The sequence below is a fragment of the Myodes glareolus genome, chromosome 4 (genome assembly GCF_982192425.1).
Source record: "Myodes glareolus chromosome 4, mMyoGla1.1, whole genome shotgun sequence".
In the NCBI taxonomy this organism is placed as follows: domain Eukaryota; kingdom Metazoa; phylum Chordata; class Mammalia; order Rodentia; family Cricetidae; genus Myodes; species Myodes glareolus.
Genome location: NC_142029.1, coordinates 49,681,370 through 49,825,548, shown reverse-complemented (window position 1 = coordinate 49,825,548; position 144,179 = coordinate 49,681,370). Strand labels below are relative to the sequence as shown.

At 37.2% G+C, this 144,179-nt stretch overlaps 2 pseudogenes; one reads left to right on the top strand and one right to left on the bottom strand.

The window, feature by feature from the left end:
* Window positions 1-26,825: 26,825 nt before the first annotated feature.
* On the bottom strand, window positions 26,826-37,723 carry LOC125412037 (SH2B adapter protein 1-like; annotated as a pseudogene).
* A 21,622-nt stretch (window positions 37,724-59,345) lies between these two features.
* Window positions 59,346-98,048, top strand: LOC125412036 (large ribosomal subunit protein uL13 pseudogene; annotated as a pseudogene).
* The last annotated feature ends 46,131 nt before the right edge of the window (window positions 98,049-144,179 follow it).

Here is a 144,179-nt window from a genome sequence, read left to right as displayed (position 1 = left end):
CCCTGCTTGTCCCTTGCCACCTGCAGAAGGTGAGAGAGCTGATCCAGGGCCCTACCAATTACAGCACTAGAGAAAGTGTTCCTGGAACCTCACCTGGGCATCACAGAGGAGCTGACCCTGTAGACACCTGTAGACACCGGTGCTGGTAAGCAGGCCCTGGAAAGTGAGTGTGGGAGATCTGGCCCACTCCTCATTTGCTGTATGGTGCCATGAGTGAAGAGAAATGCTCTCTCCTGTCTCGCTGCCCCTCACTGCCTGTGGCAGATGGGAGAGCTGGCCCAGTCCTTAACTGACTACAGCAATCAGGAGAGCAGCCCTATACCTTGCCTGCACAGCACAGTAGAGCTGATCATGGTGACAGAGGTGAGAATGAGTTAGTCCCAAGGTGGTGAGTGCAGGAGAGCTGGCCCGACTACTCAACTGTATGTGGTAGTGCCGATGGGGAAGAGATGCCTCCCTTTTATTCCCCACCGCCTGTGGCAGACAGGAGAGCTGCCCCTAAGTCCTGAGAGCAGAAGATCTGGAAGTGTCCCCACCATCTATAGCATTCATGAGACCAGGCCCTGTACCTTGCCTGGGAAGCAGAGTAGAGCTAACCTCAATTGACTAGGATGTGAGTGAGTCAATCCCAAGAACACTAAGAAAGAGAGACCTGACTCTGCCCCACATCTGCCATCAGAAATACTCCCTTGCTGCCTGTGTCAGGTGGAAGAGCTGCTCCTATGTAGCTGGAAGTCTTTTCTTTGCCTCGCCTGGTTCCATTGGACTGGTTTCTCTTCCACCCACCGGTCTCCACAGCCACTTATGAAATAATCACTCAGAGGCTTAATATTAATTACAAGCTAGCCTATGGCTCAGGCTTCTTACTGAGGGGTGGTGGTTGTAAAGACAGAGTTCACATGCTAAGGTGGAGATGTGTGAGATCAAGATGATGTGAAATCACAAAGAATCATAAAAAGCTAAATTAGAAAAGTAAATAAATATTCAATAAAATATTAACTTTCTGTTATATTGTGACTGGAAAGATTTTTCTCTCATTCTGCCCACTATCTCTTCACTTAACTTAGTTTCTTTGGCTCCACAGAAGCTCTTTAATTCCATGCCAATTTATTGACTGTTGGTTTTATTTCCTAAATGGCTTGAGTTCTGTTTGAAAAGTCTTTATCTATTCTATACTGTGTGATGTATTCTGTAGCTTTTTCCCCCATCAGGTTAAGAACTTAAGGTTTTATGTTAGGTCCTTAATCTATTTGGAATTGATATTTGCTCAGGGTGAAAGATGAAAAGATTTAGTTTCATTCCTCTACCTGTGACTATCAGGATTTTCTTTATTTGTTCATGATGCCATCTCTCGTCAAGGGTTTGTTTGTTTGTTTAGTAAAGGATCAGGTACAAAACTGGACATGGTAGCACATACTTTCAATCCTATTACTTGAGAGACCGACACAGGGGATCTCTGTGTTTTCAAGGCCTGCCTTATCTACATAGTGAATTCCAGGCCAGTCACTGCTACATGGAGAGTCTTGTTTTTCCCCACTGTACTTGTAGGGGCGTACATCTGGGTCCTCTGTTCTATTTCTTTGATGTTTGTTTGTTTTTGTGCCAATACCATGCTCTTTTCTTTGTTGCTGTGGCTGGGTGAGGTTACTAAACTATGGCTCTGTAGGAGAGCTTGAAATCAGATGCAATAGTACCTCTGGTAGTATTCTTTTTGCTAGGGTTACATGGCTAGCTGTGAAGAATGTCATTTGGATTTTGATTAAAATTGCATTGAAGAAGTATATTGCTTTGGTAGGACGGTGTCTTACTTAAGGTTTCAATTGTTCTGAAGAGATGCCAAGACATGACAAGACAATATTTTATAAATGAAAGCATTTAATTGGGGCCGGCCTACAAATTTAGAGGGTTAGTCCACTATTATCATGGCGGAAAGCATGGTGCTGGAAAAGGAGCTGAGAATTTTACATGTTGATCCACAGAAAGAACGAACTAAACTGTCATACTGGGCATGGCTTCGGCATATATGAGACTTCAAAGCCTATCTCCACAGTGCCACATTTCCTCCAAAAAGGCCACATACGTCAACAAGGCCACACCTCATAATTGTGCCATTCCCCATGGGCCAAGCATTCAAACACATGAGTCTTTGGGTGGCATTCCTCTTTAAAGCACCACCAGTGACTATTTTTATAATATCAGTTCTTTAGATCTGAGACCTTAGTAGGTAGGTGTTTCTGTCTTCTACTGCATTCCACAGTTTCTTCTTTCACTATTTGAAATTTTTCACTGTAGGAATCTTTTGCATCCTCAGTTAGGTTTATTCTCTCTCTCTCTCTTTTTTTTTCCCTCTGACTTCTTTCTTAGTGGGTTTGTTGTTGTTGTATTTAGGAAGACTACTTTATTTTGTACATTCATTTTATATTCTGCCACTTTGCTGAAACTGTTTATTTGCTCTAGGGGATTTCTGATTGAATCTTTAATGAATTGAAACATATTACTGAAATAGAGTAATAAGGTATTTTGACTTCTCCCTTTTATTTCCACTTCTTATTGTTCGAACTAAGACTTTAAGTACTATATTGAAGAAAAGTGCTAAGAGCGGATGCCCTTAACTTGTCGCTGATTTTGAGAAAATGCCTTGAGTTTTTCTGCACAAACTCAAGCCAGAAAAATCCCCACATAGAGGGAAGGACGTAGGCACAAAGGCACACCCGTTGTCAGGAAGCTGTTTACAACTTGTAACTGCTGGGAGAAGGAAAATCAGTGTTCTTTGGTGGAGTGCCACTGGGTGCTGTGTGTATCAGCCACACTGCAGGGAAGGCACCATGATTAAGAATAGTCAGTCACCACAAACTAAATCTTGTTTGAACAAGAAAGGATATGAAGTTGGATAGATCGGAAGGTAAAAACTGGTTTGGGAGAAATTTGGGGTAGGAAAAGCATATGATCAAAATATACTGTATGAAGTTCTCAAGGAATAAATAAAAACACTGTTTTAAAAATTCCCAGTATTCTTAATGAAATGCATATCAAATTGCAGAAGCAAGTGAGAACTATTTCCCCCATAAGTAATCAGGTTGTCTACCTTGGGTTACTTCAGCAAATGTTTTTCCATTTATTCAGAACTCTTTAAATTGACTTCTCTTGTCTTCAGATGGGTGAGAAATTGGCTTGATTAGAGCTAAATGGGGATAATTTTCCTAATGTAGCTGTTATAACATCTGCTGTCATTTATTTTTTTGAATAAATTGTAACCGGTGAGCCAGACTGGAAGCTTAATGATAGCATTACTGCAAAAAGCCAGTTCAATTTCCCATCTAAATGCCAAACTAACTACATGGGAGTAGAAAGGCTAGGTTAAACTTCAAGATTCCCAACTGGCAAAATGGTGGTGTATGACACTGATCTTCTGAAGTAATTGTGAATCAGAACTCCGGTGTTTAAATTTTCCATATTTCAATTTATAAAATTTTATGGAGGCTATTATATTCATAAATCAATTAAGAGCATATTAAAAGTGCAAAGTAAGTGATAATGGGAAAGAGGACATTTGTTCATCTATTTTTTCACACTGATAAATTATTAATATGTTTCCAGAAGAAAAGAGGGACTAGAGAGATGTCCCAGACTTCGGGCAGAGGACACAGATTTGGGTCTCTGCTTTCAAATGACAGCTCACTGCCATCTGTACCTCTGGTTCCAGAGCATCTGAGTCTTCTTTAACCTCCCCAGGTTTCTGCACACATGTAGTTCATATATTTATACTCAGACACACACACACACACACACACACACACACACACACACACACACGTAAGATAAAGTAAACAATATTTTAAAAAGAAAATGTTAAGAAATAAAAGATTATCTTAAAGAAGGTAAGGCCAATGTGATATTTTAGAAACAAGAAGAGGGTGCTGATAATTAAAGGGTTTTGTTTAAAAACATTTTTTAAACTTTCATACAACATATTTTGATCATGTTTTCCCCTCTCCAAATTCCTCCCAACTATCAGTTCCTCCCTGCACCCCCATTTTCTAACAGATTTTCTATTAATGTTTTTTTGTTTGTTTTACTTTTTTTTTTAAGGAAGTCTAATAAGTGTGCTAGTGGTCATTTACAGGATGACTTCTGAGTTTGTTTTGTGTGAAAAAGAATTGACCATTTGGGAGATGTGTAAGATCCAACCAAAAAGAAGGGGAAGCTGACAGTTTTACTGCATCCAGGTCCTTCTGAGCTAGGAAGGGCCACAGACCTGAGAGTGTGTTTATCAGTTTCTAGATTGAGTGTTTTATAGGGACACTGTGTCCTCAATTTTCCCTATTGGTCCCATTTAGATACCAGTCTCCCTAACTCCCTAGATACAGTCTCTACTTACAAAGTTCTATGGGAACAAGAAGTGGCCATCCTTAGGGCCTACTCCCAGCTCACTTCCCCCCCCACCTCAATAGTGTGTGCACTTTTAAAAGGAGAAATAAACAAACAAGCAATTCTACTTCTCCAGCAGGAAAACATTTGAATTGTTTGTCTCCTTGAAAAAGAAAAAGAAGTTATAATTCACTCACTGACCCAGTGAGATAATTATGTTTCTATAATTTAAAAATATGTCTTCAAATCTCACTTCAACAAATGATCTTTTTAAAAAAATTTGGAGGTAATGTCTCATAAAACATTGAAGATGTAAAGCTAAAGTGCTAAGTGACTCTCTAAGCATCATTGCTTCCAGGTCAGGGGTCCCATCACCCTGCAGCTACCATCTTATGGAGACACAAATCAGAAGCAGAAGGTAGTCCCCCAGACATCTGTTAGAAGTGTTTGGTTTTTAAAATATGGTCACATATTACATAGAAAGCCAATTTACTATATTGAAGCTTTAATCTCATTTCAGAGATTGGATACTTTACATCAAGAAATAATATATATTAATATTAACTGTATTTTAGAAATGTGGGCCCTAACAGCATAGGTTTAGTTACTAAGGTTTGCCATTGCCAAATGAATTTTGTATTTCTATGAAATTATGTATGGTATTCAGCTCAGGTGTAAAATTGTATCAATAAAATTTGATGATATTGGAATTACTGGTTTGTAAACTTTTAGATTAGTATGCCCTTTATTCTCTGAAGGTTTAAGTATGTGTTCCCAGCATATTAATTCTTTAAAAAATAATCAACACATGGTTTATAGTTAGTATGTCATATGTTTATAAGGCATAAACACACCTAAAGATTAAGAAGAGGTTCTTTTGTTTATATTTGTACCTAGACAACTGATTTGTTCAGATGCTGAATCTCATGAGCTCTGTTATGAAAACTCCCAATCTAAAGATGATCACATTTGCACTAGTTGTGGTGACATGTGGCTGTATGCCTGCATACTTAGGAGGCTGAGAAAATTAAAAACACTTGAGTCCTGAAATTTGAGGCCCATGTGGGTAGCACAGCAAGATCTCATCTCAAAAGCAAAGATTAGCCTACTCATGACAATATATTTATCCGAACAATCAAAGAAAGAATCAGTAGCTAGGGTGAAAAGGGAGCGATTAGCCGTATCCTTACAGAAAATTAAATGTAATAATGAAGAATATTGGTAGCACGGTTCCAGACAAATGCAAATGTTAGTGGTTGTCTAGTTATTAGTATTTCCTCAGTCTCAGAAATATTGTCAACATTTTTATCTCATTCCATCAAAATAATAGCCCGATTACACAAGTTTATGCATGTGTCCCGAAATGCAGAATGAACAAAAGGGTATTGTGATGAATTTTTAGAGGTCATCTAGTACTTGTTTTCATTACAAAATGAAGCCGAATTCATATAGCAAAAAGTGATTCTTTTCCAAAATTACTAACGAAATTACTCTAAATTATGTCAGCTTCATTTAGCTTTTTTTCTAGTTTTAGTTCATGCAGTATCATTACACTAATTCAAACACAACCACAGAGGAGAATTTATCCACTTATTTTTCAAAAGTAATTACATAAAACATTTTAGAAACATCACAAATCACATATTACTCTACTTAGATAGTTTACCTAAATCCAGAGGAGTACTCACTTTTTAAGTATTAATTCTGCCTTATTTAAATGTTTTCCAAATCAGGACTATAAATTATTTTTGACTTTAGTCCCTAGAATCACAGACACACAAGTCAGTTCAAAAATGATAGTAGAAATGACTATAACTAAATAGTTGACATTATAAAAGGAGATTTTAATTAAAAATTCTTAGTAGTTCTCTTTAGCTTTTGACATCTACACATTTAGTATAACATCAAACACAAAGAAACCTTCTATTTACATGTAGGAGAGGTGAGATCAGTGTTTTTCAAGAACATTGAGTGCCTTCTCTTTTCTAAGATAAACAAGTGGGTTCCGCTACGCTTATAAACAGCCAAATTCCCAATTAAAAATAGAGGCTCCCCAAACAAATATTAGTGACTCGTTAAATGTCTCACATTGTATTATTTTCAGGAGTATCCTGTAATTATTGCTCTTGAAAAGAGAATTCTGAAACAGGTCAATCCTCAGCAGGCACCTGAGTATGATGGGGGTACCAGAGTGTTGCTCCATCTCTGAAAAACAGTCTCAGGGACACATGAACACACCAGGAGACAGGAGGTTTAAATGTGACTTTAGAAATTTCCCTTCTTAAGCTTCCTGATCCTCCTATATCATCATCTCAATGACATGAACAGTTTACTTTCTGTCTACGTAACCTCGGGCACAGCCAGGAAATAATGATTTAGGATTTTAAATTTAAAACATAATAGTGTTTTTTCCCCTCGTTCCTCATTTTACTCAACACCCCTGCAGAGTTGATGCAAGTACTGGCTTCCTTTGAAGTCGGCTGGCTTCATCTTTGATGGAGTATAAAGCAATGGGAGACACTGGCTGTAGTTTTTAGGCATCTCAGTTCTCATCACAAATGATTCCATGTATTTGTCATTAAATACATGGTGTGAGTAAATCCTTGGAAGAACTGCCACGCAGTTAAAATGAGCGGCCATCACCTATGCATATATGCTCTACCAGAACAGAAAGGAAAACATTAACCTGTTTTTAAAGCCGTTTGTCTCATATTCTGCTTCAGCTATTTTCATTTGCAAGAGATTTTGTAGCAAATATTTATGACTTGGTTCACAAAAAAATTATGTTAAAGCTGTACTAAACACCACATAATTTTAGGGCCGTGAACAATGGTTTGTTTCTTTGTTCATGGAATAGACCAAACCAGTATCTGTGGTTGAACATTGTTAGTGTCGGCTGTTGAATATGCTTTGCTCTTATCAATAGTTATACTCTACCCTGTGAAAATATGAGTAAATTACAGATAGAAGGAAAAGGGTGAAGAATTTGGCTGTGGAACTTCTATTCACATTTGTGGCATTTTTACTGAGCATCAATCATTCTTTAGATATCACATCATATGAAGCACATGGAAAAACTGTACTTCTCTGCCCCCTCTTTCAACCGTGAGAATTGTTTGTTGTGTATTTGTGTGTCGGGGGTACGTGTTTGCTCATGCTGGAGTCCAGAGGTGGATGTCAAATATCTTCCTCCGCTACTGTTCACTGTGTTCTGCGATAGGGTCTCGCTCACTGAATCTGAAGCTCACTTATTTGGCAATACAAGCTGTCAAGCAAACCTGTGTAAGTGTCTTGTGCCTCTCACCCCAAAGGCCTGTGATGTCCACTTAGCCGTGCAGGGGTGCTGGGATCCAAAAGTGGGACTTTATGTAGATTCGGCAAGCACTTTATCAACTGACCCGCTTCCTCAGACCCTGGGGTGTGTTTTGTCTAATACTATTTTGAACAGAGGGACTATGCAAAGTCTTTTAATTACGGAAGCTGTCTTCTCACTCTTCTTTGGCAGCATCATGGAAGCACATGCGCTGTATAGAAACAAGTTGGAACGCAGAGTGAGCATGTGGCTCACAGCTGTGAGCAGAGCCCAAGGATGCTGCAGAGGATTTGTCTGATCAAAAATTTAACTTCTGAGTTGTAAGACGGCAGAGTGTTGGCAGAAAACACTTTCCCCACACAACCGACAGAAAACTTTAATCCGTGACTTGAAAATGAGGTGGAGGCCATGGAGAATCACAGTAAACAATAGAAGCTGAAAGATTAGATAAAGTACAGAAACACGGATTTTACATTTAGAAAATAAACCAAAACTTCGGAGCTAGAGCTGAATGAGTAAAGCAGCAGAGAACACAGAAGAATCCCTCAGTCAATGGGTCCAAAAATAAGAAGAGAAGGAAAATTACAGAAGATGAGACATAAATTAAAGTGAAATTATGGACAGCAGAGTGACAAGCTCTATGAAGCAGGAGCCGGAAGCCTTCACCCAGCACCAGTAAGCAGTACACTTGAGCAAGACTGGGAAACATATGGAAAACTCATATGACCTTGTCTTCAAATTCCAAATCACCCCCTTACTTCCACTAAGAAGAGCCATGGACCTAGTGAAGCACAGAACCATGTGAACACCCTCAGGGGCTGAAAGCACTGAAACTCAATGAAGCAAATGTACTCAAACCAAACCCACAGACGCTAATATAAAAGGGGCGTGAGTCCTTTTAAGATGGAATTCTTTTGCAAAGGAAATGTGAACCTGAGTGGGAACACTTCAATAGCTTGGATAATGAAATCTAGCCATTATAATCCGGAACACATATGTAGAAGGCAATAACAGGTCATGTAGGAACTGTGCTGAGACAATACATCATGCTGAGGGCTGAGAAAACTTTCAGGAAGAGTTGGCATGCATTGACACCCAACAATAAATTCTGCAGGTAACTGAGATACTGCACATCTAGTATTAACTAATCTTATCAAGCAGGTTTTAACTGGTCACACAAGCCGTTTCCACCCAATAAGCTTTGAGACAATTCTAGGAGGTAAGTAATATTCACTGGAGAAAGGAAGATAAATTGATTGAGCTTTAATCTCTTTATCTTTACTATACTTTGCTTTTTTTTGTTTTCTCAACTTTGGTCTTGTTAAATTTAATTTTTAATTTATTTATCCTATTTTAATATTTGTATCTCTTGATTGTCATGATTGTTATTTGTTTTTATGTCAATTCTATTAAGTTTTCTCATTAATGCTCTTACCTATGAAAGAGACATGTTTCCCCATTTCCTTTTCTTTCTATGTCTTAACTATACTTTTCTGTTTTTAAACATTTTCAAACTCCCTTTACCCTAACACATTCCTTTTCCCACCTATAAACATTTCCCATCTTCCTTTCCTTCTGTTTCTCTAATCCAAACCATAGTCTATCTTAGCCTATTTTTTTCCATTCGTACATTTAGTAATCAGTATTTTTGTAAACACTGGATGATACTTATTCTTTCCTCCACCACGAATTTATTTGAGTTTAAAGAGAAATAATTTTGAGTGATCAATATTATACTTCATAGCAAACCTATGAAATATACATCACTTTGTAATTCAAACATTAAGGATGCAAACCATTGGACCAAAAAAATATTGAAAGCTGCAAGAAAGCAACAGAGAGTCACATAGGAAGAAAAACCAACAATTACATAGCATAATTGTCAGTAGAAACTCTAAATGCCAGAAGGGCATATTCCAAGCCCTGAAGGATGATAGCCTCAACCTCATATTACTACAGCTAGCAAATGAATAAAAAAAAAAAGAAAATAGTTTCGTGATAAACACCAACAAAAGGAATTCTTAACTAAACTAGCAAACAAAAGGAATCTGACACACTGACGTGAAGGATAAACACATCGACAGGTTTTATCGAGGAGAAAAGTAGCTACAGCAGCAATAAAGAAAAGAGATATTGAGAAAGGAAAAAAGTTTCACACCAAAATGAAAGGGTTCCACACACATCTTTAGCAACAATTCTGTCTGTCAATTACCTTTATATCCTCACTAAAATATTCAGACTGTATGGAAGCAGGACTCATCAACTGTTGCCTGCCACAAATGCACCTCACAAGCACAGACAAACATCTCTAAGCAAATGAAGTTCAAATAACTAAAACCAGGATTACAGGATCAAACTGTGTCGCTTCCAGGTATGTACACCCCAAAGTCTGTAAGGCAACATATCATATCAACTGTTGCATGAATTTATTGTAGTGCTAGTCACAATAACTCACTCAGGATCAACCCAAATGTCCATCAGCAGATGGGTAAATAAAGAAAATGTGGAATGCACATGCAGTGGAGTTTGATTCAACATAAAAAAATAAAATGCTATTTTCAGGAAAGATGGATACAATTAGAGATCATCACAGTGAAATAAGAAAGATGTCAATAGAGAAAATTCATATTTTTCTTATTTTTATTTATTTCTACTGAACCATTATAATTTTTGGGTTCCTCATTTTCTTGATAGAACTTGGTCTATCTTGAGTTTTATGTGGGAGGTCTGTATGTGAGAGAGGGGGCTATCTCTTTGTTTGCATGTTAAAAAATAGGTTAAAACAAAACAATTTTTAAAGATAGCAAATGTATGTTTATAAATAGTCCACCACACTATTATGATTTTTGTAGGCCTCAATGGAATTGTGTTATTACTGTTTAGTAAATGTCTGATCTTTCTCTAAGTATTCATATTTTACTTTCATTAGGATTATTCTATTAATTTTTATTGATTTACACTCCTTTACGGTTAGAGTCCTTAAAATCATATCCCTGCATAACATTTATGTGAATGAATTATGTTCTTTCGGTGAAAGAACACCAAAGGAGAGAGATGGGGTTACATCTTCATAGGACCTTCAAGGATTTCCTTTAAAGGATTTGTTTTGAGAATGTCTGGCTGCTTGGTACAGTTAGTTCATAATATATGAAGATCTGGAGTAGAGAATTGTGGGAGAAAATGTATAGATGATTGTTTTCCTGTGTTGCTTCACACACACACACACACACACACACACACACACACACACACACACATCTCATAACAAGAGACTGCATTCTATTAAATTCTGTTTCGATTAGAAATACAATCCAAATCCTGAGAGGAAAATGCTGGATACCAGAGTTATAAAACCCTCAGAGGACTTGGCAGATTCCTGCTAACTGCAGACAGGCATCATAGTTCCCTTTTAAATGGGTAAATTTGGTCTTTCTCCTTTTTTTTCCTTCTAATTTTTAGCTGTGTGCTCCTAAGTCAAAATTTAGTATTATGGGTTGAACTGGAAAAGTAAAATTTACATTTCATACTGGAGGGTGAGGAATTTTAACCTATTGTTAATAGCCCCTTAGAAAGATAGTTGAAGATATGGCTAACTCATAGCATGTTGACTATCTGAAGAACGAATTATTATATCCTTGTCAAATTTTAAATATCATGCTGTTAAAAATATTAGTCACAGAGGGGGCTGTTTGACAGTAGTGTCACAGAAAATCTCTGGTCTCTACTAACAGGCAGACCCTGTAACTTAATATCAGGGTTCTCCGGAGTTCTACCTACCACTGACAGACTCTGGCTCAGTGCCGGGGACAGCTTCAAGTTTCCTTGGAATGCTGGCAGGACTCTGCCAGCCTCACTCTACTTGCTGTTCTAGCCAGCTGAGGAGGCCTTGTGTCTTTCTCCCTCCCATAATCTCCCAGCAAAGGTTTAGAAGAAAGTCTAAAGAAATAAAAAAAAAAGCTATCATTTTAAGCCAGGAAGAGTTTTATATTTCATATATATATCTCCAAGAATTGAGAGTGGAGATCTAGACTAGAAGGTAAAAAATAAAATAAAAATGGTCCAAAGAATTTCTTTTTAAAAGGTGTTTGCTTTTTTAAGCCTTAAAAATAAGATTAGAGACTGGCTTAGATGAGCCCAACTGTGATTAAAAAATAAACCTTTTATAGTTGTCAAGATTTACCCCCCCTTTTTTGTTCTTTGACTTTTTCTGGCAGGGAAAGGGGCGATCTTTACCTAATCAGAGGAAAGTAAGAAGACTCACTGAGGTAGCAGGAGCTTCATGTGGGTGAAGGTCAGGCCAATTTTCACCCAAGCAACGCTGTTTCATCACTAGGCCGACAAAGATCGGGATCCTTCTTTTCTTGATCCTTTTGTGCTTTCCGCTATTACTTTTACAGATCTAAAAAAAAAAAGAACCCAGAGGATTTTTTTTTCATCCAAAAGTTCTATTTATTTTAAAAATCCTTCAAATTTCATGTCTCAATGGTGTAGCAACTTAAGGAAGATTTAAAACCCATAGGTTTAGGTTACATAGCAAAGGCAACTAAGAACTAACACTGAATGTCGTGGATGTTTTTTTATTAGAACTGAGTCATTTGTTTAACCCTGGACTGTATTCCAGTTCCGGTAATATTGCCACTTTTTAGTTCCAAGGTTTCTGTCTTCTGTATCTTCAAAATGTTTCCCCTGTTGATAAAACATTGGGTTACAAATTGGATGCTATTGCACTTGGCAGCTTGGAAAAAGGACTGGCTGAGAAGCCAAGACCATAAAAGAAATACTCATCCTAGCAATGTGTGGTATCCAAAATAGATATATCTTATATGATTTTAGTTTTAAACATCAGCAGGCTTTTTATTTATAAGATGCACTAATGCACCGTTCCCTGGACATGACAGTTTGACTCCATATTTTCTTTTTTTTTTTTGTAATTTTATTAAATTATAAAAAGTTTCCATTTACGCATATTTTCTTATCTAAGTAATTCTAAATTATCCTTGCATGTTTGCTCCTTTTTTTCTCTTCCCTGTAAGTCTTATTTTCTCATGTCTTTACTTGCCAGTTATTTCTTTTTTTCTTGTTGCTTTTATATGTCACTAAAGCCTAGGATAGGAGTCAGCAGTTCTCTGAGGAATCTGTCTGGACACTTTACCCCCAAAACAGACTTGAATTCTTAAAACTAAAAATTACATAGTTAACACTAAAGGTGTTAAGGAATTTGTATGGATTCCCTAAACACCAGCCATCTAAGTTGTTTAGTAATTATAAATATATTAGCATCTCTATCTCAGTTATTTATGACAATGTGCTCAGATGACCTAGTTTTTAACTTTAGATTTTATTATTGTTTTTAATTATCTGTTTATATGTGCGAGTGTGCGTATGAGTACAGTATCATTAGAGGCCAAAAGCATCAAATCTTCTGAAGTCTTGCATTGAGGGGGCTGGGAACTGACCCTGGGTCCTCTGCAAGAGTAACATGTACACTTTTTGGCTCTGCCTGCATTTATCTCTGCATGTCAGAAGAGGACACCAGATTTCATCACAGATAGGTGTGAGCCAGAGTGTGGTTGCTAGGAATTGAACTCAGCGTGACTGAAAAAGCAGCCAGTGGTCTTAACCTCTGAGTCATCTTTCCTGGCCCAGAACATGTACTCTTAACCCCTGAGCTATCCCTCCTCCCTTGGTTTTGTTACTTATGGAAAGGAAGACATTGTATAAATCAGTGAATTTTTACTACTTGAACTAATGGCAAAGATATGTGAAGCTTCCTCCACCAACATTTGTCATCTCACTATAAAACTCCAGAAAATGCCATTTTACCTTTAAGTTGGTTCATTATTTTCTTAGTTTAAAAAGGGAAGGGTTAAAATGCCACTTTCTCCTTTGTTTTGAGGTTCATTTTCTAGCCATCCTTTTCCATCAGTGAACAGCCACTATGCATGCTTCTCATTCTTTAGGTACCCAGTTATTTTTAAGTGTTGTAACTTAAAACCATAACATTTATGTCAACTGTTATTTAAAAGATCAACAGCTTCCCATTTTATCAAAGTCAGCATTTTTGGGCTGAATGTTAGCACAGCTCTCAGAAAATGGTGGCGTGCAATTTCATGTCAGCTGTATTGAGCAGCAGAGTTCTTTAATGTGCTTAGCCAGTGTTTGTATGCTTGGTTCGCCAGCCCTTGTATGGTCTGTCTCTTTTCAGGACTGTAGAGAGTTAAAAGCAGCGAACATGCTATGACAGTGCTGTCCCTGTTGAGGACATTCATTTTCTTGAGTAGATCAGTTCACAATTACTTCAGGGCAGTCATATAGGCCATTTTACTTGGTCATTAATTAAGCAATAAGACATGACAGGCAATATATTTCTGGGCCATTTAACATATCTCTTGAGGGATTTTTAAAGCATGGGGCTAAAGGTCAAGTGACTTTAACCACTTGAGAAGTTCACTGCCAGGATTTTTTTTTTAACATATACAAAAACTTGAATATAAATGATTGAAAACAAGACAAATACAGGGATTGATTTCAATGTACCAAAACAAAAATTAGCATAATAATTTATAAATAAGTATATGAAGTATTTTATACTTGTACTCTGTTTTATTGTTTGATCAACTAATTTTCCTATTAATTTTGTGAAATGCTTATTATTTCCATTATACAGCATAAGCATGAAAGCCTCAGGAAAGTCCTACAGCTACGTTTTTGCACTATGATTGTAGATTACAAGTTATTGACTTAAAGCATTCTTCTCAACCAATTTCAACATTCTTTTAATGAAAGCAAATAATGTCCTAGAAAATATTCTTGTCTCAGAAACTAATTATTTCTTTTGATGTCATGATTCCTTTTAGTAAATTCCAAAAATTAATAACATTATTAAGTCAATAGTTAATGACATATATAAAATAATCATAATAGCTGAAGGATATAGTTCAATGACAGAGTACTTGACCAACATGCATTTATGGATATGTTATTAATAGGTTTGTTGAAAAATAGTTGTCATGCAGACAAGGCCATCTTTTGGAACAAACTCTTAAGAAAACATCATGAATGATTTCTTGTCTAAGAATAACATCCATGTTTATTGCTTGACCTCAGGAACCTGTTAATGCATACCTTACCCTTTAAACCTGTGCTGGTTTTACTGAGAAAATAAATTAAGAATATATTACATTCTTAAATATTATTTTATATTTGCTAGCTGCATGTTGAAGATGATAGGTGTTTACACATGCTCCATGACAGACATGTGAAGATCAAAGAACAACTTTTGGGAGTTGGTTCTCTCTTTCCACTGTGTGGTTCCCAGGAATTAAACTCAGGGTTTCAGTTTTGTTGGCAGGTATCTTTCCCCATAGAGCAATCTTGCTGATCTCTCCTTTGAGTTTAGAGAGAATATTTTGATTTGAAATACTGTGCAAGGAGCAGCCATTTCTTCAAGACATACAGAGAGGAGGTACTCACTGTAGGAAGTGCAGGCCTAACTTCCAATTGCCTGAATGGTGGCTTCTGAAAGAGGTCAACCTAAGAAGGAGAACCGAGAGGCTGCGCTAGGTCACCACCATCTCTGGTTGTTCTTTGGACTTGAGGATCCACTTCGCTCCCGATACAGGTGTTATTATTACTCACCAACTAACAGTGATTTCATGCGTAATTTTTCTTGAAACGAGCTGAACTTTAACATATTGTTTCATTTTTGTCACTTGTGACTAAAATATTAATGAAAAGAAACCCGTAAGAGCTTCTGGAATTGACATAAGTCACAAGTCTCAAATTAGCCTCTCAAAAAGCTGGTATATGAAAAGTTGATCCAGTATATTTATATTCTGCTTGAAGTAAATTTTAAAACTCAAAGCTTGGACTTCCCACGGGGCAAGGAACCCTGACTGCTCTTAAGACTAGAGAAGGAGGGGAAAGTGGGGAAGCAAAGGTGGGGAGGGGGAGGTGGGGAGGGGGGATGGAAAAGGAAGGCGGGGAAGAGGTGGAAATTTTTAATAAATAAATAAAAATAAAGAAAAAAATAAAGAAAAAAACCTCAAAGCTCTTTAGAGTCAGTGATTTTTTTAATCTCTGTCCATATTTAAAACCATTTACAGCCTGGATTAAGTCTTAAAGACAGATATTTAAGCTGGTGGATGAGGAGGTTTTTCCAAAATTTATTACTTTTCTATTCCTGGCTATACTTCCAGCAAGTAAAATATAAATTACCATAAATGCATTGAGCCTGTATCAAGTACATCTCTTTAAATATAAATTTATAATAAAGAGGACTTCTAGTAGTTTTAACAGAATCATTTTGTTAAGATGGATTAGGTTGAATATATATCACACATCCCCTTTTGCTGTTGAAGAATACTCCCAACTGTACAATTATGGTATCATGTAAAAAAAATCACTTAATCAAAATTTTCTTGTGAAAATTTCAGGCAAAATAATGTCCTGGTGAAGAACTGTGAGTGTTTCTCCTTGTTTGAATGGAGATTCATGGAGACCATGCATTTTAAGGTCCAATATTGAGACCGAACGTCAAGAGCCATTTTGCTAATACTTTTATGGCCATTTGAGGTCTTCAAAAATTTTAAGCTTTTATCCTTAGAATGCCTTTTTAGGCCATTGCCAAGAAGGTCCGATCCACTCTATTACTGCAGATGGCTCTCTCTAATATACCAATAGTTATTAAAGGCTCAAATCATGGGTTCTTAGACTTTCCCCCTCCGTTTTCCTTTTTTTATTTATAAAAGGCTTCTATATAAATTACTGTACATGCACAAAAAGACCCCATTTAGAAAATAGTTTCTGAATCCCCATTCTGTACAGTAATGGTCCATGCAACTGTATTAAGTCAGTTCCTTTAATGGGGAGAGTGCCTTTTTAGTTGGTGAGAAATCTGCTCCTGCTGAGATTTGAACCAGGAACCCTTAGATCTAAGAGCATTTGCCTTACTCTTTAGATAAAGTGAAATCTTCTTAGAAGGGGTGGGGGTAAGGTGGGGTGGGGGGTTTCTTTGACTTTGGAGCTCTATCTTTGACAATTTTAGACTTTCTGAATTTTTTTTTCTCAGTCTTTTTCCTTCACCATGTGTTTTGTCTGTTCTCGTTTTTCTTGTTTGATCATTTGACTGACACAGGATTTAAAAAATGTGAATATGAACTTCTGCATCTAAGACTAGCATTTAATATCTATTGTTGCAATACACTTAAAAAGCTGTAAATACAATTAAAGCCTCACGGTTGAACTGGAGACTCTCTAATATTCTTCTTTGTGTAAGAGTCTGCGAATCGTAGTTATTTTTCTAAGGCTTGATTTTCTCTCTGTGGGGAAAAAGAAAATCATCATGTGATCCCATGAATGATTGATGATATTTACTCCATCAGTAGGGCTTCTAGAATCATCTGAAAAACACACGTGGTGGCGGAAGAAAAGCTTACTGCCCTTTATGTTGTTGGGATCGCATACACTTAGTAGGTGAATTTCAATGAACTTCTGATACAACTTCCATCAATTTTTACAAACCCCATAATATTCCCTAAGGTCTAGCGTATGTATAGTCGATTATGAGATGAACCTGTCTTATTTATGTTTTGTTAGGGACAGGATCTTGAATAGCCCAGGTTAGCCTTGAAATCTTTATGCAGCTGAGAATGACATTGAACTTCTGGTGTCCGTCTCAGCAACCTGTGTGTTGGGATTTTATCAGTATGCCGTCACACTTGATTTAAGTTTCAAAACTTGATTTGTTCTAAGTGTTTGGTAAGGAAAGCTGAGTGTTGGCAGTCTAAAGCATGGGACAAATGAGGAAGCAGTATGTGATATTACAAAGAACAAAGTGACTTTCCTCTCTCTGAGTCCCGTGAGCTGCCATTGTTTCAGCATCAAATATTTTCTAAAACTCTCAGTCCGTCAGGCGCTTTATGGAGCATATAAAGATTCCCTTGCATAGGAGAAATTGTTGACATAAGGGTGAGTTTAGACAATTTAAATACTCCAACTGGAAATATATGTATAGCCAAAATGTTTTCCACACAAAAATAGAACTTAGTAGCACATATTCTTTCCTTGTTGCAATGTTACCCCTAATTGTTCACTTGTCACTCCCTGAAGTCAAACTGCAAACATATAGACAGAGACTTGGTACTTTATGTGAGATCAGAATGTTATGAACTCTTGTTTAATAGGGTCTTTAAAAAAGAAATAGAAAACTTAAGTTTTTTTCTTGGATGATCAGCAATACTCAACTAAATTGTTAAGTCACTTAATTGCCCTAAAATTATGTCATCGGCAATAGCTAGATTCTTGAAGATGAAAGATGACATGAAATTATATTGAAGAATTTTCACATCCAAAGGCAATGAAATATTTCTACTACTATAGGAAACAAAATTTTCTAAATAAATACTCTTTTCATTTTTGTTTCATGATCTGTTTAATGTCATATCAATTGTATGGTTATATGTCCATCAAAATGATTGCAGTAGACCAACCATCCAGAAAATATCTGTGTGTTAAAGGGGGAGTTAGTGACTGTCATAGAAAACATAGACCATGGTGCCTGTCATAGACAGTGAAATGAACCTATGTAAGCCAATTTATAATTGAGACCTGTGCTGTCCAAATTTCTGGTTCCTGATTAGTTTTTACACACTATAAAATGTGAAAAACAACTTTTTTTCTTCATGGAATGAATGATTTCTTTTTTTTTCAGTTTTAGGGACAAAGAAAAAAATGGTTAAGTATTCACCAGATGACTTACCCATTCTAAACTGTTTCTGCTAGTGTTAGACTTTCCTCATCAACCTGAAAAAGCAAGATAAGAATACTCTGTGGCCACTTCTGTGTGTCATTGGCACATAGGTCTTGAGAAATGGAAGGGCAATGGGTACAAAAAGAAGAGTTAAAATAAATATCAATAAAATGATGCAAGAGGGAATACTCTACATTTTAGATTCCCTACTTCTTGGGAAAGAAAGTACGCAGCTATTTGAAACTACCCGTAAGCAATGAAGTTGAGTTTGGCTGTTTTTCTGTGCTTCTGCTCTCTTGTTAGGTTGTGTAAACACCAGCGCATCTCTCTCCAGGTAGTGATTATTGTTTCCCTAAATATGACTCTCTGAATTCAAGACCTTTTCTTTCCTCCTTAAATTCTTCATTAAAGAAGCATAACAATTAGCAAACATGTTTCAGAGAAAGATAAGAAGACAAATTGCAATTTGGAGGAATGTGAATGAGTGTCCTCTTCTGTGTAATTGCACTGTCATCTCCACAAATATAACTGACACCATGAAGAGGAAAATCAACAGGGTGCCAGGAGCATGGGCTGTGTCTCCACCATTCCACCTTTATCTCCAAGTCTGCTTTTTTTTCCATTTGTTGAATGGAATTTTTCCGTTTGCTGAATGAAATCTGAAGCAAATACTATAACTTTCTCAAGCCATATTCTGATTATACATTCTGCAGCTCATTTGGTGGAAATAAGTTCTCATAAGTAGCATGCAATCGTCCTGTCCAGGGTAAAATTAAAACTAACTTGATTTTCACCTAAAATCAAAGTTTTTCTCTTTTCCCACATAGACTAATTTGGACCTGAGACAGGGAGATTGGTATGACTGCTGTGTGCCTTTTGCTAGGGAGACATGAAGGAACATTTATTCACCCTTGATAGGGTAGCAGTGATAGATCAAATATACAATTCCACCCAAGCCTAGCATAATGAGCTAGTGAATTTATTAGGGTCATTAACAGTAGTATGGGTGAGGGGTCACTGACAGGAGTATGATGACTTAAAAGTAGCTTCCTTGTAAGAAAAAAAAAATATCCTAGCCCAGAATGAGTGATGACTCAGTAAAGTTGCTCCCGGGAGCTCTCAGAAAAGCTCCCAAGCAGATCCCTACACTGAAGGCTCTCTCCTACCCAGTAATGTATTCATTGCTTTTATAGCCTTGAAGAGAAGCCTGAAGAATCATCTATCTCTTCCTTTTCTAAGTTTTGTGAATCTTCTGAACCTCGAAAGTTTCCATTAACTTCTGTGGTTTTGTGAGTCTCCCTCCCACTTCCTGGAAGGAGTGTTTCAACCTTCTCATTGACCTCTACTCCCTCCTCCATCTGCTTTCATGTTCTAATCTTTTCATAAGCAGAGTGAGTATAATGAGAAGTTAGATAAACCCATTATCTACTGAGTCATCAATTTGTTTCAGGGATGTTTCTTAGAAAACACATTTGAAATTTCCAAATTAGTTATTTTTCTTATTGTTGCGCTAAAATATGCTATTATCATGGCTGAGGCAATTTACAGAAGGAACAGTATATTTAGTTTTATTCTCTTGAGAATAAGAGGCCATCATGTCAGGGAGACATGGTAGCTGTTAGCAGGAAGTTGAGAGTTCATATTCTTTAAGTGCAAGCATGAAGCAGAAAGAGTAAAATCGGTGAGTGGGACTTGGACTTAAAACTCTCAAATCTCACCTCCAGTGCTGCGCTTTCTCCATCAAAGCCAAGCCTCCGACACTTCCCCAAGCAATGCCACCAACTGGGGAACCAGATATTCAATAATGTGAGGCTAATGGGTAACCTATCTCGTTCAAACCACCACCATTTCTATTCCGATTTTGCCAGATGGTTTTTCCTAGATGATTTGTAGACATGCCTGCTGAGCCTTCCAAATGTGGTGACGTCTTGGGCTGAACGGGGCTTTGCTTTTGACTAGCTTCTTGAAACCTCAGTCCTCAACATATGGGATTGCTCCTCATAGAGATCTCCCAGATGAAACTCTTAAACATTTTAAGAATTTCCTTTGGCTGGTGTCCTTTGCCAGCTGGCTTCTCAGCAGCTTTTCCCACATGGTCCACACTTGATCTGTAGCTGTCATGTCATGCCTCATCTCTCTTCCCTCATGCTATTCACACACCTCTTATCATAGCTTTGGATTTCTGTTTTGTCTTAATGAATCTGTGTGCACCACAGGAATGCTTAGTGCCTCTAGAAGCCAGAAGAGTGTGTCATATGCCCTGGAACTGGAGTTGCAGACGGTGGTAGATACTGGGTATTAAACCTGCGTCCTTTACGAGAACAAGTACTTTTAACTGCTGAACCATTTTCTTCAGCATCTCACCTCTGATTTCTGAGGTGAAAGTTAAAAATACCATATCCTGGAAGATGTAGGTAAGGTAACACTAAGTGGTTTCTTTGCATTCCCTCTAGTCATACCTTCCTTCTGGGAAAGGCAGGCCCTGCATGGAGATATACAATATTGAGCAATATCTCTTCCATATTTTATTGTTTTATTTTATCTTATTTTCTTCTCTTTTTCTCTCCTTCTCCCTCCCTTCCTCCTTCACTTCTTTCATCTCTCTTTTATCTGTTTTGAAACAGGGTCTCATGTAGCCACTGCTGGCCTAGAATTCTACTCATCCAGCCAAGAATAACACCCTTAAATTTTTTATCCTTCCTTCTCTACCCCTAAATTCAAGTATTATAGGTATATGCTACTCTGTGCCCCCCTTTTTTGTGAGGTTAAGACTGGATCTTGTTGTCATCCATAATACCTTTGCAGTCACCATCATCATGACACAGTCACTTTAAAATGCTCTTACTAGATAAATTTATTGTTTTGCAATTTCACACATGTACATTATGTATTCTGACCTAGTTCCTGAGTGCTGGGGTTATAGGCACATATCACCCAGACTGTTTATATATTCCCAAATTTCTTGTGTTGGTTCTTGATAATTTAGTCCACGTTAATTACACATTATTTTGTGATTTTTTTTCTCTTTTGTTCTTTTAGAAAGGATTTCTCTGTGTAACTCTGGCTGTCTTGGAACTCACTCTGTAGACCAGGCTGGTCTTGAAATCGGAGATCCACCTGAATCTGCTACTCAAGTGCTGGAATGTTTTTAAAAATCAACACAAGAACTAATGGGTGCCATCAAGGTATCGTGAAACACATGTATCTTTCTACTTTGTTTACATCCAGTTATTTCTTTTACTATCTTTTTTTGCCCCTCTTCCTTTCTACTCTTCTCTCTCTCTCTCTCTCTTTCCATCAAGTTCAGTTTGCGCTGGCTATCCCCCTGGAACCAGGTCAATCTACCAGTCTACCAGGAGTCATGCTCTTACAGAAACCAGCTCTTTCTCAGCACCCACTACTTGTTGCTAAGGGTGAAATTTGTGTCTCCCTGCTCCTTGCTGGGATTTTGCTGGGATTTTAGGTTCCATAGGTCTTGTTCAAGCTGTGCATTCATATATGTGGTTGCCCTGTTGTGTCTGGAAAATATTTCATTTTTAGGCATTCACAGTCCCTGTATCTTATAATCTTTCCATAGTCTCTTCTCCGCTGATCTCTAAGCCTTGGGGAGAGATGTGAAATAGATATTCTTTTGAGGGCTGAGGACTCTGAAGTCTTTTTCCCTATATACATTGAACAGTTTTGGGTCTCTATGTTAATCATCATCTACTGCAAGAATAAGCTTCTCTGATGATGGCTGAGAAATGCTCTAATCTATGATTAAAGTGAAAAGACATTATAAATCAGATCAGTAATCTCCACTTAACAGAATAACAAAAGTAGGCTCTCACCTACAGCTTTACACCTATCTAGATGTAGGTTCTTACACCCTAAAATGGTGTCAGGTATGAGTTCCATCTTGAGGAGTGGGTCTATTTATATTTACTCAGAAAGTATTAGTCATCTCCATAATATTCTTTCTAGTATTGCTCCAGTGGGCATATCTTGGTCCTGCCAGTTTTTGTAGTGTGCGGGGCTCATAACTGGGTGAGACTTTTTTCCCTCTGTGGTATGCATAGTAACTCCTAGAACAATTAAAGCTGGACAGTGGAGCTAAAGCTTCCAAGCAAATGCCAGCATGATTTCTCACTTCTACAACTCAAGTATATGATGACATCATCAATCAAGTCTTCCTTTCTAGTTCTGGAGTGTAGCCAAAGCAATGCAACACTCTAGACTTCTTTTATATAGTACATCTTTACAGAACTTGTTCGAAGGCCTTTAGCCCTTCTTAGCTTAGTGCTTTCTGACCCCCTGCACAATTAATACTTCCTGTTCTATTAATCCCTTTTCACCATTTATATTACTACATTTTATCACCATCTTTGTCCTCTTAAGAGCTTCCTGATCACCATGGGTCTTCTAAATGAAATATACATACCTAAAGATTCAAAGCTACCATTCACATATAAGAAGAAAGATGTGACAATTGTCTTTCTGAGTCTGGGCTATCTCATTCATTCCAGTACCATCCATCCACCCGAAAATTTCATAATTAGATTTTTCTTTACAGATTAATAATATCCCATAATGTAAATGTGCCACATTTAATAATTTAGATTGTTTCTGTTTCCTGTATATTGCAGATAGAGTAGCTGTAAACACAGATGAACACATATCTCTATATAAAAACAGAGAGCTTCAGATATGAGGCCAAGAGTGGTGTAAATGGTTTGTTCATGTGATAAATCTATTTCTAACTTTTTGAGGAACTGCCACAATGATTTCCATAGTGCCTTCACCAGTTTTCACTCTCACCAGCAGTCAATAAGTTTTCCCTTTTCTGAATGTGAGATTTATTTTTACAGTATTATGAGACTTGATATAGACCTGGAAAACAGTGAGATTATTCTCTATGGCTTCAAGATTTGTGCCATTAAGTTGTAATTAGGCAAAGTCAGAGAGAAGAAGTTACAGTTCAAAAATAGCTGATGATATAGAACCAAGTGTTACTTGGGTTCAGTGGGTTTGATCTTTTGAGAATCTAATCACAGGAGTCAATTGAGTCTGCCCTGTACTTTTGATATATAGAAGTCTGAGCTAATAAATGGATCTCATTTTAAGCTGCTAAGTGCATGAATGTTTGTTACATAACAGTAGATATTGAATATAGTTAGATAAATGGAATCAAAGAACACGCTGTCATTTGATACAGGCTTCTTTTAAACAACAAAACTTTAAAAAATAAAGATACCATAGTTTTAATTTCCAGGCACTTGAAGTACATTTGGGTTGTCTCCAGCTTTGGGTGGTTATACAAAACCTGCCCTCATTTTCAGTGGACAAGGTTTGTGTAAGATATAATTTAATTTATTTTATATAACCACCTTCTATGTCATATTAGTATGTGTTTTCATTTATAAGCAACAGCTCATCTGTTTTCTCAAGTGTTCATTTGTGTTTTCACTAGCAGTATCTCAATGAGTAATGTCTGCCTAATTTATGTTAACTATTCTGATAGACATAAAACCTGCACTTTTGCTGACTGCTGACTATAATTTCAAATACAGTTACTGCAAACTTTGGAAGTTCTGTACAAACTGTTATTTTCATAAAACACAGGACTATGTTTTAAATTGTTCCTTTAAAAGGCACAGTTTGAATATATGCATGTCTGTAAAGACAGTCACAGTTTTAGATATTGACAGTTCTCTAATTGTATACTGATACTTGGACCAAAGATCATTGGTTATTTAATACTTATTGATATTAGTTATAAGCTATGTACTAGGACTCATGCTAAGGATTACAAGATAGAGGAGTTGGATGATTTGGCCCGACACTTCAGAAGTTCATGCCCATGGGAAAAGCAGCTACATTATTTATAACTTCAATGTAGCAGATAGTTGTCGTGATGTAGGTATATACACAATGCTATTAAGTCACTAGTGAGGGACCACAGGATTGTGCTTGAGAGAGCAGGAAATGCTATGATGAACTATGACTATTGAAGCACAATGGCTGAGACTGAAGGCTGAACTGGATGGAATATTTACACAAACTAAGCTTCCAACGCATGGTTGGAATCAGATTGAATAATCTGAATGGTATTTTCTCTTGACACTTTTTATGTGTTTGTACTTTCCCCCCAAATAACTGTGCTACACACACCATTAGGAACAATATGCGACAGGATTTTGTGGATTCCCAGAGGAAAATTTCTTTTTCTTACAGGTGTGTTTCCACAGAGGTAAGAATTTAGGCATCAACCAAAACAGGTGCTTTGAAGTTCTGTTTAAGAAGTTCTGGTTAACACCGGCTTCTTAGCAAATCATTTGAATTTCAGTGTCTTATGTTTATAACTGTTTTGTGATTGTTCCTGTTGGTTAGGTTCTTGCTATAAGTCAAACATGATCTCAAATTTGTGGGCTTTCAAAGTACTAGGAATATGTCTGTACCATTATGTGCTTCTTCTTCTCTGTGTGTGGTGGAAGAAGGGTGGGTGCGTACACCTGCACACTTTACATTTATACACCATGCTAAATAACTTCTGTAAATGATTTAATCTAGCTATCTTATACTGAAAAACAATTTATCAACACTGAAGTTTGTAATGCAATGTGTTTTAATAAAAAGATTGTGTTTTTTTATATTTTTAGTTCTTCTTATAGCAAAAGGGGGAGCATATGTGGTTTGATATACACATGAAGAGCAGCTGAGAGGAGATAAACGTTGCCAAAACATAATCGGATGCTTATAAAGTGAATCAGACAAAGATGAGTTTTTTTTTTTTTTTTTTTTTTTTTTTTTTTTTTTTTTTTTTAGAAATACATCCTCATGTGCACTGTCTGGGTCTTAAGGAAAACATTTGGGTATTTTTAGTTGCGTTTGATTTAACTTTCAGAAGAGTTTGCACTGGGGTAACAATTGACTTTTGAGGTGTGTAATCAGAGCTCAGCAGGTTGTAATGAAATCGCCTTTGATGTTCTCCAAGGCTGTTTATAAGCTCTGCTAGAGATGGCAACCCAATGTCTTCAAGGAAGATTCAGAAACACAGAATGCCTTTTTTTCTGTGTCCTATGCATGATAATGTCTTTACTGCTTGAATGTAACCAAGTATCTGTTAGAAATAAAAACAAGACGTTTGGTGGATGAGGATGCTATTATTATGCAGGTATTGAAAGCCAGTGTATTTCAGAAGAAGCATTTTTAAATCTGACTGAAGCAGAGCAGAAGCTGCAATTTGACAAAATTATGAAAGATTTGTGTCTATCAACACCTCTAACATACTAAGTATGATTTGTTTTGATTTTGGCATTCACACACACACACACACACACACACACACACACACACACACACAGCCCAACAGCTTAAGTTAGTTTTTTTTAATGGAAACACCATATTGTAATTGTTGAGAACTTTACTTTTAGAAGCATGCAATAAACCACATAGTGTAGACCCACAGTGGGAAAAGAAGTTATAAACTGTCTTGAATATTGTAATTTACATGATTTGAAGCTTAGGGATCTCTCGTTTATACTTTTTCTTCAGATAATCACATTGTTTTCCTGTTTCACAAACAATGACTTGAATGCAAACAAACTTCAAATGACACACTAAAGCAATTTCTACAACTAATTAATTTCTACAAAGAGAGGTTTTCACATGCTCTGAATTTGTTTCTTAGGGTTGTCCAAGAATATAGACTTCATTTGCACAATCAGTCAAATCCAGCATAAATGGTGATCAGAACAGAGCTGGTTGACTTGCATATAAAGATGATGTCTTTGAAGGTAATACTGTGAAAACATGCCCACACTCATAGAAAAGAGGGAATTAGGAGGTGTCAGATGAAAACACTTCATTTTTAAAAAACTAAGAAAAGGATTCTTCTTTTTATAAACCTATTGATTTAGGATTTTAAATGATAGAGTTATCTGGACTTCAGGCATTTCTTTTTCATTTTACATTTTCAGTTTTTAATTTATTATTAAATGCAGTGTATTTCTTCATATTCTTTCCTTTCACCCAACACCTCCTAGATCCCCCAAAAATCTGATTTTATGATTTTTTTCCTCTTATGTAGAAAAAGAAAAAAGCCACTACAAAACATGGAATCTGATTTATATTGACCAATTTCTCTTAAGCATGGCTCCTGCCCTGGAGCATGGCTCATAAGCCAGTGCCATTTCATTAAATAAAACTGATATTCCCTCTCCTAGCAGCTATCATTCCTGAATACCTTCTTGACTAGGACTTTGTTCCCCCTTTCCTTCCTTCATGCTGGGATTTTGTCTAAAGCTTGTGACACCTCATGCATGCTGTCACAATCTCGATGAGTTCTTATGTGGTTTTGCACTGTTGTGTCTGGAAAGTACCGTTTCCTTAAACATTGCCCATCACCTCTGGTTTTTATAATCCTTTCTGGTCCTTCTTCGGCGTAGATCCCAGAGCCTTTGGGGACAGGTATGTTGCAGGCTTGTTTCTGCTGCCTGTTGTGCGATTCCCATTTCCCAGGGGGCAGGGTGTGAGAAGACACAAAGGCAGCCACACAGTCTCCGAAAGATTCCAATGAAAAAGTTCTTTATTATAAAAGGGTCAGAGATTTTTATGGGGCTAGGGAAATTAAGCTGCTGCTGGAACATTTCGGTTGATCCTTTTGAAACTGGTGATCACTGCTGGCATGCAGTGATTGGCTAGGAGTGTGTGTGATTAGTTACTGTGCTTTTGGTTCGCTGACTGGTTGTTTAGGCCAATTTTGCTTACTCATTGTGAGTTTGCATGTACTGTTTGTGTTTGCACCATTTCTCTGCCTCGTCTTACCCTTTTGTTTTATTTTTATTGGGCAATCTAGTGGGAACTATGGATTTTTATAATTCCACCTCGAGGGAACTGCCCCCAACATTTTTAGCTGTCCCTGTCTTAGGTTGGCCTGCTGCACAGGCTCTTAGCTGTCTTTGTCTACCAGTCCTTGGAAGGTTGGGTCCCTGGGAGGTCACAAGAACTCAGAAACAAGGGGAGACTTTTAGAAGAATCAGGACTTTAAATGCGCTCCTGTATTTGCACTAACCAAGCATAGACTACCTCCCTTGGAGATTTTGGTCCAACGTACTTCATAGCCATTAACACCTGGAGTGCTGCCTTGTTTACCTACTGTTGTCAAGATCGTAGCTGTAGGAGACCCTTAAGCAGAAATATTAAAGACACCACCTTCCCTTTCATAAGGCAGCATGCAACAAGTTTAGAGGAGTCTAGTAGAGATTGTATGTTATCCCATACTTGGCCAAAGAATATAGTAGATAGGTCCTATAGATGGACCTCTGTTGAGTTAAATTGTATTAAATGAACAAACTTTTGATTCCATGGTCCCAATACGTTATCTCTTAGTTGCTGTCTGGCCAAGAACATGTTAGAAACTGGTATGGAGTTAAGTAAAGGGAGCGAAATCGAGGATCACAATTGGTCCTTACCAAATAGTGTAAGGTTTCTATTTCTTCATCTAATAAATCAATTTGTTATTGTATGAAAGTGAACATTAATTAACGGTTGTGTGCTGAGAGATACAGTTGATTGTTCTATGACTGTGTTTAAAGCATTGGCCATGGCTCCTTTTTGAATAAGAGAGGCTATAGAGGCTACTCCTCCAGCTACTGCAAGCAATTGCTGCAGTGATTGTTGCAACTGTTCCAAAGTCTGTCTTTATTCTAGTAGAACTCATAGGCTCTCCCTTGTGATAATAGGTAACACTGGAAACAGGCACCCATCAGAATGCAGGAATATGGACCAGAACTTCACAAGAAGTGTCTGTAGGATTACAGCAGGCACCTAGCACGCAGAAGCTTGTTGTGCAGTTCAAATCTGTTGTAATAACTTTGATTAGTAAGAGAAAGAAGAGGGCTTGACACAGATGGGAAACATTTGTGCAAATTTTGGGAGGACAAATAAAAACTGCTGATGGAGGAGCCTAGCCTGTTCCAGCAAAGGCAAGGGCACTCTCACAGGTGGTCTACTCTGTGGTTACTTGTTGCTAGCATTCCTGGCAGCCATGTATGAGACCTGATGTGGAATATGTGCCAGTGGTGTACTCTGGACTGCAATAAGTCTTAAATAGTTTGCATGGTCTTGAAAACTGAATCCTTTGATTTTGCAAAAGATAGTTGGGTATAGGCCCTTTCCTTATGATTAACTCCCATTATTTTTAACACAAAATTAGTTTTATTGTCATCTGTAAAGGCTATAGTAGCCTGGGGGTGGCAGTTTTTGATGGTGTGGCATAATTTTTTTATCTTTAATTTTAGAAGGGGAAGGACACAAAGTCATCTGTCCTGAAGGAAATGATTATCCAGCATGCCCATACTGGACCTAGCAATCACTTTAAGACAGACTTCCTCTCTAAGTGGTTTGTTGTTTTTCTTGACTTTGTTTATGATAATGTCTCTATAGTCTATATCTGTAACTGTAACTCCTGGGCCAGGGAGTACACCAAGTATCACTAGAAGCTGCTAACTCACCTGAAGGGCAGCAAACGGCTTATTTTCATAGACTGTCCCAGGAATTTGGCTGAGCACATAGAGCGTGAGCAACAGAAACTCCCTGCTGCCACCTTGGCTCTGAAAGGGGACCTAAAGGTAATCCACAACATTCTCAAGCCAGCTCACAAAAACACCAAAGTCTCTGCTAAGGTTGGTTCTACTGCTATTCAGGAAGCCACAGCAGAAATAACAAGAATATTGGGTCAATCTGTCTTTTTAAATGACATACTATGCTTCTGATCTCTTCAGAGATCTGGTTAGTGTATGGGAACCAGTTCATCTTACCCATTGCAAACCAAGGCATACCATATACCTTCATTCACCAGGAATGTGAAGCCATTGTCCAGCCTATCATTTGTATCAGAACCCTTTGGAAGCTTTTACAGTCTTGTGTCCAATGATAGCCCTTTTGACACTTAGGACATTAGATTTTTGGACAATCCCTGAAATAGTCCCTACATAAGTGGCCAGACTGTCCACATCCCCAGCAAGTATGATCTGGCGAGGCAGAATTATCATGCTTGTCAAGTTTGGCATTGACCAAGGCATTTATTAAAGCCATAATGGCAGAAATGGGCCTGTTGTGTGTCAATATCATGGGCAGCCAAGACCCACTTATGAATATCCTCATTTTTAACACGTGCAATAGCATTACAAGTGACAGTGTTGAGCCCCTTTCAGGGTTAATTGCTTAATAAGGATATCCTTGGTAGGGCCAGATGGTACAGACTTTTTAACAGTATTGGCAACACAGGTCAAAAATTCATAAAATGATTCCATAGCCTGCAGAAATAGCCTATACTATCCTGGGGTGTACAAAGTTTGAGAACCTTGAAGGTTAAGTCAGAAACTTGTTGGAAATAGGCATGCACTCCTGTTGTGGATAGTGAGACAGGATCAGTGTATTGCCTGCAGCCAGTAAGAATGATGAGAGTAATGTTAAGTCCAAATTGCAAATTTGTACAGGTGTGGGTCTCTGCTGCATCATCATAAGCAGAGCACCATTAGAGGAAAACTGAGGGTTCAAAGACTGCCTTCAACATGGAGTAATAATTATAATGGGTTTGAAGCTGCATGGCCCATTGTCTGAGTACTTGCTCAAAATAAAGAGAACCCGGGTAGTATCAGTCACCCCTGTGTTGTTAGGAAGCCACTTGTTTCATTCCCGGCTGCTCAGCCCTGAAATAATCACACAGAAACTGTACTAAGTAAATCACTGCTTCGCCCATTAGCTCTAGCTTCTTATTGGATAACTCTTACATATTAATTTAACCCATTTCTATTAATCTGTGCATTGCCACGAGGCTATGGATTACTGGGAAAAGTTCTGGTGTCTATGTCTATCAGGGCTACATGGCTTCTCTCTGATTCTGCCTCCTTTCTCCCAGCATTCAATTTAGTTTTTCCTGCCTATTGAAGTTCTGCCCTATCAACAGGCCAGAACAGTTTCTTTATTCACCAATGGTATTCACAGCATACAGAGGGGAATTCCACATCACCCCTATGTAGCTCCCAGCCTGACCCAGTCCTGCTGCCATGGGAAGGGTACATAACTGACAAGGACAACATCGCTGGAGCCCCCAGACTCCAGAGGGTTGGAATGCCTCTGGAAGTGCTCAAGCATATCGAAGATGGACTGGAACCACAGATAGTGAACACGGCACTGACCCTACTCATTCAGTGACAAACACTGGTGCTTGGCCTTGCCCTGGAAGTTGAAAGTGAGGACATATTTACCAAGTCTTGTCTCACACAGACATACCAGGAAGACACCATGGCAGCCAATGCCTAATTCTAGCACTAACTGGGAAGTCTTGAGTTGAGAGAGCAGGCCAAGGAACCAAGGATGTCCTGAGAGGGGCTGATTTCCCTCAGTGCCCTCTGACTCCCCATGAAGCAAGAATGACCCTGTGACTGCTCCTGGAGGATCCAGGGGAAGGTCAGGGGTTGAGAGGAAACAAATTGTGCCTGCTGTGAACCTGTTCAATGGGAATACAAGAGGGCAATTCCAGAGGATGTAGTACCATTGAGGCAGCAATGGAGGCAGAACTAGAGGAGACAGATGCTGATGGCTGGACCAAAAGGCCCCCATAAGCCCTTGTGACAGGTGATCATTACTCTTGCTTGGTTTCAGCAGCAGATCATGGCTGGGCAGACTCTCTGAATGATTCAGACAGGGCAACTTCAGGCTGTCTGTGTTATCCTTTGTGAGGAAGGAGGTTCCAAGGGCCAGGGGAAGGGTCATGGGGCTGAGGATGATAGCAGGGTAGGGTCCTGGGCTTAAGTACCCCTGGATGTCAGACACCCAGGCCTGCACATGAAGTACATCAGTTGTCTCCAGAATGTACTCTGAAGGGTATTCTACCTTAACTACAAACGTGTTCTCTCTGTCAGGCTTCTCTAGGGCCATGGCTATGCAGACATCAGGGATAGTAGAACAGGGAATGCTGAGTGAGGGCCAGGTATCCTCGGGTGATACGAAGAACTCCAAGTGACTTTCTCCTCCTCCTTCTCCTTCATTTCATGGAGCAGTAAGTGACACTTCTGCCACTGAGGCTGCCCCTCCTTCCACTGAGGTCTGCCCAACCACCCCGCCTCCACGATCCACTCCTGCTGGGTCAGGGGCAGCTTCTTCAGCCCCCATAAAACTGAGCAGCTCTTCTCTCTGTACCATTCCTGCTCTATCCTTCAAGGTTGCCGCTCTATAACTCAGTCTAAGCCTCTCAAAGTGATGAGTCCATCTATTCCCAGGGGATGTATCATCACTAGTCAATCCTCTACCAACTGTCCCAGAACCACCAGGTGAGTTGGAGTTGTTTCCGTCAAGAACTGGAGGGCCTGATGTGGTCACCAGAGGCCCAGCTGAGGAGGAGTGTCAGTGGCCCCTCACCACTGCAGGATGCCTCATAATCTCTGACCCAGCAACTCACTGAACAAAGGGAAAAGTGTTTCTTGAGCTTCGGCTTTGAGGATGTTGTAGATGAGGAAAAGACTGAGGAAGGAAGGGGGGCAGCCAGGTCTTCAGAAGCTAGAGTTGGGCCCAACACAGCGAGGGGCTGCATTCAAGGGACATGTCATGTAGTGGTGCAATCTCCATCCCAGGGTTCAATGGGGTCAGGACAGATGGGGGTGGGGAGAGTGAGCCTGAGGACCCAGCCACCCCCACTTTGAAGTGATGCAGAAATAGCTCAACAAAACTTCCAGAAAAGGCCTTTTCTGCTCCGGATTTTGCATATTGTGGGTGAGAGGTCAGGTAGAGGCAAAAATGGTCAGCAAGATCCAGGTCAGCAGCTCAGCACCAGGGTCAAGCTAGTGGAAGTAGCTGCCATCTGAGGAGAACATTCCAATCCCAGAAATGAAAGGGGATTCAACCACAGTTGAATAGTCAAAACTTTCCATGAATTGAGAGACCAGCCACCGCTTTAATAGGTGGTCATATAACCGGATTATTGAGAAGAGAGACTAGGAAAGGAAGTCCAACAGTTCACAGAGGAGCTGTAAGGACTCCCCGTAATGCAAGACAGCATTCAGACAATTGTGGAGAGTGGTCCAGTGTAAAAGTCATCAGTTGCTCTCAGGCGGCAAGAGAGTCGGGTTCGAGGAGAATGAAAGGGAAAGAGAAAGCTTATAGTGAGGGACTTCTGTGGTTCATTAGGCCATGGCCCTATGCTCACACCGTGTGTCCGGGCAAAAAAGACTGGTCAGAGGGGCCTTTATTGGTTCTACCTCCTGGGTGGGCAGCCCTAATGTGGAGGTACCAGGACGAACAGAATCATGATGGAGAGTTCTTAACCAGGAAGACAAAGAAGGAAAAGAAAAGAAAATGTAGGAATAGGAAGGAAAACTCAAACTCACCAAGGGCTTAAAAAATGAAAATAGGGTTTAACTCAGCTGAATGGGGAAAACTTAGGAAGCCGGTTGAGAATTAGAATGCGGACAGCAGCGGGGGCAGCAAACAAGAAAGAAAAATGCCCAAAAGAAGGTAAGGAGGATCCAAAAAACAAGCAAAAAGAAAAGGTCCATTCATGCTGGGTGCCAGTTATTGCGGGCTTGTTTTTGCTGCTTGTTGTGTGATCCTGGTTTCCCGGGGTGGGAAGGGGTGTGAGAAGATGCAGAGGCAACAACACAGACTGAAAAATTCCAATGTAAAAAGCTCTTTATTATAAAAGGGTCGGGGTGGGGGTTGTTTGGGGTTATGGAAATGAGGCTGCCGCTGGAATGTTTTTGGTTGGTCCTTTTGAAACTGGCAGTTGCTATTGGCATGTTGTGAATGGCAAGGAGTGCACATCATTAGTTACTGTGCTTTTGGTGCTGACAGATTGTTTTGGCCAATTTTGCTTATTCATTGTGCGTTTGCATGCTCTTGATTGTGCTTGCCCTATTGCCGTGTCTCAGCAACCCACTCAAGACTAAACACTCCCAAGTCACTGCCTCTTGGCATTTGTAGGTCCCTGTGTTAATAATCATCTACTTCATGATGAATTTTCTCTGTTTAGAGTTAAGTTGGGTGTTGTCCTAGTTGATGACTATAAGAATGTGCCACTTGAAGTCATTTTATTGCTATGTTAATTTAGCAGAATAGTAGTGTTATCTGTTCTCTGTAGCCCATGACCAATATGACAAGGAATTTAGGAATCTATCTAGTTTCAGGTTCTTGACTTAAATAACAGTATCAGTATGTTTTTTGTCTCATGAAGTAGACTTAAATATAATCATGATTGGTAACTCCTCAAACGTTAATGCCATTAATGCACTGGTGGACATATATTATATAGCTTGTAGGATTTATAGCTTGGTGAGACAGATGACTATGTTTTCTCCTCTGGTAACAAATATATCACCTTCTGAAAGACCCTAATTCCTAGATTTCATGTGATATGATCCCCCAGACTCAGTAACTCATGCCAATGGATGCAATCAGCAAGAGGTTTCTTTATTGATGAAGGCACCAATGGGTGACTCAGACCTCTATAGAGACTGAGCACCCCGAGCATTTTCTCAGCCAGCATTTATAGGGTCTCAGGGTTACATAATGGGGAAGCATAGCAACAGCAGCATCATTGGTCATTCAAATCAACATATGGGTTCAACATCAGGACAAAAGCACAAGTCTAGATTAAGCTAATTTCTGCCCCCTCAGGTTTCGATAGATTACACAAGGGACTGGGTGTTCTTCCTGCTTCTGCTCCTGTTTTGCCCTGGCCTAGTTAATCATGAAAACATCTTAAGTTGGAGATTAGGGTTGGGATCTTTCACTTCAAGCACTACAAATACTAGTTAGTAGGGGTTTAGTCTCCAGTTGAATACCAGTTAGATCTTTTTTTCAGTGTTCCATGCCATAAACACAACAGGAAACCATCAAATTGTGGAGGGTAACCAGTAGCATTTACAATAGCCTACATATAGGGTTGTTGGGACAATGGGAGCACTTTGGCCAATGACTAGTACAGATATAGCCAATTTCTGCAACTGTTGATTTTATTTGGTAGAATATTATACCTAATTGGGATTTGTTGCCCCAATTATATAGTGACTCAATTTAACTTCATTCCATGTGTGCATATGGTTTAGGAAACTTCTGCAGTAGTAGATTTTCATGTCTTTTCAAAGGGCCTTTAGTGTTGGATATCTCTCTCATTTTCCCTCCTCCTGCCTGCCTTTCAATTCCCCTCCCCATTTCATTTCCCTACTCTAGTTTCTCATTCATTCTTGTATAGTATTTTATTTTATATCCCCTCCATAGGAAGATCCCTTCCTTCCTCCTGTCTCCTCACCAGCAGGCTAACCTCCGTTGGTAGTATAAATAAAGCGCACATAGCTAAAGCACAAAAACTAATACCACACATAAGAGAAACATGGAATGTTTGCCTTTTGAGTTTGATTTACCTCCCCTGGGGATGATTGGTTCCGGCACCATCCATTTACCTGCAAATTTCATAATTTGATTTTTCTTTACAGCTGAATAATATCCAATTATGTAAATACATCACATTTGCATCATGCATTCATCAGTTGATGGACATTTAGGTTGTTTCCATTTCCTTTGTATTGTGGATAGTGTAGCTGTAAGGACAGATGAGCACATATCTCTGTATGAAAATAGAGAGCTTTGGATATGTGGCCAAGGGTGGTATAGCTGGTTTGATCATGCAGTAAATCTGTTTCTTATCTTTTGAGAAATCACCATAGTGATTTCTATAGCGGCTGCACCAGTTTACGCTCTCACCAACAATGAATAAGATTGTCTTTTTCTGAATGTGAGATGTATTTTTACAGTAGCATGAAACTTATTTTAGACCTGGGGACTGGATAGTGAGAATATTCACTATGGCTTCAAGATTTATGCAGTTGAAAGATAAAGACTGAAATTAAAAAAAAAAAAACCTTTTAAACATAATACTAAGGAGCTGAAGAATCTCTGAGAGTAGCTAAAGGCAGAATTTTGCGACAACTGGGAAGGCTATAAGAAATATTGAGAACCTGAGAAAAAGTAGAGAAGCAGAAACGAGAGTTGTAAAAAATGGAAAGACCTCAGAGTACTACTACAAAAAGAGCAAGTCTGGACCACTAGATGAGTTTCAGAGAGCTACCAAAGGTTAAAAAGCTGAGAGTGCTGTTATAAACTGTTTAGTATTTGAGACTCTGGCCAATGGGCAGGCTTTAAACCCTGGTCAAAAAAGCTCCAGTTTGACTCTTATGAGCTTGGAGCCACATACCTCTAGTCCCAGGGTTTAGAGTTAAAATTTTCTGGACTGAAGTCCTACCTGCGAGCCCCTGGAACACAAGACCATGACATTAAAAGGCTGTTCCTTGACTATATTTGATTTCTGTCTAGACAGAACTAAAGAACCATCAGTTAGTTATTTCAACGAAATAGGGCCTATTAGTCTGAATGCTCAGAAAAGGCAATTCTGAGAGGTAATAGCAGAAAGGAAGCCTAAAGGACAAAATTCAGGACAAAGAAAGAGATATTAAAGGGAAAATTAGAGGATAGAATTTATATTTAACTACATTTATTATTAATAAAGTTTTATTTCCTATTTATGACTAGATGATGTGCATGCTTCTGTAGTTTAAAAGAAATGTTGTTTATCAAAGGATCAGGAATTATACAGTCAATGACACAATACTCACTGATACGATGCAACAAGTGTTAAAAGGTAGTAAGTATTTCAACAGCAAGACTCAAATATGATTGAGACTTTAGTGATTGTGGCTTGAACATGCAGAAGAGCCAACATTGGAAACCTGAGGAAAGGGAAAGAAATAGTAGTGACTATTACACATAGATAGGATGATAGACTTAAACCCCACTCTAAGAAAAGGAATCCATACCCAACATTGCATAAGTAACCAAAAGCCAGAGACCTGATAGCCCAGAGACTTAGGATAAAACTAAACACTGCGGGTCTAAAAAAAAAATCAATAAAAATGATTCCTAATGATACCCTGCTATACTCATAGATCAATGCCTTATTCAGGTATCATCAGGGAGGCTTCCTCTGGCAGCTGATGGAAACAGATGTGAAGTCTCACAGCCAGAGAGAGAGTCTAAATTGGACGTCTCTATCAAATCTCTTTCCTCAGAGCTCAGGGAATCCTGTGGAGAGGAGGTGGGAAGATTTTAAGAGTCAGTGGAGATGGAGGATACTAGGAGAACAAGACCCTCTAAATCCACCAAGCAAGGCACATATGCACTCACAGAGACTAAAACAAGAAGCACTGGGCCTACTTGGGTCTATATCAGGTCATCTGGTTATATATTGTAGCTATTAGCTTACTATTTTATGGAACCCCTGACTAAGAGAACGAGTAGGTTTCTAACTCTTTTAACTGCATTTGCGACTTCTTTTCTCCTATTGGTTTGCCATGTCTAATTTTGTTATTATTATTATTATTATTATTATTATTATTATTATTATTTATTACTTTAAAAAATACCAATTCAAATTCCCACTCCCTCCCCTCCTCTCACTCCCTCCATACACCCTCCCACCCTACCCCCTCCAATCCTAAGAGAGAGCAAGGCACCCTGTCCTGTAGCAAGTCCAAGGCCCTCCCTACTATATCTAGGTGAAACAAGGTATACATCCAAATACATCCCAAAAAGCCAGCTCATGCAGTAGAGACAAATCCCAGTACCACTGTCAGTGGCACCTCAGTCTTCCCCAACTGTCAACCACATTCAGAGGGACTAGTTTGATCCCATGCTTGTTCACTCCCAGTGCAGTTGGAGTTGGTGAGCTCCCATTAGCTCAGGCAAACTGTCTCAGTGGGTGAACCCCTCATGGTTTTGAATTCCTTGCTCATATTCTCACTGTAGAAGTAAGGGGAGAAGCAGAGAGTTGAGGAGAACTTGAGAGAATGGGATAATAGAGATGGAGGAAGCACAGATATGAGAGCAAGGAAAGAGATATCTTGATTGAGGGAGCCATTACAGGGTTAGCAAAAAACCATGTCTAACTTTGACATGAAAGCTTTTGCTTCATCTTATTATATTTTTTGTCATGTTTGTTTGTTGTGTCTTAGAAGTCTGTTCTTTTTTAATAAGAGATAAAAGAGAGTATATATGGAAGAGAGGTAGAGGGGAACTGGGAGGAATAGAAGAGGGAAAGTATAATTAGGATATATTGTACAAGAAAAGAATCTATTTTTAGCTCTTAAAAAGGAAAAGAAAGAAAGCAAACATGCTTCACTGTAATCCAGGTATTGTGGCGAAGAGGAAAGCTTGAGGGAGACACTTACCTTGAAAACCAGACTAGAAGGCTTGTGGTACATCTGTTCAAAATCATAGATCTATGCTTAATTTCTTCATCTAGTTCAGCAACAAGACATGCAGGGTATGCCTGGAATGGTTTTCTAATTGCCCATCTTTCTTTTTTTGGTGTTTATTTTTTATCTTTTTTTAAATTAATTTTTATTGAGCTCTACGTTTTTCTCTGCTCCCCTCCCTACCTCTCCCCTTCTTGCTTCAACCTTACCCCAAAGTCCCCATGCTCCCTATTTACTCAGGAGATCTTGTCTTTTTCTACTTTCCATGTAGATATCTATGTAAGTCACCCTTAGTATCCTCATTGTTGTCTATGTTCTCTGGGATTGTGATTTGTAGGCTGCTGTTCTTTGCTTTATGTTTAAAAACCACCTATGAGTGAGTACATGTGATAATTGTCTTTCTGTGTCTGGGTTACCCCACTCAAAATGATATTTTCTAGCTCCATCCATTTTCCTGCAAAATTCAAGATGTCATTTTTTTCTGCTGTATAGTACTCCATTGTGTACCACATTTTGCTTATCCATTCTTTGGTCAGGGGACATTTATGTTGTTTCCAGGTTCTGGCTAGGACAAACAATGCTGCTATGAGCATAGTTGAGCATATGTCCTTGTGGCACGATTGAGCATCCTTGTGATATATACCCCAAAGTGGTATTTCTGGGTCTTGAGGAAGGTTGTTTCCTAATTTTCTGAGAAATCGCCATACTGATATGCAAAGGAGCTGTACCAGCTTTCACTCCCACCAGCAATACAGAAGAGTTTCCATTTCCCCACAACCTCTCCAGCATAAGTTGTCATCAGTATTTTTGATCTTGGTCATTCTTACAGGTGTGAAAATGGAATCTCGGAGTTGTTTTGATTTGCATTTCTCTGATGATTAAGGATGTTGAACATTTCCTTAAGTGTCTTTCAGCCATTTTAGAGTCCTCTGTTGAAAGTACTCTGTTTAGGTCTGTACTCCATTTTTTTATTGGGTTATTTTTTCTTTTGATAACCAATTTTTTTATTTCTTTGTATATTTTGGAGATCAGACCTCTGTCTGCTGTGGGATTAGTGAAGATCTTTTCCCATTCTGTAGGCTGTCGTTTTATCTAGTTGACCGTGTCCTTTGTTTTACAGAAGCATTTCAGTTTCCGGAGGTCCCATTTATTAATTGTTTCTCTACGTGTCTGCGCTACTAGGGTTATATTTAGGAAGTGGTCTCCTGTGTCAATGCATTCAAGTGTACTTCCCACTTTCTCTTCTATAAGGTTCATGTGGCTGGCTTTAAGCTGAGGTCTTTGATCCATTTGTACCTGAGTTGTGTGCATGGTGATAGATATGGATCTGTTTTCATTCTTCTGCATGTTGATACCCAGTTATGCCAACATTATTGGTTAAATATGCTTTCTTTATTCCATTTGATATTTTTTTTGCTTCTTTGTCAAATATCAGGTGTTCAAAGGTATGTGGATTAATATCTGGGTCTTCTATTTGTTTCCATTGGTCCTCCTATCTGTTCTTATGCCAATACCAGGCTTTTTTTTCAGGATGTAGCTCTGTAGTAGAGTTTGAAGTCAGCAATTGTGATGCTTCCAGAAGTTCTTTTATTGTACAGGATTGTTTTGGCTATTCTGGGTTTTTTTGCTTTTCCATATGAAGTTGAGTACTGTTCTTTCAAGGTCTGTGAAGAATTTTTCTGGGATTTTGATGGGCATTGCATTGAATCTGTAGATTGCTTTTGGTAAAATTGCCATTTTTACTATGTTAATCTGGCTACCCAAGAGCATGGGAGATCTTTCCACTTTCTGATGTATTCTTCAATTTCTTTCTCCATAGATTTAAAGTTCTTGTCATACAAGTCTTTCACTTGTTTGGTTTGAGTTACTCTGAGATAGTTTATGCTATTTATGACTGTTGTGAAGGGTGTTGTTTCTCTGATTTCTTTCCCAGCCCTTTTATCATCTGTGTACAGGAGAGCTACTGATTTTTTTCTTTTGAGTTAATTTTGGATCCTGCTACATTACTGAAAGTATTTATGAGTCGTAGAAGTTCCTTGGTAGAATTTTTGGGATCTTTCTATCGACTATGCTAACCTTCTTTCCATCTTGTCTTGCATGAAGTAAGCCATGTTCTCTCTCTCCACTCTTGTCTGACTAAACTACATTCTGTACATAATTACTGGAATAGTGTTTTTTGTTCTTCTTCTTGTTGTTTTGATTTGATTTTTCAAGACAGAGACAAGGTTTCTCTATGTAGCCTGACTGTCCTAGAACTCAGACTGACCTCAAAGAGATCTGCCTGCCTCTGCCTCCTGAGTGCTGGGTCTAAAGGTGTGAGCCACCACCTCATGGCTGCCTGGGATAGTTTTATATATACAAATTATATATGCATATACATGCTGAAAAGTTTTATTAAAGTCCTTTTAAATTTACAAGGAAATTTAAATTTCTTATCCTAACTTTCTGGGATTTATGAGATGAAGGTGTTGCCTCTGAATTCTACCTGATTTAAATATTTCTCATCACCTTCACATAGCTTTCTCATTTTGTTCTACACTGGACTTTGAATATATAATAGAGGCTGTTTTTGAGCATCATATTTAAAATACCAGCCCAGCCTCACAATATCTATTACCCAATTGCCTTCTTAGTTTTAATTATTATGCAAAATAATTTTGTTGAGGAATGTATGCTTTTATTTCCCATCTCCATCTCTTAGGATTCTAAGCACCATAAGAGAAGAGATTCTATTTCTATTGTTTCTTATCATGCCCTGGGAACCTAAAAATCACTCCTATTGGTATACATGTTAGTTGAATGAATGAAAAGAGAAGATGCTTAAAACTTGTAACTTATTTATGCAAAATCAGGAAAGGCTATTTTCAAGTAGATTCTCAGAGAGAACCCAGAGTAACTGTCTTGAAAATGAAGAAGTAACAAGTAGAAACTACTTAATCAAATAAACCAAAGGGACTCACTGACATAAGACAGAATTATAAAAAAAAAAATCAAAGGAAAATGTATCTGAAGGCTGCTTGTTTCTTTCCCGGCTACCCAGACCCAAAATAATCACACTGAAACTGTATTAATTGTAACACTGCTAAGCCAATGACTTTAGCATATTTGAAGATAGCTCTTAGATCTTAACCCATTTCTATTAATCTGTATATCAATTACCATGTGATTGTAACCTACCTGTAAGGTTCCATCCAGCATCTGGTGTCTGTCTCCTGCAGTAGCTACATGGCCCCTCCCTGATTCTGCTTGGAAATCCCATCTTGCTCTATTCTGAACAGCAATAGGCTCCAAACAGATTCTTTATTAACCAATAGCATTCACATCATACAGAGGCGAATCCCACATCAGGAGAGTACATTCAAGATGATTCTAATCATCAGTAAAAAATTAACTCAGACAGATTCCAGACTTTACACTAAGGTGTTTTCTATGGAGTGTTAGTAATGAGGAAAGCTTTTACTATGGCTTCAGATAATTCTGTGCACAAATTTATTTTGGTTTATTTGCTGCTATTCTGGCATTTTCCCAACATTATTTTGATCTCATTAGTATACATCTGTGTTCAATATGGGCCAACAATTAAGTGTGAACTGCTCCCTTGAAGTAAATTGAGCACTTTTGGGAAGTTTATATTTCATATATTGAAGCACTGGCGTATCACTTACTGAGTAAGCAACCTTACGCTCCCTTTATGCACACAGGCTTTTTCATGATCCTCTAGCCCAGAAGTAAGATCTCAAAGACTTTTCCAGCTGCATCCTTATTTACCAGCTGTGGTCTCTCACAACACCTTCTGCTTTGATATCTTGAATACTCTGTTGGAAGAAATGAGTTATTGTGTACCACAGAATCATCTTATACTACTAAACACTTTTTTTGTTTTGTTTTGGGGACAGTCTTGCTTTGAAATCCAGGCTGAGTTGGCACTCACTGTGTAGTTCACACTGGCTTCAATTCCACAGTGTTCTTACTGCCTCAGCTTCCTGAATACTGGGACTATATCCTGAAAATTGACCAGCAACTAAAGAAATTTTTGGTTTGTGACATTTGTTTGGAGATACTAATTATATTGTAAATGGACTGTATGTTTGCAAGAGAATAGAGAATTCAATGAGATTGCTATTTTACAGTATTGATTAAAATGTGATTTTCTGATATTTCTGACTTCTGCAGGTAATCTAAGCTAAGCTAGAAGTTTGAAATTATGATTGACATATGAGAAATAATATAGAGCATTTGTTTGGGTTACCTTGCTCAGTAAACTTTTTTTCATCTATTTACCTATAAGTTTTATAATTTCTTTTTCTTTACAGTTGAATAAAATGCTGTTTTATAACTGTACCATATTTACATTATCCATTCATCTACTGATAGACATTTAGGCTGATTCTATTACCTAGTTATTGTCAATATAGCATCAGTGAACATGGATAATCAATTATCGCTTTAATAGGACATAGAATCATAATTAAAATTCCATAATGATATTTCTAGTGTTGGTACCAACTTACACTCCCATCAAAGGTGAAGAAGAGTCTCCTTTGCTCACGTCTAGTCTGATGCTTGTTGTTATTTCTTGTCCCGACAATGACCAACTCAGATGTGACATAGAATCTTGAGTGAATTTTAATTTGTATTACTCTGATAAAACTAAAAAAAAAAGTTTTTAAAATTATTTCACTTGTTTTGTGTGTTTGTGTGAGTATATTCTGTGTGTGGGCACCATCAGAATCCAGAAAAGTGCATCAGATTCCCTGGAGCCGAAGTAACACGTGATTGTTTGCTGCCCAATGAATACTGGGAAAATAAGACCCTCAGGAAGAATAACAAGCGCTCTTATCTACTGAGCAATCTCTTCCAGTCTTTGAAATTTTTTTCTTTCTTTTAAACTTTCTTCCTATCTTGAAAATAGATTTTTTTTTGTCTCAGACAATATATCCTGATTACAGCTTCCCCTTCCTCTACTCCGGCCAGTTCCTCCCATGAGGATCTACTACTTTGCTGTCTCTTATTGGAAAATAACAGGATTCTAAGAGCCAACAACCAAACATAACAAAACAGAACATAGAAAGATAAAACAAAACACATCACATCCAGTTTGAGCAGACAACAGAAGGAAAAGAGCCCCAGTGGCAGGCTCAAGATTCAGAAACCCACTCATCCACATATTTAGGAGTCCTGAAAAGATACCAAGAAGAAAGCTATGATATATACAGAGGACCTGGTGAAGATCCGTTTAAACCCTGTTCTTGTTGCTTCAGTCTCTGTGAATTCAGTGGATTCAGAGGGCCTTGTTCTCCTGGTGTCCTCCTTCTCCTCTGACTCTGAAAATCTTTCTTCATTCTTCTCTGCAGGGTTCTCTGAGCCCCAGAGAGATTTGATGGAGACATCCCATTTAGGGATGAGGGTTTCAAGAAATATCTCTCTGCATGATGTTTGGCTGTAGGTGTCTGTATTTGTTCCCATCTGCTGCAGGAAGACGTCTCTCTGATGATGGTGAAATAAGGTACCAATCTATTAGTACGGCAAAATGTCATTAGGAGTCATTTTATTGCTGCTTTTTTCCAGATTAGTAGAATTTGGTTTTACCCTAGGTTTCTAATTTTATTATGTATGTGGACACTCAGAATGTTTTATTCTGTATAAATACACTGTGCATTGAAAATAATTTCTTTCCTCCAGTATGTAGTTTTGGAATCTATGTAGAAAATTGTGTATGGTAGAATGCTGATGCGAATTCATCTGGACCTGGGCTTCTTTTAACAGGATTTTTAAATTACTGCTTCAAACTTCTTGATTACTTTATGTCTGTTTATTTCTCTTGTTGTAGCACAATTAATAAAAACCCAGGGACAGAAATTAAGGTTCAACCTGAAGGTCAGAAAAACAAATCAGCCAGTCACTGACTCTTACCTCTACCTCAGTATGAAATGGTGATCTTGCCTCCAGGAATCACAGAATGAGACTGTGTGAGAACACAATAAAAACAACAAATGAAGTGTAAGTCCAAAAAAAAAAACTGACACAGTTTGGACGTAATTTATCCTCACTTTAAAAATGAACCACTACAACTGAAAACTTGGAAACTATTACTGTTCCAAATGAAAGCTGTTTCTGTCGAACGCTAGGGATGCAAAGTGTTAAAACAGGTTTTCTCAAATTACTTAGTATATATACTCAGCAAGGACTTCCTATTCTCAAGGCTGCCAATTTAAACATTTAAACAAATACAGTTTGGAAAGCTTGTGTGAATAAGAGTCTTATTATCTAAGCTGTTTATTTTATGATGTCCATCTCTTTCTCAATTCATAGTTTAAATATACACTTTCTCCCGGTTTCTCCAACTTCATCCACTAGGACTCTTGCTCACATTTATAGACATTAAAATGTCACTCAAGTTCTGCTATGCTTGTTTTCACATTTCAGTTACCACATCCACTGAAATAGAAACTACAAAAATGTGAAAGAGCACTTCTTTATTTGATTCATGTGTATACTTAGGATCAGAATCTCTTTTGTATGCAGGAAGAAGATATTTTCCCATAACAATGCATACAATAGTTCTTTTAGTGAATTTCAAAAGTGCATAATTGATTTTCAGTAGAAAAATTTCTGAACAGAATCAGTTTGTGGCAACAAGAATGTAATGTTTTTGTGATAAGTGGTACTAATTACCCAATAAATATTAGAGGTATGGGGACTAACCACAATAAATATTAAGGGTTTGAGTACTAACCACAAGAAAAATTCATTCCTTGGAGCTGTTGTTTATAAATAAATATAATAACAACTTTAATGTTGCCCATTGGATAGTTCTTTATTTTGTGATTCAAAAATAAAAATTCTTTATTTTGTGATACAGAAAGAAAATATAATTTTTATATTCATGAATTGAGCTCTGCAAGGTAACTTTTGAGACTAAATACCCAGAAAATACTTTTAAAATCTAAGATATTCAAAATTCTCTTCTATTTCCTAACATATTGTTGATAGTCACTTTTTCCCCTTTAAAAATAAAATGGGCCATTGACAGAGGTAGTTGATCATGAGCTAGTCTGTCTTCCTGGAATAATCTAAAGTTAGAAAAAATAAGTCATCAGTGCATTTTCATATTTTCAAGCTAGACCTTACATGCCACTGCATTCTAAGCAGCAAAACAGCTTATAAATTATATCTCAAAAATGGAAGAATGCACTTAGAGCTACACATTCAGCAAAGAATTCTAAATCTATTTCAAATGAATACTCCTTTAGAATTCCTTCTAAATTCATTGCAAGCTGAGAATTAAAATCTGAACTTTGTACTCATGAAGCAAGTGCCATTTCACTGAGCTACAAACCACCCCCTCTTCCTCCACACTACCCTGGAAGCTCAAATGCATGACTTACTATACGCCAAAGTGTGTCGTGGCACTTTTCTGAAATGCCAATACTTGCAACAAACCTGTAAGGTACGACAGTAACTCCCATTTAAATGATTAGAGGCAAGCAAACCTCAACAAAATCTCCTAAAGCAAGAAGAGGTTAAAAAGTCCACAGAATGCACAGCTACCAGGGCTAAATTTGAGGAAAGCACTGCCTTAAGGCAGTCACATTCCCATTGGTGCCAATACTTTTTGAGCTAGTGACCAGGTACCACAATGGTCACAGAAGCTTCACAGAGGGCCTTCTCAAACTCAAAAACTTCATCTCCAGTCATTTAAAAGCTCTATGTTCAAGAGAAAATACTGCTTAGGCTCCTGGGGAGAGATAGGATTCTACGTCCAGCCTATAGATTTAGAATGGATTATAGGTATTCAGGCTGAGATAAATTATATTAAGATAAAAATGGAATAATAAAAATTCTTGTTATGATTCTGCTATTTTCAAGGTTTATGTTATTGGGATAATTTATTTGAAATAGATAATTCTGTGAGTGAAAACGCTGACAATAAGCCATTTAAAATGTAGGTAAGGAAAAAATTTTTAAAAATAAAATAAAATGTAGGTAAGTTTATCATAATGTATTTTAGCATAAAAATAAGGCTTTGAACTGATGTGTTTTCTGTTCACTTTTTAATATATACTCATCAAACTAATAAGGATTTTTATTATTGTTGTTCACGCCCTTTTTTCCTTCATAGCACATCACATATCAGAATAGAGGATCAGCTCAATCATTTAAATAGTTGTCTACCCTTTCTTTCACCCCATTAGAATTTACTCTCTTCACATAGGAAAATTCCTAGAACGATGGAAGACTGCAACAAATAGTCACTGAATTAAGTTAGAGGAATTTAAAATATGCACCTCAAATGTTGACTTATTAGATTTGTTTTCTATTTGGACTGTTCCTATAAATGTACATTTCCAATTCTCCAATGTCCCCTTGCAAAAGATAAATTAATTCATTTCATTAGTGATATTGTGTTGCCTGTGGCATGACATGTCACAGCAGCTACGACGGACTAATGACTGGATAAGGAAAGTTTATTTATCATGGAACCAATTTTTCCTACTTGGACTGAAGGATAAATAATGATATAACAACATTTACACTAAATACTGTTTCAGAGTTTGTTAGTTGATCATAAATATCCTTCATTTCTATGCTGAAACAGCTGGTTGGTAAGCACTGTGTTCATCACAGATAATATGATAAAATAAAAGGTTAGTAGTGCTTCCTTAAAAACAATGGTATCCCTGATTTTTATATGACAGTAAATGACATATATGAGAACCTTGATAGGATCTTTTCTTAAATTTTTATTTCTTAAATCAGATAATAAAGGGTTGGATATAAACTTTCCTATATCTACCCTATATTTTCCACTGTTTTCCCATATATTTTGTTCTGTTGTCTTCCTCATTCCTGGTTCTCTTAAATCCCCTAGTTTTTACAATCATATGGGTTCCTTTTTAAATTCCTGGTTTTTATCCACATTACTTCCACCTGAATACACTTATTTAAAAATTAGAAGATATGATATCCATATTGGGTAAATATTTGATACTTGTTTTTCTGAGTCTGATTTACCTTGCTGAAAATGTTTTTGAGGTCATAAATTTTTCTACAAATTATATTTTCTATGGCATTTCTCGTTTTAAACTTAGGTCTTTTATCCAGTTTGAATTGATTTTTGTGAAGCTGAGAGATATGGATCTAATTTCATTCTTCTGCTGGTGCATTTGGTTAGGTCTTTCTATCATTTATATTTTTGTCAATGCTTGAAAATAATAACAAGATTATAACAAACTTGAAGAGGTAAAATTCATATTAATCAAAAGGGATAATTTATTCTGAAAAGAAAGTTTAATTATTTTGAGACAAAAAAAGTAGAGATCAAGAAAACGCTGACTACTTGGAATTGGGCAATCTATCAGGAGGTTATCTGTAGAGAAAGCTGATTCTCCCTCTTTCAGCAGTTTACACTTAGGAGTAGGGAGAATTAGGATCTTATAAAAATCTCATGTACATAAGCATGCCATCTGGTATTTTCAATGTGAAAGTCTTGTTTAGGCAGCCATATTTTTGAAATTTTAGTGGGTGAAGCTTCCCTGTTATAGAAAGACAGTACTATCCCATAGCAGACAGACTGGTCATCTGACTTGTACAGTCTTTCTACACCCTCTTCAACAACATTCCTTTAGATGTAGGAGTTGCATTGTGGATATTATCTGGGGTTAGGAATCACATGGTCAGTGTTTTTCTGCATATTGATCAGTATTTATGTATACTGGATTTCTGTAGCAGTCTCTATCTGCAACACTAAAAAGCTTCTGTGGTTCTAGTAAGTATCTTAAAGGAAGTTTGAAATTCTACTACTACAGGCAGTAGTAGGCTTTGATCTACAGTCCATTTATAGTCCATGATCAAATCTTTGCATTTGGTCACTGTTGTGGCTAATAGATGTTACAGTTTTGTAGGTCTATTATTCATTTTCTTCCTTGAAAACTTTCATGAAATCTTTCTTTTGATACTATAGGAGGTAGTCCTCTGGCTAGTTTTGTGTTTCTTAGCTATTGTTAATAGCTTAACAAATATCTATGGAATAGAATGTTAAGTTCTTTGGGCATGTGCAAAGGCATATGGTAGATTTAGCTTTTTGATAATTTTCCACACTGGTTTTCAGAGAAGGCCCACCAGTTTGTAATTCCACCAATATTGAATATTTCCCTTCTCCCATAGCTTCGTCAGTGTTTATGGTCTATTATTTTCTTGATCTTAGCCATTATTACTGGAGAATGAGGGAATCTTAAAGGAGTTTTGATTTTCATTTCTTGAATTTCTAAAAATGATGAATACTTTTGAGGTGTTTTTTAGTCATTTTTATTTCATTTGAGAATTGTCTATTCAAATATATGGCCCATTTTTATTTCATTTGAGAATTGTCTATTCAAATATATGGCCCATTTTTAATTGGGTGGTATGTTTCTTGATTACTTTTGTTGTTGCTGTTTTTTTTGTATATTCTGCATATTAACCCTTTATCAGATGCATAGAGGGCAAATAATCTGTCCTACTCTGTGAGTTTCCTCTTTCTTTACTCAATTGTTCCCTTTGCTAACCAAAATGTCTTTTGTTTTATAAGTTTCTATTTGTCAATTGTTGGTCTTAATTTCAGAGTTTAACTGAGTCTTACTAAAAAGTCCTACTGCACCTGTGTCTTCTAGATCACTGTCTATGATTACGTTAAAATAAGGATTGAAAGAGTGTTGATCAATATCCCTACTTCTTTTTAAAATGATACATCACACACTATCTGGTCCTTTCCCTTGCCAATACTATAACTTTGAAATGCTCACACCTTATAGACTCCTAAAAAGTACTTATTGGAGTGAAGACATATTTAGCTCTGTAAAGCATCCTATTATAAATCAGTATCGTTACTATGTACTCTATTTAAGCAATCTGTTGGTATGTTCCCAGATAGATTTGATTGCTCACTTTTAAGAGCTTTATTTTTTATACTTACAACTTGTAAAATTACTTGATTTTTCTTTGAAAAAGCAGATAGAAGAGTCTTGAGAGGAAACTTATTTCTAGCAGGATGGAGAGATGAGGAAGTAGCATTAGATGAGAACCAAGTCCAGTTGCATCTAGAGCAACATTAGCATGTGTATAGCATCTCACATACTTAGAACACGTTCTTCATGTGTAATGTGATGCAATTCATTCATTCCCTGAAAGTTCATTATTCATAACTCCATTTTACTGTGTAGCAAATAGGATTCCAGGGAATTGAAGTTATTGTCCAAAGATCATAGATTAAGTTGAAAAAAATAACAACTCCAGAGACCACAGACTTTCAAATTTGGTATTTTGTCTTATGTAGTATCTCTAGCATGGACAATACTTGCACCAGGCCAAGGTTTTATTTAGCCTTTTATCTGTACTGCCATGGCTTTTCCCTGACTCTGCCCTTCTTTCTCCAAGCATTCAATTTAGTTTTCCCCACCTACTTCTATTCACTGTGCAGGTCCAAAACCGTTTCTTTATTAAGGTATTCACAGCATACAGAGGGGAATCCAACATCAGCACTTGGCTTGTCATGTAGATACACACACACACACACACACACACACATGTATATATAAACACACAAGTATACAAACATATATACACATATATAAATATGTATATTCATTTATTGGTTTGGATTTTGGCAAAAAAATTTTATGTGTGTGTATACACATATATGTATGTGTTATTTTTGTTACTTTCAAAAGCCCAGAAGGAAACAAAGGTACACCAAAAGAACAAAAGATATTTTCTAAAAGTTTTTAAAAAGTATTTAAAAGAACAGTAAAATAGAACCACCACGTATTCTGTTGATGACAGAGCTTCTAATACACTTCTAGCTTCACTGCAAATCACCATGTCTGCCTCAGGCCTCTTGCTGATGGAGAGCACATTTTGAGTTCCCCCATTATTTCTAGCAATCCTGCTCTCGTGAAGCAAGCAGGATATTCAACTTGACAAGCCTCTTTCCTTCTGGATAAAGCAAGGAGCAAGACTCTTGTCAGCTTGAATCAGGAGTCTACACGGGGCAGAGCTGAGAGGACAGGCACAGTAGGAGTAGATGCCATGTGCCTGCCATCCTGCCCTCACATGTGGGCTTCTTTCCCTGCCGCCCAAATACCCCAGCTGGCTTCAGGGTTCTTCCCCTGCAAGGCTGTTTTATTGTTTGGCTGGTTAACTTACTTCTGGCACCAAATCTCCTCTTTATTCAATTTCTAAAAATCTACTTTTAAACTCTATTTCTGTATGGACATTTGTTAAAAGAGCTACAACTGAGACTATCCAATTCCAATTTTTCAAGATTTTAATATTTTAAAACACATTCCTAAGGCTGAAATTACATTTTTGGAGTCTAAACCAAATTTATTAAAGAAAAGTGAAAATCTGGTATATGCTGTTCTAATAGGGCTCCTTTTTTGAAAACTAGACTTTATAAGAAAAACAGAACAAAAAAAAGAAAAACAGAATTAATGAAAGATGAAATTCGGAAATTCTGATTATGTAATGAAGAAAAAAATGGATATCAACATTTTATATCTTAAAATCCCCTCCTGAGGTGTTTTATGATTCCAAGAGGACAAACCTTCCCTGTTTAATGCTTCTAATAAATGCATGAAAAGTCTGGCTTCATGTTATTTTCACAGACATTGAGAGCAGCATCTCTGACTAGATGCTGTTTGCTTCTTAATCGTGAGAGATCAGTAAAGAATTTTTTGAGCGTGCATAGATACCTCTTTAGAATATTTTAATGGCAATGAATACCATCACTAGAACTTGTGATTTAATTATAGGGTTTTTGTGATGTTGACTCTTAACTTGCCAGCTATATCAAGAATATAGACAATGAAGAGGGGAAATAAAAAAGAGAATAGCTAATAATTTTAAATTCAGTCAAAACAGTCATTTTAGTTTGTCAATAATTCTTTTCAGTAGTGCTTTAGTGCCATTTTAAAATAATGCATGTAATACTTCACATAAAACTCAATTTTCTGCCTGGTTATTTAATTATTAGATGAAACCACCACACCTTTGCAGGTACTTTTGAATTTTGGACTTTAGATTGCATTATGAATTCCTACCAAGTAACGTGTACAAAAATATAGTTCGTTAGAGCTGTGGGTCACCCTATTGTTCCTTTTTCAGTCTCGCTATCCTAATTGCATCCTGCTGACTCCCTTAACCAAAAGTTGATAAGGCAATGTTATCATTATTCAGTAACTAGCACAGTTCTATTTTAGAATTAGCTCTTCTCTCCTGGGATACATTAATGAATTGCTCAAGTGTGTTAAATCATTATTGCAATTATTCACTGATACATTTTTGAATATTTACTAGCCTGAATAGTACAAGACAGGACCCAGTACCGTTGTGTATGTTTTTTAATTACAGTCAGTTTCTGCTCCACAAGATGATGCAATCTAATACTGATAATACATACCATGCCTGAGAATGGTGGCTATTAATAAAATCTGTAAGTGAACTGAGATGTATATGTACACACAGTTTACCAATTAAAACTAGGATATCATGGTTTTTGGTTTAAAGTTGAGAGTTTCATGAATAGATGAAAGCTAGAAAAATCAAGTATAAATTAAACTGCAAAGAATAATATAAAGAGTAGGAAGTTATGGTTTTCAGGGTAGTGTAGATCTATCCAGCTATAAAAAAATATTGTGTATATAGATCATTATGAAGAAGTTGAGAAGTATCTATTTCTAGTGATAATATATTCATATTGATCATATGAAGAAGGTATTACTGTGTTGGTCACCAAGTCAAGAGTATGTAATTTTAAGGCTTGTTTCTCCCTTCTGAGATTGCTTCTTGCTCTTAATATTTGAAAAACCGCCTATAGATAATTCCTTTTATTCATTATTTCCTGTCAGTGGCCACATGTGTAACATGCTGGATGGCAAGGACTTCCAGCTCACTAGGATCTAAGAAATGCCCCATAGTCACCAAGTGTTGATCAAAAATAAATGTTTGGCAGATAGAATTGGAGAGATTCAAGAAAGTCACTGAAATCTCATTTCCAAATTCAATGAATAGATTTTCTAAATGTGATCATGTTTATCTGATGTCAAGCACAGGTTGCTTAGGTGGAAAATTTTATCCATTTTAGATTATTAAGATATAATATATAGCTATGCATTAGCATAAAGTGGAAAAATATGAAAATAGCTCAGATGATATGTGAATTATTTGCAGTAGAGGTTAAAATTTTCCAGAAAGAAATACAAGTCACTCATGGAACATTAACCTTTAAACTAACTGAACTTACTACTTACTGTATGATATATGTTAGTGGTCTTGTGGGTTTTTCTTTTTAATGACGCCATTGCACACAATAGAATATTGTTTTGATTTGCATTTCTCTGATGATCAAGGATGTTGAACAATTCCTTAAGTGTCTTCCAGTCATTTCAGACTCCTCTGTTGAGAGTTCTCTATTTAGATCTGTACTCCATTTTTGTTTATTGGATTATTTGTTCTTTCGCTGACCAATTTCTTAAGTTCTTTGTACATTTTGGAGATCAGTCCTCTGTCTGACGTGGGGTTGGTTAAGATCTTTTCCCATTCTGTAGGCTTCTGTTTTGTCTTGTTGATGGTGTCCTTTACTTTACAGAAGCTTTTTAGTTTCAGGAGGTCCCATTTACTAATTGTTTCTCTCAGTGTCTGTGCTATTGGGGTTATATTTAGGAAGTGATCTTCTGTGCAAATACATTCAAGTGTATTCACAACTTTCAATTTTATGAGGTTCAGAGTGATTGGCTTTATATTGAGGTCTTTGATCCATCTGGACTTGAGTTTTGTGCATAGTGATAGACATGGATCTATTTTCATTCTTCTACATGATGATATCCAGTATGCCAGCACCATTTGTTAAATACCCTTTCTTCTTTCCGTTTGATATTTGTTGCTTCTTAGCAAAATATCATTTGGTTTTAGGTGTGTGGATTCATATCTGGGTCTTTAATTTGGTTCCACTGGTCCTCCTGTCTGTGTTTATGCCAATACCAAGCTGCTTTCAGTCTTATACTTGTAAGAATGGCCAAGATAAAAAACACTGATGACAACTTATGCTGGAGAGGATGTGGGGTAAAGGGAACACTCTTGCATTGCTGGTGAGAGTGCAATTGGTACAGCCCCATTGGATATCAGTATAGCAATTTCTAATCAAAAAATTAGGAAACAACCTTCATCAAAAACCAGCAATACCACTTTTGGGTATATACACAAAGGATGCTCAATCGTACAACATATACTCAACTATGCTCATAGCAGCGTTGTTTGTCATAGCCAGAAGCTTGAACAGCATGAATGCACCTCGATGAAAGAATGGGTAGGGAAAATGTGGTACATTTACACAATGGAGTACTACACAGCAGAAAAAAAATAATGACATATGTGTAAGCAAATGGGTGGATCTAGAAAACATCATATTGTGAGGTAACACAGACCTAGAAAGACAAATATCATATGTACTCACTCACTCGTAAGTGGCTTTTAGACATAAAGCAAAGAAAATCAGCCTACAATTCACAATCCCAAAAAACTTAGACAACAATGAGGACCCTAAGAGAGAAATACATGTTTCTAATCTACACAGGAAGTAAAGAAAGACAAGATCTCTTGAATAAATTGGGAGCATGGGGACCATGGGAAAGGGTTGAAGGGGAGGGGAGAAGAGAGGGGAGCAGAGAAAAATGTATAACTCAATAAAATCAATAAAAAAGAAAGTGGGAAATAAATAAAATATACAGATGAAACATCATATGATAAAAGTGCAAGTTGAAATTAATTATGGAAAAAATATGTTTATAACTACCTTGTTAAAAAGGGACAAGAGCCTTGATTAGCAATGTAATTAAAAAGAAAGAATTGACCTTTGAGAAGGTTACTAACAAAACTCACAAGTGAATGCAGTGTGAGGAGCTGCTGACAAAATCAGAATTAATCCTAAAGTTGAATTATTAAGTCTTATTTTAAAATAACTACGTTGATAGGTCAGTATATACAAAATTATTTTATGCCAAAATAAAGTGTATTTTAAACCTAAAAATAATATTGTTTGATAGACTTCATTAAGTATTCTGGCAATAAACGAAACCTGTCATTGAGAAGAGAAAGGCAATTCCAATTTCGTATAAATAAACTCATATTGAAACAAAGGAAAACACATGTGACACAGCTGTATGGCCTTGCCAATGTAAAAACGCTTACACACATTTCATGCCTGTAACATGATAGTGCTTGTTAAAAGGATAATCTAACATGGGAAAGTAACTAGATTTCTTTGGTATAAGACAATAATAAAAATATTATAGGTTGAGTATTTATGATTTGTGAAATTTGTTTAATCATAATTTCATAGTATTGGTTTAATAGATACAAAGAAAGACTACACAATGTGGTTACACTTCTTGCAGAGCCTGTACGACACATGTGCAGTCAACTAGGATATTCAACCACACTTTATAGATTTTATTGCATATATTTAATACATTATCTAAAAATCCTCATACTCTTTTCTAAGGAATTGTCCCATGTTTTCTGGATTCTGCCATTCCATTGCCATGCAAGTATGGAATACATAGTATTAATACAAGTCACATTGTGGTCAATACCACATAGTGTTTCTTAGATGAAGAAAAGAATAAAACTGAGTTAAAAATATAATAAATGGCTAAGTTCTGAGATTAATGAAGAAACAACACTGTTTATTATATAAGTAAGGGATTTTCCCTTAGGGAAAAGCAAATGCGACATAACTCTATTGATGTCTTTGAAGCTAAAAAAAAAAAAAGGTCTGCTAAGGGGACTGGAAAAAAATTCTCATTGCAAATATTCCAGTAATTAGTACATAGAGGTATTGCTAGCATAAAGGAAACTACCCTAACATTACACAGCATAAGCAAAACAAAGATTATTGTTTGCTGACCGTGGATATTTTGCATCCACAGTCAGAAGATAAATAAACTAATACTAATGCTTAGCTGGCTTTCTCCCTCTGCCATGTTCCCTTTTCATTTATCCTGCTACCAAGTCTATGGGATGGCGCCCTCCACATTCAGGGTGAGTTTTCTTGTTAAACCTCTATATGAACACCCTCGCGGGCATATATAAAAAACCCTTACATCCTCTAGGTGATTCCAATTATGGCCTAGTTGGCAATGAAGATAGATCACATATATCTGTAGCCAGCACCTTAAACGTAAGACTTGAGAAACCTTATCTAAGGACATATTAGACTGTGCCAAGAATTCTGATTCAGAGAAACTGTGAAATAATAAGTGTGTATTTTACACTATGCAGTTTGTGATAAAACTTTTTTCACAGTATTCATATTTTACCCTTTTCTTACTCCAGATTTTGGCATTTTCAATCACAAAGTTTTAAAACTGAATTATGGACTGACTTTGTGGTAGCCTGGTTTGTTTGGATGCTCACCTTTATAGACCTGGATGGAGGGGGGCGAACCTTGGACTTCCCACGGGGCAGGGAACCCTGTCTGCTCTTAGGACTAGAGAGGGAGGGGAAGATGGGGAGGGGGAGGGAAAAGAGAGGCGGGGAGGAGGTGGAAATTTTTAATTAATAAATGAATAAATAAATAAATAAAACTGAATTAAGGACCATTACCTTCAATTTTATGTTTTGCAGAAATAACACACACACACACACACACACACACACACACACACACACACACACCACATCCACTTTTGGTAATAATACTTTTTGGTGTAATTTTCCTTAGTTCTCCTAATTTTGCCTATAAACTTTTAAACTTAACATTCTCTTGTTATGGGTTCTTGGATGCAGAGTGGTGATTTAGAGATACCAGCGAGTTCATTCTGTGGATGGACAAAGAGCTTCATGTCACAGAGAAAAGACCCACTAACACATAAAACAGTGACAATTGGAGAGAGAGGGGCCACTGACAGACTGAAAGGCAAAGATCTGAGGTATGGGCATGAATGGAGGCAGCTGCCATAGAGTGTGACTAGCAGACAGCATCAGGGTCTCAGACAGACTATAACAATTACAGATTTGAGGTGAGATCATGCTGTTATAGGCATTTTATTTTAGGTAAAGTTGATTACTAATTAAGCTACTTTATAGACATAAATCTCTTCTGATTTACCACTTTCCCTATGATTCAGGTTGTCTTTCTTGGACATATGTCTTCTAGGTTCTAACATTTGTTAACAATTGTTGCATTCTCTTCTAGGCTTTATTATTTCCATAAAGGACTTCTCATACCCTCTTCCTTTCTGACTTGCTTATTGCTCTCCTATTTTTTAATCTTTGTAACAGTTGTGATTTTTAAATTTTTTTCAAAGTAATCTCTCAGATTTGTGATATTTCCTTCCCCTGTTCTTCTATTTGTTTTTATATCTAATCTTTAATAATGAAAGTTGTAGATTTGAGTTTGCTTTTTTATATATTTTTCCTTTCTTTGTAAGTTATTTAATCTTCAATTTTTACTTCCAACTCATATTCATTATGCTATAATATATATGTACATTTAAAGGTATAATTTCCTCTTAGCAGAAGTATTATTGAACCTCATAAGTTTTTTTTTAAAGTAAATTTTATTAAATTATAAAAGTTTCCATTTCCGCCCCTCCTCCCAACACCCTCCCACTCCCCCCACTCCCCCTCCTCCTCCCTCTCTGTCCCCCAGGGCAGTCAGGGTTTCCTGCCCTGTGGGAAGTTCAAGCCCCTCCCCCCTCCCTCCAGGTCCAGGAAGGCGAGCATCCAAACAGACTGGATCCCCAAAATCCAGCATATGCAGAGAAAACAGGTCCCAGTATCATAGTCAATGGCTTTTCAGAAAGACTCCGGGCCAGCCACATTCATAGAATCCGGCCAAATTCCGAGAATCTGGTTAGATCACGTCCTCGTTCAGTCCCAGTCCAACTGGCCTTGGTAAACTCTCATCAGATCCGTTCCCTTGTATCAGTAGGTGATAGCATCCCTCGCAGTACTGATTTCGTTTTTCATATTCTTCCTCCTTCTGCTCCTCATCTGGACCTCGGGGGGCTCAGTCCGGTGCTCCAACGTGGGTCTCCGACTGTATCGCCGTCCTTCGCCAGATGAAGACTCTATGGTGATAAGCAAAATATACATCAGTATGGTTATGGGCCACGGCCGATTCAGGCACCCTCTCCTCTGTCCAGAGAACAATCTGGGGGATCTTTCCTTGGACCTGGGATGCCATATATAATCAAGTCTCCTGTAAACCCTAAAATGACTCCCTTAGTTGAAATATATTCTTCCCTGATCCCATATTCATCCCCCCTCCCCCCCCATCCCAGGCCACCAAGCTTTCCCCATTCCTCCCCTACTCCCCTCTCTCCAACCCTCTCGCCTTCCATCAACCCTCCCACCCCCCCCATGCACCCGAGGTTACCTGGGACTCTTGTCTATTTCCTACCTCCTGGTGGATAGCCAAATAATCTTCATCAGGTTCATCTTCTTATTTAGCTTCTCTAGGATCACGAATAATAGGCTCAAAGACCTTTAATTATGGTTAGAATCCACTTATGAGTGAATGCATACCGTGTTCCTCTTTTTGGGTCTGGCTTACCTCACTCAGTAAAGCGTTTTCTATTTCCATCCATTTGCATGCAAAATTCAAGATGTCATTGTTTTTTACCGCTGAGTAAAACTCTAATGTGTACATGTTCCACACCTTTTTTAACCATTCTTCTATTGAGGGGCACCTAGGTTGTTTCCAGGTTCTGGCTATTACAAATAGTGCTGCTATGAACATAGTTGAACAAATGCTTTTGTAGTATGTTAGGGCATCTCTTGGGTATATTCCCAAGAGTGGAATTTCAGGGTCCTGTGGGAGGTTGACTCCCAGTTTCCTGAGAAACCGCCACACTGATTTCCACAGTGGCTGCACGAGTTTGCATTCCCACCAACAATGGATGAGTGTTCCCCTCACCCCACATCCTCTCCAGCATAGGCTATCGTTGGTGTTTTTGACATCTTGAATTTTGCACACAAATGGATGGAAATAGAAAACACTATCCTAAGTGAGATAACCCAGACTCAAAAAGATGAATATGGTATGTACTCGCTCATTAGTGGACTCTAGCCATAAACAAAGAACATTGAGCTTATAGTTCACAAGCTCAGAGAAGCCAAATAATAAGGTGAACCCAAGGAAAAACATATATAGATCCTTCTGGAAATTGGAAGCAAACAAGATTGCTAGGAAAAAGTTGAGAGCATGGGGGTAGGGGTATGGGTGGGAGTAGGGATGAGGAAAGGTGAGAGGGGGAGAGAGAAGGGAGAAGGGAAAGACTGGGGAGAGCTTGGGGGAGTGGGAGGCTGGAGATGGAGGAAGGGCGGATATAGGAGTAGGGAAGAAGATATCTGCATTAAGGGAGCCATTTTAGGGTTGGCAAGAGACTTGGCTCTAGAGGGGATCCCAGGTGTCGATGGGGACATCCCCAGTTAGGTCCTTGGGCAGCAGAGGAGAGGGTGCTTGACTGGCCTTGCTCCATTCTCACACTGATGATTCTCTTGAATATCACCATAGAATCTTCTTCCGGCGACGGATGGAGACAGAGACCCTCATCAGAGCAACGGACTGAGCTCTCAAGGTCCAGTTGAAGAACAGAAGAAGGGAGAAGATGAACAAGGGAGTCAGGACCGCGAGGGGTTGATCCACCCACTGAGGCGGTGTGCCTGATCTAATGGGAGCTCACCAAATCCAGCTGGACCGAGACTGAACGAGCATGTAATCAAATAGGACTCTCTGAATGTGGCTGCCAGTGGGGGTGGACTGAGAAGCCATCCATAATAGCACTGGGACCTGTTTCTACTGCATATGCTGGCCTTTTGGGACCCAAGTCTGTTTGGATGCACACCTTCCTAGGCATGGATGGAGGGGGGAGGGCCTTGAACTTCCCACAGAGCAGGCTTCCCTGCCCTCTCTTAAGGAGGAAGGGAGAGGGAGGAGGAGGAGTGGGGGAGCGAGAGGGGAATGGGAGGAGGGTAGGAAGTATAATTTTTGAATGGAAAAATAAATAAACTTTAAATAAATAAATAAATAAATAAAACACAGATATTTACATTATGATTCATAACTGTAGCAAGACTGCAATTATGAAATAGCAATGATTTTAATTTTATGGTTGGGGATCATCACAACATGAGAAACTGTATTAAAGGGTTGCAGCATTTGGAAGGGTGAGACCCACTGTGCTAAAGCAATTCAACAATACCTAAAATAGGTAAAACTGGAAGACAAAAAACCTTGAAATTAAACTTAGTTCCTTTTCATTGTTCTGTCTTCACTGTAAGTGGATGGTTGTATAGCAGTTTTCTCACTGTGGTTTCCTGGGTCTGGGGCATGAGTACCTTCCAGGACTTATTAGAAACATAGATTCTTTTGTGACATTATATTTTATTATAACAATCCCTATGGCATAGTTGAGTCTAGACTGATAGTATCTTACTTCCTTTTCAGCAAAAGACAAGTGGAAATCACTTTGTCTATGTGCTTTGTCTTTCCAGTAGTGTGTATATTAGCACGGGCTTGTGTGTGCTATGGTACACATGTAGAGATCACAGTACAACTCCAGAGCACAGATTTTTGTCTTGCACTATGGCTTATGGATATCTAAGTAAAGTTCTCAAGTCTGTACAGGAAGTACCTTTACCCGCCGAGCCATTTCACTGGCTCTACTTTGTCTTATGTAAGTTAAAATTAATTTTAAGCACCACTAAGAAAAAATAAAATATTTCTAATTAAAATATTGTTCAAAATTATTTTTTTACTTTAAACTTACTTTATTCTACCTTATTTGTTAAAAATGCGAAATCTTGAGGCCCAACATAGACTTATTGTGCAAGTAACTTTGGTAAAGAGCCCCGACAATCTGTTTTTTTATTAATCCTTACAGTTGAATTTGAATCTGACAGGTGCTAATCTTGGTTACAAGGGAAATCATGTGTGAAACTTTCAGAACCTTTAATACCTAGCTCCTTTTCCAAGGAATATTTCTTTAATGTACTTGAGACGAGATTTACGCTTAAGAGTTCACAAAGCAAGGAGGAAGCTTTAATGTGCATCTAAAATTGAGAACTGACGATCTATACCTATTAAGCATTTTGAGCCCTCTCACGATTAGGATAAAGCAGTTGTTTCTAAATGTTTCTGCTTGATGGAATTGCTTAAAGAAGGCACCATGAACACAACCAATAAGAACAACATCTTTAGAAGTTATAATTTAATAATTCTGAGCTTTATCACCATCTTCAAAAGAATTAGCAAGGTCGAGTGACTCTAATGTACAGAACAGTTTGGAAAATGCTGGGCTAAAGATGACATCCCTACTTCTAAAGATAAATTCCTAGATATAAATCACATAAAAAATTATGAGATTTCTAAATGATAATTAGAGATATGTACATAGCTAAAAGAAGATTTAACCAATCCCTAAAATCCCTAAAAAAAAAAAAGTAGAGATTTTGAAGCTTATGTCTCCATAATTCAAGGAATGAAAAAGAGAACAGTACATATTAACCTTGGTGTCATGAGACAGCCTTTGAGAGCTTGTTACATTTCTGAATTAGGTTTCACTACAACAAATAAAAATGTCTAGAAGTATCAGACATAATACTGATGCTTAATACATAATACTGGTACATAATACATAATAAAAGTATCAACATTTCTTACATTAAATCACAACATTGCAGAACAACCAAGGAACTCTTCAGAAGTTTCAAAATGGGTTATAAGGTTGAGAACCATTGGCAGGAATGCATTATCATGTTAGATGACAAGAACATTTTTTTCATTACAACTTTCCCATATATCTGGGAAAGCTGGCCAGACCTATGTGCTCTGTAGGCAATGATGTCGTTATCTGCTGTACTAATGACACTGAGTTCAAGTTAATATCACAGGCTGAACTACAGAGAATACAGAGAATGGGGCTGGGCATTTGGTCACTGGATACCACTGTACACATTGCCTAAACACCTTTTACTATGTGCGATTATTAAAAGAATAAAGAAATTGAGCATAAGCCATAATGCCACCGTAAACCTGTTGCAATAACATGTGCTGGTGTCTTATCATGTGGTGGTTACATGTCATAACTGCAGTATGCTGAAGTTTTCCACTTCCTTCTAGAACGTAGTGACCAAAAGGGAGTCAAAATATCCTAAGACACACAGGACAGCTGAAACAAATCAGCTAAAAATCTACTGATGATATATTAAACAATCATTTTGACTCAGGTAAGAAAGTTAAGTGTCTCATACCAAACTGGCTTTGAAAACAATCACTCAAAGCCATGTTTATTTCAATTGATTAATTAGTATTACTTCTTGGCTTTATAGCAATTTATTATCATTATTAGTATATGTGCATACGTGTGTGTTTGAGTCTCACTATTTTTATAATGAATCTAAGAAATTAGAAAATTTGTATTTGATTGCATAAAAATAATTGTAAAAACATGGTTTTTAGCCTCTCACAGTTATGTCTCCCAGTTTTCTCAGTCTAGAGGCTTGCATGACTTTTAAACATTATTTGTGACTATTCACTCATTTTGAGAGAAAAAAAATTGAGGTTAAAAACAAAATAAGAACTTCCAGGAAGAGTTACAGAAAGTATCATTAGCACTTTTTCCCACGGCCAAATTTAGCCGTCAACTTGATGTGGAGATTAAACTGCTCTCAGGAGATTTTCACACGATTGCTTCACCACCTATATTTCTGAATAAAAATATATGTACAACATCTGCCATTCTGTATTGTTTCTGTGAAAGACTAATAATCCTGATAGAGAAAACAAATCTACTTAGGTAAATTATGTTCGCGAACCTCTGTGAGACTATTTTCCATTCCGTGAGTAGAAGACAGCTGCAGATCCCAGGACGCCATTTAAGGCACAGCAGAAGCAGCAGCTAGTCAACAAGCCTGTAATAAAACCTTCTCTCTCTTAGGTTAAATTTAGCAAAAATAGAAAAGCTATTGAAACACAGACTAAAGAAAATTCAAGACCATGAACTTCAAGTCTGACTCCTCTGGTTTTCAGTCTTCCTGATGCTGGACCTGTTATTCTTGTACTTTTTCTGCGTATCCCCGGGAGTTTTCTTCCTGTTCTGTCAAGATAATTTTGTGCTGAGGAGGAGGAAGAAATGGTGTTTTGTGTTAGGAAGCTGAAAGCCTGGATTCTTATATATGTACCTTGACAATGGTGCTGACTGTGCTATACAATTAACAAGTACACAGGCTTCTATCATCTGTATTCCCCCAGAAAACATCACCAAATTCAGACAAATTCTAAATGTAGCTCTTAATGTCTTACTTTACCCCTACCACAACTGTATTTTCTTTGCTTAAATGCACGTATATATGTCTGTTGCCAAGAGATAAAGGTTAATCATTCTAGAAATCACTAGTTTTGTAATGAGATAAAAATCATAACAGGATATTGAAAGTTACATTTTCAAATGGTTTATAAATTCTCACATTTATGCATGTTCAGTGGATACAGACAAATGGGAGAGACATGGGCATAGATCGAGAGGTCATGTGTACATATGTATTTTATGGATGATAAAGACACACAGCAATAGAGAATCATAACAATATGTATTTTAACTATCTCCCCAAAATAGATGAATTTGATACTTATAATTTAGGGTGGATTATGCAGAGTTTTTCTATGAAAATTTATATTTCTATGTATTCATTTAAAAGCAATTCATGTATAATATATATTCACCATATCTATCTTTATCTCTGTCTCTCTCTGTGTCTGTCTCTCTGTCTGTCTCTGTCGTCTCTCTGTGTGTACATGTGTGTGTACACTGATCAGTTTAATTAAGGTTATTTAGAGGACCATTAATGAGGGACCATTTACTGGAGCTTAGTAACTTGGAGAACCATTGATGAGAGTCTATTTACTGGAGCATTAGTGACTTAGAGGACCATTGACAAGGGCTATTTAACAGAACGTTAGTAACTTACCAGAGTCTATATCCCTAAAGTAACTCTCTCTCCTTCCTTCAACAAGCATTAAATGCTCAGCAGTCCTTAGAGAAAGGTAGGGCCTAGTGATTCCTTCCAGTTTCCTTGATGAGCGTACACAGGCCTGATCCTGTGCAGGTATTGTACAGGCCATCACAGATGATGACAGCTGAATGTGGAATGACCAATGCTGTCTAGGATTCCAGAGTGTTTCACACCTTCTTTTTTTATTGACTTTTATTGAGCTCTACATTTTTCTCTACTCCATTCCCTGCCTTTTCCCTCCCTTCTTCAACCCTCCCCTAAGGTCCCCATGCTCCCAATATACTCAGAAGATCACACCTTCTTTCAATCTTCCAGTCCCCCTGTCCACAAGGTTATCTGAGCCACATAGGGGACAGTGTTCATGTTTCATTAAGGGTTGATTATTCAATGGTCTTATCTCAGCCTTTGCCCACTTATGATACTCTGTAGTAATTTCTACCCATTACGAAAAAGAGAGAAAGAGAGAGAGAGAGAGAGAGAGAGAGAGAGAGAGAGAGAGAGAGAGAGCTTCTCTGGCCAAAGCTGACAGCAGCATCATCGTTCTATAAACATAGGATAAACATAACAAATATTTAGAAGACAACTTGATAGACTACCCATGTCCGCTTAACAAAACAACAGCAATAGCTTCTTGACTATGGGTGTATGACTTTCACAGCCACAGGTTTTTGACTGGATCTCTAGTGTCTGATGCAAACTGATTTTTGTGTAGCTTCACTCATGTCCGATCAGTAGGTGGCTATGACACTGTCTGCACTGGATACATTTTCCCTGGTAGGTGGAAACAGTGGGAAACAAGCCTTATACCAAGGAAGTTCACATTAGAAAGAAAGCATTTTTGCTGCTTTCCGTATGGGGTCTAGTTGTGTAGACAAAGGTAAATTTACTCAAGATCCTCCTATGTTAATATCCTGAATTTTTTAATTTTGGCAGTGTGCCTCTCTATCCAGGTCTGAGTTCATAGTTTTTAAAATCACAAATCAGCACAATGATCTTTTTTTCTTCCCATGGCAGCTCTCTTTTTCAATATCTCTTTTTTATTATAGAAAATGATTTTTGAATTTAAATATATTTGATCATATCCTTGCCTACACCAAGTTCTTCCAGAACCTCTACCCCTCCCTACCCACAAAACTCTAAGCTCTTTCTAAAAAAAAAGATGCAACAACACAACCAAGAAAACAGAATAAGATCACCACCAACAATCCATACCAACAAAACAACATCATACTGTAAACAAATAAAAGCATGAATTAAAAAAATGTGAAGTTAATTTTTTGATCAACTACTCCTGAATATGAGATCTTTTTGGAGAAAAGTGATTTTCACAATCCCAGCAAATACTAGGGGTAAGAAGAGAGAAAAAGAAGGCAGGAGATGGGAGGGGAGCAGAGGAGAAGGGAGAGAGCATATGAAATTGGTTGGGGGGAATCTGGGAGGAGTTGGGGAGTGAAGTGAATGTGGTCAAAAAACAGTGTATGAAAGTCTCAGCTAATAAAAAGCATTAAAATGGTATTTATCCTCTACATATGACATTTAAAAATCTCAAATAATTTTGGAATAAAAGAATTATATAAAATATCCGAGTTTAAATATCAGAACAAATTTTTAGAGAAAATATTAAGCAGTTTGATTACATAAACACTTATGAGGGACAATAAAAAACATAGAAATCATAGTATAAAGTAAGATTATGCATAAAGAGTATTTAAATGTTAAAACATACTTCAAAATATTTAAGGACATGTTTGGCTATGAAATTGTATAGGATATGTAAAACTAACATTTTCATATCTGTGTGGATAAATATTTGTATGTTGTTACTATTTTCATGGTAAAGTGGTGATTTTACTTGAGTATACTGACATTGATGGCTATTTTAAGCAAACAAGTCAATGACTATGTGACATATATGTGTAAGGTACTTTTGAAGTTCTATTTATATATTTTTAAACGGCAAGGACTTACTAAGTATTAGAAAGGCATTGACAACTTTGTGGCATACCTGGCATTAAGAAGTGTGCACACAACATTATAGACACAGAAACAATAGGTCCCACTAGCATTTTCAAGCAGGTTACCTCTCAGGTCATATTTCAAAGATACACAGCTAACATAATGGTAGTCGTTGTATCTGAATATAATGAAAAAAATTGATGATTCTTCTTTTTTTCTTACAATGTTCTGAAGAGTATGAATTTTTCTTACATCGACTCTATCAAAATAGTCTTTAAGCAAAGAATAAAATAATGCTACTATATATTGACTATGATGCCACTGCCTATAACATATTTTTAATTTTAGTAACTAATGTGTTATGTCCTGTAACTCTCCAAAACTTACTTTACCAATCATTTTAGACGTTATTTCAAAGCATTTATAAATTTACAAAGTAATTTCAACGTATACTACATTTACAGTCTTTAGAACTTCTTAAAAATAAATAAATTATTAAAACTTGAAAGCAATAAATATTTGCCATAATTTCCTCATCTAACATTTCTCCTTTCTGCCATTAATGAATGTTTTGCTTTGTTTCCTTCCTTTACTTTACAAACACAGTTATCACCTACAGCCCCAGCCTAATGAAATTTATTTCCCTCCCAGAGCTAAGCAAAATGCACATGCATTTAGCAGTTTCAAAGCATCAGATCTTATATTAAGGTTTCTGATATGTTCTAGATAGATTTTTGTGCAATGTGAGAGATATGGATCTACTTTGATTCTTTTATGTGTGAATATCCTGTTTTCCAACACCATTGGGTGAAGAGGCTGTCTTTTTTTCCAATGTATACTTTTCAAATTTTTTGTCAATAATTAGGTAGCTATAACTACATGGGTTTATTCCTGGGTCATCGATTCTCTTCCATCCATCTATGTTTGTTTTTTGTTCCAGAACCGTGCTGTTTTCTTGTTTTGACTGTATGGCTGTGTTGTATAATTGAGATAAGATGCTTTAATTCTCCTGTTTTGCTCTTTCAGATCAGGATTGTTTTAGTCACTTATGATCTTTTGTGCTTTCATGTGAATTTTAGATTTTTTTCCCATTTCTGTGAAGACTAATTTGGAATTTCGATGGGGATTGTTAATAATGCTCTCAATAATGCAGCCGTGCTTTTCAGTTTTAAAGTTGCCAATAAGCTAAATAATCCTGACTCGGAAAGATGAATATTGTATTTTCTCCAATCTGAAGAATCTGTGTGTGTGTGTGTGTGTGTGTGTATGTGTGTGCATGTATGAGATGTATGTGTGTGTTGCAAATGAAAGTAGTAAGTGGCTGTGAGCAGAGAGGAAGAAATTTTAAAGCAGATAGGAGGAGAAGAAAGAGAAAGTAGGGAATATATGTGACATTAAAGGACGGGATTACATGAGAGGAGGAGTCTTAAGGAGGGGATGGGCAGATGGGTTGAGATAAGGATGACAGCAAATACAACGGGAAATAGCTATGAGAATGCCAGATGGAGTCCGTTTATTCTGATTAAGAGTAAAATAAAATAACAAGAGAAGAAGTTAGCAAAGAAGTGATTTTTAAAGTATACATTCCTTTGACCCTCCATGTACTGCGATTTGGTAAGTTTTCACACGGTGTCAATCTTCCTTTGTTTTTGATCATTCATCAAGCATGTTATATGTACTTGTTCATGTTATACATCCAAATCACCATTTAACATAATTTTATTAATTTCTTGCCTATCAATATTAAGTTCTAAAATATTATCAAACCAAAGAAAAAGTCACAGCAGTAAAGTTGCCTCTACATTAAACTTTAGTACCTAATGCAGTAAAAGACACGAGAATTTCATTCCATCACTGCTATTCTTAAGTGGTTCTATGTCACATTAAAATAACTGGAATGGTAAGCAAGCAACCAGTTTTACCATTTGGTCCTTCCAAAGTATATCTGGATTTTCAAAATTCTTCTTAGAAGGCTCAAAATGAACCCTGCTGATCTTGCCTAGACTCTTGACCTTGGGAGCAAGCAGTTTGGTTCGATTTCTTGTCAGCAGCGAGAAGAGACTGGTTTTTTGACTGATAATATTTTCACTTTTCTCACTGCCAGTGCTTCTCTGGATTTATATACATTTCTTTAGTATTCAAACAGGACACCAATTTAGAGAAGTCAGTGTGCCCTGCCCTGTGGGAAGTCCAAGGCCCTCCGCCCTCCATCCAGGTCTAGGAAGGTGTGCATCCAAACAGACTAGGCTTCCAAAAAGCCAGTACATGTAATAGTATCAAAAACCAGTGCCATTATGATTGGCTTCTCAGTCAGCCTTCATTGTCAGCCACATTCAGAGAGTCCAGTTTAATGACATGCTCGTTCAATCCCAGTCCAGCTGGCCTTGGTGAGCTCCCATTAGATCAGTTCCACCGCCTGCATGGGTGGATGCACCCCTCGCGGTTCTGACTTCCTTGCTCATGTTCTCCTTACTTCTGCTCTTTATCTGGACCTTGGGAGCTCAGTCCAGTTCTCCAGTGTGGGTCTCTGTCTCTATCTCCATCCATCGCCGGATGAAGGTTCAGTCTGGATTGATCTCAGCACAGGAACAGGAACTCCTGGTAGTCCAAGGACCCCACAGACAAAAGGGCAAACTTGGGGGGAGGGCAGGGTGAGCCCCGCAGCAGGAGTAGAAGATGCCCTGCACTCCCTTCCGGGGACCTTCCAGCCCTGGCAGACACTCACCCTTCTGGGTGGAAAGCCCCAGTGCAGGAGCAGGAACTGTTCCTGGGCCAAGGATCTCGCAGACAATAGGGCAGGCTTGGGGGAGGCAGCATCCTGTGGAACAAAGAAACTCCTGCAGCAGGAGCTGGAGGGTTCCTGTTGTCGGCCCTGGGATGGCACACACTCACCAGTCTGGACGAAACTCCTCAGCAGGAACAGGGACCCTCCTCTGGGTGAAAAGCCTCAGTCAAGATTTTTGTTTTTAATAAAATCCTAAATCAATAAATTCTACCTATGAGAGTATGTATGTGTTACTTATGCATGTTCCCTATTGTTGTGTTTGCTATTTAGACTCTATCAATAGTCTTCATTTTGGCCTCCTTTTCTTCTGTCCTTCCTTTACACTAAAGCATTCGCCTTAATTGTTTTAGTATTAGTAAAAACCCAGGAGTCAGAAATTGAAATAAAAATCTGATAATTCGATCCAGAGAGGTGAGTGGGTGCTCGCCTGGACGGTCTGTCCTGGAAGAGAGCACAGCCCCTCCCCCCTCAGCTTCTATGACAGGGTCTTCAGTGTTCCACGGGACCCCTCCCTGCCCCCACTGCTGCCGCCCTTTTGTCTCCTGGGCCCTGGAAATACCAGCTATCCCTGCTGCAGTGCTGAGGAGTTCTTTCCAGAGAGTGCTGAGGAGTTCTATCCAGAGAGTGCTGAGGAGTCCTATCCAGAGAGTGCTGAGGAGTTCTATTCAGAGAGTGCTGAGGAGTTTCATCCAGAGAGGAGGAGATGGGCAGGCGCCAATGCAAGAATTCCTCCAACAACCTGAAAGGCAACATGACATCTCCAGAATCCAGGGATCACGAAACTAGAAGAATTGAACACCCTGCTCCAGAAGAAATAGAAGAAATCGACTCTAAGCGGATCTTTATGAAAATAATAGAGGAACTTAAACAGGAGGTGAAAATCTGCCATAAAGAAATGGAAGATAAGTCTAACAAAAAGATTGAGGAAATGAGTAAAGAAATGGAAGAGAAATATACCAAAAAGTTTGAAGAAATGAGTAAATCCGTAAATGAAATTCTGGGAAACCAAGAAAAAACAATCAAACAGGTAATGGAAACAGTTCAAGATTTGAAAACTGAAATGGAGTCAATGAAGAAATCACAAACCGAGGGCTGGCTGGCTATGGAAAATCTAGATAAACGAAAAGAGACTTCAGAAACAAGCATAACCAACAGAATAAAAGAGATAGAAGAAAGAATCTCAGACTCCGAGGACACCATAGAGAAATTAAACGCTCTGACCAAAGAAAACAGCAAATCCAACAAATTCTCATCACAAAACACTCAGGAAATCTGTGACACAATAAAAAAAAACAAATCTAAGAATAATAGGGGTAGAAGAAGGAGAAGAATTGCAGATCAAAGGTCCAGAAAATATATTCAACAAAATTATAGAAGAAAACTTCCCCAACCTAAAGAACGATATCCCTATGAAGGTTCAAGAAGCATACAAAACACCGAATAGGCTGGATCAAAAAAAAAAATCCCCTCGCCATATAATAATCAAAACACAAAACATTCAGATTAAAGAGAGAATATTAAGACCTGCAAAGGAAAAAGATCAAGTAACTTGTAAAGGTAAACCTATCAGACTTACGCCAGACTTCTCTATGGAAACCATGAAAGCCAGAAGGTTCTGGATAGAGGTACTGCAGAAACTAAGAGACCATGGATGAAAGCCCAGACTACTATACCCAGCCAAGCTATTGTTCACTATCAACGGAGAAAACAAAATATTCCAGGATAAAAAAAATGTAAACAATACGTAGCTACAAATCCAGCCTTACAGAAAGTATTAGAAGGCAAATCACAACCCAAGGAATCCAGCATTCCCAACACCGCCTACAATAACTCAGACATCTAGCGACCCTTCACAAGCACAACTCAAAGAAGGGAAAAACATACACTCTACTACCCAAAAAAGTAAATAAATAAAATAACCGGAGTCAACAACCACTGGTCATTAATATCATTTAATATCAATGGACTCAATTCACCTATAAAAAGGCACAGACTTAGAGATTGGATACGAAAACAGGATCCAACATTCTGCTGTTTACAAGAAACACACCTCAACCACAAAGACATACATCTACTCAAAGTAAAGGGCTGGGAAAAGGTTTTCCAAGCAAATGGACCTAAGAAACAAGCAAGTGTGGCCATTCTAATATCTAACAAAATTGACTTCAAACTAAAATCTATGAGAAGAGATAGAGATGGACATTTCATACTCATAACAGGAACAATTCACCAGGAGGAAGTCTCAATCCTGAATATCTATGCCCCTAAGATAAAGGCACCCACTTATGTAAAAGAAACACTTCTAGAACTCAAGGCAGTCATCAAACCACACACACTAATAGTAGGAGACTTCAACACACCTCTCTAACCAATGGACAGATCAATCAGACAGAAACCCAACAGAGAAATAACAGAATTATTGGAGGTATTGAATCAAATGGACTTCACAGATATCTATAGAACCTTCCACCCAAATAGGAAAGAATATACCTTCTTCTCTGCAGCCCATGGAACCTTCTCAAAAATTGACCACATACTCGGTAACAAAGCAAACTTCCACAGATACAAAAAAATATTAGTAACCATCTGTGTCTTGTCATATCACCATGGATTAAAGTTAGAATTCAACAACAATGCTACCTCCAGGAAGCCAACAAACTCATGGAAGTTGAACTGTCAACTATTAAATCACCCCTGGGTCAAGGAAGAAATAAAGAAAGAAATTAAAGTCTTCCTTGAATTTAATGAAAATAAAGACACAACATATTCAAACCTATGGGACACTATGAAAGCAGTGCTAAGTGCCCAATTAAAGAAACGGAGAAAGCACACATTGGAGACTTAACAGCACACTTGAAAGATCTAGAAAAAAAAGAAGCTGATTCACCCAGGAGGAGTACAAGACTGGAAATAATCAAACTGAGGGCTGAAATCAAAAAAATAGAAACACAGAAAACAATCTAAAGAATCAATGAAACAAAAAGCTGGTTCTTGGAGAAAATCAACAAGATTGACAAACCCCTATCCAAACTAATCAAACAGCAGAGAGAGAATATGCAAATTAATAAGATCAGAAATGAAAAGGCGGACAAAACCACAGACACAGAGGAAATTCAGAGAATCATTAGATCTTACTATGAAAGTTCATATGCCACAAAGTTGGAAAATGTAAAAGAAATGGACATTTTCTTAGATAGGTACCATATACCAAAGTTGAACCAAGAACAAGTGAACAATGTAAATAGACCTGTTAGTCGTGAAGAATTAGAAACTGTTATCAAAAATCTCCCTACCAAAAAAAGCCCAGGACCAGATGGTTTCAATGCAGAATTCTACCAGAATTCCAGGAAGAGCTAATACCTATACTCCTTAATGTATTCCACAATATAGAAACAGAAGAGTCATTGCCAAACTCCTTTTATGAAGCTACAGTTACCCTGATACCAAAACCACACAAAGACACAACCAAGAAAGAGAATTACAGACCAATCTCACTCATGAACATTGACGCAAAAATTCTCAATAAAATACTGGCAAGCCGAATCCAAGAACACATTAGAAAAATTATCCATTATGATCAAGTAGGCTTCATCCCAGAGATGCAGGGCTGGTTCAACATATGCAAATCTATCAATGTAATCCATCATATAAATAAACTGAAAGAAAAAAACCATATGATCATTTCATTGGATGCTGAAAAAGCATTTGACAAAATTCAACACCCCTTTATGATAAAGGTGTTGGAGAGACTGGGGATACAAGGATCATACCTAAATATAATAAAAGCAATATACAGCAAGCCGACAGCTAACATCAAATTGAATGGAGAGAAACTCAAAGCCTTTCCACTAAAATCAGGAACACAACAAGGCTGTCCACTCTCTCCATACCTCTTCAATATAGTGCTTGAAGTTCCAGCAATAGCAATAAGACAACATAAGGAGATCAAGGGGATTTGAATTGGAAAGGATGAAGTTAAACTTTCGTTATTTGCTGACGATATGATAGTGTACATAAGCGACCCCAAAAACTCTACCAAAGAACTCCTACAGCTGATAAACACCTTTAGTAAGGTGGCAGGGTACAAGATCAACTCCAAAAAATCAGTGGCCCTCCTATACACAAAGGATAAAGAAGCAGAGAGGGAAATCAGAGAAACATCACCTTTCACAATAGCAACAAATAGCATAAAATATCTTGGAGTTACTCTAACCAAGGAAGTGAAAGACCTATTTGACAAGAACTTTAAGTCTATGAAGAACGAAATTGAGGAGGATACCAGAAAATGGAAAGACCTCCCCTGCTCTTGGATTGGGAGAATCAACATAGTAAAATTGGCAATTCTACCAAAAGCAGTCTATAGATTCAATGCAATCCCCATCAAAATCCCATCAAACTTCTTCACAGACCTTGAGAGAACAATAATCAAGTTTATATGGCAAAACAAAAAACCCAGGATAGCCAAAACAATCTTATACAATAAAGGAACTTCTGGAGGCATTACCATCCCTGACTTCAAACTGTATTACAGAGCTACAGTATTGAAAACAGCTTGGTATTGGCATAAGAACAGAGAAGTCAACCTATGGAATCGAATAGAAGACCTGGATATTCACCCACAAACCTATGAACACCTAATATTCGACAACGGAGCTAAAGGTATACAATGGAAGAAGGAAAGCATCTTTAACAAATGGTGCTGGCATAACTGGATGTCAGCCTGTAGAAGGATGAAAGTTGATCCATACCTATCACCATGCACAAAACTCAGGTCCAAATGGATAAAAGACATCAACATTAATCCGTCCACTTTGAACCTGATAGAAGAGAAAGTGGGAAGTAGTCTACAAGATATAGGCACAGGAGGCCTCTTCCTAAGTAAGACCCCAGCAGCACAGACAATAAGAGAAACAATGAATAAATGGGATCTACTGAAATTGAGAAGCTTCTGTAAAGCAAAGGACACTGTCAGTAAGACAAAAAGGCTGCCTTCTGACTGGGAGAAGATCTTCACCAACCCCTCATCAGACAAAGGTCTGATCTCCAAAATATACAAAGAACTCAAGAAACTAGGCACTAAAACTCTAATTAACCCAATTAAAAAATGGGGTACTGATCTGAACAGAGATTTCACAACAGAAGAACTTCGAATGGCCAAAAGACACTTAAGGTCATGCTCAACCTCCTTAGCGATCAGGGAAATGCAAATCAAAACAACTATGAGATACCATTTTACACCGGTCAGATTAGCTAAACTCAAAAACACCAATGATAGCCTATGCTGGAGAGGATGTGGAGTGAGGGGAACACTCATCCATTGTTGGTGGGAATGCAAACTTGTGCAGCCACTGTGGAAATCAGTGTGGCAGTTTCTCAGGAAACTGGGAGTCAACCTCTCTCAGGACCCAGCAATTCCACTCTTGGGAATATACCCAAGAGATGCCCTATCATACTACAAAAGTATTTGTTCAACTATGTTCATAGCAGCACTATTTGTAATAGCCAGAACCTGGAAACAACCTAGGTGCCCCTCAATAGAAGAATGGTTAAAAAAGGTGTAGAACATATACACATTAGTGTTTTACTCAGCAGTAAAAAACAATGACATCTTGAATTTTGCATGCAAATGGATGGAAATAGAAAATGCTTTATTGAGTGAGGTAATCCAGACCCAAAAAGAGGAATATGGTATGTACTCACTCATAAGTGGATTCTAGCCATAGTTAAAGGTCTTTGAGTCTATAATTTGTGATCCTAGAGAAGTTAAATATGAAGGTGAACCTGAAGAAAATCATATAGTTATCTTCCTGGATATTAGAAGTAGACAAGATTACCAGGCAAACTTGGGTACAAGTGGGGGGGTGCGGTGTGGAAGTAAGGGGAGATGGTTAGGGAGAGAGGAGGGGGGAGGATTGGGAATGGCTTGGGGAAATGGGAGAGAGGGAGGGAGGAAGGATGGTTATGGGAGCAGGGATGTTTATATCTCAACTAAGAGAGCCATTTTAGGGTTTGCAAGAGACTTGATTCTGGAGGGGTTCCCAGACCCAAGAAGAGGTCCCCAGATTGTACTCTATGCAGCAGAGGAGAGGGTGCCTGAACTGGCCTTGGCCCATAACCATACTGATGAATATTTTGCATGTCACCACAGAACCTTCATATGGCGATGGATGGAGATAGAGACAGAGACACATATTGGAACACTGGACTTAACTCCCTAGGTCCAAATGAGAAGCAGAGGGAGGGAGATCGTGAGCAAGGAAAGCAAAATCAGAGGGGGCCTTCATCTGACGATGGATAGAGATAGAGACGGAGACCCACATTGGAGCACTGGAAGCCAGGACCGCGAAGGGTGCTTTCGCCCACTGATACAAGGGGACTGATCGAATGACAGCTCACCAAGGCCAGCTGGACTGGGACTGAACGAGCATGTGATCAATCCGGACTCTCTGAATGTGGTTGACATGGGGGCTGACTGAGCCCCCAAGGTCCAAATGAAGACTGAGAAGCCATTGACAATGGCACTGGGTCTTGTTTCGTCTGCATGGACTGGCTTTTTGGGATCCTGGCCTGTTTGAATGCTCACCTTCCTGGACCTGGAGGGAGCGGAGAGGAACTTGGATTTTCCACAGGGCAGGAAACCCTGACTGCTCTTGGGAATGGTGAGGGAGGAGGAGAGGGAGTGGGGGGAGTGGGGGGAGCAGGAGGGTATTAAGAGGAGGGGAGGAAGTGGAATGAGTGTTTTCGGATACTTGAATAAACAAGTCTAACGGAAAAATAAAATAAAATCTGATAATTCCAAGGAATAGTGGAGGGATGATTGGCTGACCCTACTCTTCAAGTTTTCTGGATCCCAAAGCTTATGCAATCTTCCCCAACCCTTCCTTCTCTCTTCCTGTCCCTCTCTATCCTACTTCCTCAGTCCTGTAACATCTTTATGGCTAATTTTAGTCATACAATCACTGAATCTGTCCTTTAATTCAAGATTAAACTTTATTGGCATAGAGGTGTCAGTGTGAACAATTCTTCTGCAACATTTCTGCCCTTTTGTCTAAATAAAAATGAAAGTTTTATAACTCTAAAATAGTAAAACTATGTACAATAAGAACAATTATCAAGTAAAAAATACATTCACAATGTCCAGTCCATTTATATTTGGCAAATTCAGAAAAATATTCCATTATCCATCCTATCTTATTGAATTCAATGTTTTTTTATCTAATTTACTTTGTATCATAGCTAAGGAAAACTATAACTACATAATCTTCAACACCATCAGAGACCCAAGAAGGATATAATACTACATGACTGACTAGAAAGTGCCGAACAAGCAACTTCCAAAACTACAAAAATGACAGAGGCGTCTGGCTGCCTGAACTTTCATTCCAAGGTTCCTCTGTTACATTAGGCTATTCGTCTTCAGCAAAGAGTGATAGACTATCAGTGAAGGCTTCTTTTGGGCCTTGTGTAGCCCAAAAGAAGCCTTATATAGCTTTTGTAAATGATTCAATCCTTCTTTTCTTATTCTTCAACCCTGTCCCAAGCATTGAAAGTTGCTATATGGCAGAGGGCCAAGGTGAGATACTCAAAGCTAAACTGTCTTTGCAAATAAACATACTGACCTTTACTAAGAAGTTGAACTTTGAAAATTTCCATACCTCTAGCCCTGCTCCATTGTTCTATAACCCTAGCTTTTCTCTGCACCATGATTCCCATTGTAGCTGCAGATCAGCTTCCAACAGTGCAGTAGCTAAATCTTTCCAGTCTTGTGAAATATTTCTGTTTCAAGTTGTCAATAAATTTAACATCTGATTCAAAAAGTGTGAATATATACCACATGAAATGACTCCTTCCTTAAATATCTTCAAATCTAACATTTCTACAGGATCCCAGTTAACTTCTATATATCTTTGAGAGTATCTATCATTGGTGATCATATTTGTATTGTAAATGGATAAATTCAGTTTGGTTTTCTAATAAGCTTGGGCTTCAACTCTTCAGTTTCATGATCTAATGGTGCAGTAGGTTCTACTCTAAATTTCTCTGGATTTGTGTGAATATTTTTCTTAATTTCATTACTGGATCTTTCTAAGAATTGCATCTTATCAGTCAATTTTCATATTAACACAAATACCAAACCACTTTTTAAGGACAAGACATGAATTACCAAACTGATAGAATTATAATCAACATTACGCCCATCCCAGCTAAGTTGATTATTCCTTCATTTATTTTTTCCATTTTTCAAGCCATCTATTGTGGAATCGTACTGAAACCTAACTCTGTGTATTGTAATATTTGTCATTCTTAACATGGACAAGATATATGTTTATTTTTTGTTTTATTTCGGTTGTTTTTTTTTTTAAACCCCATTTTTCCCTTAAGAATTCCCAGGTCTCTCAGCAGATCTGCTGACAATGACAACGAAGTCAAAGCTGTGCTATGGCATCAGTGGTTGAGCGGATGGCCAAGCAGCCAGACTAGCTCCCATCAGTCCAGTGGTGTGCCAGGTCTGCAGGACCTGCCTGAGAGAGAAGCAGTTGACATTCCAGAAAACTAGCCCATGTGTTTATTCCAGATCATGTATATTCAAGGAGAAAACATGCAAGAGAAGCCTGCACTGCTATAACATGGTTTAAGAAGGCACTGGGTTGTCTGAAGGACAGAGCCTCCCATGAGAGGTTGACTCAGGTTGCTGCAGAGCTGGTGGGTAACCTGCAACTGTACATTTGGGTGCCTGGGTGCTGTTGCAGGGAGATTGCACCAGGAAAGGCCACTGTTGGTAACCTACAGCAGTGGAGAAATGGTGACTTTAAAAGCCCCAGTGTGATCTCACCCACGTGTTAGATGCCAGATTAAGTGTTTGCCTTAATTGTTCTAGTATTAGTACAAACTCAGGAGTCAAAAATTAAGCCTGTTAAATCCAAGGAACAGCAGAGGGACGACCAACTGACCCTACTTTCCATGTTTTCTAGATCAAAAAGCCCAAGAAACCTCCACATCCCCTCCTTTTCTCTTCCTACTCCTCACTATCTGACTTCATCCTCCAACATCTCTATGGCTGATTCCAGTGAGACAATCACTAACTCCATCTTTTGATTTAAGGTTAAACTTTATTTGCATAGCAAAATGGTAGTGTAAAGAATTCTCCTGCAATTATAAACCTACAGTAGACTAACCTCAATGGTTAGTCTAGCAAAAGTTAGTACTACTCATTGACATAATATCTGCTTGTGGAATGAGACTTTTTCTACTAATCTTTAACTTTGTCATCTACTTCTTAGCTTGATACTTATACAGCTCTGTAGATGAAATTGCCACTATCTCAATATCTGCAATCAATCTAGAAGAGTGTGCCAGTTATTTGCATTTTTCAAATTACCAAGTGGACAGTCATGTTTTGGTAACCCATCCTGGGACTCAACACATTTCTGATATAAATGAAGGGCAATGTACTACTGCTTTTTCTAAAACTGTTCAATGTCTCAACACAGTAGAATAATCCAGAACTTTGGAGGAGGCATAGGTTCATATTCAGAGCATATTCACACAATGGTGTGACTTAAGCACTTCTGGGTTGTTTGTTCCTAATATTTATATGAACAAACAGACAAAAATAATGCTTTGCAATCCATATTCAGAAATTTTCATTCTTGTTTAGAATTCCTTGGTTGTGATAAAATAATCCCTTTAGGATTGAACGTCTGCTTAAAGAAAAGCCTAAAGATAACTATGTTCCATTTGAATTTGTAGCTCTATTTGCAATTTGAAATTTATTTGAGTATAGAAAACATTTTTCCCCCCTTTATAATCCCTTTTATCAGCTTCTTTATTGAAACATAATTCAAATGCTGCCTTATTCACCCCATTGAGTGTGCCATTGAATGACTTTTGACATGTTGAGGGCTCTGCAACTGGACAGTGTGGTCACTTTTATATCATTACAAAAAGGTTCCCTGCCCACATTCCTTTACCCCTGACTCCACCTCCAGTCTAACCGACCACTGCCTTCTCAGTAGAGTTTCCTGTTTAAGACCTTCATATCAAAGGAGTCCTATAATATACTGTCTTTTGTGACTATCTTTTAACCTAGCATATATGTGTTTACAATGGCCATCTATGTATATTACTTTTTCTTTAATCTAATTGGTCTTAATAATAAAAACTCAGAGGCAGATATTAGAGGGTGAAAGCTGAAAGATTAGAGAAGCAGAGCAGCTAGTTACTAGTTCTTACCTCTACAAAATCTTCAAATCAAATGTGGTATCCTGTATCTACAAGTCATCAAACTGAATACTGTCTCTATGGATCCTCAGACTGAATCCTGAGCTCCTGACCCCTCCTGCCTTATATTCCTCTCTCCACCTTGCTATATCACTTCCTGTCTCACCTCCCTAGTTCTAGGATTAAAGGTGTGGGCCACCATCTCTTTGCTCTGTTCTCTTTTAGACTAATTCAGTCTTGTGTAGGCCAGAGTGACCTTGAACTCATAGAGATCCAGAGATCCCTCTGTGTCTGTCTCCTGAGTGCTGGGATTAAAGGTGTATGCCACCACTGCCTGGCCTCGATGACTGACTAATGTGTCTTTTTCTACACTCTGATCTTCAGGCAAGCTTTATTTGTTAAAAACCAAAACAAAATATCACCACACATTACTTATTAGTACTCCATTCTTTTCTATGGTTAGTCCACTGTGTGAATGAATATACTATAATTTGCTCTTGTGTGTCCAGTTATGGGCATTTCTGTTTTTACCTTCTACCTATTATGAACATTGCCAGTATAGACATCCCTGTAACAGCTTTATTTTTCTTTTTATATACATGTTTTCTGGATATGGTATAATAGTCTGTTTCCTATGGCCATAGGAAAATACCTGATGTTGGATACATTTTAACGGAAGAGGGTTTAATTAGCTAATAGATGTGGAAACCAGGATTCCACAATTGAGAAGCTCCATCTGTTTAAACTTTGGTAAGGGCCTTCTTGGCTAGTTACATAATAGCCAATGACAGTGAGAGTGTGTGTAAAGAGGACATGCAGGCAGTGAGACAGAAAGCTAGAGAGTCACTAGGAAAGGACAAGCCTTGCTCCACAGCCTCACCCTTTGAAACTGTAATTCCCAATTAAACTCTTTCTTCCATGTTATCTTGATCGTGGTACTTTGTCACAGCAATTGAAGAGTAACTAAAGACAGGGTATTAAGCCCCAAAAGAGACATTTATATTGTACTCATTCTTTCGAGACTCAAGATCTATGCTAAAGGGAACAGAAAGATTGTACTAGCCAGAGGTTTGTTTTTCATAAGCAATGGACAAATGCACATATAAACTCACAGTGACTGTGGCAGCATGTACAAGTTTAGTTTAAGACACATAAAATTTTATGAAAGACAGGAGATGGATCTAAATTGCCTCGAGTCTTCTATGTAGCTGAGAATGACCTTGTTCTCCTCATCTTCCTTCCTTCATCTCTTAGGCACTGAAATTGCAAGTGTGCACAATCATACCTAATTTTTATGGTGTTGGAGATCATTTCAAGCCTTGCTTAAGCATGTTAGATAAGTACTCTACCAACTGAACTACATTCCCTAACCAATTAATTGTTTTTATAGGGTAGTTTTGTTTCTTGCTCTTTAGAATGTAAAGATGTTTGAAATTTAAAGATATAAAGTTCTGTCAACTACCAGAGAAAATGATGTAATTAGTTCTAAAGTGTTTCTTCAAGAGAAAGAGGGTTGTGGAAGAATGTTGACAACTCAGGAATTCTTATAAAGTCTAGAAGAAAAAAAGCAATAACTTTTCTTTACTCTTCACAATTCCATGTTAAAAAAGCTTCTCTGAACTAGCTATGGGTCTCTGTGTTAATTATCGTCTACAGATCCTCTGATAAGGACTGAGAGATTTGCTGATCTATGGCAAAAACAATAACTCATCAGAAATTATTTCAATGCTATGTTTATTTATGAAATAATAGTAGTAGGTGTTTTGGAGAGGAGCATTTGAAAACCCAAGTGATTATGTATTGTTAACATTATCATGAACATATCTAGTACCTCAATGTCTCAACCCAAGGAAATGGCTTTTCCCAAGTCCAAGTTCAGATGATGGTGAATAGTTGAACCTCAGTTAAAACCAATGTGTGCAGGAAATATTAAAGACAGCTTCCTGGTCCTGAATATTAACATTATATACATAAATATCAACTTGAGGTTCTACTTCTAGATGACTCTTCTCCTACAGAGACTTCCTACTGAGGTTAGCTAACCTGCTTCCTTCTCAATCATAGCATACATAATAAATGAACTGAGTTTCTGAGTCTCTACTACTGTGTCTCTATGATACATAAGATGAAATAGCCCACCACATAGCCCAGCAAGTGGCAAATTTTTGCCTGTGTGTCTGCTGTTTTCTTGTAGCCCATTGCCCCAGTTAGAACAATTCCAAAGCTGTAGAGGTTGAGCAGATGTTCGTCTATGACTCATGAATATAGGATCTTAGCCACAGAATCCTATCCTCTATGAGTGTCATCTATAGGTTCCATCTCATCCTTAGATCCAATTCTTTCCTAAAAAGTGGTGATAACTTTCATAGCATTCCATTGCCGCTATCATATCAGCAGGTGTATCTTTGATAGACATATATTTTCTCCACTCTACACGCTGATAACTTCATTCTAATAATGGTGTGCTCTATTTTAAAGAAGTTTTTACATTTCATAAGGTCTTTTGTATTTACTGTTGGTCTTAATGTCTAAGAATATCTGGGTCCTGTTTGAAAGGTCTTTTAACATGTCATTGAGCTCAAGAGTATTGTCTTTTGTCTTCTACCAGACTCAGGGTATCAGGTTTCATATTGAGGTTCTTCATTCACTTGTAGTTGAATTTTGTTCAGGGTAAGAGATTCAGATCTAGCTTCATCTTTCTAGATGAAATCATTTGTTGAAGATGCTGTCATTTTTCCACTATGTATTTTTGATATCTTTGATAATAATCAAGATTTGTTTTGTTTTGTTTTGTTTTTAATCAGGATTTTTTTAAGCTGATTGAACTGACATATGGATCTTCAGTTCCACTGTATTGGTTAACCAAGTGTGTTTTTATGTCAGTTCCCTGAGATCTATTGTTGTAATTCTTTGATGGAAGGTGAAAGCTATGATTATCAGGCGTTAAAAGGGTAAATATTTAGAATTTAGTTAAGGATTATGTTGGTTTACTCAAGAAGTGATTGTAGGTTCTCTTCAAAGATTCATGATTTTTGAGTTTTTGGGTTAGATTATTGAGTTTTTTTAATTTTATTTTGAATTCCCCTGAATATGTCTAGCTCTTCACTAAGCACTGACTTCACATCTGTGAATTATCTTCATCATTTCATTTAGCCATATTTTTATGCTTGTTTTGACATCACTAATGCATTTCTTATTACACTGCTTAAGTTCATTGATTTTTTTCTTTAGAATATTCTTTAAACTCTTTGAATTCTTTGATTAAGTTAATTACTGTCTTTTTAAATTCTCTGTTCTTAGGCTCATTTAAGTAATTCTTATTTAGGAGCATTTTTGTAAGCCCAGATGCTTTGAGGGTAGAAATACTGTCTGGGCCTTTCATATGGTTTGTGTTTTTGAGCTGTAACCAAGGCATGTGGACTTCTTTTATTGGTTATATGTCTAATTTATAAGTCTAACCTGACTTAGGTTGGGCTAATGCAGTACCAGTGTGACTATAATAAGGCCTGGAACTTCTAGCGAATGAGCTGTCTGTTTGGAGCTAGTCCCAGGAGTATGGAAATGATGTGGGTTGAATGATAAACAAAGGAACTAGACAGGTCATGATAGTCCATGTATCATAAGTCTGGAGCTAGGCTTTGTGAGTGCAGAGGTGGTGAGAAATAGGTGGCTATCAGAAATTCACCCACTAAAGGGAGTATGAAAGTTGCTCTTCTGTATCAAGAACTTCAAGGCTCACTGATATTTTACATATTGTTTCAGAACCATAAATATGAATAGGGTAAGTGCTTTTCATCATTGTTCTGATCTTGGCTACCTCCTGAAGTTTGTTCTAGGTCTTAGAGACATATTTATCTAAATGATTTTGAGTAAGTATTTCAAATATTGTCTTTGATTTTTTTTCCCATGAGAATAATATGCTTCCCTGGACCCAAGGCCTTTAGTCTGCTTTTGACTCATATATTGTGGATCACAGCATGTGCTTGTGCTTGTCTGAGCAGTCTCTCACTGAACCCTTCCCAGCAGCTCACTGTGAGACCTCCAGCTAGAAGGTTGAATGCCAGTGATTTGCCCAGTCATTTTGCTGGCAAATGTACTGATGGAGCATGAGCTGAATGTAGAACATCTTGAGTAGAGGAGCAGCAAAAGATTTTGTTTCTCCAAATACATTTCTCCTAGCTGTGGCATTCCATTTTACCCCATCCCAGGGTGGCAATACCCTTGGTTCAATGACTTTCAGCTTCTCCACAATAGTGTTTCTTGTTTATTGCTTAGTCTATTTGTATATAAGTCATTTAAATTTCTGACAAATGCCCTATATGAAATCAGTTATCACTTTATGTAAGATTTCTAATAAAAACCTTTTTTAGTGAACTATAGTTTCAATTATCTGGTTTTAACTTGGAAAATGATACAGACTTGCTTGTGAGGAAAGGTTCATACTATGAAATGAACATAGTCAGCTCTAGAAAGACCTCATATGCAGCTTCGGTGCTTAATTCCTGGAAATGTTAAACATGCTCTGTTTCTATAAATAAGCTCCCTAATGCTTACAAAAGAAAAATTAAAGCAACACTAAGGGAAATGAAGAAAGGGCTACATAAATAGTTTGTTTGCAAATAAGAACAAAAACTTATGAGGGGAAAAGGAATAAAAAAATATAATGAATGTTAATGGAGTCTTCAGACATTTTCCGTTGGTAGTATTTTAAATAGATTGAAAATTTCTGTCAAAAAACAAATTTTAAAAACCCAGTCTGGAACCTATAAAAATAAATAAATGAGTTACATGTCAGTGAAGAAGATAGTCATGTAAAATGAGTGAATCAAAATGACCTCTAGGGTGATTGCACTGGTGATGACGTGAGAAACATAGAAAAATATGGCTCCACAAGTTAATATTTTAAAAAAAATGCTTTAGCATTGGTATCTGTCTAGAATTTCTAAATTTGGGACAGTGACAGGCTGTACTGAAAATTTAAAATAAACATTTGACTATTTTTATACATATCAAATTGGTTAGAATTGTTAGGATAATTTCCCTTGGAGGATAAATATAAAGTCTTTGTTGAGGATTTTCACTGGATAATCTGCTTTGTAAGATTACTTTTGTCATTATATTTTGTTGTTATATTCTATTTGTAGTATAGCTATTCATAATTATCTCATATCCTACCAGCTAGAGCTTTAAAAAAGAGCCACATATTAAAATTCTATACCTTCTAATAGGGCTGCTTCAAAGATTTTTTTTGTCTGACACACATTCTTTAATATGTGTGTGTGTGTGTGTGAGAGAGAGAGAGAGAGAGAGAGAGAGAGAGAGAGAGAGGAGGAAAGGAAGTGAAAGAGAAATAAACACAACTTCCATTTTTATTAAAGATGGAATAATGGAACATAATCTATTTTTAGTTCTTTTATTCATTTTGTCAGGCTTTTAAGAGCAGAGAAAGAAAAACATGCATTTTTTCTCTGCCGATTTAAGCATTGCTGATTGCCTTTTAAAGCGAGAAACATTTATGGCTGAATTTATGGGACTCAGTGTGTTCAGCTGAAAAGACAGATTCATGCAGCTTAGTTGAATCATAAACATTATATAATAAAAAGTGTAAAATTATTTGGACTTTTAAGGAAATATGAATTAGTGGGAGCTCTTATGCTTATTTATTTGTTAATTAGAAAATGTTCTGAAACATTTAAATAATTATTAAACATATATATGTGTGTGTGTGCACATGTGCATGTGTGTGAGTGCGTAGGACTGTAAAGGCTAGCTGGAAGTGAAAGTGCAATACCTTTGTCTTTCAGTAGTAAACTTGGCTCAGAAGCACTTAGAACCATCAGTGGCTTTTTACGGCAGATACAAAAACACCACAATGCGCAGGATATTTAGGATATTTTTTCAGGTTGGGGTGAGATAGTGTGCAAGTGACATTAACAACGACAAACTTGCTTCAATTAGATAGTGTTAATTAGTGCTTCTTACTTAATTATCAACATCTGGTCTGTTTTTCACCTGTTTTTCTTTTGCTGATAATTTCAACCTCCATTTAGGTGAAGTCAGCAAGTAAGCTTCAACATAGGAAAAGCAAGTCAGATACCATAAATTGGTGCATAAGTTTAATATAAAATTTAACTGATAATTAATGAACAGAGTCCAAGAAAAGAGAATACGTAGTATTAGGAAACAAAACACATACATAATTATATATTATATAGCAGCCTCAGGGTTCCAGGAGTTTGAACAAAGGTCTGAACATTGTACCTACAGATCCATCCGACTTCAATGCAGAGATTAATATAACTTACCTGATTGGATATAAACATATAACAGTTCTGAGAAAAGCAAATACATTGATGTAATTTTCTAGTTACTTAAAAACTTAGGGATGCAGCCCCCAAGGTGTTACCCATGTTTTAATAGATTGTCCTATACTCACAAATATACCAGAAACACTATAATGACTCAGTTGGTTTTTAAAATGAACACATGCTCTGGGGTGGGGTGGGGTGAAGTGGTCAGGGGATAGAGGAGGATTCTGAAGGGAAAAACATGGGGAACTGATTTGATCAAAACACATTATATACATGTATGAAATTATCAAGCAATGATAAAAACTTTGAAATTATTTATGGAAAAGAATTAATTTGAAATACAATCTTGTTTAAATGATTATTGTTTGGAAAGTGTTCTTAGATGTACAGTAACTTCCATCCCAGTTAGTGGAAGATAAGCATGTTCTAGACATTGAATAACAATCATTGCCTCTGAGTCATTCTGTAGAGTAATTTAGAGCTATCCATACAAATGCAAGTAATAGAAAGTACCCTAGAAGGACAAGGGAACTAATTTCACCAACTCCAGTAATTCTCCTCCTATATTTTACACTCTGTGCAGATGCTTGCAGGACATTCTAATATGAATGAAATTGTCCTTCAATTTGAAGAATTATCTGTTTGATAAATAGGAGACAAAAATTACAATGTCATAACAACTAACGCATGTGACATGGTGCATGCATTTTCTTAAGCAGAACTATGTTACTAGCTCTTCTATTCTCGATACATTATTTTACCTAATATAACACCTTAAAGAAATAAAGAGATGCCCCTTCAATCACAAAGTTTTGGCATACTGAGGCCAGAATAAGTGACTCTTTTTATGTGCCTTCTCTCAATTATTTATGATTCTTAGAGGAAGAAAACTAATGATTTATATATTAAAAAGCCAACTGTACTTTTTCTGTGTTGAAAGAAGTGGGGCGATAATGATCTTTACCCATCAGGACAGCGTGTATGTCCCAACCATTGGTCAGAAAACAGCCTTTGCTGACTAAAATAACTTTGAAATGGTGAGTAACATGGTACCCTAATTAATAGTTATATTTTGGGTTTTGATTTTTGTTTGTTTGTTTAACAATCAAAGTACACATGTCAGCAGATTCACAGACAATGTATTGATTTTGAAACTTAGTTCCCAACACAATAGTGATCCTAACTCACTGGCATTAGGTTTTATTTCCTATTTCACTCTCATTGATTTGCCTTCCTGCTTTTTTTCCACATTTGGGATAATTTTGATCCTCAAATCTTATAAAGAAGTTAACTTAGCATTATACAATATCGCCAAGCAATTTAAACACTTGTTTAAAATAATGATAAATAACTGGCGATTTGAGCTTTAACACACTCTCCAGCTAGATTAGTTTTGTAAAAAGAAAAGTGCACCAATGTGGGTCTCCGTCTCTATCTCCATCCATCGTCGGATGAAGGCCCCCTCTGATTTTGCTTTCATTGCTCACGATCTCCCTCCCTCTGCTTCTCATTTGGACCTACGGAGTTAAGTCCAGTGTTCCAATATGTGTCTCTGTCTCTATCTCCATCCATCGCCATATGAAGGTTCTATGGTGATATGCAAAATATTCGTCAGTATGGTTATGGGCCAAGGCCAGTTCAGGTACCCTCTCCTCTGCTGCATAGAGTACAATCTGGGGACCTCTCCTTGGGCCTGGGAACCCCTCCAGAATCAAGTCTCTTGCAAACCCTAAAATGGCTCCCTTAGTTGAGATATAAACTTCCCTGCTCCCATAACCATCCTTCCTCCCTCCCCCCCTCCCATTCCCCCAAGCCATCCCCAATCCTCCCCCTCTCCCCTCTCCCTAACCATCTTCCCCTACTTCCACCCCCTACCCCCATGCACCCGAGTTTGCCTGGCAATCTTGCCTAGTTCTTATATCCAGGAGGATAACTATATGATTTTCTTCAGGTTCACCTTCTTATTTAGCTTCTCTAGGATCACAAATTATAGACTCACAGACCTTTAACTATTGGCTAGAATCCACTTATGAGTGAGTACATACCATATTCCTCTTCTTTTTGTCTGGGTTACCTCATTCAATAAAGCATTTTCTATTTCCATCCATTGGCATGCAAAATTCAAGATGTCATTGTTTTTTATCGCTGAGTAGAATTCTAATGTGTATATGTTCCACACCTTTTTTAACCATTCTTCTATTGAGGGGCACCTAGAGACGGAGACCCACATTGGAGCACTGCAAGTCAGGACCGCGAAGGGTGCGTTCACCCACTGATACAAGGGGACTGATCGAATGACAGCTCACCAAGGCCAGCTGGACTGGGACTGAACGAGCATTTGATCAAACCGGATTCTCTGAATGTGGCTGACATGGGGGCTGACTGAGCCCCCGAGGTCCAAATGAAAACTGAGAAGCCATTGACAATGGCACTGGGTCTTGTTTCGTCTGCATGGACTGGCTTTTTGGGATCCTGGCCTGTTTGGATGCTCATCTTCCTGGACCCGGAGGGAGGGGGAAGGAACTTGGATTCCCCACAGGATAGGAAACCCTGACTGCTCTTGGGAATGGTGAGGGAGGAGGAGAGGGAGTGGGGGTAGCGGGAGGGTATTGGGAGGAGGGGAGGAAGTGGAAAGAGTGTTTTCGGATACTTGAATAAACAAACAAACAAAAAAAGATTTAAAATAAAAAAAAGAAAAATGCAATCACAAGACTGAGGCCCAGTTCACTAGGGACAGTGTTGTCCTTTGGCAGGTAGTCCAAAATGGTATGGTATAAGAAAGCAGGCTGACTGAGTATAGTGGCGCAGGTCTTTAATACCAGAAAAGAGACAAGTGAATCTCAGGAAGTTGGAGATCAGTCTCATGTACATAAAGAAGTCAGCTAGTGCTACATGGCTTCATAGAGATGCCTTGTCTCAAATAAACAAAGAAAGTAGGCTGAGGAAGCCGTGGGAAGCAAGCTTAAGTATCTCTTCACAGCCTCTGCTTCAATTCCTGCCTCTAGGTCCTGCTTTAAGTTCTTGTTCTGATTTCTCCCAATGGTGGACTGTGCCCTGAGAGATGTAAGCTGAAATAAACATTTTCTTCCCTAAGTTGCTTTAGTCATGGTGTTTTATGATAGCAATAAAAACCCTAGGATATGTCCCATAAGAATTAGTAGAATCGGCATGATGCATCACCTGGACAGTAGGACACACCTCAGAAAAGGAGATATACCTGAAAGACATGCTAGTGAGAGGGAAGTTATTTATAAAAATTTTCCTGTTAAGCCTTTTTTGTTTTTTTTTTTTTCTGAACTCTTACTCAAAAGCAGAACTTTCTCTATTCCCCATTTCTCTGTGAGTTTTGAATCTATGTCTAGGAGCTATACATGTTTTCCCTTACACTGGTCACCACTCTGAAGGGAAGAACTGACAAATGTCAAAACTGAGAAAAATAATGAAAAAATATTCATGAGTTCAACTAAAATTAGAGACACTGAAGAAGGAAGTGGCACTTGAGTCAACTAAATGGCTAATAAACAAAACAAGAGAGGCAAGTGATAGCTTCTCAAAGAATATTCTATAAGAATATTTTAAAATGTCAAGAAAACTAGTTAAGGTGATGAGGTATACCTTCAATAGTTGTTATGAAGTTGAGCAACAAAAAAAAATATGATTCAAAATCACAATTCAAGAAGAAGCAAATAAAAACAAATTTCATTGAACAATCACACTCTGCTTGTTATGGAATCAGAGTAATATTAAGACACAGGATTATATGCCGCTGCTACTCCTCCCACCAAAGTATGCATATATAAGTAAGAAAATGAAATTTAATTTCTCAACATTCTCAAAAGCAAACTTTTAAACTAAAAAACGGTAGAACGGCATTGCTCAAGTCCTGGAAAAAATCAATGTGAATCAAGGTTTTTATTCATAGTCAAAAGCCTGTTACTATAAATGTTACAAAGAAGAAGATGAAACACTTTCAGAAATCTCATGTCCATGAACCTTCCCTGAAAACTACCTCAGAGAGAATTTCATAAAGCTGCTACTTCTGGAGTAGCTGCATATTATATATATTTAATGATGGCAAAGGAAAAATTCAATTCTTACATTATAAGTTCTGATGTTGCACAATTAACACAGCAATTTGAAAGCAGGAAAGTTTACAGTAAATAAGAATAAAATATACTTGCTAATTGAGTCATTGGTGGTGGGAGTGAACAATATTTAAGTAGATTAATGAAGAGCTTGACAATTAAAAACATTTAAATTTAAAAATAACACAAACTATACTATGATTAATAAGAAGAAAAAAAGATGCTACTTATTGACAGCAATATTGAAAGAAGACTTTCAAAACAATGTTTTGGTTAAAGTATTATAGAAAAGTATTAGTACAAAAATAAACATCACAAAAAGATTCTTCTTCCCAAGTAACAGAGGAAATGCAGGGACAAAAGAACAAAGCTAACAGTAAAATTGTGGATGGTATTCACTTATAAAATACATTCTTTTTGTAAGATTAAGAACAAATGTACTAATTCTATCAATTCATATTAGCGGACTTAGCTAACATGGTTTAAAAAAATGTCCAGATGGGTTAAGAAAGCAAAATTTAACATTATTCTATATGCAAAAGATGTATCTAAAGTGAACTGAAAAGGGTAAAAGATGAAAGAATGAACAAAAATACACTAAGCAAGGGCAAGTAAGAAGAAATCAGGGGCCAGGATTTTGATCTCAAAGAAGGTTAAATTCAGGCCAGAATTAAACAATATAAAGTAGGACACTCTGTGATGCAAGCGACTACAATTCACAGTGAAGATATTAGTATCTATTCACCAAATGCCAGTAGCAACTTTTATACAGCAGAAACTATGAGATGAAAGACAGATACTAAATCCAGGAAAGCATACCACATTTGTCTCAGATCTAGATAAAACAATGTTAGCACTAATGTTAGCAAGGACAGAGAAAATATGAAAATTGATAGAGTCTATAAGAACATAGTTAGCATTTCACTTGAAAATATACCTTGTTTTCAATAAACATTAACATGTATGAACATTGACACCATATGTTAACAGACTGCCAAAATTTAAGACAAGAAAAGACAAATCTTCCATCAGTAGTAAAATAAAAAAAACAAATCATCATTTTCATCAGAAAGATTTCATTTTGTAAATTCTTGGATCAAATGGATATGTCTTTAAAACTCTCCAAATTCATGATAAAGAATAATAATGAAATCGACTCATTAAAAAATAACAATGTCCTAAAAGAGATGAGTTTGTGCTTGGGAAAAGAACTATTTTGGAAAGTCTTTCAAGCAAAGGTATTCTTACAAGAAATAACTTTCCGTGATAAGCACAGTCCAAAGGGTTTCACAACCACTAAGTCAGTGCTGCAGAAGATACTTGAAGGAATCCTATGAACTGGAGATAAGAATAGATTCATTCAAGAGGATAGGAAATAAACTTTGCTGACATGTGAAACAATCACATTAAGATTAGGCAAATACCAAACATGACAAAACAACAACATAACAAGAATTAAAATAAATCTTTCAATAATAACCCCGAATTCTGTCTCAATTCCTCAGTAAAAAGACACAGACTAGCAGATTAAACTAAAAGCTAAAACAACACAATACAACCCTGAGGACACATTTTTTGTTGCATACAAGAAAAAACATCTCATTTATAAATACAAACACAACCGTAGGGTAAAAGTCTGGGAGGAGTTCATCTAAGCTGGTAGAAATTTACAGCAAACAGGCATAGCTATTCTAATTTCTTGAAAAATAAATCCTAAACTGAAATTAGTCAGAAGTGATTAAAATAAAAAGACCACTGCATTTTAAATGAACAATTCATCAAGTGAATATTACAATTCTAAACACATATACAAATTTTAAAATACACAGTCTATGCGTATAAAGACACAATGCATAATAGTGGGTTATTTCATATTGATACATCGATCACTCACATAAAAAAAACACAATAAGGACACATCAGAATCTAATGACATTATATACCAAATGGGACTAATAGATATCTACAGACTAATTCATCTAAATATTGCAGAATATTTCTTAGCAGCATGTATAATATATAAGGTGTTTTGTTATATTCAGTTCACTCTCTGGACTCCTCCAAAATCTAACTCCCTTTTTCTACCCACCTGACTTTGTATCTTTATTACTTTCACACCCTTCAAGCACAATTTCTTCTGCCCCTTTATTTTTGAATATATGACTTTCCAGTGGAGTACAGCTGACTTACCAGGGGCTACAATTTTAAAGAAAACTGATTCTCTCTCTCTCCCAGTGACTTTCAATTGTCAATCACTCCTCAACTAGAAAGTGAGACTTTCTGTCAATCCTTCTACTCCATGTTGAGATAACACATAGTATGCACAGGCTGTCACAATCACGGTGAATTCATATTACAGATGCCCTGCTGTGTTCAGGAGACACTGTTTCCTTGTAGTAATCCAGTGCCACTGGCTCTTAACTCTTTCTGCTTCCTCTATTCAGTGATCCATAAGCCTTGGCATGAGGGCGAGTGAAATCGATGCCTTATTTTAGATTGAGAATTCTAGTTCTATTTTCTGAACCTTGACTAGTTGCGTGTCTCTGTGTTAATCACAACCTACTGCAAATAGAAACTTCTCTAATGAGGGTTGAAAATGATTAGCCTTTGTATAAAACAATAAATAACTAGGAATCAAACTATGTCCCTTCAGTGAATAATAGTTGTATGTTCTCCCCTAGGGCCCATGATTTGTCTAGTCACAAATTCTTAGCCTAATAATGGTGTCAAGTATGGGCTTCACCTTATGAAGAGTGGTTAAATCCAAAGAAAATGAGGTTGGTTATTTCAATGATGTTCATGTCATTAGTGTACCAGTTGACATTTCTTCCCAGGCCCATCATTATTAAGGTTCAAAGGGTTTGGAGCTGGGAAAGATGAGGAATACTTTACTTCTCTGGGGGTGTTTATAGTACCTGCCTGCACTCTGAAAGATAGCCATAGTGTGTAGATTAGTACCACCTTGATGTGTCCATGGTCTGATTCAAGCATGTGATGTCTTTTCTTACCATCATGATCTATAGGGTAAGTAAAAGTATTGGCACAAGGCTGTAATATATGGAGAGTCTAAGAAACTTACCAGCCTAAAGCTCCTAAAGAGGTAATCCATTCCCTGAATTATGGTCTTATTTATTAGCTCCCGGTGTCTAGTAGAGACATTGTCATCTCATTATTGGTTAATTCCATTTAAACTAAGTGTTTGTGTGTGTGTGTGTGTGTGCATGTATACACACATGTGTGCATGCTTGTGTGCATGAGAAAGACTTGAATATAGTATGTTGTTGGAGGCTGTTCGTTCATTTCCCAGCCACCAAGACTCCAGAAATAATCACACAGAAATTATATTATTTGCAATACTGTTTGGCCAATAGCTTAAGTGTATTTCTAGTTAAATTAAATTAGATTTCTAATTTATCCTAAATTAACCCATCTCTATTAGTCTATGTATCACCATGAGGTTGTGGTCTACTGGCAAAGTTTTGGCAGGCTCCAGCAGAGGTGTCTCTCTCCTGTGGTGGCTACATGGCTTCTCTTTGACTCTGCTTACTCTTTATATATATTTTTTCAGGCTGGCTATGTTCTGTTAAGCCACTGGCTGAAAGAACTTTATTCATTAACCATTAAAAGCAACACATATAGAGAAGGATTTCCCACACTATTTCCCCTTTTCTGTTTAAATAAAAAGAAAGGTTTTAAACTTTAACATAGTAAAATTACATATAACAAAATAGATATCAAGCAGGAATTACAGTTATAGCATTTATATCTACTCTACCTTTTATTGTAACTAAGGAAAACTATAATTATAACTATCTATTCTTCAGCTTCATCAAAGACTGCTAAGCAAGCAGGAAGTGCATTGTAAGCAACCTCCAAAACTCTAGAATTGACTCTCGCTGCCTAGACAGTCACTCAGAGTTTTTCTGTAACATTTCAGGTGTGCCTCTTCAGCCTACTGGCCCTTAGTATTCAGCAGACTTGTCCATGAAGCAGGAAATGTCAAAGACAGTTCCATCTGTATTGGCAGCTTGTTAGTCACTTTCTTCTGTGTCCTGAACAATGTCTGGCAGAAACTTTCATGAAGCAGGAACCCTGAAAGACTGTCTCACCTTCTTTAGGCAGCTTCAACAGTCATTTTCCTGTGGGTCCTGCAAGTCTAGTCAAACATTTCAGGCAAGAGCAATTTCTTGCCCAAATGGCCAACAAACTCCATGAGAAGCCTATTCAATATTCATATTCTTGACATAGATTGCTGCATCCAAGAGATGTGTCTCACTGCCATGAAAAGTCTTAAAACATTTTAAAAACATTTTAATGCCATAATTTGTAGGTCTTTGAAAGTGTTGAAGATTATTTATCTAACTGAAATAGATCTCTGTACATTTCAAAAACCTAACATGACTGCAAGATTGCCTATTAGATATTACTATCTATTAGCCTATATTTTGGGGGGAGGGGTGATTGGTTTTGTTTTTTTAGTGACAGTATTTCTCTGTAGCTTTGGAGTCTGACCTAGAACTAGCTCTTGTAGACAAGGCTGGTCTTGAACTCACAGATAGCAGCCTGTCTCTGCCTTTCGAGTGCTGGGATTAAAGGTGTGCACAACCACCACCCAGCTTAACCTGTATTTTCTAACTATACATTACAATTTTAAACGAACTGCACAAAAACAATACTTTAATCAAGAACAGAAATATACATATAACAAAATTGACCTAAAATTTGTATCAGTAGACCAAGATCCATACCAATGCAAAGTATTCAAATCTATAACATATTCCCCTTTAAATGTAAACAAACATTTATAAACAATCATTTAAGGAATTTGGGCATAATTCTTTCCAAACTACTTCCTGATTTTTGTTGGACAAAGTATTTTGGGGACTGTTCATAGTGACCTTTCAGGAAGGATCTTGGTCCATCAAACCATATTAGTCTGGAAGGAATGCATGCACAGGTTCTCATCCACTGTGGAAACAAAAGAAGAACCTCTTTTCCAAAGCAACAAAGCCTTAGACCTAAATTTTGAAATAAAGAGACCTTTAAAATATATAGGTTGGTTTAGCTTAGCAGCCCATACAATTAAATGTCTGTCTGTACTTAGCTCCTTCACAATCAAAAAATTCAATGAAAACACAATAGTATACATAATCTAGACTCTCTATGTATATTCCATTTTTATGTAGCTTATTTTTTCTTTATTCTTTAATCTATGACTGTCTGTACTCTGTCTCCTTAAAGACTTTGTTTTATTTTTTTTAAAACTATTTATTTCTATTTATAACTGTCTATCCCCTTATTCTTCTCCCTCCCAAACCTACATGATCCATATAGAGATCTTTTTCATCTAAATCTATCTTTATTTTGTAACTGTAATCCGTTTCTGACAAGGTCCACTGATTAAAATGCTAAACAGCGTGGCTAAGACTAAGGTTTTGCTTTTTGACTTTGCCCAGTCCAACACGGTGGAGGTCCTTTTACTGCCTCTGAGACTTCCTGGTGGGAGACAAACTCACCACCTCAAATCTGGTAACCAGTTGGCCCATGCTGCCACCAAGTAACTTTCAACATGCTGCCCACAAACCCCATTCACGTGCATGGCCTCCTAAAAGAGCCAGAGTTCATGCTGGCAGCACGGACCAGGAAACCACCATTTCAAAACTGGGCAATTTTTTTTTTAACCACTGAATCAGGAAGACCTCTTTTAAAGGAACTGTGGCATGCCACCAGCAAACAGAGCCCATCCAGAAAAAAAAATGCTGCCAAACTTTGTTTTTCTGTGTCTAGAATTTCTTTCCAAGATCTCTCAGGTTTTATGTGGATTTTGCTAGCACACATTGGCATGCCAATCTGTTGAGGGGCCCTGAAGTAGATATAAATGTCGCAGCTATAACTCCTGCTTGATACCTGTTTTGTTATATGCAATTTTACTATGTTAAAGTTAAAATATTTCTTTTTGTTTAGACAGAAAAGGGAAGTGATGTGAGAGGTGATATGGGAGGTGATATATGCTGTGAATATGTTTTATTGCCATTTGGTTATTAAAGAAGCTGTTTTCAGTTAATGGCTTAACAGGGTAAAGCCAGGCTGAAAGAGATATAATAGAGAGACAGTAGGCAGAGTAGGAAGAAGCCATGTAGCCACCCGCAGAAGACAGATGCACTGGAACCTTGCCGGTAAGCCACAGACACATGGGGTACACAGAAATGGGTTACTTTAAGATATAAGAGTTAGCCAGAAATATGCTTAAGCTATAAGCCAAACAGAATTACAATTAATATAGATTTTTGTGTGATTATTTCTGGAGTCTGGGCAGCTGGGAAACAAACAAGCAGCCCACCCCAACAGTAGTAGGTAGACTTACATACTATTTTTGAGAGATCTTTAGTATACCTGATCTCTACTACTGCCCTGACCTCTGTATTATTCCAAATGAAACAAATATCTGAAGATTCAAGATTCAAAGTTAACATACATAAGAGAGAGAAACATATGACTTTTGTCTTCCTAGATCTGGGTTAACTCACTCAGAATGATTGTTTCCAGTTCCATCTATTTATTTTTGAATTTTGTATTTTTCATTTTTAAAGCTGTATAATATTTCCTGTGCAAATGTATTACATTTTCATTAGCCAGCTATCAGTTATGAGACATTTAAATTGTTTCTATTTCCTAGATACTGTGAATATACGTAGGAATGAACATGGATGATCAGATACCTCTAAATTCAGAAATGTAATTCTTTGGGTACATGCATGGGAATGGAACAGTCAGATCATATGGTAGATATATTTATGACTCTTTGATGAACCTCTATACCAGTGGTACTCAGCCTTCATAATGCTGTAACCCTTAGATACAACCCTAATGTTATGGTGACTCCCAAACACAGAATTATTTTTGTTGCTACTTCATAATTAATTTTGCTACTGTTATGAATGTAATGTCTCTTTTTTTCTGATGATCTTAACTGACCCCCAAATGGGTTGTGACCCACAGATTGAGAACCACTGTTCTACACTGATTGTCACAATGACTGTACCAATCTGCATTCCCACAAGTAGTTTACTCCCACCATAAATGTTCCCTCTTGTCAGTATTTGTGATCAGTGTTTTTGTTTTGTTTTATTTTAATTTACCCATTCAGACTATGATAATATAAAATCAGTTTGTATTTCCTTAATGGGAACATTTTTGGATGGGAATGTTCCTGGATCTTTTTCCTTCAATATAAAATTAAGATTATGCCTTTTGTCAATTTCTGTGATGAATTTCACTTTTATGGGGATTTCTGTTGAATCTATATATTGCTTTTAGCAGTGGCTATTTTCAAAATATTAATCCTACCAATTGAGCACCTTTTAAAGTGTCTTTATGTATTCATTGTGTCTTTCACTTTCGTGGTTAAGTTTATTATTTTAAGATATTTTTAGGTTATTGTGAACATTTATAAAATGCATTTTAACAAGTTTATGAAATTTGAAATAACTTCTTGTGTCATATCTGCTCATAACATAGTAAAGCTAAATGTCAACAAGAGAACCTCCATAACACAAATGAACTGAGAGATTAATGAGCATAGTGTTAAATGAGGAACGGGTTACTGAAAAAAAGTCAGAAAATAGACCACTGAATGAAGCTGAAAACACATTATATCAGATCTTTAAAAAAAAAAAAACAATGAAAGTAGTTCAAATAGAGTTCAGACCTGCAAACCCACAAGCCTAGAACCAGACCCACAGCTCCAGTAATACCTGTTTGTGAGTCACCTTTGACAGGTAAATTGTTTCTTATCTTTCACATTCCCTTTCCATCTCCCATGTACCCTTTCTGTGTACATCTCCACAAACACAGGCCTAAGTTCATACCCATGGATTGGAAGCCATCTTTACATGGTCCAATAAAACATTTCATCTCCCAGCTTGACCTAGATACCTCAGGTCACACAGCTCCTTCATTGACCCAACCTCAGGAAAGCCAGATTACCACATTAGATACATATCAAAGGAAAAAGTCTATGTGCCTAGATCAAATTTGTAAAGAAAAAAACAGCATGAATAACCAAGACAGCTTATGTTCTATCAGACTAGTAGGTCTATAGATGAGGTATCTAAAGGGAACTGCCTGGATGAGCCTAAGACAGCCATAAAACTTATCAAAGAATTCAAGAAATTGAAAGAACACACAAGCAAACACATCACTGAAATCCCAGAGGATAACAATAGATGCTTCAGGGATGTCAAAGAAAGTAATGAAATGATGAAGATAACTCAGGATTTGAAAATTAATTCAATAAAATGATAGAAACATTAAAGTGAATATGTGCTAAAATGAAGATGGGGTGGGGAAACTAAATATCCCAACTGAAAAACTCAAGGAAAAGCCTTGCAAGTAGAATTAGTCAAGCAGGAAGGAGACTATCAGTGGTGCGGGAGAATTATCTGTATTCTGTCAATCATATTTTAATAAAACGCTGATTGGCCAGGCAGGCAGTATAGGCAGGAAAGCCAGACAGGAAGTAGAGGTGGAGCAAAGAGACTGGGAGTATTCTAGCAAGCTTCCTCTGCCAGTGCTGCCCAGACCACCGGAGAGGAAAGATGTAAGCTGCCCAGCTGAGAAAGGTACTGAGCAGTGTGGCTAACGTAGATAAGGATAATGGGGTAGCATAAGTTATAAGAACTAATAAGTAGCCTGACCTAATGCGCCAATCAGTTTATAATCTTATGGAGTCCTGTGTGTGATTTTCTCTTTGGGATTTGCCAGTTGTGGGGTACCAGGCGGGACAGAAACCCCAACAAGTTGGCCCCTCATGCTACATATCAGGACTTGAAGATTCAGTAGAGGACCAAGGCAAAAGATCTGTTTCAAAAAGCATAGAAAAACAACAAGTAGTAAATGTGAGTCACCATCAAAAAGCAAAATCTCCAAATTATCAGCATAGATGAGAGATAAAAATACAAGGTCAATGGCATAGACTAAATCTTTAACAATATCATAGAAGAAATTTTCCCCTAAACTAAGGAAAGACATACTCATTTAGATACAAGAAGCACACAGAACTCCAACTAGATAAGACCAGAAAGGAAACACTCCATGGCACGTCATAGTTAAAACACAGTTAAGTGTGCAAAAGGAAAAAATATTGAAAACTGCAAGAGAAAAAGCACAAATTACATATAAAGGGAAAACTATTCAAATACCATAAAAAACATATTAGCAGAACTAAGAAGATCAACACAAACCCCCAAAGTAGTAGGTGATTTCCACGCCCCAATTTCTCCAATAGATAGGTCACCTGGACAAAAGTTAGGCAGAACTTTGTCCAAGGCAACTGTTTAAGATGGAAGGGGGCCAGGTACTAGTGCCACATGGCTGAGGCCTTGCTGTGGTCGAACAGGTACTTCTGAGTCAGAAGGTGGTGGTTGTGTGCTGAGAGTATGTCACCATTTCCAACAATATCTACAGACCTAAGTTAAAATACCTAGCCTTTCTCTAAAAGCAGATGAACACCAGCCTTTCCTAAGGCCCCTATCATTTTTGCCTAGGCTGAATTTTTTTGTGTGTGCAGTGCACAACATGCCCCACAGAATGTTGCAAGGCCAGGCTGCCCTGGAACCTCAAGATGTTTGATGGGGCCCATCCACCTTATGATACAAAAAAGCAGATGGCTGCCCTCAAGGCTGTGCAGCTGAATCCGACCGGAAAATCTGCTTACATGGGGCATCTGGCTCATGAGTTGGGTTGGGAAGTATCAGGCAGTGACAGCCACCCTGGAGGGAAAGAGGGAGGAGAAGGCCATGATCTGCTGCTGGAAGAAGTGACACCTCACAACATTGTAGAAACAGGCAGAAAAGAGTGTGGAAAAGGAAACAAACAAGTTCATCGAGGTCTCCCAAAGCAGTGGAAACCTGGTATGAGTTTAGAAGAGATTGTGCCTCAAAAAAAAAAAAAAAAAAAAAAAGAAAGAAAGAAAAGAAAAAAAGAAAAAGAAATAAAATAAAATAAAATAGAGAGACCTCAGAATTGAATGACATTTTAGATCAAATGAACATGAAAATGTGTCTACCCAAACTCCAAAGAATACAGTCTACTCAACAGCCCATCTACGGATGCTTCTTTATGAACCACATGCAGAGTTATAAAGCAAACTTTAACAAACACAGAAGAATAAAACAACCTCATGTACCCTACATGAACTTAATTTTGCAAGTATTTCATGTTGAATTGTGTGTATATCTTCAAAATTGCATCAAAGTGGCAAAATATATGAAGATAACATAGTTTTGTGGGTTTTGACAATATATTGCCAAATAGCCCAATTAATACTATAAAAGTGAATAATTAAGTTGTATAATTTTCAGTGGATGATGTTAGCCTTTTTCATTTTACTTTTAACTATTAATTTTACAGTGAAAATTATAAATTAAGTATAAACAATATGGCATCAATTCATTAGTATAGCTTTTAATGTGCAGTAGTATTTTTCTTGAAATACTGAACCTTTTTCTTGAAAATGCCATTGTCTTTATTTCTGCATGTCTATACTTACAGATTTGTGCTCCTGATGATTTATATTCCAATGATTATTAGAGTTACTGTACTTTAGTTTTATTTATTTTTTATTTTATTTTATGTATATGAATGAGTATTTTGCCTGCATGTATGTATGTGCATCATGTATCTGGTGCCTTCAGACCAGAAGAGGAAGTAACAGACCCTGGAACTGAAGATAGAAACATTTGCGAGCCACCGTGTAGGAGCTAGAAATGGAAACCAGGTCCCCTGCAAGAGCAACAAGTCCTTTAACCACTAAGCCAATCTCTCCATCTCCTAGAGTTATTGTATTGGCACCATTTACTCTTCAGTGAAATTCAGTTGTTTCTAGGAGACTCATTAATTGATTTGCTACTCTAAATTACTAAAATCGCATGTTTTAGTAATATTTAGAACATAATTTTCCTCAACAAGATATATTAATATTTCTATTATAAATAAGTTTGGAATACAAAGGCAATATATTAACATTCCCATATTCTAAGAGGGGACATAAGGGAGTTTTTATACTTTGAACTGAGAATTTGGTGAGTAATGCTTAAAGCAATATTTTGATCTACATCACTTCTACATGAATTGACCTTTTTATTTCTTGGCTAGCTAATTTGACTTAAAAATCTGTTGTTAAATTATCTAGCAAAGCATTAGTACTATTATCATGCCAACCTCCCCGTATGGCATTTGTATTTAATTTCTCTTGCAGATGTAGAAAGCAGAAGACAGTCTGTAAGAAAGGTACCAGTGGCATTATTGTTTTATGTATCTTAAATGTCTGTGATAACCTTCCTTTCAAATATGTGCATAATAAACTAGAAAAAAGAAAATAAGTAGCAATTGTATAATGTTATATGGACTTCACAGTAAGAAAATATGATTGTAGCTTTTATTTGCTTTAACCTTTTCCTCTAATATTGACATCTTAACACAGTTAAGTTATCATTTAAGAACAAGAGATCTCAGCCTGTGTGTTCTGACCTCTTGGCGGTCGACTGACCCTTTCACAGGGTCATATACCAGATACCTTGTGCATCAGATATTTATATTATGATTCATAACAGTAGCAAAATTACAATTATGAAGTAGCCACAAAAATAATTTTATGGGGCTGTTCTTCGAGAAAAGCAGGATTCAATTCCCAGAACCCACACGACAACTCACAACTGTCTTGTACTTTGGTTTCACAGGATCTGACACCTTCACACCAATGTGCTTAAAATAAGTTGAAAAATAACAATTTTATGGTTGGTGGTCACCACAGCACAAGAAACTGTATTAAAGCGTCACAGCATTAAGAAGGTTGAGAATCACTGCTCTAGACGAACAGGGAATACATGCATGCTTATAATCACGATGTAAAAAATTGTGGCTATATACATAAAACAATTGCACAGTCACACATGAACACACACACACACACACACACATTTATTTTTCTTTTAAGTAATGCGAAATGAAATGTCTTTTCAGAGCCCACAATAAGAAATAGATTTACTTCATACTAATCCATGATTTTAGCTTGTGGAGCTTAGATTATTTTCTATTCAGTTTTCTTGCCTAGTGAATTAAAAGGAAACAAAATGAAGGACTAATTTTCTCGGCCACAAAGCCTAGCCCTACTCAACCTATTTCAGGTTGAGGATATGCTGAATAGGAAAGGCATGAGTGGAACTGTAAGCACTTTCCTAGGACTATAAAATTCCTAATAGAGTGCAGATTCTTTCCTCGAGACAAGTATTCTTATATGTAGGTGTGGTGAAACTCACATACATAAAATACCCATATAACAGAGTTGTATAGACCTCAGAATGAACATTTTAAGATGCAGCTTTAATACACTGCATCTTAAATACTGCATCTTTGATACTTTTATAAAGTAATTCTCTCTATCATACCCTCTTATTACATCTAAAACCATTATGTGCCTTGAGCACTTGGTTAATCTTTAGCTTAAATTCTACATCAGCCAGGTGTCCTCCTAAGGTTCACATAAAAATTGAACCTCGTTTAAGTGTGAAATAATCCTGTTGCTTCTATCCGAAAGTGAATGACCCCAGGATTAGATCAGATAAAACACACTCAAGCTAAAGTGCACAAGGTGGATTATGCAAGAAAAGAGGATTTAGGGAAGAATGGATCCACAACTTTTTGTTAACACAGAGAATGGCGGCTTTTGTAAGCAACATTTGTGGAAACTCAACTGGAGCTTTAGAAGCTCGGCCTTTGTTGTGCATTTCTCTGCATACATTTGCTTTGTAGTTAGGCATGCTAACTTCGGAAGCCATGCTGGGCTGAGACTCGCGCTCATTTTGCCTAATGAAAGGCTGAGGATGTACTTTTACTCATACGTTCTTATTCTGTCTCCTTTGAAGTTTATTAAGCTCTCCTGCAAGACCTGAAGTTCATTTGGTTGTTATTATCGTGACCACAAATTAAGTATCTGTTCCCTGGGGAGTAATAAGCCTCACTATAAAGCTATACTTACTATAACGTTTACTTAATTACTACTGTATTGCTCCTTACTCTTAAGAAACAAAACATAAGACACCTATAAATGTCTATGTCTATTAAGGCACTTCTTGAATTTAATGATATACTTGTGTGATGATTAATGAACTTTTGTACTTTCTCTATGTTACAAGTTTATATAGAAAAATACACACACATATCTATTAATGTAGAGATAATGAAAGAGAATTGATAGCTATATAGGCAAGCACAGGCTAAAGATGATTTAAGCATTATAGAATATTTTCCATTGGAATTTTCGTATCATAATTCTATGTTGCTTTCTGAGCCAAAGTTCTCCTAGTATCCTAAGGAGTGGTCTTTCACCCCTGACTTGCCAGGTACCACACTGAAATGACACGACAAGTTTAGATTAAATATCTATAACATTTCAGTCTTTTAATTGGAGAGGGAAATAGACTTTTTTTACACCATCTGTTGATGCCAGTTTGTAAAACAGCCACTCAGGGAATATCTGCTTATCAAGAAGTCAAAATCTTTCCCACTCAATTACCTTTACCTTATTAGAATTAACCTGTTACACAGCTATGCATTTTTTATCTAACAGATGTCTAAGTATTTGATGTCAGTATTGGATATCAGAGGGCACTCATATATGTTTTTTAACCATTTTTGATAATACTGTAGTTGAAAGTGATAATAAAGTAGATAATTACAAAAGACAAGCAGCGGTTGAAGTCTGTGTATACAAACTACAACTTAACGTAGTAGAAATTTTGTAGTGCTAGTGTTCGAACCTATGGCCTCATGCATGTTAGGTAATAACTCACCCTCTGAGCTATAGCCTAGCTTTGGATCACTTAAGTTTTGATGGAGATTCTCTTATTACAACTGAAGTCTTAATAAAAGTCTAATAAATACAGATGTTTCAGAATTTTGCTATGCTATAATTTGTCACTGTGAAAAGTATTAAATATTTGCTATTCCAAAAAACTATCATATATTTATTCATTGAAAGAGAAATTGCTGTATTACACATAGAATAAAATGTGATTCAATATTTAATAAAAGATATAAATACTGCAAAACAGTCATCCTGAACATCACAAGTACATAATTTTTACCAGGATAATATTTTATTATATATATTCATTTATGACTTACCTTAAATTCCTTAAGACTCACTAATTAAGTTATTAGAGAATAACTTAAATAATTTGCTCAAAATTACACTATTTCATTAGATAAAGAATGACTAAAATTTTTAAAGGGATGTGGAGATCTAAATGTTCATGTATCTACTAGAAGATTTCTAAGTATGAGATATTCATATTACAGAAAGTAAGAAGTTATTGAAAAATTTATTAAAAATACATCTTGCTTCTCAGACACATAGCATACAATTTTTGAGAGATTTCTCATCCATGCATGTTATTTTTCACAGAGAAACAAAAGAAATGATGGCGAGGAATGAGAATCACTAACTATACTTAGAAACTGACAGGCATCCTTTACAATGAGCCTTAGGACCAGCAAAAAGGCTCAGGAAGTAAAGACACTTGATACAAAGCTGGATGATCTGAGTTTGAGTCCTAGAACACTTATGTGGAAGCTGTGAAATGTTAGATGGGGTTGATGGAGGTGTCATGAACGTACAGGGTACCTGGAGAAACAGAATTTTTCTTTAATCAGAACAGATGAAGGGCCGCCATCTTTCCATGGAATTGTTACTGTTGCACATGGCCTGTGGTGTGGCTCGCTTGGGGGTTTTTATAGGACAGAAAAGGGGGAACATTGGGGATGGAAGAGTCCATCTGCCGGATGGTTCCCCTGCAGTCTGAAAGTGGTAGGTACCAGTGGGTTTTTATGTGGCTCTCCTTATCAGGAGCTCCCACAGGTGGTATCAGTCAGCTTTCCTGCCCAGAACTTCTCCATTCACCTAAGACTTTTACCTGAAATTAATCAATCCTTCAGACATGACTTCTGCAAGTTGTCCTATGTGTGTGCTATGGTTCTCTCTCTCTCTCTCTCTCTCTCTCTCTCTCTCTCTCTCTCTCTCTCTCTCTCTCTCATACACACACACACACGTACACATGGACATACATAAATTGACACAAAATGAATGGATGAATGAATGAATATTTAAAAGTGTTTAAAACATCTTGTATCAAAGAAGTTAGGAAATACTTTGGAAAGAGTGACAATGGAACTACACATATCAAAATATAATAAATGTAGATAAATTTACATTACTAAATACTTCCGTTGAAAATAAAAATAAAAATCTCAGATCAATAGCTTCAGTCTTTATAATATAAATTTTAAAAAAAATGCTCCCAAGGAAAGCACATGAGTTAAAGTAAAATAGATCAAGGAGGAAATCACTGAAGTGGGTACCAGAAAATCAAGAGAAAAATCAATATGGCCAGAAGCTGCTTCATTCTAGAATGATCATAACAAATGTAAATTAGATAAATTAAAAGTGAAAAATATCATTTAAAAATCTAAAATGTAAAAAAGATAGCAGAATAATGTGAATACCTTTTGACAATAAGACTGACAAGTAAAATGAAAGTGCTATGTCTTTATAAAATAGTTCTGGATAACCGAAGAATTGAGAACATTTTCTTACTCATTTAATGAAGCTAGTGGTGCTTTGAAATTAAAACTAAGAAATAAAAAGTCCTTTCCCCAAAAACTGCCAGTATTCTTCCTAAGTATGAAATAAAAATTTTAAAAGTTTTAGAAAATGAAATCCAACAATGCACATAAAGATGTTCTATTATACGACCTGTTGAGAATTATTCAGGTAATGATCTAACATTTAAAATCCAATCAATACATTTCACTATATTAACAGAGAAAAATGGAATCCATATCAATATTTTAATAGGCATTGAGAATATATTTCTTATAAAATCCCTTATGCACTTAAAATGAAGACACAACAAAAGAGAAATGAAGAGAAAACTCAATTGGAAGACAAAATAAAAACTACAGCTAACATCACATTTAATGATAAAAAAGCTAAATGCTTTTCATATAAAGTCAAGAATAAGTTGATGACTTAATTTTAATTTTTTTTAAAAATGTTTAAATTAAGTTTAAAGCAAAGGATCAAGAAAACTAAGAAAATCAATAACTGGATTCAGAAAGAAAAAAGGATTCTGTTTACAGACAATATGATGATTATTTCTGTAGAAACTTAAACATAATATATAATTTTAAAAACTACTGAAAATTATCAGTAACTTTTTTAAAAAATGAAAATGTGATGAATATGATATTGAATATGATGCTGAGGATAGTCTCAGAGCACTTACCAACAATGCTCACGTCCTTGTGTTCAATCGTCAGCACTACCAAACAAAGGACAGTTAATCTTTCCTACACAATAAAAATTGCCATGAAAACAAAATATTATTTTCATAACATAAAATGTCAACACTCAGGAATTAATATTTCAACAACTACAAAATACTAAGAGTATTCCTGAAATGAGATGGAAAAAACCTAATGAAGGAAAAGACATACTCTGCCCAGAGATCAGAAAATTCAATTTTACCTAAGATATTGACTTCCAGGGCCTAGGAGATGGCTCAGCAGTGGAGAGTATTTTCTGCTCTTAAAGAGGATGTAGGTTTGGTTGCCAGCATCCACATTGTGCCTCACAAATCACCTTTAAGACAGGGAAACTATACCCATACAACTCATTAACATGGCTTTCTAAACAAGACCTGAACACTCTAGCACCAGTTAGTATCTATATGAATGTAGAATAAATCGTGTGAGGCTCCACTCCTAGCTGTTACAAGCAATTAACAATTGCTGAGAATGGAAAAATTTATCTTCCATCTGTATGATCCCCTGAATGATTATCCAATATCTACTGGTCAGCTCCAGAAGCACTCACATAGGTAACACTGAACTCCACAGATTGTTTTTATACATTTATTCATTTGCATGCATATATAATAATAAAAGCTTAAAAAAAATGGAGGCAGTTGATTTGGGGGTGGCAAACCTAGGAGGAGTGAGATAGGGCAGAGGGAGAGGGACAAGATGTAATTATATTTTAAATAAAGAAAAAAAAGGGGGAATCAGGAGGACCTTGGATGAGTTAACTATCTTGGTATAACACTGGTTCATGGGTACATTCAGGTGATATTTTAAAAATATTAACAGTTGAGTATATAGTGGTTATATCTTTAAGAAACTGTCAGATATTGGAAAATGTTTATCCTCAATGACTTCTGATCTTAATTGTTCTGGGTAATGGGTTGCGTGGATCTGTAAGGGCTCTTAACCAAAAGAAATTCCAGTTTAAACACTATTTCTCTTGAGGAACAAAATAAAAGCATTTTTAGTATTACAGAAGGAGATCTGTTTTCGTTTTGTATGTACAGAGTATGTCAAAACCTCTTACTCATGCCATGTCCCTAATGAAAACAATACTGGCCTTCCAAGATGAACACAAACAAAGGTGAAGTCTGTTATATCCCACCCTGAGGTCAATTCTGACTTTTCTGTGGGAGACAAAGTTCTGTGTGACTCACCTCCTATGAATTTCACAGTAGACTTAACAATTGCTTTGCTGAGAATTCACTACAAAACAAATATGACAATGTAGTGTATTTAAATCAAGAAACAGTAGCAGATGATTTATATTAGTTTATTGTAGAAAGTCTCAAGAGAATTTTATTAAAAACAGCAACTTAGTAATTCTCTTTACTTGCTCATTCCTTTGTTTCCTCAATAAACTGTGAAAAAAAATCCCTACCTGAGTCATCCATGTTCTTTTATATAACACCAGTAATCTCCCAAGGGTTCACTAAATTTAATCAGACAGTATACTCTTTGGCTTATTGATACCTGTGCATCTTGCCATCAAAAAAAAAAAAACCCCAAACCATGTTATGTACCACTCTAATTGAGTGGATAATAAAGTCTTGAGTTAATGTACAATCTAGAAAAAAAAAAACCACATTCAGAGCTATCAGTTGTTTGTTAACCATGCTTTGTATTCTAATCTTCCTTCACATAAATATGGGATGCAGTAACTGAAAATGAATCTTTTAGAAGGGACAAGGGCTGACCCCACATGTTCACAAACAAGTGTGAGAGATATTGCAGGTGACATATGAGAGGAAAAAGGTGATACAGAAGACACTCAATATTCAAAATTTCTGCTTAAATAATTGAACTATATTTTGGCTTGTGGTTTTAGAGGCTTCAGTCCATGGCTACCTGTACCCATCTACTCGGCAAAATACCATTGTAGTAGAAGTGTGACAGAATAGAGCTGGCCACATCATATTGGAAGGAAACAGAAGGCATGGCAGGAAGTGGCTAAAGAATGCACCTTCAAGGATTTAGCTAGTGACATATTCTTTCCAGGCAGCTTAAGCCCCCAAAGTTCCCAGAACCCCCCCCAAATTATCATCTTAAGCTAAGAAAAATGTTGCAAAACATGTGTTTGTAGAGGAAAATTTTAAATTCAAATATAGAATGTGGAGAAATTAACAAAATACATATTAAGAGCAGGACTTATGATGTCAACATAATGTTGACTTATGATAAAGAAATCCTACTAATAGGTAGCTTCTTGTTTTATCATTATTTTTGTGAATCAGAAGGTAAATTTAACAATTTACTCACAATAAGTTCAAATTGGGGTCAGCTGAGATAATTCAGTGAGTAAAGGCTCTTGTCATGAAGTTTAACACATGGAGCCCACATGACTGAAGGAGAGAACCAACCCTATAAATTACCCTCTGATTTATACACACACATGCATACACACATGCACAAATATAAATTGCTTACGTTCAATTTCAATTGCATTTTTAAACAGAGTTTTTAAAATACCCTTTCTAATTCTACTGGTTCAAATTTAATTTTCAATTAGTCTTAGAAAAATTGGGATGATTTTATCTGATGTAAAATTGTCAAGATGTTGTCACCAATGCCCAAAATGTGATAGCAGGGGTGATTTTCGAGTTTTTATATAGAGTAGTAAAGTACAACCATTGTGTTGACATTCTTTATAGATCAGTGTAACATGAGTGTGGGCTTGTTGGGGTTTCTGTCCCGCCCGGTACCCCACAGCCAGCAAGACCCAAAGAAAATCACAGAGTCCACATTAAGTTATAAACTGATTGGCCCATTAGCTCAGTCTTCTTATTAACTAATTCTTACATCTTACAGTAACCCATAATTCTTGTCTGTGTTAGCCATGTGGCTCGGTACCTTTTCCAGCAGGGCAGGCTACATTTTGCTTCTCTGTGGTCTGGGCAGGAATGGAGGAATGGGCTTCCTCCTTCCTAGCCTTCTCCTGTTCTCATTGCCCCGCCTCTACTTCCTGTCTGGTTGACCCGCCTAAACTTCCTGCCTGACCAATCAGTGTTTTATTAAAATACATGATTGACAGAATACAGATAATTCTCCCACACCAGATCAGTAAGATTCAATGGGCATTAAATTCATTTTAAAGATTTGCTACATAAATGCAAGTATCTGTTATATTTCTTTATTAGCCAAAACATGAGAATTCTTTTAATGACTAGTATGTTTTTGCAAGAATTGACTTAACATTTGAAGAAAAGCAAAGAAGGAGGAGTCTAATATAAAAAGCATTTTTTCCCTTAGTGTAGACTCCACTTATATAGAAATCTCTTGTAGAACATCTTCCCATACATTTTATTCATTTGCATTATTTTTTCTGCAGTATGATTATCCTATGTACTTAGAAATGGCATCTTAGTTCCTTGTCTTCTTTTTTCATTCTTAACGCAGATATAAACATGTGTCAGATATACAATAAAGCCAGTTTGTTAAGTGCTATGGGAGGTCAAGCCAAGGGTCCTATGTATAAATAGTGTTACCACTAAAAGAGCATATGAATACACACTTCAAGTATGAGGTCAAGTACTCCAACAGCCTCTACATCCGATACTCAATTCGTCTGTATTTCAAAGGCCAGTCAGCTACTTATATGTTGTGGAATATTACTTTAACTATATGAAGATGTGTTGTATTTGTTCATGTTACATTTGTTTAATTATGTAAAGATGTGCTGCTGTTTCATCTTGCCTGTGTAAGGCACCTGATTGGTCTAATAAAAAGCTGAATGGCAAATAACTAAGCAGTAGAGAGGTAGGTCAGGCTGATATGCAGAAAGAATATGTAGGAGGAGGAATCTAGGCTTGGGAGAGAGAGAACAAAGAATAACGATGAGAATGAGGGAGAAAGAAAGAAAGACACCCGGGGCCAGGCAGGCAGACAGCCACCAGACAGACAGACATGGAGGAAGCAGTGAAAGCTGGAAACATGGAATGAAATAAAGGCAAAAAGTATTGAGAGAAAATGTAGATAGAAAGAAACAGATTAAATTAAGTGATAAGAGCTAGCAAGAAGTAAGTATAAGTTAAGGCCAGGCATTCATAACTAAGTCCCCATTTCATGATGTTAAGGTTGCCTGTCCAAGAAAGCCTGCTACACGTATGCAGTCATGGGATAGTTTTGAGCCAAAGCTGTGTTCTAAGAGTACAGTATATTCTGTGCCCTACAACATTTTAGACTCAAAAAAAATCCTTTGGCTTGGGTAAGACATATATTATGTGAGTGATGAAAATGTGGAGACTAGGAGTGAAATGTGCCCAGCAATTCAGTGTAAGCATAAATGATGCCATGATTTAATCTACTAGTGTGGGCCCTTCGTCACATCAGACCTTAATTAACCATCTTATGTAACATTAGACATAACATTCTAAAATATGAGACAAATAGGATTTTCTGTATTTCCTCCTATGGTTTAAATTCTTGAAAAACTTTTTTGTAACATCTATTTCAATCAGATCTGATGCATGCATTGATTATAAATATTTTTGTTGAATGAATGCAATATTTAAAGTTTAATTTCTAAAGGTCAAAAGCAGGCTGCTGGATATTGAATAACATAACTGAAACACTCTTAAGAATACATATACTTAGGCACCACGTTTTAATTTAACTTCCTGTTATTACAGTAACTAGTCTCAAAATGGCTCCCTATTTATGCAATATGTTAGCTGCAATGTTACTTAAATTGAACAGATGAATGTCTTCTAATAATGTATGTTTACTTCATGAACTTGTCGGCAATTACATTGTAATTATGCCTCTGTAGGTGCTTTTTACTGACATATAGAGCACCAGTGCATTTTAAATGTAATTGCAGTTCTCTGTACCATTTAGCAAGGCTGAAAATTGTTAAAGGTTTGTAAATTACCTACATTTAGACCATAGGCAACTAGGCAAATTAAGTGACACTGTCAGTAATGTTACAACATAAATTGGTACCAAGTATAAATTCAAGGTACACTCTCTTTTCTAAATTAAAATGTGGCTTCCAGAATGCCGTCTGAAAAAAAGAGGAAAAAAATAAATTGCGTTCTTTTCTTTCATCACACACACAAAACAGTGGCCAGTCTGGGACAATTAAAATATTGAAGCTGTTTAAAGCATGGAATTTGGAATGCTTTCCTAGTACTCAGAAAAGATTCGTAACCAGCCATGTGTCTGTGAGGTTCAGGACAAGAGATATCCCACATAGAATTCTCTGCCAACTGTGTAGCAAAGTGAAAACTTAGCATTTACTCTTGAATATTCCTCTCCTTATCTATGGTCTTATTCAAATTACTTAATTATTTAACTTGATAACCTAAAAGCTACAAACAATAATATCACTGTATAAGAGCTATTGTGAATTGAGATGAAATAATAATTGTGGGTCTTTAAAAATATTAGTTTCCTTAGTAGCTTCCTCAACTGACGGTAATTCAGTCTGTTAAAAGCAAGAACCAGGAAAAATTACCCCTCTATGTTTGAGAAGAGTAATCTCTTTAAGGTTGCGTCAGTCAGGTACAGACTGAAGAACTTGTGTAGACTTACATTGTCCTGTGGGACTAAAGAAAGCCAGTGACAACTATATATTGAAAAATGTTCACTTCTGCTTCTTAGGCAGTGTTCCATAGAAAAGATCAGTCTCCAAAGACCAGCAATGCCAGTTAAGGAAATTAATTTTGAAAGTATTACTCTGTCACTTCATGCCTTCAGGCCAGTCACTTATTGATGGCACGAGTTTAGGTTTAGATAAAACCATTTCACCCATGCAAGCCCTCCCATTAAATGAGAATCAAGCAGCTAGGCTTGACAGCTCAGAGGAAACCCTGTCAAAAAAGGCTCATTTTACTTCAGTTTAAGATATAAGTATTGATATGGTAATTTTTTTAAAAAAATGTATTTTATTTTTATTTATATGCAAATGTATGTTTCTTCAGGGCTGTTATTGCAACTGTGTGTGAGTACCTGAGGAGCCAGAAGAAACCATTAGATGTCCTTGTTCTAGAGTTAAAGGCAATTGTGAACCACCTGACTTGGGTGCTGAGAATCAACTCGGGTCCTCTGCTGAGCCATCTCTCCAGATCCTATAAGGCTATCAAAACTTAATTAAGTAAGACGAAAATAAAGTTATATCCAGATAAAATATTCTTACATTCATATTACTTTCTCCCCTTACTGAAATAAATATTTTAGTCTGGTAAACAAACAGTGTCACATAATGATAAACAAGTTTTTTTGCTTTGCATTCTGAGACATGAGTTTCCCTCTTAGAGATAACAATAATTAAGTTGCCATTCTTCACAGTCTTAAATTCATAAATGATAAGATATGTGAAGAGTCTTTATCGAGAATCTTTATGGTATAGTTCTTTATAATATTCATATTGTCTTAGATATTTGAAAAAATTAAATTTTGAATGTTCTATTTCAGTTTTAGATGTTTTAGTTTCATTTTCCAAGTTTCCTTAATTTTATTCATCTTAACTAGAGGTATAGTTATACAAAGCTTTTCCTAGTCTCAAGAGCAAAGGAAGAGCTGTCACCATATTCATATAAGCAAAGTGTCTGTAAGGTCTCCTAGGTGACACTATTTTCTTTAAAGCCAACACAAGGGGAAGCTCCTCCACACGTAAAGAGTCCAGCCAGGCTTGCTTGCCTACTTAGGAAGTAGAGTGTCTTGCTGGAAGAGGCAAGTTTTCATTAAGGTTGTGGTGAAGGGGAACGTCTCAGGATGGCATAGAGGAAAAAATTAGAGCAGAGTTGGATGTGCACAGAGCTTAGAAGAAAGGAAAAGTCCAGTAGCACGAGGCTTAAAAAAATGAATTCCAGCAGAAAGTTCACTGGAGCATGACAGAGATTCACATATTAGACCAAGCAACCTGGAGATTCCTGGCTAGGGCAGGCAGAGGGGGTGGGTATGGAGGCTCAGTGAGGACACAGATCTGTGCCCTGGCCTGAAAGGAGTTTTTAATGCTTGCTCAAAATAGAACACAAGAACATGATGTTCCAGAACCCTGGGGAAACTTCTGGTAGTTTAGAGAGACATTTAGCTTCTTTGAAAGTGAAGTGGAAAGTGTTCTTCTTGAGTTGGATTTTAACAGAAGGTCTGAGTGCTGAGGCAGGAACAAGCATTGTGAGACAGAAGCAGTCTGCACGGATGCCTCATCAAGCAGAGATCTGTGTGCTCAGGCTCCGCACGCGGAAAGGTCCCAGCACATTTGATCCTATTCCCACTTTGCAACAACTACAGCTGGCTTTGTAAGAAAAGCTGCTAGGTTGGAAGCGATGTTGCTCCGTTCACACTGTATTGGGTGTGAAATGTGGCAGTGGAGGACATAAGGTAGGTGAAGAAAATAAAACACACTGCAACAACAGCTCAGATTGGATGAGGCACTCAAATATCGCTTTCCTTTACTATATGACAATAAAGAGAGTTCACATTTTACAAAAAGGAAAGTCAAATTAAGAAAGGGAAATAAAATAGGCAGAAGAGTGCTAAGGAGTACCTGAAGAGATGATTTCAGTATTCTTATCTCAGTGTTGAACAAGTCGAACCACTGTCCTGTGACCACCATGAATTATGATGATGCGTTTCAGGTCTCAAGGAGAAGCTAGGACACAAGGAGGTCTGTGACTCTGAGGCCAAAAAAACTAGAAATTGAGTTTATAAATGAGATATTTATTACTTTTTATTATAGTAATGAACCACTCCTTATTTCCTTAGGTATACCACAAAAAAAATCATATACACACACACACACACACACACACACACACACACACACACACATATGTATATTCAACTCCTATTTCTATTCTATTTTCTCTGTTGGTCTTTTTTAGTTGAAACTATATTTTTAGACAAATATTATAATTACAATTTTCTTTCTCCCTACTCTTCCTAGACCCTCCCCACTTCCTCTTCCATCCAAATCCACACTCTTTCTATTTCTCATTAGATAACAAAGAAGCATCTAAAAAAGTTAATAAAATAAGTTAGAATAAAAGCAAACCAGAATAGGACAAAGCAAACAAAGAGAAAAAAGAGTCAAAAAAAAAAGCACAAGAAATACATACAAACACTGAGACACATTTGCACACACAGAAAATCCATTTAAAAAAATGGAAACAGTAGTATATAAGCAAAATACTTGTAAGATTACTTTTAAAAAATTCCCTGACAAAACATTAAGAAACAAAAAAAAAACCCTCATCCTTCAAAAATACCATTGAGTTCATTTTGTGCCTTAGACCAGGGTAAAATCAAATACTGTTATTCTGGTAAAATAAAGAAGAGTAGCAATAAAATGACTCCTAATGGCATTCTACTCTATTCTTAGATCAGTGTCATGCTAAGCCATCATAAGAGAAGCTTTCTCTTGGAGTCTATGGTAACAAATACAGAGATCCACACCTGGACAATGTGCAGAGAGTGAGAGACATTGGAACACTCAGTCCTACATGGCATCTCTCCATCAAATCCCTCCCCACAGAGATCAGAGAACTCTGAGGAAGAAACTGAAAGATTGTAAAAACAGTGGGTTGACAAACACCAAGGAAAAAGACCTTTTAAACATAGTAGAACCAATGCATGTATGATTCTTAGAGATTGTGGCAGCTTGCACAGGGCCTGCACAGGTCTGGGTCATGTGAGACTTCAGTTCTGTGAAGGGGAATAGACACAAGACCCCATCCCTAAGCTGTAAGTTACCTCCAATTGGCAGCCCCCTCATAAAGGAAAGCTTAGTTTTCTCCAACAGAGTCTCACTAAGAACACACACAACACTTAAGAATACAATTACAAATAAATAAATAAATAAATAACCTAAGAAAATAGGTATTCTCTTTTTATTGTTAACAGTATTATTCCAGATTTCTTATCCACTAATGATGTGGGATTCCCCTTTGTATGCTGTGAATAACGTTGGTTAATAAAGAAGCTGTTTTGGGCCTGTGATAGGGTAGAGCAGAGCTAGGAGGGGAAAACTAAACTTAATGCTGGGAGAAAGGAGGCAGAGTCAGGGAGAAGCCATGGAGCTGCTGTCAGAGGCAGACTTGCCAGAATCTTGCCGGTAGGCCATGAGCCTTGTGGTAAAATATAAAATAAAGGAAACGGGTTAAATTAAGATTCAAAAGCTAGCCAATAAGAAGTCAGAGCTAATAGGCCAAGCAGTGATTTAATTAATACAGGTTCTGTGTGATTATTTCAGAACTGAGCTACCGGTAGTCAGGAAACAAACAAGCAGCCTCCTACTACACACCAACATTCTTCTTCTTTGAAGTTTTACTTTGACAATTTCACAGATGTATGTAAAACATTCCAAATATTCCCCCCTCACACACACCTTTTCTTATCTCCCAACCATCTCTAGCAAACCACTTTCTTTTCTACAGCTTTTAAAGGTTAATGACTTTCTGTCTTGTTTATGACACATTTAGTTTCTGTGTGATTGTTGGATTACAACTATCCATTAGAACCTGATGAGGTAACCAGTAGGTACAAGTGAAGGCAATAGCTCGCCTTCTGCATAAATCTATCATTAGCACATAGTTCATTAATGGGAGATAGGGGTCCCTGAGCCCAGTTCTCCACCCATGCCTTATTACTATTGAGCCATTGTTGTTTGTTTGTTTGTTTGTTTGTTTGTTTTGTAGAGACATGGTTTCTTTGTGTAGCCTTGACTGTCCTGGAACTTGCAGACTAGGCTAGCCATGAATTCAAGATCTGCCTGCCTCTGCTGAAACAGGCTATCTTTTGGGCCACTGACCATCTCCCAAATCATGACATGGAAACTTATCATTAGTTATGAATGCTAGACATTTTATTATACTTGTCCTACAAGCTCTTATAATTTAATCTGTTTCTCTTCACCTATGTTTAGCCTCCTGACTTTTTACTTTTCTTTCCTTCTGTTTATTTTACTTTCACTGCTTCTCATGTGTGGCTGACTGGTAACTGCCTGACTTCTGACCCTGGGTGTGTCCCTCTCTCCCCCATTCTCCCCTCCTCTCTTTTTTTCCTATTTATTCTCTTTGCCCACTAGACCCACCTATTCCTCTTCGACCTAACTGTTGGCCATTTAGCTTTTTATTAGACCAATTAGGTACCTTAGGCAGACAAGGTGAAACAGAAGCATATATTTACATATTAAACGAATCCAGCATAAACAAATATAACACATTTACACAGTTAAAGCAATATTCAGCAGAATAAGCAAATGTAACCATCTTTACACAGCTAAAATGATTTCCACAGCACTCTGCCTCCTGAGTGCTGGAATTAAAGACTTGCTCCATTCTTGTGCAGTAGATAGATATCTGGAGATACTTTGAGTGCATAACGGCAACGACCATGTCATACCTAGAAATGATATGTCTAGGGCTAAGGACTCATCTCTCTCTTATTCCCAGTACCTTGTATGGTGATGAATCTCTGCATACACTGGTAAAAGGTCTTCTCTGACTAATGTGGAGAATAATATAAACCTATGGGTAAAAATGTAGATATTTGGAAGATAATTTGATGCTCTGCCAATTTTGTTAAACAACAACAGTATTCTACTTCATCTATGACGTAGGACTTCCTCCTCTAGGAATTTCTCATCAAGTTTACAGTTCTGGGCATGCATTACCCTCTGTGGAGTGGGTTCAAATCCAATCAGAGTTGTTGAATTCTTATAACAATAGACTATTGCATAAGTCGGTGCATTTTGCCGGGGCTTGCAGCTAGGTAAGATCATCGATGACTTTTCTTTCTCCAAAATGATGCACAGCACTTGTAGGACTGCAATATACCTGCCAGAGAGGAAGGTTCCAACTAAATTCCTTCCTTCTGGGTTCCTGTATGCCATACAACCACAAGTGTGGAGTCTTCAGAAGTAGGATCTTACCATCTGCCAAAAACATATTCCCAACACATTTCTGAATAAAATTGGAGGTGCTAAATTCAAATAATGATCTTAGTAACATTTATAAAACTATATTCTAAAGACATTCTAAATTCTTAATATGCATTAACGTATTTAGTACTCTGTCACATGCTTGCATTGATTGTGTCCCAGAATCATGACAAGGGGCAGTAAGGGGATAATAATAATAATAATAATAATAATAATAATAATAATAATAATAAACCAGACACACATATAAAGAAAAGCTGGGATCAGGTGGGCTAAACTCTTAGATGGAGAAGCTGCAGCATCCTGAGAGCTTAGAATGTTTATTTTATACAGCTGAATAGGGAGAGCAGGTTATTGCATGTAAGCTGAATGGAGAGGTGAAGTTGCTATTGATTACACACAGATAAACAGGAGGCAGGGTTATTACATACATCTGAACAAGGAGGCAGTGGTATGAGAGGTCCTTCTGTCAATGTGTTGCTTTTATTGGTTAATGAATAAAAAATTACCTAGGCCTGTTGATAGGGCAGAACTTAGGTAGGCAGGGAAAACTGGACTGAATGCTGGGAGAAGGAAGGCTGAGAGGGACACCATGGAGCCCCCGCTGGAGATAGACATATTAAAACTTTGCACTAATTAATGGAGATGGGTTAAATTAAAATGTAAGAGTTAGCCAATAATGCGCACCTCCTAGGCCTGGATGGAGGGAGGAGGGCCTTGGACTTCCCACAGGGCAGGGTACCCTGCCCTCTCTGAAGACTGGAGGGAGAGGGAGGAGGGTGAGTGGGGGAATGGAAGGGGGATGGGAACAGGGGAGGAAGTGGAAATATTTGAATGAAAAAAAAGAGGTAGCCAATAAGAAGTTAGAGCTAATGGGCCAAGCAGTGTTTTAATTAATATAGTTTCTGTGCAGTTAATTTGGTTCTGGGCGGCCAAGACGAACAAGCGGCTCTCTCCATACAACAAGGCAAGGTTAGTATATATGAGGGGCTATGGTTATTATAAATCTGAACAAGGAGGCAGGGTTAACAATGTCCATAAAGAGCAGTCTTCAGACTGTAAATATGGGGGTGAGGTGGAGAAAGCTATGATGGGCACTTTATGTACCCACTGTCAACATTTGCACTCTAGGACCAATGAAAGGCTTTGCAGTCCCTCTGTGTTCCACTAGCGGAAACCTTTGCCACTCCTCTGAGGCTGAGGTAGTGGGGTCCTTGACATGCCTCTGCCCATGTCAACGACACATATTGACTTAGAACTTCACTTGTTCCCTACAGCAACCCAAATGCTGAAAGTACTATTTCTATTTTTTTTCTATTTTAGGTATAAGGAAAGTGAGTCATGCAGAGTTCAGTCTGTCTGTGCTCACACACCTGAAACTCTGAAAAGGAAGTATATGAGGCACAAAGGCAATCATTAACAACTGTGTGATAAACATAAGAGCTATAACTGGAGCAGCATCTCAGTAGGTAAAGGCACTGATAGCCCGAGGTCAGTTTCTAGGACTCCTCCAAAGCTGTCCTTCACATGCCCATGGTGGCGACTGCAGATGCATATACAAATACACACAGAAATAACCTACTGTAAACACAGAAGACAACACGACTAGAAAGATATTTAAAATCAAAGTTTTATATAAATAAAGCTATATTATCATATTTGTGGGCCTAAATAAAGTTTAAGCAAGAAGAAATATCATTTTCTTAACAAGATATATTTAATGAAGGTTTAGTCTGTCCTCAAGTCTAGAGTAGGAGCAGTGACTTCCTTTTGCCAAGACACAGTTTGTGTTGGGACACTGCTCACAAATGCTCCCTTCCTTGTCTTTGTAAGTTTCTAGCAGAGATTACCTAATAGTCGCAATATGGCAATAGCTCTACCATCTGTGTTTTCTGAACCCTTCCTCTGCCACAGTACGATTCAGACCATTTCCTCTGTCTTCTGGATAGCTATGGAGCCTCCTGGCTAGGCTCTTCATGCACAGATTTCTGTTCTGTTTCACTGCTGCTCCTGAGATTTCCAAAGTGATTTACTTATCACACATCCAGAGGATGCTTGCTTTCTATCAAAATACACCTTGCCTCTGTGCTCACCAGCTTTGTACCATGTTGCATTATTATTATTATTGTTATTGTTATTATTATTATATTATTATTATTACATTAGTACCTTGACTGTATTTCCCAATCTTTTAATCAACTATTTATTATAATTTAAACCAAGTTAACTCCTTTCCCAATTTGATAATTTTACCTTCTCTCTAACTCTCCTGCTCTTTTCTTTCTTGTGCAAAATCCATCCAGGATTCAAGGCTTAGTTCAAATTCTCACCCATGGCAAAGTTATCTCCAGTGGTCAGGACTGCAGTTCTCTTTCACTGGAGCATGTGGGGGTCACATTTCCTATAGTACGAAATTAACTAGGGATTTAGCTAGATGTTGTATCATTTTGACTACTGTTTCAAGGTTAAATTAGCTATAAACTCTTTAGAGGTAGAAACATTTTCTTGACTGTCACCCACTAGTCGCAGCTGACCACAATTCCTATCTTTTAAAACACTGGTTGAAATTAAAAATTGCATTTTGTTGCAAGCATTAATGATTCTGCCATGATGATTTAAACATGTAACAACCAATGAAGAAGAAGAAAAACAAACACAAAGAAAGGAACAATGGGCACTGTTGCTGTAGTTACTGGTGACTAAGCTGATGTTTCTGTAATTCTTCGTAGTCTTTTCCTCGGAATCTAAGAAGGATTATAGAACACCAGTCATTATGTCCAATTCCAAAGCAGAAATAAGGGAACTAGATCTTAAAAACCTTTCCCTCAATCCCTACCTAAATGATGTGTATTTTTCATTGAACTCTTTTCCTCCATAAAAGGCCTCCATTGTAAGAAGGAAGTCAAAAGATATCAAAGAATAATGGTCAACCCCAACAGGTTATAATACAAGTTTGCCAGACGTGTCCACTCTATATAAGGCTTTTTTTCTTCCCAAGGTGAATTTCAAACTGTTGATGAGTTATTGTATCATTCCATTCTTAGCCTAAACACAGCTTTCCTAACAGTAACGTCAAATACCTTGTTTGTAATCAGAATTTTGTTTTCATTGTATTCCTTGTTATTATGACTCAGTTTGCCCTAATGTAATGCTTTTTCTTTCTTAAAACCTAAACCAAGGCCACTCTATCTTCGGAAGGATGTTCTCCAGATATTGGTAAGACCTGTGGTTCCAGATGCCATGGGTACAGATAGTAAACAGCTCTTAGGATTTAGCTCTCTCAAGAATCACTTCATTTAGGAAAAAGAATATCCACACTCCGTAATGTCATAAGAGTTTGAAAGGTCTGGCCTTCTGTCCCTAGCTGGGGAGATTGCTGCAATGTTGGTGCCATTTTAATATACCTATAGGCATCATGAGTGAGTACTATGTAAAAACTGTTATTCATCAGGGGAAGAGTCTGAGAAGACTGTGTTACCTTCACATGGGGACTTTGAAAAGACTATTTCTGTCAGGTAAGGAATCTGAATGGACTGTGTTACGTATCAGGTGAAGGTTTTGAGATAAGTGTTTTATCTCTCAGTGGTAAACTCTGGCAAGAATTGTTAATTCATCTTGACCTCTTCTACACACTGGTTTACATTCTTTCTTCAAGCATTGATCCAAATCTCTTCAGAGTGACCTTCTGTACACTAACACTAATGTCCTTCTCAAGTCTGCACCCAGGAGAACCAGATTCACATTCTTTCACATTCCTGTCCATCTTATAAAGGGCCAAATCCACATTCTTTTCTACTGTGAAAAACTCTTCTGAGTCTTGGAGAGAAGTGTTTCCTTCACCAAGCCCTTTCTGTAGGTTCAGGCGCTGCCCCTCCCTTAACTCTTCATGTTTTCATTGTTCTAGTCTGCTGATAGGAAAAACATATGAAGTAATGGCAGTTATCTCCTTTAAGCACTGTAGTGGTTAACTGTCTCATTATTATCAACATCTTTCAAAGTATAGGGGGATGATTAACACAGCACATACTACAGACTTCAGTCACAGGAAAGCAGGAGGTATCCCCTTCTCAGAGCAACTACTTGCCCTTCCTACAAAATAAAGAGACACTTGATAATTAAAGCAGACAGGAAAAAAAAACTCTTGGTTATACAGTTTCAAATCTGAAACATACATCAGGCTTCTGTACATGTGAATGTTGGTCAAAGAAGAACACCTTCGTGTGCTTGGTGAATACTTTGTCCTGGTGTCTTCTTTCTGGCAGTCATTGCTCCTTTTCTGACCTCTGTCACTGGGCCCTTTCAAAGACTTTGAATGCTTAATGCTTCACCATGAATGGTTCTATGCTACTTCTCTTTTTGCACTAACCCTGACCGACACAGTCAGTGTCCCCTGAACTCACTCTAGTGATTATTACAATGTAGGAAGTTGGCCATCCCAGTTCACTTTCTTTTAAGTTGGCTACTACTCTAGCATATGCAAATATTTCTTATCACTTCAATTATGGAAACAAAAAATTTAGTGTACATTATTAAACAATTTTTGAGAAAATACTTGTAGTGATGCAACACATCAGAAAATTAAAGTTGAAATTTTCAAATTATGAAAACTCCTTCCTGTGGGTACAAAACAAAAAATAACTTACATTATAACTGCTCATAAAAAATGCTGTACAGCAATATGGGTTTCCAACAAATTTGATGACCCGTTTCTGTCTCCCCCTTCCTCCATTAAATTGAACTCTCTGAATTATTCATGAGGGCTATTTTAATGGGATAATTTTTTCTTGCAAACGCTGACACTAATACCAAAGAATATCTCTAGGTATTCATCTTGGATAAATAAGGGTCCCCATAACTAGTTTTCTTGATGTTTCACCTTATTCAAATGAACATATATGGAAGTAACTAATGCAGACCATTTTTTAGCACTTAATGTTTTCAATATGTTTGTCACCATATATGTATAGTCAAACATATGTTTACCCAGGAATTAGCCAGGATGTTGAATTAAATGAAAGTGAAGCAGAAAGTTCAGCAATTCTCAGGTGAACTCAGGCAGGGTATTAAGAGGAAATTTAAAGTCCACATCTTCCAGCTGTGATGACAGTTCAGAATGACTTTGGGGATTGCCCATCCCTCCATAGTACTTTGACCATTCTAAGAACAGATCAGTCACTTGAATGTGTATATTAGAGGTTTTTAACTCAGAGAAGTGTGGTTTGAGGGATTTGGTGAATCCCTTAAAACCAGCTTCCAAGTTTTCTGTGCGTATGTGTCTGTGTTTCTTGGAAAGAACATTCATAGCATTTAGCAAGCTCCAAAAGGTGTGCTTGCTTACCACAACACCTCACTCACTGTAGTGAGAATTCCTATTTCACACAAAAGTAAGATTTCCATAGTCAGATTGCTTTGGTTTCTGAGGTGCAGACTGAGAGTCAGGAGGAAAATTTAATTTCATATACTATTTCAATATAATATTACTTTATTAGTTTACTTTTACCAGTATCTACAAAATTTGTACACATTTCTGCAATTCTGCATATCTTCTCAAATATTGACCCACAATATTTTGTTTTCGATATAGACACAGACTGAGGAAGAATAAGAAAGTACAGAAAGTTAGGAAAGAAAAGTAGTGAAAGTGCTCAAGAAGGAAGTGGAAGCAAGGGGATGGAGGTAGATTTGGTCAAGACACATTATAAGAATGCATAAAATTTATACAATTCTCAATACAAAAAAATGAAGTCAAGTTCCGAGATAATCTGCACTTCTTTGATTAGGGATGATGGTGTTCCCCACACACATCAATCAGTAGATAGGACAGATGGCAAACTGGCTGTGGGCAGGTCAAGAAAGTCGAGCTCCCGTAGTTACAAAACCGGTTTTATTTTAATCACAATGTAAGATACGAAAACACAAACTCTGTTTGATATTTAAAGAAACAAAATTCCAAGAAGCACAGCTTTCTAATATTGCTGACAGTGTTCCAGAAAGACTTCAGGCACAGGCGTCTTCCATCGCAGGATGTGTCCTGCAGGCTTTTCTGACAGAGGGAAGCGTGTCTCTTCCAGCGCAGTCTAAGCTGGTGTTTACAGGATAACTCAGGGTGTGCATTTCCATCCTGCTGTGATGAAGTAACATTGCCTTACAATTGTCAGACAGATCCTTGGATGAGAAAGGGTGGAATGCATCCTTTCCTTGCATTGCACAGAGAAGAAGCTTTGGTAAAGGACTTATGTTGTAGAATATTATTTTAAGATATTTACATCTGTTTATGTTAAGGATTATTTGTTTAATGATGCAAAGATGTACTGCATACTTTCATGCTTCATTTGTTTAACTCTGTGAAGCTGTGTTACACTGCCTGCCTAAAACACCCAATTGGTATAATAAAGAGCTGAACAGCCATTAGTGAGGCAGGAGAGGGATAGGTGAGGCTGCCAGACAGAGAGAATAAACAGGAGGAGGAAAAAAGAGGAGGAAAAGAAGAATAAGAAGGAAAAAATAAGAAGGAAAGGAGGACACCAGACACCAGATACCCAGGTACACAACCAGTCACAGAGTAAGAAGGAAATAAAGAAATTTAGAATAGAGAAATGTAAAAGCCCAGAAGTGAAAGGTAGACAGGATAATTTAAGAAAAGCTGTCTAGAAACAAGTCAAGCTAAGGCCTGGCATTCATAAGTAAGAGTAAGTCTCCTCATATTTATTTGGGAGCTGGGTGGTGGCCCCCCAACAAGCAAAGAAAAAAACTACCATAGCCTTATTGTTTTGCAGTAACACTGGTAGGTACACTATCTTCATTTATTCCATATATTACAGAACAAGTACTGAGAACGGATCTAAAAAAATGTTCAATGGTGATATCTGTACTAAAATTTGATCCCAAATAGGCACTGATGCCAAACTGAAGCATGTTTCCAACTAGACTCTAAGAACAAAAATGATCAACATTGGATCTCAATTTTTAGAGACATAAAATGAGATTTGAGTGAAAAGTAGAAGACAACTAAAACCAATCGAGTCCCTTATTAATTTCAAACATATTTTTCAGAATGTTCAAAGACAAAACTAAAGAGATAGCACATCTTACTTCAAGAAGGAGCTCACCAAGTTCCAGATGCCTGTGAGTGTCAGAGGTAGCAACGTTGGTGCTGGGCAGAGTCCTCCCCTGAGAAGTAACAGTCTCTTCAGGATTGTTCCCTGAGAGACAGCACAGTCTGGTCTTTACATAGTATTCACTAATGACGCCTATAGGATTCTTAAAGCTAGAGTCAGCATGGCCACCAAACTCTCATGCCCTCCTATCTTCTCATCATTTTGTTCTTAAAGCATCTTTAATATCAGTAAAAAAAAAAAACAATTACTATTTGTTGTCATCAGACACTGAGAGTTAGTTCTCCATATCTTGAATTCTTCTGTAACTAAATATTAAATTTTTTACTTATCCCTTTTTACCTCCTTATCTCCCACTTCCTGTTTTTCTTTTTCTTTTCAATGTAGGCACTACTGTATGGACCTGAGAATGAATAGTTTATTTGACAAGAAAATACTTACAAAGTTATAGGAGTCAGGTAAAGGTGGACAATAGGACAAGATGTATGAGTGACTGGGTTATCATTGTGAGCACCTGCGCAGCTCTGGGAGATAAAACAGAATGTGTGTCAGGATGTTCCATTATAATGAGGAGAAAGGTGTGATATTTGTCAGCCAACTCTTATACATCCCTGTTGATGACTGCTCCCAGTAAATATACCCACCATGCTCTGTTCTGCCCCATACATAGTTGTTCGTGCTGCTGTCAAGGAAAAGCCAAGGGAGAGAGCTGTGGGTATTTAAAATGAAAAATGACCAGTAGAATAGGAGAGGCGAGGTTGGAGCCAAGCAGGTGCTGAAAGTGTACCTGTGGTTGTTAGTGTGGCCTGCATCCTACTTAGCTAAGAGAAGGAACCTGTTGTGTGTACATCAACAAATTTAGCTTAACAATGAAGATGAAAATAAATACGCAGCACTCAGGAAATATCTGAAACTTTCTGTAGAGGAAAATTAAATGTGCAGGAGACAGACAGAATAATGATCTGGCCTGAGCTAGACTGGGAGGAATCTAGATATCAAGTTCTCTGGGAAGGAAGGTCTTACAGTATTTACATATGAGACAAGATGAGAGCGGGACAAAATCAAAACTATCTGCAAGGCCAGAGCTAACAAGACTTAAAAAGATAGCTAGGTTCTGAGTCAAAGTATTAAGTAGCTGGGATTTTTAACAATTAAAAAGTGAGAAAGAATAAAGCTCATATTTAGAATTTTAGTTTTCATTAAATCCTTACTGTATTTAGTTTTAATCTATTTTTAAAAAAGTAAAATTTATGCTTATGGTCTGTTAGATAATAGAACTTTATTTTTACTTTACTGCATCATTTGATACATGTAATTAGTATTTGAAAAAAGCTTCAAACTTTAAGTTCATGTTTTTGTGATTCTTGTATCAACTCGTTGATAATTCACTCAGCTAATTGAGAATCTGGTATTTAGAGAGAATTCATAAGCAAAAGTTATTACTGCATACCTTCTAAGTCAGTAATGGGAAATTTATGATCCATTTACTTAAGTACAGTTTAGAAATATGTAGATCAGTATCGATTTAAAATAAAACAATGCATAATTAACAAGAAACTCTCAAGGCGTGCAGTAAACATTATGTATACAACTCCAACCCACTCGCGCAGCAGTTTCCTAGCTTCAGCGTAAGGAATATCCAGTAAAAGCCCACTGGAGAGAGCCGGAGCTGATTTCACCCAGACTTGAAGGATGGGAGAAGCTAGCGGAGAGCAGTTTGAACAAAGAACCACACAGGAAATGGAGCAATGAAATGTAATAGATTCTTTGTTGCCTTTTTTAAAAAGGTGGGATTCTATCTAGTAAAGGAATACACCTATCTCATGTCCTATCATTTTAAAAAAATGAATTATTCTATAATTTTTATCTTTTTTCCCTTTCAGGATATATTAGAAAATAAAACAATTTGGTGGCTCTGGGGATTCTAGAAATAATGTATTACCCTTTTCTCCTAAAGGTCAAAGGGTATGGTATAGGACACAGTCCTAACAAACAATAATCACAACACGAGAACCAGAAGATTAACATCAAGGCAGATCTAATTATGTACACATTTACTATATTAATCAGAAAATGCAGCAACAGGTAGGAGTGATTTTTGATCTGCTTCACAATGTTTCTGAACTCCCTTTTGCCTGCCATATTATGGACTGCACAAGCCAATGCATAAACCATAAAAGTCCTACATTTGGCTGACTATGTAAGAAGAGAAATCTATGGGAAAATGAATAGGCAAAAAGAACATTTTGAGTGTAAATTTAATGGTTTTGACCTGTGCTTGTCTAGCATTATGAGAAAGAGATTGACTGAAGCTGATAAAAATAAAAATTAGAAAAATAACTTGGTCAAAATGGCTAGGTAGCCAAACTGCAGTGATTTCACAGGTACCCAAGACAAGATAAAAGTTACACAAAAAGGGAAACAAAGCTATAGAGAGAAGGTAAGCAAAGACATAGAACTAAAAGTCATCTCACCACTTGATATGTGTAATTATGTCCATTGAATATCCTAGACTCAACAGTAAAAAGCCCTCCTCCACTTTGAAACAACTGCCTGCCAAAAAGTTGACCCTGACAATTCCCTAGTGTAATTTTTTTTTTCGTATAAAGTTCTGGGTCATCTTCATCTCATTTACTTTCATGGCTGTTAATATTTTCTTTGGCTTTGTTTATTCTAATCTTAATGTTCAATACATACCCCGACTATTCTCCACAATTCTAACTGTATAACTCATGTGATACTTACAATAAAATATCTTACAACTGCCTGCTGTTGTCTCTTGACAGATCCTAAAGACAATAGCACCTGCTTCTGATTCTCTCCTAATCAATACTTAATTTAGTGGTCAGAATGATCTTTTAGAAATATGAATTAGATGTTGCCAGTAGTCATCTGAAATCCCTTCAGAAGAATTCCTTATTTCAACACAGGTACAAAATCCATAGCAGAGGCTACGAATCCTGAAGAGTAGAGCTCCTCTCTGTGTCCACACACATGTCCTACTGCCTCACTGGTTACCTGGAGACCAAGCCACTCACAAGCCTAGTACCCTTTTAATTTGCTCATCTCTCTGATGTAGCACCACTCTTCGCCTCATACATCAAGATCTTAAGTAAAACGAAAAGACTCTCATAGATGATTTTTTTTACATCATTGCTCATTCCCATATAAATTATCTGTATAGTGTTTACTATCAAAGCGTTACCTGCTCACCTTTATAGAAGACATTATTTATAATGATCTATGTATATGTGTGTTCGGCTTATCTACCAAAGTACAGCATCTCTTAAAGGGAGATGGCACCGGCAACTCATGTCTACACCAGCACCATTTAGTTGACTCCTTGTATGAGAAGAGTAAAATATAAATCTTCTTTGCATGAAGGTCTTCTACATGTGAAGAATGCTCTACCTGTGAGATTTATTCCACTGAAACTGTGACATAAGGTGCAATCCATATTCTGCTTTGAATAGTTTTCTCCCATTAATCACAAAAATGGAGGAGTGGGGGTTTTGTTTTGTGTTTTTTTTTCTCTGCAGCAGCAGTGTCTGAGTATACAATCTCTACCCATTGCCCATAAGCAGGTTTTGGCAGACATGTAGGCCAGTCTGGGGGACATTTTCTTCATTAATGACTGATGTGAGATGGTCTATTTCCCTGTGGGTGGACCACCCATAGACAGGTGATCTGGGGGACATAAGAAAGAACATGAGCATGAGAAGTAAGTCAGTGTTCTTCTCTCAGGTTTCCACTTTGCTTGAGTTCTTGCTTTGGCTTCTCTAAATGGTGGGCTGAAATCAGGATATATAAGTCAAATAAACTCTTTCCTCCACAGGTTACTTTTAGTCATGGTATTTTATCAGAGCAATAGAAAAGAACTTAGAACAGCAAATTCATGTTAAGAACCAACAGACAAATCCCAAGTAAGAGCCACACGACAGACTCATGAAAAGAGCCACTTGACAAATTACCCCCCCCCCATATAGCCATCATTTTGCTTTCTGTTTCCATAAAAAAACACTCTGACCAAAGCAACCTGGGATAAAGGAATTTATTTAATCTTACAACTCCATCATAAAGGGAAGTCATAATAGAAACTCAAAGTAGAAACCTGGAGATATGAACTGGAGCTAAACCCATGGATAAATCGGGTTTACTGGTTGTTTCTTGTTACTTGTTAGTCTGATTTCTTTACTTATGACTGAGGAGGCCTTAGGTCCTAGGAGGAATTTAATACTATTGGTTAGCTAAACTGACATGGTACCAAACTACCTTCTAAATATTTGGATTTAATAATAGATAATGTCTTCTTAGACTTGATCAGAGAAATTTCTTTCTCTTTGCAGCAGACTATAGTGAATGTGGAGACTCATGACTGCTTAAGGTGTTGAGAATAAGTGAAAGTTGAGAGAAGGACAATTAAACTTTACCATTAATACTTGAGGACCAGAGTGGAAGACAGGTTGAAAAAAATTTAAGAGTAAAAATGTAGGAAGAAGGATGATAAAATATTCTTTCTCAGGATGATGATTTCAATATGAACACAAGACTGGATCCACACAAGACTGAACCTATCAACAGCTAATGACAAAACAGGGGTTACTCACAGGACTTTATTCATTTCTGCTAACATATTGGCTAGGGTAGATTCTGAGAGCACAATTCTTGTCTTTGGCGCTATACACATTAGTGAGTCTGCTAGGCTCCAATGAATAATGATGTGGGATTTCCCTTTGTATGCTGTGATTACCAATGAAAAACAAAGAAACTGCTTCAGGCCTATAACAGAGCTATAGGGAAACAGATCTAGGTGGGAAAAACTAAGCTGAATACTGGGAGGAAGGAGTCAGAGTTAAGAAGAAGCCTGGAGCCTCCATTGGAGACAGACACGATAAAACTTTGTTGGTAGGCCACAAATTCATGGTGATACACAGATAAATGGAGATGGGTTAGGTTGATATGTAAGAGCTAGCCGATAAGAAGCTAGAGCTAATGGGTCAAGCAATGATTTAAATAATATAGTTTCTGTGTGATTATTTTGGGGCTAAGCAGCCAAAAATGAACAAGCGGCCTTTATCCCACCACCTCTCCAGCATAAGTTATAATCAGTGTTTTTGATCTTGGCCTTTCTTACAAGTGTAAGATGAAAACTCAGAATTGTTTTGATTTGCGTTTCTCTGATGACTAAGGATGTTGAACATTTCTTAGGGTTCTCATTGTTGGCTAGGTTCCCTGGGATTGTGATTTGTGGGCTGATTTTCTTTGCTTTATATTTAAAATCCACTTATGTGTGACTGCATGTAATAATTGTCTTTCTGGGTCTGGTTACCTCACTCAAAATGATGTTTTCTAGCTCCATCCATTTGCCTGAAAAAAATCAAGATGTAATTATTTTTTCTGCTGTGTAGTACTCCACATTTTCCTTATCCATTCTTCAGTCAAGGGGCATTTAGAGACATGCATAGATCTAATCTATATGGGAAGTAGAAAAAGACAAGATCTCCTGTGTAAATTAGGAGCATGGGGACCTTGGGAAAGGGTTGAAGGGGAGGAAAGAGGCAGAGAGAGGAAGCAGAGAAAATGTAGAGCTCAATAAAAATCAATAAAAGATAGAGACAGAGAGAAAGACAGAGAGAGAGAGAGGGAGATGTTTTCTTGAATCAGTGGTAGCAGAAAAAAGCCATGGTTTTGAAAAGCTTGCTTTCTGGGTCATGCTGGCTCTTTCAGGAGGTCGAGTATTTAAATTGGGTCTGTGAAAAGAATGCTACATCTTGCTTAAAGACAACATAAACTGACTATGTGCCCAAAAATGGGGCTGTGAGCATGGTTTTCAGAGGCAGCAAACAGCTCCACCATGTTGGACTGAGTGGGGCAAGCAGGCAGTGCCATATTTCCCCTAGCAATGGCACTGTCTCAGTTCATAAGAAGGGCTTAGCATTTTAAGAAGCACTTCTGATCAGAAAATAATTACAGATACACAATAAAAACAAATTCAAATAGAAAAGACCTCTAAATGGCTCACAGTGTTGGATAAATGTATGTAGACTTGGGAGAGAAAAAAAGAATATAGACAGTTATCAAAAGAAGTAAATTGTCTATGGACAGTCATAGAATAAAAAGAGTAAAAAAAAAGAATAAGCCACATAAAAATGAAAAATTTCCAGAAGGTCTGGATTATGTATACTATTGTGTTTTCTTTGAATATTTTTGACTGCAAGGAGACATTTGATTCTGGGGACTGAGAAGCAAGATGTAACCTGCCCAGCTGAGAAAGGTACTGAGTCATGTGGCTAGTATAGATAAGAACAATGAGTTAATATAAGCTACAAGAGCTAATAAGTAGCCTGAACTAATGGGCCAATCAGTTTTATAATTTATGGAGATCTCTGTGTGATTTTTTTGGGGGCTAAACAGCTGTGGGAATTGGGCAGGACAGAAAACCCCGACAAGCAGGCCCCTTCATGTTACAGAATGGTGCCCATGTGGATAACGGCATCCACAGAAAGCCTGAAAAAGCTTGGGAAAGCATTTTGGTTTTCAGTCATAGCAGGAAAAAAAAGCTGTGCTGTTTTAAAATGCTGGCTTTCTGGGCCATCCTGCCAGGGAAAACTCTGACTCTTTCAAGCAGGTGGTTCCGACTATGGAGCTTTTGAGTGTTGTTTATGGACACACTGTTGCAGCTTGCTTGCTGGCAAGAACCTTTTTGCCATAGAATTGTGGCAAAAAACATGGCTACAACCGGTACCCCCACCATGAGGGTGGAATTTCATAAAGCTGAGGAATGGACTGGATCTAGTTGTCAAAGCCACGGCTTTAATCTTCTCCATATTCCTTAGCAAATTAAAGACCCACATGATCAGAAAAAGAGAGATATACAGTAAAGAGAGATTCAAAGAGGAAGAAAACCTCTAAATGGTTTACAGTGTATTAAATATATATACAGGCTAAAGGTTAAAGTTCTCAAAGTAAAAGAAAGAGAGAAAGAAAGAAAGAAAGAAAGAAAGAAAGAAAGAAAGAAAGAAAGAGAGTAGCCGGTTGTGGTGGCACACGCTGGCACGCTGGTAGGATTTGCCTGGGAGATAGAGACAGACAGATCTCTGTGAGTTCAAGTATAGCCTGGTGTACGAGGGAGTTCCAGGACAAAGATACACAGAGAACCTGTCTCAAAAAGCTAAAAACTAAAACTAAAACTAAAAAAAATAGAGGTTAAAATAAAGCCGCATAAAGATGGAAAATATACAGAGAATCTTGATACTGTATACTATTATGCTCTCTTTGAATTTTTTGAATTCTGAGGAAGGAGCAACAGTTGCTAAAAGATATTTGCTTAAAAATGCTGCTGAATTAACCCAAGATAGCTATTTTGAAAATACTTTGACTTCAAAATTGAAGTCAAAAGGTATGTTACGTTGGAAAAGAGATTTTGCTTTTGTTTCCATAGAAAATGAGAAGCTGTGGATTCATTCTGAATTAAGAAAAAATCAGGTTCAATCAAGGAAGATTACCTAAAAAATCTCCAGAGGGAACAGGTGGCCCAGATGTCAGAGTTCTATATCCACGACAGATTCAAGACTGCTGCCTGAGATGATCAAGACTCACAGAATACTCCAGTTACGACTTGATTATAACTCTAAATTTTTCTTAGGTCCCCATAATATTATCAATGCCCCCAACTAGCCAGAAGTAGCCTGGAATACTATGCCTACATTCCCAAAAAAATGGACTATGGAACAGCCGGAGAGATGGCTCAGAGGTTAAGAGCGCCACCTGCTCTGCCAGAAGTTCTGAGTTCAATTCCCAGCCACTACACATAGTTCAGTACCATCTGTCAGCGCCCTCTGCTGGCCTGCAGAATAACCCACAGGCTTCCACTCTCCACAGTAGATCTGTATAGATTAGATTAATAGGAAAAAATGGACTATGGGTATTTTCCTTTCTAAAAAAAAAAAAGAGAGGGAAGTGGTGCAGGAGAATTGTCTGTATACTGTCAATTATACTGTCAATCTGTTTATTTTGAATAAATGCTGATTGGTCAGGCAGGAAGTATAGGCAGGTCAAGCAGACAGAAAGTAGAGGCAGGGCAATGAGAACAGGAGAATGCTAGGAAGGAGGAAGCCCATTCCTCCCATTCCTGCAAAGCAAGATGTAACCTGCCCAGCTGAGAAAGGAACTGAGCCATGTGGCTAGCATAGGTGAGAAATGGGTTAATATAAGCTACAAGAGCTAATAAGTAGCCTGAGCTAATGGGCCAATCAGTTTTATAACTTTTGGAGATCTCTGGTCATTTTCTTTGGGACTAAACAGCTGTGGGAATCGGGCAGGATAGAAAACCCCAACAAGCAGGACCCTTCATGTTACAAAAGAATATAGACAGTTATAAAAAGAAGTAAATTGTTTATGGACAGTCATAGAATAAAAGTAGTAAAAAAAGAATAAACCACACAAAATGAAAAATTCCCAGAGGGTCTGGATTATGTATACTATTGTGCTTTCTTTGAATCTTTTGACTGCAAGGAGACATTTGATTCTGAGGACTGCTGAAAAAAAAAAGTTAGAGTCTATGGATATGTTACTTTGGAAAACAGGTTCTTTGGTTTTCATAGAGGATGAGAACCTGTGGATTGCTTCCAGACTAATATGGTTTGATGAACCAAGACCCTGTGAAAGGTTGCCATAAACACTTCCAAAAAATTATTTCACCCAACTCCTGACTGAGATGAACCTAGCACACAGGATATACCATTAAAGACTTGATTAACAGTGTCCCCAATCAGCAGGAAATAGTTTAGAGAAGTATGACCAAATTCCCAAATATTGTTTATAAATGTTTATTTATATTTAAAAGGAGATATGCTATAGAGATTTGCATTGGTATGGATCTTGGTTTATTGATACAAATTTAAGATTAATTTTGTTATATGTATATTTTTGCTCTTGATTAATGTATTGTGTTTGGGTAGCTCATTTAAAAATGTAATGTATAATTAAGAAATATGGGTTAATAGATAATCATCTATAATAGTCAAACTTCTCAACATGTTAGTTAGATTTTCTAGATGTACAGAGATGTATTTCAGATGGATAAGGATTCTTCAAATCTTTCAAAGACTACAGAATATGTAATTTAAAATGCTTTAATAACATTAATAACTTCATAATTATAAAATGTTTTGATAACTTTTCATGACAATGAGACACATCTGCTCCTGGCAGCACCAAACTACTTCAAGAGAAAGATGGGCATCGAAGAGGCTCCTTATGAAGTTTGCTAGCCATTTGGGCAGGAGACTACTCTTGTCTGGACTGCTTGATGAACTGGACATGCAGAACCCACAAATAAATGACTAATGAACTTGGCTTTGGGGTTCCTGTTTCATGAAAGAGTTTACCAGACACATTTAAGACACAGAAGAAAGTTTCTGACAAACTGCCAATATAGACAGAACTGTCTTTGAAATTTTCTGCTTTATGGAAAAGTCTGCTGAATATTACAAGCTTTTAGGCTAAAGATATATGCCCCAACAGTACAGAAAAACTTTTGGTAACTGTCCAGGCAGCAGGATGTCTCTGTCAATTCTAGAGTTTTGGAAGTTGCTTACAATGTACTTTCTGTTTACTTTAGTACCATTATATCCTTCTGGAGTCTTTTATGGAGTTGAAGAATAAATGGTGATAGTTATAGTTTACCTTAGTTATGATAAAAGATAAAGTAGATATAAATATTGTAACTGTAATTTTTGCTTAATATCTATCTTATTATATGTACTTTTACTATGTTAAAAGTTAAAACCTTCCTTTTTATTTAAACAGAAAGTGGGAGGTGATGTGGGATTTCCCTCTGTTACAGTGATTACCATTGAAAAATAAAGAAACTGCTTCAGACCTATAGCAGAGCTATAGGGGAACAGATCTAGGTAGGAAAAACTAAGCTGAATGCTGGAAGAAATGCAGAGTCAAGAAGAAGCCTGGAACCTCCTCTGGAGACAGACACGATAAAACTTTGCTGGTAGGCCATGACCTCATGATTATACACAGATTAATGGAGATGGGTTAGATTAATATGTAAGAACTAGCTGAAAAGAAGCTAGAGCTCATGGGCCAAGCAGTGATTTAAATAATACAGTATCTGTGTGATTATTTTAGGGCTGAGCAGTCAGAAACAAACAAGTGGCCTCCTTACTATAGAATAGCTTGAAACCCATGGTCACAGCCCTCATCAAACTCAATGTCTACAAAACCAAACAATAACATATCAATGTAGATAAAGGACTGGAAGAGAAGATTTGGATTTGTTATGGATATGTAGAATGTAAGAAACTGCTGAGAGAAAGTAATCAGAATGCATTATATGCATATAGGCATCAAATAACACATTCATTAAAAGTTATAATAAATTATTTTAATTAATAAATCATAATTATATAAATGTTTTTAGTAAATTTCATTTTTGCTATGTTTATAATATAGAAAAGTTTAACTTAATATTACATATGTAAAAAGTTAGCCTGCATGTATAAGTATGTGCATGTTCTTAATATGATAAGAATCCTAAAATTTCTGAGTGACTTCATATATAAGGAAAATGTGTTGAAAATGTTTGTTTTTTAGCCTCTGTCTACTTTTTCAGTGTTTTTGTGTTTCTTCCTTCTTCCAAACAATGTTCCAGACATGACAGTCTCAGTTAAGCTTAATTTTTGCATGTGAGCAATTTTTTGTGCTAGAATATTGTTTTATCTCTTCCATAATTAATGCTAACCTTATGACCAAATGTCACTGTCTTCATAGATCTTTCAAGAATAGTCCATAAAGCATAAGTGTAATATCTACCCACTGTTCATTACCATGTATTGCTTAATATTGTTTGTGAGTAGGTATTATCATACACTTATTTCTAAACTTGGGACATCGATCCTTCTTGTTTCTTTGACCAAGATATGTCTTCGGATATACAATAGAGTTTTACACAATTAATGAGTGAATTATTTAATGTTTCTATTAATTTCCTCCTAATATATGTAGAAAGGGTTCTATCAAGATGGTTTTCAGTGTGTTTTTGAATCTCAGACATGAACAGCGATCTCAGTGATGACAGCCAAATCTGATCAAATGAAGTGTCCCAGTATGAGACATTGCCGTGAAGTAGAAGTAATAGTTAGTGCAACTGGGAGGGAAACATTCTTCCAATTTGGAACAACATATCATTACTTATACAGAAGATTATTTAGGGCAGACTTCAGTTGAGTCAGACTTCGCTTGCAGACAAAGGAAGTTTTGGCAATAGCACAGTGATCTGCAAGAATGACCCAGAATTCCCAACTGACATCAGTGGACCCCCATCCACTAACATAATACCATAAATGTCAACTGGATGAGATTGGAAGCCTGAATTACACATGTGCAGATATTCAAATTTAAGAACTTTTGGTACTCTATGGAAAGCAGTGTAAATTTTAGATTTTCAATTAGTTTGCCTTAAGTAGTAAATGAAAAAAATCTATCTTTTCAATTAATTTAAACTATTTTTATTCATCTACTGCAAGTTGCTCCTTGGAGAATTTGACTTTTAAAAGTTCCTGGCAATATCTTACCAACAACTAACTTCAACATGACAACAAGCAGGTTCATTTAAAATGAGCTATACTTTTTCCAATAAATCACATGCCTCTTCTATGTTTAAAACGTAATCAAAAGCAGGAGAATTAACCAAAATAAAAGTCATTGATTTAGGGTTTTCAGTTGGGGATAATAAAGATTTTTAAAATTAAATTCTTAAGACTATGCATTTACTGTCTTTGTCTGTTGCAATGACTCCATTTTCATCTCTAATTTTATTAATTAGCTTTTCCAAGGTTTTTATTAGTTTAGTTAAAGATTTGTCAATTGTGTTAACATTTTCTAAGTACCTACAATGCTTAAATGACATTTTGTATTTTTTTCAGCCCTAATTTTAAATATCTCTTCCCATTTTAAAAGGGATAGTGATGATTTTTCCTGTGTATCTAGTTCCTTCAGGTACATTATTAAGCTATTAATTAGAAGCTCTCAAATTTTTGACATTGTAACACAGTGTTAACATAAATTTCCAATTTTCCATTTATGGCTGATTTTAATGGATCTTGTTCATTTTGGTCGTTATATTTTATACAAGTCTAAGATCTTTAAAATTTCCTTCTTGATTTCTTCCCTCATAAAATGTTGATTTTTACTTTTTTAAAAAAAAAGAAGTTGTCTAACTTTCATGGATTCGTGTACTGTCTATCTTTGTTTATCTTACCTTTTGTTTGTTGTTAATAAACGATGTTAGTCCACAGAGGTCAGAGAGGATGTGGATAACAATTTCACTTCTTTTTTATTTGTTGAGATTTACTTTATGTTCTAACTTGTGTTTTATTTTGAGGTGCTAAAAATAATTATACCATTTTCAATTCTCAAACTCTGGAGCAACTGACTGAGGTGCCTATACAAAATAAAAAATCTAACCTGGGCACCATGGTCTCCTCCATTCCTTAGCCCCTACAGGTTACAGAGTCCTGCTGACTTCCATACCCTGTCCCCAAACCCTAAAACTCCTACTCTAAGTCCCCCAGCCCAGGGGGCTGAGCTTCTCTTCCCTACATAATCAAACCATTCTTTTATTTATTTATTTATTTATTTATTTATTTATTTGTTTATAAAAATTTCCACTTCCTCCCCTCCTCCCCCTACCCTCCCATTTCCCCCACTCCCTCTCCTCCTCCCCCCCAACTCCCTCCTCTCCTTCCTCTCCAGTCCTAAGAGCAGTCAGGGTTTCCTGCCCTGTGGGAAGTTCAAGTTCCTCCCCTCTCCCTCCAGGTCTAGGAAGGTGAGGATCCAAACAGACTAGGATCCCAGAAAGCTAGTACATGCAGACAAAACAAGACCCAGTGCCATTGACAATGGCTTCTCAGTCAGCCCTCATGTCAGTCACATTTAGAGATTCCGGTTTGATCACATGCTCATTCAGTCCCAGTCCAGCTGGCCTTGGTGAGCTCTCATTCGATTAGTTCCCTTGTATCCGAGAGTGAATGCACCCCACACGGTTCTGATTTCCTTTTTCATGAGCTCTCTCCTTCTGCTCCTCATTTGGACCTTGGGGGTTCAGTCCAGTGCTCCGATGTCTGTCCCTTTTGTACCTTTGCCCTTTGGGCTGAAACACCTGGCTCCCCCTTCCCCCTCTTCCTTCCACTTCCCCTTTCCTAAATGGCCAGCTCCATCAATGAGGGTCATGTCCACTCTGGAATCTCCCAGATGCATTATACCTATGTTCTCCCTTTTATCTACAGTAAACTTTACTTTTCATCATACCCGGGAGCAGTTATGTCCTTCCCTTTCCTTTTTGTTTCTTTTTTACATTCAATCCTCTAATGTTTGGGTGGGATATTCTCTAGATGCAAGGTAGGTGCTCTTGAATTATAATGTTATTTTTTTAGTTCCAGAATTTCCTTATTTAGAATATTTTTCCAGATGACCTGTTTCTTATTAAAAATGGGTTATTGAAATTATCCACTATCACTATGTTTGTGTCAATCTGTTAAGTTGAACAGTATTTTTTTTATGAAACTGAGTGTTCCTATATTTGGCGCATATAAATTTATGACATTTTTTTTCTATTTTTGCTTTGATGAGGACAAAAATAAAATTTATACCTTATCTCCTCTGATTAGCTTAATTTTGAAGCTGATTTTGTCAGATAACTGAATTGCTACATCTATTTGTTTTTGGGTTCCATTTTTTAGAATAACTCTTTTTATCCTTTTACCTTAACATGGTATATATCCTTGGCCATTAGGTATGATTTCTGGAGTCAGCAAAAGGAAGACCATGTTTTTTGTATGAGATAGTCTGTTAGTATGTGCCTCTCTCTTGGTGAGTTAAGAACATTGATATTAGGAGAAATTGTTGAACAGTGTATTAAATTCCTACCTATTTGTTCTTTTGTGGTACTCTTTTGATTTGGTGTTCTGGGTGTTTTGTTGTTGTTGTTGTTGTTGTTGCTGCTGCTGCTGCTGCTGCTGCCTGTGTTCTCCTGGGCATGTTTAATCTCCATTAAAGCACCTTGGTAGAGCAGGCTTAGGAGTCATAACCTTGAAATTGTTTCACCATGAAAAATTTTCCTTTTTCTTTCGATTATGAAAAAGGTCTTGGGCACAGTAGTCTGGGTTGACATATGTGGTAGTTCATAATTTTTAGAACATCAGCCCACTCCCTTCCAGTTTTATGGTCTCCATTGAAAAATGGGTAGACCTATGATCCTGGTAGACCTCAGTTTTTATTTGAGGTTGATCTCTTGTCACTTTCAATACCCTTTCTTTGGTCTCTGCAATTTGCCCTTTAACTGCTACGTGCCATGGGGAGTTTCTTCTGTGGTCCTCATGATTTGGTGTTCTGTATTTCTTTTAAATTTGTTAGATGCCTCTTTCTTTATATTAGGGAAGTTTTCTTCTATGGTTTTGTTGAAAATATACTCTGTGCATCTATCTTTGGTCTCTTTTCCTACCTTTATATCTATTATTAATAAACACGGCATTTTTGAATAGTTTTCCAAAGTTCCTTAGATAGTCTGCTATTGGTTTTGTTTCTTTATTTTGTTTTTTAGTTTCTTTATTTTGTTTGATTTTTTTTTTTATTGGTGGTGGTGTTTTTGTTTTGATTTGACATTTTCTGTGACTGAGTGATTTAGTTCCTCTACCTTATCTTAAAGACCTGACATTTTCCTCCCATTTCTAAATTTCATTTATCACTGCTGTTTTTGATAAAATAATATTTTTGATCTGGGATTTTCCACTCTTTCTTTAAAGCAGTTATAAAAATGTGGGAAAATGTTGGAAACACAAAGGGCCTTGTGCCTACATATCTCCAGGGAAACCGGGAATGTTAAGTATGCAGGATTATCCTTTCATTGGAAAAAATGTAAAACCTGTTTTTCTGCCCAGAAGGCTGGGAATTGGACATGATTAATAGCCTGGAGATTTGCATTACCTCTTGGGCCAGACCATGTAAACTCCTACAATTAGAACAAGAGGTCGGTAGTAGTCTAAATGACCCATACATTATCTGTATAGGCAGAGACTCCCCTATGTTCCTACGACCAGGACCAGCAGAGACTAATAGTCCAAATTAGCCCAAATGACCAATGCACTATCTTTATGACCAAGGCCAAGCCAAATCTTTCTTAGGCTCATAAGCTAGTACGCATAGCCTATCTCCAGAGCCTATCTTTTTGGAAGAAGTAACACAGACCCTGAGTTGAATTTCAATGTAATTATGCCTTTTCATACACCAAGGCTTGTGTTACACCAGGAAAACTTTTTTTTCCAACTTGTATTGTGTTTAAATATGCTGGTAATAAACTGCTTGTCATCAGTGTTAGCATCCAGGTACACCTGGCCTTACCCCTAGGGGACCTTGTAGAGTGTGTCAGTCCTGCATCCACGGCAGACAGTACCCTGCCCCTTTAAAAAGCAAAACTCTGCCTACTTATTTCTTTTTTCTCTTCTTCTTTCTCTCTTTGCATCTCTCCATCTCTGTCTCTCTCCCTCTCTTTCTTTCTCTCTTTCTCTCTCCCTTCCCTTCCCTTACTCCCTTTATCTCAATAAAACTCTCCCGTCTTATTTACTCAATCCTTGTTTAATATATGAGTAAATGCAACTTAAACTCAACTGCGCATATGTGTGCATGCAACTATTGTTAAGAAAAAAAAATGTTTTAAGTAGCCACAATGAGTTCTTTTAAACAGCCCCAAGGAGGTCTGTTCATTTTATCTCCTAGACTTAAAAAAAAGTCTCAAATATTGAAAATTGGTATGTACTTTTAGATGATGACAAAAATTTATGGTTAGATCTGTTACAACATACTGTATATGTGATTCAACCATCCTTTAAAATATATTCTATATAGTGATAAAAATTTAAGGTTATAAAGGTCTATTTCAGATTACAAGACTTGCACTATTGTCAGTTTTTATTGTCAATTTTCTTTTACAAAAGGAAATTTTTCTTTATTTCTTTGTCCTTCAGAAGCATAAATCTGAGCTGCCAAGTTAAAATCAGTTACAGTCAAGCTGGAGGACTCTAGGTAAAACATCCCTCCACAATGTCTCAGCTTGGATCCAGTTCTCCAGGCAGATCCTGTTCAAGTGTCACTGTAGTTATAACTCAGATACACTCAATTGACAGACAGTCCTCAAATTCTGGGAGATCTGGAGAATATGGTATTTAAAATTTTTAATTAAAAAAGACTTTTGTAGTAGAGAGACAGGTCAGCTCCTGGCAGGTACCCCTATTTCCTCCAAAGAAGACAGATAGGCACAGAAAAACCTCCACCTGCTTCATAATGTGGCAGCATTAGCCACTGAGAAAACCTGACTTTCACGTCAGCTATCTAAGACCCTTTCAGACTGTGGGCGAAAGGACTCTGGGAATCGACAGCCTCATATTTCTAGACAAAAGGTAGATTGGCCTTTCTATAAGCTCCTAATCAACGGGATCTTCTGAAGCCTAACTGGCCTAAACCTAACAGCAGAAGACTGATACTGCCCTCGGTGACCACAGAGGACCCTGGAAAGTATTTGTCCAGGTGGCCAGTGAGTAAGTCTCTTTCATTTTTAATCATTAACTCAGGTAAAATGTATTCTCAAGAGCTCTGGTGTTGTTTGATGGCTAGTAGCTTTGCCAGCTGAACAGCAAGAACGAAAGCTTCAACTGCTTTCTCAGCTCTCAGTGTTAAAATGCAGGTCACTGTACTCACTCTTTTAGAGCCAATACTAACTCTAGACACAGCTCAGCTCGCTACCATGCTCAAAAAAAAAAAAAAAAGATAAACTCACGAAACAGATTTCAATACAACTTCTTACCATTCTCTTGTTTAAAGAAACTTACTTTACCAAAGCTGCTTTTAAGATGCAATGCTTAAGATGTAAGGATCTAAGAACATTCTAGAGTCTAAGAAGGTGTTTGAAAGTGTGCAGATGCAAGTTCTTAAGTTGTGTAAATGCAAGCTATAGAGGTCTGATGAAAAAGGCTTAAGTACTGAAAATCTTAACTTCAATCAATAAAATTCTTATATGCCATTAATCTAGCTCTGGCTACTACTACCACAGCCACAAGCTCAGGATATCAAATTCCCTTTGGTTGTTTCATTGTGCTAAAAACCTCTGTCACAGTGTTCTGGCTAGAAAGAGTGCTAATGCTTTCAATCAGAATCATGTCTGGCATGAATATACTGCTATTTCTGCAGTGTAAATTTCAATACTGATTATAAATAGTAAAAATGCTAATGTATCTAAAACATATCCTTTTGTAAATTCAAGTTGACATGGGTTCGCCTCACACAGGTCAGATGCACCTTCAATTACCAGACCTGAAGGAGCCTAAGCCTCCATGGGGACCTTTCCCTGGTCTTGACGCCCTTTCCTCAATTACCAGGACCCAAGGGGGAAAATTCCCTAAACTTAACCTTGTCCTCTGCTCTGCCAACATCTTGCCAGGTCCAAGAGGCACTGGACAGTTCTACAGAGCCTGGACATCAGTGAAACAATGAGCTATCCCAGAACGTGGCCAGCACCCCAGCTTTCTCAGGTCCCCCAAAGATGGCCAATGCCACAAATCAGCAGGAAGCAGCCTTGAGAACTCTGCTCCCTCATCCATGTCCCACATGGTATCCCTTTTAAATTCCCTACCCTTTTATAATAAGAAAATGGGGGCAATGTTAGGATTCAGGCATTATGCTGGCCTGTCACCTGGCAGGATGCATTCAGGCCGTTCCCTGGCCGTCCCAGGTTCGATGGCCGCAATGTCAATACGTAGTCTGTGCACAGGTGCAAAAGGCACCTTTGAGAGACATGCTCTGCCCATTTCTGCTCTCTCTTCCCAGCTGTTCTTTTGAAGAGGTAAGCATGTCTTCTCCTCTCTCTCTTTCTCTTTGTCTTCCTCTCTCCTTTCCCTTCCCCCGTTCCCTTTATCTCAATAAAACCTCCTCATGATCTGTCTGCATAGCGTCTGTCCCTTACCCACAGTAGCCTCTCACCCGCTGTGGTGGGGATTCACCTACCACCAAGGCCCCTCTCACACAGAGTCATTTACAATCAGATTCCCTGAAGTTTGATCCAGGTTGACAAAGTCAAGTTGAACCAAGTTTTCATTCTGACATCTTCATTGTTCATTTCCCTGACTGCTGTGACACCTGCAGGGATCCCCTTGGGAAAAATTTAAATCCTTAGGTCCTTTTGAAAATTCATTTTATAGATAAGATTTCGTAGCAATGTAAGCAGCCTTCTAATATTTTAGTGTAATAGAAAAGAACAATAACAAAATGCCACCGAAGACTGTGGCATGCTATAGCATATAGAAACTATAGTTCTCTATTGTTCCTTCTATCTAAAAAGTTAGTCATATTTCTAATAAATAGGTGTTTAAAAGCAGAAATGAATTTTTAAATAGTTTAAATGATCAGGAATCCCACATTCTTTACTGCTAGCTTCCATAGTGACAGCTCAAGGCAGTACTTACAAAGAGTTGAAATCCTTTATCTCATGGCTTGTATACATTGGATTGCTTTCTGAAATAATCAGGCTAATTTCTTGATCTTTCTGCAGTAGTGTGCATATAATTTGATAGTCTATCCCTTTAATGATCACATTCCATTATACACAGAGGTGCATTTCAAGGATTTGAGTTTATAATCAGTCACATCACCAACTTAGCCTTCCTTGTCCTTGTCCATCCAGTATTCAAAGCATGGCTGACTTGGTAGGAAGGCAAGGAGCAGGTTCACCGGCAGAAAACTCTGGCTTGCCAATATGCATGTGAAACAGTCTGTGGTCACTCAGAAAGCCATATCAGAACATCCTGGTGCTGAATTGATTTCAATGGTCTTTGACTTGATAAGTATCTGGGAGTGGAAAAGAATGCCTCCGGGACATCTTAAATATACTTAATAAACTCAATGCAAATTCTTTGCCTAGTCTCCTGTCTCTTTGTACTAGGCTCAGAAAAGGCAAGAACATTAAAAAAAATCCAAAAGCATTTCTTTGGTGGGTTTGTAAACTTAGGGAGACTCAGAATTATTTCTTTGGTGGGTTTGTAAATTTAGGGGGATATCTAATTCTGAGTTGAAATATACAATATCAGAAATTAAATATTCATCATACAAGAAGTACTCATACACTGGAGCATATGACCTCTGAACGCTGAATAAATACCAAGAAAATTTCATATGATAAATCCTCAGGAGGCTACAAAGTAGAGAAATGAAATGGGAATGTTTAAATATTGTTGGAAATATAGAATCTATTAAATGCACACATTTCAACATGATGATATCTAAACAAAATTTCAAGACACATGCCCACTGCCTATTGTGCTGATATCAAAAGTTTAAATGTGAAGAACCTCTGACCACTGAGCTTCCCCAACACACACACATGCATACACACACACGCACACACACAATAGTACATGCCACTGTCAAAGGAAGAAATATTCCCATAAAATTTCTGTTTAGAGTACTGAAAAAATTAAAAAGGGAGTGTTGTTTCAATGCCCATCTTCACACTTTTCGTATCACTTACCTAAATCAGTAAACATGTTTTGCACATGCACACCAAAATGTCCCTGAATATTGCTATATCACTAATAGAGCATGCTACTTTATAAGACACACATGCAGAATAAGAATTCATGTATAATTTGACATAGAATGATAATATGGAAGTTTCTATTTCTCTCATACCTCAGTACATCATCTTCTGTAACCTATACTCTTCACAAAAAGAACAGTCCCTGAAGATATGAAGGGTGACATCTTTAGACTTCATAGTGGATATTATGAAACTGGAATATGAGGTGTTACAATATACTTAATAATCCACTGTTCTACCTACAGGCTTACTTCTGTTCATAGTTTAATGCAATGGATTTGGAGCTATATTTGTGTAATATAAAAAAGTACTTTTTTATAAATGTAAAAATATGTTTGAGCATAAAAATATAATATAATAATGTAAAGATTTCTCTTCCCAATATTTTACAGCAAATACTAATATACAAATCAAGCATGATCCATGCTACAAAATAAACATAGAAATTGCTATAATGAATTAATTGTGGTGACAAATATTTCAATTTTATGAAATTGAATTACCAATTGTATCATCTAAGAATGATTTCAAACACATATAATAGCAGATAAAAGTTATAAACATATAAAGAAATAATAGTTTACTTTTTATTCCCTGCTATGATCTCAATGAGTCTCTTTAAAGTTAACATTGATACCTAATTCTCATTGTATTGTGTATTCTCCTTGCTGTGACAAGATACTTGACAAAAATCAACCCTTATTTTGTTGTCAAGTGAAGATGTAAACAGAAAAAACAGTTTTTGAAGCAGAAAGAGAGGCCACATCAAATTCGTAAGTTCCTTGGTTTTAGACGTTCCAGACTACACAGTGGTGTCGGATATGCTACTCAGTTTAAATCCTAGCTATGGTATCTTAAGAGATTAATGCACCAACAGTAGAAATTCTGTAGATTAAAATTGTAAGTATTGGTTTAGAGCATCAAAAATATCAAAGCTACTATATCAGAAAATCAGAGTACTAGTCTTATTTAGGGTTTCTATTGTTGTGAAGAAACACCATGACCAGAGCAATGCTTAGAAAAAGAAGACATTTCATTGAGGTGGGCTCAGATGTTTAACTCATCATCATCATGGCAAGGAGCATAGCAGCATGCAGGCAAACAATGTGCTGGCTACATCTTGATCAGAAGACAACAGGAAACGATGTGTGACACTGGGCTGCATCAAAGCCTGTTCCCACAGTGACACACTTCCTCCAACAAGGACATACTTACTCCAGAAATGCCACACCATTTAATATGCCACTCTCTATGAGCTTGTGGGAGGACAATTACATTCAAACTACCTCATTCCACTCCCTGGATGTCTTGTGGAGTATTAGTTGAAGATGTGTTACATTTGTGTATGCAGTGAAACATTTGTTTAATGATGCAAAGATGTATTGTTTTCTTTCATGTTGCATTTGTTTAACTCTGTGAAGCTGTGTTACTTTTCCCCAAACACCTGAATGGTCTGATAACGGGTTGAAAGGCCAATACCTAGACAGGATAAGGACATGTGGAGCTGCTAGGCAGAGGGAATTAATAGAAGACTAAAAAGAAAAGGGGAGTGAGAAAGGAGAGAGGACACCAGAGGCCAGCCACCCAGCTACACAACAAGACACAGAAAAAGAAGTAAAGAAAGGTATATAGAATAGAGAAAGATAAAAGCCCAGATGTTAAAGGTGAATGGGATAATTTAAGTTCAGAAAAACTGTCTAGAAATAAGCCAAACCAAGGCTAGACATTCATAAGTATAAACAAGGAGAAGTCTCCATGTGATTATTTGGGAACTGGGTGGTGGGCCTTCCAAAGAGTAAAAGTAGTAAAAACAGCCAACAACATATCCCCCATTAGATTTTAACAATATCATAATGAAAAATGTATTTACTCCACCTTCGAAAGTTCCCATAGTCTTTCACAGTCTCAACAATGCTTAAAAGTTCAAAGTTCAAGATCTCGTCTGAGATTCATTCAATCTCTTGACTGTAATCTCCTA